The sequence below is a fragment of the Dreissena polymorpha genome, chromosome 7 (assembly GCF_020536995.1).
Source record: "Dreissena polymorpha isolate Duluth1 chromosome 7, UMN_Dpol_1.0, whole genome shotgun sequence".
Taxonomy (NCBI): Eukaryota; Metazoa; Mollusca; class Bivalvia; order Myida; family Dreissenidae; genus Dreissena; species Dreissena polymorpha.
Window position 1 is genome coordinate 77798390 of NC_068361.1, and position 125092 is coordinate 77923481.

At 37.7% G+C, this 125092-nt stretch overlaps 5 protein-coding genes across 9 annotated transcripts in view; 3 read left to right on the forward strand and 2 right to left on the reverse strand.

The window, feature by feature from the left end:
- The window catches only part of LOC127838810 (transmembrane protein 220-like), a 10712-nt gene extending 5757 nt beyond the window's left edge, over positions 1 to 4955 (reverse strand). The window contains exons 1-6 of one of the 5 annotated variants that reach the window (XM_052366807.1): positions 4814 to 4955; positions 4306 to 4419; positions 3714 to 3743; positions 3281 to 3341; positions 2862 to 2994; positions 2486 to 2551 (exon numbers count right to left, since the gene is read on the reverse strand). In XM_052366807.1, the coding sequence (XP_052222767.1) occupies positions 2486 to 2551; positions 2862 to 2994; positions 3281 to 3341; positions 3714 to 3743; positions 4306 to 4419 (404 nt within the window). In that variant the 5' untranslated portion in view covers positions 4814 to 4955. The other 4 variants (XM_052366808.1, XM_052366809.1, XM_052366806.1 and 1 more) reach the window with 4 other exon arrangements.
- A 4119-nt stretch (positions 4956 to 9074) lies between these two features.
- On the reverse strand, positions 9075 to 10151 carry LOC127839849 (ATP-sensitive inward rectifier potassium channel 12-like). Its single transcript, XM_052368239.1, has one exon. The coding sequence runs from the start codon at positions 10149 to 10151 to the stop codon at positions 9075 to 9077; it is 1077 nt and encodes a 358-aa protein (XP_052224199.1).
- A 966-nt stretch (positions 10152 to 11117) lies between these two features.
- LOC127839308 (inward rectifier potassium channel 2-like) lies at positions 11118 to 14701 on the forward strand. Its single transcript, XM_052367608.1, has 2 exons — positions 11118 to 11315; positions 13383 to 14701. Exons 1-2 carry the CDS (start codon positions 11229 to 11231, stop codon positions 14418 to 14420), a joined length of 1125 nt encoding a protein of 374 aa, XP_052223568.1. The 5' UTR covers positions 11118 to 11228; the 3' UTR covers positions 14421 to 14701.
- A 19697-nt stretch (positions 14702 to 34398) lies between these two features.
- Positions 34399 to 36492, forward strand: LOC127839850 (uncharacterized). Its single transcript, XM_052368240.1, has 3 exons — positions 34399 to 34452; positions 35869 to 36085; positions 36275 to 36492. Exons 1-3 carry the CDS (start codon positions 34399 to 34401, stop codon positions 36490 to 36492), a joined length of 489 nt encoding a protein of 162 aa, XP_052224200.1.
- A 12596-nt stretch (positions 36493 to 49088) lies between these two features.
- Positions 49089 to 118225, forward strand: LOC127839852 (multiple epidermal growth factor-like domains protein 8). The gene is made up of 33 exons (XM_052368242.1): positions 49089 to 49490; positions 50732 to 50895; positions 51663 to 52824; positions 54254 to 54402; positions 55423 to 55551; positions 56421 to 56610; positions 57777 to 57952; positions 58205 to 58426; positions 65265 to 65478; positions 66680 to 66936; positions 70918 to 71027; positions 71821 to 72098; positions 73838 to 74066; positions 82738 to 82967; positions 84377 to 84518; positions 85472 to 85706; positions 86072 to 86234; positions 86832 to 87004; positions 89398 to 89684; positions 90712 to 90856; positions 91956 to 92145; positions 92564 to 92724; positions 94841 to 95006; positions 96226 to 96364; positions 97395 to 97526; positions 101919 to 102057; positions 103643 to 103856; positions 104092 to 104303; positions 109258 to 109504; positions 115184 to 115348; positions 116263 to 116442; positions 117297 to 117490; positions 118079 to 118225. The coding sequence occupies exons 1-33, from the start codon at positions 49325 to 49327 to the stop codon at positions 118223 to 118225; spliced, it is 7107 nt and encodes a 2368-aa protein (XP_052224202.1). The 5' UTR covers positions 49089 to 49324.
- The last annotated feature ends 6867 nt before the right edge of the window (positions 118226 to 125092 follow it).

Genomic DNA, 125092 nt, shown 5'->3' on the forward strand with positions numbered 1-125092 from the left:
TTTTTGACCTAGTGACCTAGTGGTTGACCCCAGATGACCCAAATACAATCCCAACCCAGATTTCATCAAGATAAACATTCTGACCAAATTTCACAAAGATTGGATGAAAACTGTGACCTCTACAGTCTACACAAGGTTTTTCTATTTTTTGACCTAGTTTTTGACCTAGTGACCTAGTTTTTTTACCCCAGATGACCCAAATACAATCCCAACCCAGATTTCATAAAAATAAACATTCTGACCAAATTTCATAAACATTGCATGAAAACTGCGACCTCTATTGTCTACACAAGGTTTTTCTATTATTTGACCTAGTTTTTGACCTAGTGACCCAGTATTTTACCCCATATGACCCAAATACAATCCCAACCCAGATTTCATTATTATAAACATTCTGACCAAATTTCATAAAGATTGGATGAAAACTGTGACCTCTACTGTCTACACAAACAAATTGTTGATGGACACACGCACGCACGCACAAACGGACGCCGGACATCACACGGTCACATAACCTCACCATGTCACTTCGTGACAGGTGAGCTAAAAATAAATAAAACATAAATCTGGGAGCAATACTTTTTACTCACGAATTAGGTAGTCATAAAGACAGCCCTGTTGACCCGTACTTTGTTGTTTATGCATTACTTGTTACCCTAGAAGTTCACACGGTGTCAACAACTCTGACCTAAACATGGGTAAAGAGCACTAATGCGCTTTTTCGGCATAGCTGTTTTACCCAGCTTTTCACCTTAAAAGACTTTTACATAACGCCAGCAGACACGCATGAATATATTCGAACATTTCATTGGCTGATTCGAGATAAAACCTCTGAACTGTGGCTACATCACTGTGTATGTGCTCAGAGCAAAGGATGTATCACTATTCAGTGTAAGGAATTCCGGACTACTCTCTGTATGTTCAAATGACACAAATTGTGGCCCAGTTACAATTACGCGTTAAAATCCATTTTACAGAATTTCAGGGTCAGTACTCGTTCACTAAATCGTCCGGGGAATATATAATTAACTATCGATAAACACAGTTTTGCTTTCAAGATGAGAAAACAAAAAAAAATAGTATAGTGTCACGATAAGAAGAAAATCATTTAATTATCCTACCACAAATGTTTGCCGTAATCGGTCAGCACGTCTAGAAATCGTTCCTAAACGCCTGTAAAGGCTGCCTTACAAGTTTCGCATGACGCGGCTATGAAAGTGTGATTTAAATGTGTCGAAAGAAAACTGCGTGTTAATCAAATATTAACTTACAATATATTTCGATGGTGAAGAAATACACTATTAATAGGGCACCTTAGGACATATATGATGTGCATTCCCGTAGTATAATTTGTATTTACTTACACTAATATGTGGTACTCATGTAGTATAATTTTTATCTTCTTACACGAATCAGAGACGTAGATAATCTACGTCGCTGCACTAATGTGTGGTTTGACAATGATAAGTTGATAACACACATTTCATGCGATGAATATGTGACTAACAAGTTTAATATAAAAACACAATAGTTAAACTTTTGTTTTCAATTTAATTATTTAGAAACGTAAATTAACTTTATTTCAAAGTCAGCATTTACGCCGACTACCTTTAAAAAGATATATCTTGTTATATTTAGTTGTTTTCTATATTCGGTTTTAGCGATTCTAAAGCATTTTAGTTGTTGTCTATAATATACCCGTAGTAATTGGTGAGCTCATGTTCAACGTTTTATTAATTGAGATCTGTGAATGTAAACAAACTTAATCTTTTACTATTGCGTTGTTAGCATCCGTGAAAACAAAAGATCGCCACTATCTGTTGAGAACAAAATAATGTTACAGAGAAGCAGCAATAGTAGCATGCACTATAAACGAGGTTACACAACATCTGAACATCCCCTATACTTGTTTAGCAGCATCTATTAATAGCCTCAGATGCGGTGGTTATCGTTCTTAGTGTAGTTAAGATCAGACCGACTTGCAACGCGTAGTACTAACCTTAGTTGTTCGCAAGCGAACAAAAACAATCGTCCTATGCACTCTGGCACAACAATTTTGAGGGTGTCGGCGAACGGTTATGACCTCGAAAAAGATGCATTATGACAATCCCTATAAAATGCGCAGTAGCATATGCCAGTATTCAATGGTATTTATTTTCATAATAATTGTTTAGTTTTACATTTTCAAGAATTCGGTGGTTTCAAAAATCCCCTGTCTATTCCACAAATGGGTGAAAAGAATCTGCTTAAAGTCACCCCAGGGTGACATGAATCGGCTTCTAGTCATCTCGGGTGACTTGTGGGCCATTTAAGGTCGACAATGACCCATTGAGCTTAATTACCTGTTCCTAGCGATAACAACAAGCAGTGACATTTAATGGAAACAAACAGATATCCATTGATATCCACTGAATCAATACATGTATTGATATACACATTGGTAATAATCTACCATGAGTCATGTTAATAATCCGTACATATATACCTTGCAATGCTTGAAAACCGCGATAAGCCCAGCCACGCTATTATGATGAGAAGACCACCCATCTCTCTGTAATAAAAGCAAAACAATAATAGTCGAATGCATTGATAATAGACGCAAAGTTAATGAAGGTTGACACAACTCGTTTGCAGATAGGAACGCAGGTCGGACGGACGATAATCTTCGTATATAAAGCAACGCCCGGCTAATACAATTTACCCCGGCTAGTACAATTTCGGTACCGGTGCATTATAATTATTAATGCTATAAGTGTTGTTACGTTTGCAAAACACGACCGTCAAACACAGGTGTTCTAATGGCAGAACATATCATGGTAATATCAGTTGCTACAAAGCTACAATGCAAATAATGGACACACCTCCCTGTTTCATGTTGAAGAGGGTTTTCAATTTTTCCACCCAAGTCGCTCAAAAGAACGAAAATTTGATAGACAGCATACAAACTGCATGCAAGAAGGTGAAATACGCTCACAGTGTTCCATATCTTGTTTTCTGCGAACAGATACATTTAAAAATGTGAGAGTCATGTTATGATCATAACATAATATCATAATGTGTTGTTTTTATCAACCGAAGATCGACATAAAACGCAGTTTTACATGTACAAGATTAAAGTTGACAAGGTTACGACTTAAGAATCAGTATTCTTATTAAAAATACGTAATAAAAATCATTAAATAAACAACCACCTAAATCTGTATATACAATCAGGAAAAATTGGATAGACTTTCTGAGGACTATCATAATCGGGTATGTTACGGAAAATTCGTCTACGCACCATTTAGTTGTGGCCAAATAACAATACTGATGGATAGCAATACGGGTATCGTATAGATGGGCTGAAAGGAAATGAGAAAGCTTGGTAAAAGAAAAGACAATACACAGAGACACATTGATCAAACTGGAACAAAATGTTTCATTCATTTCTTTTTACCAAATCTACAGTTGGACCATGTTAACACCATCAAAACAAACAATCAAAATTTGAGCATATACTCACATCTTTTCTATTCTATTACATACTGACACACATTTGTGATAGTCCATTTGGATTGCATGACTTTATATATGTTATTTAACTTTAATTATTTCCATCAATAAATATTTGTATAGCCACAGGCATAAATTGTCTCTGTGGAGAGGCAAGTTCAACAATCTCATGGTTGAGCATGTTTTAGATAAAAGACAAGAAAGTAGTGAAATGTACTTACACACCAGATATACCAGTCACCATCGTTTGACTTAAAATAAAGAAATATTATACATAATACACATAGCAGTAACCAGCATTGTTGCTAAAGAAAATGGTTAAATCTTTTTTCTATGAAATTACTCGTTTTAATGACGAAACAGTCCACCGAAAATGTAATATTTGGTAATTTTAGAGGTGTAGAAACTTTTAAAACTAGTAAAATTTTACGTTTGGATGTACAGCTATTGATTGCATTATGCATTAAGAATCAATTAAAACGCTTGCGACTTAAAACATCTTCAGTTTGAAATATTCATAATTTGCACAATAGGTCTATTTTAAATCATAATCATCTAGTTGCCCCTTTATAAACATAATCGAGTACAGTAACTTGAGAGAGAAAGTACAAAGTATAAACAAATTATAACAAATGCTATAGGTCTATGAAAATATTTATTTCAAATACACTTACTGATTTATCTTTTAAAAATAATCATAACTGAGTGATTATTCAATAACGAAAATAAGTTTAGTAGATCATAACAATAACGTTTTAATATGTTACCGACCGTATGTTTAAAACATGTAAACAAGAAAACATTGCAACATACATTCGCAAACGCTGCCAGTCCGAAGAATAAAGCCATGACTAGGTTCACTGCTTGCCAAACGTACATCATTCCAGGTTTAGATTTTTTCGCTTCTGATTTCAACTGCTCTATCATCTACAAAACGGGGAATAAATAGTATGTGTTACCTTTATTTATTTACTAACTTATTGGAATATCCGAATTAAGCACTTTCCGAATATATATAACTTTAAATACATCCAGACCTTATTCGTAGACCAGAAAATGCCTTCTAAGTAACGTTAAAAGTAAACTTAAACCTGAGATAGACACAATTTTACAACTTATCTGTCAGACGGTCTTGTCCATGAATATTATCATAATCCTGCCATGTGTGCAAATTCCCACGTCTGTCAGAGCTTTGTTTACACTTTCCTCTTCCGGTTAGGTTAGGAGAAAAGTTAGCCCGCCACTTTTTGAATGTTTGTTGTGTATGTATCCACAATATATTTTAAAGTTTAAAGAATACATTAAGAACTTAACTACACACCAATTAAATCAGTCAAGCACTTTAGGCACTGATGTATTTTCTTGATGACGGACTGCATGTACGTAATTTTCATATCTCAATAGTCTATATTGGATCAGAGACGTAGATAACTTATCTACGTCTCTGATAGTCATACAGCAATATCAGCGAAAAGATGGTATACCAAGTTATGTAAAATATATGTATTAAAGGTGATGTAACAAAAGACAATGACATTTGTTGATCAGTGCAATCGGATAAATGACTTTCAACCTCTGTCATATATCGGGCTGTACGGTTATCGCAGTGGCTGGTACACGTGCTCCTCACCTAAGTTACTGTCCTACGTGACCCGGTTCAACGCATGTGACCTTGATACGTGTTTGCCATACCGGACAGGTAGGGTTACCCCCGGACTATAATATATATACTTCGGTTTCCCCTCACAGCACAATACCTGACAAAAATTTAATCTGATTGAGTAAATTCTTGGACTCAGAGCCGGTTATTTACCTTGGCATTTTCGAAGATATCACATCTTCTTCATCAGCTGATCACTGGTACTGAAGGCACAGTCACATGACCGGTGAAGGGTCATGTGATACGAGGAGACTGTCATACACCCGGGGTAGCTCGAGTCCCTCGTCTCTGTTAAGTGATGGCCGCCGCTGTTTGATCTCCTTTGCTTCTTTCACTTTGCGTTTTTATAGATGTTCTTCGGAAGTGAGTACTTTGGTGTTGTAAGGGTTGATCTTGTGTCCCGTTTGTTTACAATGTTCATATATGGCAGAAGAAGTTCGTGTAAGATGTTCTTTCAATCTAGTGTCTAATTGTCTCGCTGTTTCACCTACATAGTCATTTTCACAAAGTAGAGAGAGTATTAAAAAAACATGGAGCCAACATCTTCCACAAAGCGTTCAATTCCATCCGACAGAACCTCACCAAAGTTAAAGACGAAACAGACAACATGAAGAAATGTGGTGTCATTTATCATGTCCAATGTGAGGATTGTGAAAAAGACTATGTAGGTGAAACAGCGAGACCATTTCAATTGCAATCGTGATACATCGACTATCTACGGAACCTTCCGTGGAATAAAACGTCTGCTGATCCAGGGTGAGCTCCTTGTCGGAAATGTGCCAGCAGGGATATTACTACCTGATTGTACTCATCTCGAAGGAGCGCATATCGTTACGCTGGATCGGAAACGACTGCAATAACCAACGGAAGTTCATTCTAACTCTCATTTATCTCATATATTTCTTGCCAAAAGCCTTACTACGCTTTCAGCGTTTTAACTTGAGAAATATGTATAGAGAACTTCAACAAGGTTACAAACAATATATTACACATTGGAACAGTGTGTTTTCATGGATGTTTTTTTTTCTTTTTGCTTAAAGTATATATTAAAGGGGCACATCGTCCGTAAATACGGCATACTATTGAAAAAATAAAGTTTTTTTTTACGCGTTTATAAAATGGATAGGTAGCACATAGGTCCCGTTTTTATAGACAGACAGAGTTTTACAGACAGCCTGGTGGAATTGAAGCAAGGTCCAATTTTACATAATTATGTATACAGTGCAACCACAATGCCAATATAATATACACATTCTTTTGTTTTAACATCATATGTTAATAAATATGCAAATTGTAATCCTAAATATTACACTATTGTTGTAAGTTTGCATTCCCTAAATGAGTTGCGCTTTTCTATTTGACATATAATTCTCCCGCTTTATACTCACCTACCTAGACCGAAAGAGATCTTATACAGAATTTTAATGTGTTTTCTTGTAAAAAACAACAACAACAACACAATCTTAGCACTATTAACAGGCAATCGTGAGCGTATTGCGCGAAGAAGGCTTAGGTCGATTTAAGGCACTGTACATAATAGCATCGTTTGTTATTCTTGCCGCGGTGACCTCGTTAGTTATTCTTACCGCGGTGACCTATGTCAAATAAAATAGTTATTTCATTTTTTTGGACGCACGCACATTCTGCTCAGGAAATTGTTTTTATCGGGGCAAATAGAAAGCAATTGATGCGAAGGGTCAAACAGGGCACCGTTGCCTCTCGACATAGCACGTGTTGAGTTATTCATTTTACATGTGATACTGAAAATAATCTCATCATCATCATCATCATCATAATCATCATCATCATCGTCATCATATTACAATGTTGCTGTAAATAAAATGACACACTCCCTTATTTAAATTTACAAACAAATAAAAAAAACGCGAAAAACTGTGAACAAATCTCTTTATCTCACTTATCAAAATGTTCTCAGTTTTTTTTTGCATAATAAAAACGCTTTTTTGAATTCAACTGTTAAGGTGAGCAATTCCTTCATGATATGTGTAGGTTATATGTTAACATATTGCTCGTTCAACTATGAGTTGATTAAGTACTATGGATCATTTTCGAATGTTTGAACTTATGTTTTCGAAATTGATCAGATCGGTATATGAAAACTAGGCAATTCTAAATTCAAACGCTTAAGTGAGCAACATATAAACAGAATCGGTTCGTTAACTATATATGTACATGTAGAATCATCATCATTTTCATATTGAAGCCACATGTTTCCCTGGACAGTAAAGCCTGTGAATATGAGCTAAACCCTATCGAACCCATATGGGACTTACATAAGTAAGCCCATATGGAAAGGTCCAGATACTACCCATATGAAGCGAACAATGCATAACTTTTACGAAAATTAAATCAACATGTATTTGTTGTGTTTAAAAGTATTGTGTTTGCGCTCGTTTGTTAGAACACGTTTTGTTACATTATTATAAGTCGTTTATGTTACACTAAATGCTAATAATGTATTGTCCCTATCGGACACGTATGAGCAAAACTAAAGTTTAAAGTGATATTATTGGCATTTTTTGCTGTTGAATTGAGCTGTTAAGAATTAACAGGTCAAAAGAGTTAGTTAAAATGTGGTTACTGACCAATTATCTGCACCTCATCTTGCTACCAGTTGTTTATAAAAATAATGTTTTTATATTCGATATCTTACGTGACTCACCCAGTGTAAGCCGAAATGATCCGTAAAACAAAATTGTGTCTTTGTGTCGTATAAACGAATCTGCACTAAAACTAAATATAGGTTCACATTGTACATGCGTGATCAGTTGTCAAACGAAAGTACGGTTGATATTCAAATGCATTGTTTTTCTCTTTCCGGGATATTGTTTCAGTATGTTGATGCTGCATTAACAAATATAAGTGTATATGAAGTGAAAACACCAAAAATAAACAACGGTTGCGATAGACACCAATACACTGTTAGATGCCCATAATATTACTTTAACAATATCCCAAAGTGCGAAGTAATTTTTTTAATGTGAAACCTCCGACAGAGTTAACAAGGAAGTGACTATCATAGGAACATAATAAAAAATAAAAAAAATAAAAAAAAAACTCCCATCATGCACACGTACGATGTACCAGGTAGGCCAGCTGTGAACATACATGTTTTCTCCCCTATGTCTTTATAAGGAGCACGAGGAGCGTATTGTCCACTGAGGTATTGAACTGTGCGGTAGAGGCTCGGTTGTTGTATGCGACACGCCCTCTTGATATTTTGATCAATCCTGCCAATGTGTTTCGGAAAATCATCTTGCATGCTACATGTAAACAAATTGGCCAGACAAGAAAACCTACATTTACTTTACCCATATGGAAGGAATATACACAAACTTCAAGTGTCAACTGTTAGATTGACCTTTAAAAGCAATATGGTTTTCGTATGCTTCACGTCGACTAGATGTGTAATATATGTGTCCATTTGTATGCAAATTCCGGCATGCACAATTATGGAGCGGGAACACACATCCACTTCAAACGAATCAATGTATGCAATATACACAAGCAGCAAACGTCCACTGCGAACATGAACGTTGGCCAAGCGATTGGTCTTACACATGAAATGTCGTTATATGATGATCAGTCGCGCCGATGTATTTCGAAAAACGTAAAGGCACAATTAATATATGAACCGACCCCTTCCCCCTATTCCGACACACCTGTACACACATATAGTTTTTATGGTGAATGATTCAACATGTACACGTGCGCGAAAGCTTATTTACAAATTGACACTATACCTACACTACGCGACGACAATGTGACATGTTATGATGTTTATTGGCGTCATGTAAGGAAGTGTCGCTATAAATAGCACTGCAATACCTGTAGACCCATAAGATGGCAGAACCATTAACAAAGTCAGACAACTCAATCTTTACTTAATCGTTACTCTTTCCTACTCCTCAACGGTTTTCGTGAGTGATACATTCCTTGACGCCATCGATGCACTGCTATCGGCCATGCACCGCTGCAGGCGATGTGTGCGCGTGAAATCGTTGAAATTGAGCTTGAATCGTTTGCCTTCCCTGGTGGCCGTCATCTGCTTGAAGTTACGACCCCACACCACTTCAGAAGGCAAGAATGATGTGCGCGCCTGCGCGAAAGTGTCCGTTATCTCGTCAACGCCGCTGATGGCCACGATCAGTTCATAGTTTCCGCACTCGAAGTCCTTTCGTTCAAACTCCCAGAACGGACTCTGTTGGTCTATGAGATGTCTATAGATTCTAGGTCTGAAGAAAAGGCGGGCGTTTTCCTGGCATGGCTTAAAGTCAACGTCCAGGCGACATTTTCCACTGCCGTCAGGATGGTTCATCACGCAAAAAGCCCCGACATCCGGGTTAATAAGTTGGGAACGCTGCATGTTCAAGATTTGTACCTCGATAAAGTATTTGCCATCATCTTCAATTACACAGGCTACATTACTGAAGAGAACGGTGTGCGCGCGTTTCTTTGGTTCTTGAAATTTGAATAATACGACACCGGTAAGCACTGCATGCAGAAAGCTTCCTAGAATCGACTGAATAATTACAAGTATAACAGCAGTTGGGCATTCATTTGTCACGTAGCGGGTCCCGTACCCAATGGTTGACTGCGTTTCCATAGAGAACATAAACATTTCCAGAAAGTCCGTCGCACCCTCCACACAAGGTATCTCTTTCTTTCCTATTTCAACTTCATTCAGATCACCTCGAGTTTCTGCCACCACAAAGTATAACAATGCAAACACAAACCAGCTGAGCAGAAAACAGCATAAAAATATAACACAAAGCCACAGCGACGATAATTCCGCCACGGACGCGTACACGTTCGGATAGAAGCACCTTCCAGATCTGGGATGATTGAGACATTTCAGAGTCGATTCGCCGTTCCGTTTCACGATCCTGAATTCGTCGTGCTTCGAGTTGTCATTGAAAGTAAAAAAATCGGTTATGGATTTCCTACGTGATCTCCTATGTCTGCCTTCCGCTTCCATTTAATATGATCGCGGCGTATGGCTTTTCCGACCAACCGCAACACATGTAGAAAACACGAAAGGTACTCTTATCCTATATACAACCGAATTCACTTTCTTTAACGTTACCTTGATATCGCTTATATAATGCAACGGTTGAATGTTTATTTCGCTAAGTTTTCCGCCGATTGATAAATGTATATAACTTTGAAGTGTCCCTGACAAATTATAACAAAGCAGCTCGAGTGGTATATAAAAATGTCAACATTTTCCTTATTTAGCATGCATATACACCGGTAACAACACAAACGTCATCGACCAACGTTTGTAAAACGTTCATGTAATATACTTTAAAGGGGCCTTTTTACAGATTTTGGCATATTTTGAAGTTTGTCATTAAATGCTTTATTTTGATAAATGTAAACATTGGATCTTTAAAGCTCCAGTAAAAATTCAAGAATAGAATTAAAAAAGGAAAAAAAAGTAGCCGGTACCAGGGCTCGAACCAGTGACCCTCGGAGTCCTGGAATTAGTCTGAAGCAAAAACGCATTAGCCCTCTTGGCTATTCCGCCGGGTATACATAGTTAAAGTATTTTATACGTTATGTAAGCAATCTTCGTAGTTTCGTAAACGACAACAACAGAACTCACCAAATTATTCAATCGTTTCGCGTTGCAACACTTTATAATTCTTAGGTTTTCAAATCGTCAAAGGATACATATAATGGCTATATTTGACTATGGTTAATGTTCAGTAATAGTGTTTCCTCACAAATATCATAACTAAAATGAAAATTTGCGAATCTGAAATAACTTTTTTCAATTTTGTCAATTTTCCAAACCGTGAAAAGATCCCTTTAATACATTATATATACCGGTAAGCAGTTAAATGTATAAAATCTTCACTGAACCCACTTAAATTCTAATTTAAGTGATTGAACTATAAATAATTACGCCAAGTTGACTTGGTGGCAGTGCGTCGTTTTGATGTGTTACTTATAGTGACAGGAAGAATAACGGATAAGTACATATTTTGTAAGTAAAGCAGATGATACTGAGCCGCTTTAAGACCGTGGTTACGTGAACGTAAACATTAGCATGGGCGAGCACAACGCTGTAATAAATAACGAAACATTTTGTGTCTGTCATCCCTTGGAGGAAGAGATGACACGTCCGAAAACGAAGGTGAGTTCATTGTGCTTTTCTTTTCACTGTTTTGTACACATACACACATATATTAAGGTTTTAGATCTATAATACGACGTGTTGTTTTTCTTTTTTCTTCGCGTATTATCTATTGTTATGATATTCTGTATGCGATTACTGAGCGCTCCAAGTCTTCGAAGACTGCTCCACATCTCCAACATGGAACAAACAACCAACGAGTACGTCCGGAACATGACAGCAGCACTTGTTGGGCCACAGGAACCCCTTCACCATCAAACGATGCAAGCTAGCTTGGTTAGGACACGTCACCAGAAACAACTCACTGTGCAAGGCTGTATTCCAGGGCACACTAGAGAAAGGTCGAGGTCGTCAGAAGAAAAACCCAATGGACAATGTGAAATAGTGGTCGTCCGTCGCTATGGATGAGCTTCTCATAGCAGCCCACTACAGACCTTACTGTCGGAGGATCCTTGTGTCGTCTTCCGTGATTTCCCCCAAAGGCCAAACCGTTCAAGGGAATAATGATGCTGATGATGATGCTGATGATGTTGATGGTGATGTTGTTGTTGTTGATGATGATGATGATGATTATGAGCCTTTATGCGAAGTTTAAGAAATTCTACATGTACATATATAGTTGACGAAACCGTTCTGTTCATATTGCTCACTGGAGCGTTTAAATTCAGAAACGCCTAGTTTTCATACATCGATTAGTTCAATATCGAAAACATAAGTTCAAACATTCGAAAATAATCCATAGTGCATAATCGACTCATATTTGAACAAGCGATGTGTTTACAGTTTACCTACACATATCATGAAGGAATTACTCACCTTAACATTTCCATTCGAAATGCGTTTTTCGTTATGCAAAAACAGAGGACATTTTGATAAGCGAAATAAAGGGATTTGTTCACACTTGTTCGTGTTTTGTTCGTTTTTATAGTTTTTAGGGGTCGGGGTATTGTATTAACAACAATTTGAAAAGATTAGGAAAAGTCTGAAATAATGCAAACGTTAAAGAAAAAAATCTGCCTTACGAGGAATTCGAACACAGGCTCCCTCGTAGTAAAATCCAGCACTCTAACGCCAAATCAAGGAGTCATTTGACTTCGGATTTTGCGTATTTGGATTGCGATATTATTTAGATTTTGACCAAATCTTCGTAGTTTTTGGCATATTAAAATTTCTACGATAATTTACAAACTTGTCTGACGACTTTCTCACGGCGAAATACTTCTTTCCACACTTCAGCGAACAACATTAGAACTTGAATTCGTTTGTTTGTTATGATATGAAACTGTTCGTGTCTTTTTTTACGATAATATTCTTCTGGCTGTGAGATATAATAATGCTCTTCTACGGTTTATCTGTTTGCGCCGAAAATATAATGTCCTGTTTTATATAACTTTTTTGCGTGTCCTTCCTTTTCTTATACTTCATTAGTGCTTATCATTACAATGTGATGAAATAAAATGCCGTAGACGATAAAATTGTGCTAGAAATTTGCATAATAAGTGTTTCTTATTAATGCATGAACGCGGTAGCTTCTCAACGATATGTCAACCGATATGTATAGTTCTTGTTTTATATAAACAACTTTTGTTGCTATAATGTACCTAGAGTGTTTTTGTTGCGCGTGTTTATCTGTTGTTGTTTTTCTTAAACATTTGGAAAAGTATTACTTTAAAAATAGTAAAACTTAACTATGGAAAAAGCTAACACGCATCGTGTAAACTGAAGTTTAGTGTTCACTCAGTAGGATACATAGAACTAACAATAGATCATAAAAAATCTGATCGTATTTACTTAACTAACTATTACGTGTACTTGTTAAACAAAATTTAATTATTTAAGGTGAAAAATTTCATTCAAGCAAACGTAAACTGGGAAAACACTATGATCACTAATAGAAGCACTTTTTTGCGCAAACAGTCTTTTAACGTTAGCAGCGTTTTGATTTTCACATGTTTTGATGAATTGCAACGAGCAGATATGGTAGTGAGGTTTCATTTAAGTAAGCAACTTTCTAATCGTGAGTTCGAGTCCTTTTACAACCTCATGTACAAACATGTTCTTTTGCAGAGCAAAAGCTGCAACACGGCTTCAAAACGCGACGCAAAGTCGGCTCCTTCCAGGCTCGTGAACCGAGATGGCAAACTGCAGATCTGTCTGGACCAGCTCAGCCTTGACACCCGCCGCCGCTACCTCAAGAACCCGTTCAATACCGTGCTGGATTTGAAATGGAGATGGACGATTGTGATATTCTCCGTCGGCTTCATCTCGACCTGGCTTTTCTTCGCGATCGTTTATTATCTTCTAGCACTTATTCACGGCGATTTATCAGGGGACCGGAAAGAAAACGAAATTCCATGTCTCCAAAACGTGAAAAGTTTTTCATCAGCGTTTCTCTTCTCATTGGAGACGCAGCACACAATTGGCTACGGTTACCGTAACCCTTCCTCAGAGTGCAGTGGTGCGGTATTCGTGGTATATATTCAGTTTATCGTCGGCATCGCTGTCCAGTGCGTGACTGCGGGCATTATAGTGGCCAAACTGCAAATGGGGAAGCGGACCCATAATGCAATTATGTTCAGTGAGCTAGCGTGCGTGGGAATCTGCAACAACAGCGTGTGCCTCATGGTTCGAATTGGGAATGCAGGTCCCTCCGAGCTGGTAAACGTCAAGGGGTCCGGTGTAATCATAGAGCGACTGAAACTCGAGGAATCCGGAGACTCGAATACGGAAGCACTGTCGGAAACTGTGGTGGAGTTCGTGTCAGACAGCGGAAGCAGCAACATCAATCTACTGTGGCCAGCGGTGATCCATTGTCAAATAAAAGAAAACGCTAAACAGATGGTTAAAAGGCTACAGAGTGTACGCACCGAGCTGATAGTCGTTCTCGAGGGTGTTTTCGACTCCACGGGGCGCAACGTCCAACTGAGGCGATCCTTTCTCCCGCACGAAATCGAAATTGGGAAGCAGTTCGTCGACATCAGTCCGCAGTTAGTGAAAAATCAACAGACGAACGCATATTGTCACACGGTGGATATCGACGGTTTCGACGCCATTCAGACTGATAAGCTATGGGAGCGGTTGATTTCTTCGTCTGGCAATGACTGAGTGTGATTGTCTTTAACTCGGGTTCTGTAACAGAGGTGGAACTGTATCCATGCATTGGACAACAAACTGATGATTGTTGAATACCGGTACTGCGATGGTTTTTGACGATGCTGCGAATCAGCTCGTCTAAGTTATCATACCATGAAAAATTCTTCACCATGGCGACCTATGTTAAAGACCGAGCCAGTCCGATTGAGATAGCTCGATTTTTGTAATCGGCATACATCGCTGATAATCATTGATAAAGGTAAAGGAAGCTCAGCTATATATAGGACAGCACATTCTGGGGAAAAGATTTAATAATAGTTTGAAAATGTTAATTTGAAATCAGTTGTATTCAATCCATTATATGTTTATAGATCAATAAAACAACTATGCATTTTCAGTATTGTATTTGACATTTATCATGATTCTGTAAATAAATTGCGGATAAAAACGTGTATAATTAACGTTTAACGCGATCACGTTAAAGCGAGAATGGTATATAAACAGCATAATAGCCGTGCGACATACATGAAACTCGCTCTTTTGCGTTCTCTCTCATTTTGCATATTTAATAAACTTTTCAAACAGAAATTACAGATCAGTGCACAAACTATGTTTGATAATTCATTCGTTTGTTGGATATTGTTTTCTGTTTTAAACACATATTAGGTCATATCGCTGCTTTAGTTAACCTTACCATGTGTTCATGGACGAACTCATGCGCCAGTACATAATTAGTACGAGTTCTCTCCCTTACACCACTGTTATGTTATCATGGTATATTCCCATGAGTTACTGCCCTTTGTTGGAAGTTTGCCATTGAAACTGCGTTTTTCACCAAATTGTTGTATCCACTTGAGAGTTAAATAAACCAGTTCATCATTGACTATCTGGCAGTTATTCCTTACTGGCGTGGTGGCAGCACTGTATACGAACCTACGGTCATCTACAAAACATCTAATCGGAAAGGAACATTGCAAATCATAAACAGATAGAGCAGTAAAAGTCACTGTACATCAAATGTGAACTTGGAACAGTTTAACACCCTCTATTGTGAACTCTGACAGTTTGTGTTTTCGCATTTCACCATGGCCCATACCAACCGTGCCCCTAAACAGTGGCAGTTAACAAGAACTGAAAGTATTACTACCTTTGAGGCATGGCGCCAAAATCTACAATACACATTGTCTCTAGATCCTAATTTTGCAACATTCTTGGTAGATGGAACTACTTGGGGTCGTAAAACAGCAGCTAATCCCCTACGCGGTTTCACAGATGATGGCGGAGAGGGAGGTCGTACTGCTGCTCAAAAAGTGGCGCAACTTGAGCTTATGTTGGGTCAAATAGCCAATTACTGCCCTATTATTGCAAGAAACACTATAGTGCGAAATTCAGTCAGCATTAACAACATATGGCAGTCAATTCGATTACATTTTGGTTTCCAATCTACAGGCGGACATTTTTTAGACCTAGATCAGATCCATTTAGAGCCCAACGAACGTCCTGAGGATCTATACCAGAGGTTGTCTAGCTTTGTGGACGACAACCTTATGAAAGGGGGTGGATTGATAACTCACCACGGCGAAGTCCCAGATCAAGATGAGGAACTGACCCCTACTGTCGAGAATATGATAGTCTTGACATGGTTACGATTGATTCATCCAAATCTACCGGCATTAGTGAAACAAAAGTACGCAACAGATCTTAGATCTAGAACGCTTGCATCCCTTAAACCCGAAATATCGTTGGCGATCTCTAGCCTACTCGATGAAGTTCATTCTCTTGCTGATGCGAAGGTACTCAGGTCATCTTTCCAACGGAAATTACCACCTAAGCGACCAACTTGCCCAATATGCAAGCAAGCAAAAAGACCGAATTTCCAGCATTTTTTGAGTAAGTGTACATACTTACCAGAGGAAGATAGAAAGTACATGAAATCATCTGAAAAAATCCGCTTCACTACATACTCTAACGAAAACGAGGATATTGGTCATGATGATACATTGGACTCTGAAACCCATAGTTTGCAACCAGTTGTAACTCACTGTTCGCGACGCGTCAGCACCAAACAGTCACCAGTCTTGAAAACGTTCTATAGACAGTTTCCCATATTGTTGACATTGGACAGTGGGGCTGAGGTTAGCATGATAAAAAGCTCAGTCGTGCAGTACATTGGAGCTCCGGTGATGAAAACAAACCAGAGCGCGCTCCAGGCTGATGGTGTCACTCCATTACAAATCATTGGGGAGACACATTTCTATGTCTCGAGAGGTGACACTGATCTGAAATTAGAGGCTCTAGTAGTGAATGACTTAGATGTCGATGTTCTAGCGGGGATACCATTTATGTGTACCAATGACATTTCAATTCGACCTGCTAAACATGAAATACTGATCGGCGGCATTGAACATGTTAATTATGGCTCCTCCAAATCTGACTCGCCAAGTAACCGCGTACGACGCACCCAAGCCTTTGTCTTACGAGCTCAGTCTACGTCATCTGTCGTATGGCCAGGTTCCTTCATTGAGTTGAATGTGCCGTCTGATATTGGACCTGAGGACACTGTGGCGATTGAGCCCAAACATGACTCTGGTATTTCCTGGATAAAACCGCAGGTTATCGAATCAGTTGGCGGTTGCATCAGAATCGCCAACGAGACACAGGAACCACAGCGAGTGTTAAGGCATGAACATGTTGGTTTCATAAGGAATACAGAGACAATGAAAGTTGGGGTTCTTACACCCATTACAGGAACACAGCTTAGCCATCAATCAGTTCCCAAATTACACATGTCTAATACAACATGCATCTCAACTGACCCTGATAAAGTGTTGACAGATGAACAACGCATGAAGTTTTTGACATTGGGTGATAAGTATGACGATGTGTTTGCGTCGGATATATCCGGGTACAACGGTGCCGTTGGTGACTTTAAAGCCGTTATCAACATGGGCCCTGTACAACCTCCCCAGCGTAAAGGACGGGTGCCACAATACGCGAAGGACAAGCTTGTCGAACTCCAACAGAAATTTGATGAGTTAGAGAGTCAAGGAGTTTTCAGTCGCCCAGAAGATGTAGGTGTGACGGCTGAATACCTAAACCCGTCCTTCTTAGTGAAAAAACCACAGGGCGGATACAGACTAGTCACTGCGTTTTCCGATGTTGGACGATACTGCAAGCCTCAACCTAGTCTGATGCCCGATGTTGATTCCACTCTACGCACAATAGGACAATGGAGGTATATAATACAGTCGGACTTAACAAGTGCGTTTTATCAGATACCACTGTCAAAGCAGTCAATGAAATATTGTGGTGTAGCAACTCCATTTCGCGGTGTTAGAGTATACACTCGTTGTGCTATGGGAATGCCCGGATCAGAAACAGCTCTTGAAGAACTGATGTGCCGTGTACTCGGAGATTTCGTTCAAGAAGGGTTTGTCGCAAAACTTGCCGATGACCTTTATTGTGGCGCTAACTCTGTCGATGATCTATTGATCAAGTGGGAGCGTGTTTTAGACGCCTTGTCTCGATGTGGGTTGCGTCTAGCACCATCCAAGACTGTAATCTGTCCGAAGTCCACTACAATTCTTGGATGGATTTGGTCTGCTGGCCAGTTATCTGCAAGTCCTCACCGTATTGCCCCGTTGTCTTTGTGTACACCTCCAGATACTGTGAAAGGGTTGCGTTCGTTCATCGGTGCGTACAAGGTTCTCGGGCGTGTGTTGCCAAACTGTTCACGATATGTTAGCCCACTAGACGACCTAGCCGCTGGTAAACAGTCGCATGACAAGGTGGGGTGGACGGACTCCTTTTTAAAATCATTCAAAGATGCACAGGCAGCACTGCATAATCATAAGTCGATTGTCATACCGAGACCCACAGATCATTTGTGGATAGTTACCGATGGTTCCGTGTCTCAGCGTGGTATAGGAGCAACCCTGTATGTGATGAGAAATGACAAGTTGCACTTGGCAGGCTTTTTCAGTGCCAAGCTGCGGAAACATCAAGTCACTTGGCTTCCGTGTGAAATCGAAGCTCTGAGCATCGCGTCCGCTGTTAAACACTTTGGCCCTTACATAATACAGTCTACTGTGTCGGCTTGTGTACTTACTGACAGTCAGCCTTGCGTACAGGCTGTAGAGAAGCTATGTCGCGGTGAGTTTTCCGCTAGTCCGAGAGTGACGTCATTTTTGTCAACTGTGAGTCGTTTCCAGATAAGCGTAAGACATCTTGCTGGCTCTGCCAATGTGCCGTCAGACTTTGCAAGTAGGAATGCCCCCGAGTGTTCTGTGCCAACCTGTCAAATCTGTACATTTATCTGTAATACTGAAGACTCTGTGGTTCGTAACGTCTGCATTGACAGTATTGTGAATGGAACATCGCGTTTGCCGTTTGCTACAAGATCCTCGTGGCTTCAAATTCAATCCGAGTGTCCAGATCTGCGACGTACACACGCGCATCTCAAACAAGGTACTCGTCCCTCTAAAAAACTAACAAAGATCAAAGATGTTAAACGTTACCTTCAAGTCGCATCAATCGCCAGAGATAATTTACTGGTGGTAAAACGCAGTGACCCTTTATTGCCACCATCTGAGTTGATAGTTGTTCCTCGTGCCGTTTTAGACGGATTGGTCAGCGCTCTACACATTAAGTTAGACCATCCATCTAAGCACCAGCTTGAACTTGTGATGAAGCGTCACTTTTACGCGTTGGACTTGAGTAGCTCTATTGAAACTGTAACTCGGCAGTGCCACTTGTGTGCTTCATTACAGTCATTACCAGAATCCGCTATAAAGCATACAAGCGAAGACCCTCCAGAAGTTGTTGGCATGTCGTTCGCCGCAGATGTACTGAAACGTAATCAACAAACTATTCTAGTCGTGCGTGAGAGTGTTACCTCTTATACTAAAGCCTGTCTTATTCCTGACGAAAAAAGGGACACTTTAAGAGATGCTTTAGTGTGTTTGTGTACTGAGCTCCATCCATTAGACGGTCCCCCTGCAGTTATTCGCGTAGATCCCGCCCCGGGTTTTGCATCTTTGCAAAGCGACGAAGCCTTGAAACGTCTCAACATCGTGTTGGAGATCGGCCGTGTTAAGAACATAAACAAGAATCCTGTGGCTGAAAAGGCTATACAAGAGCTAGAAAATGAGTTGTTGCGGTATGAACCAGGTGGAGGCCCCGTTACTTGCATGGGCCTTGCTATTGTAGTCGCAAGGTTGAATTCACGTCTACGCCATACGGGCCTGTCTTCCCGTGAATTGTGGACCCAACGCTCTCAGTTCACTCATGTTCAACTCCCTGTGTCTGACCGTGATGTGATCCTCCAGCGGCATGATTCACGTATGAAAAATCACCCCCACAGTGAAAAATCTAAGTCCAAGGCTAGTGTTCCGGTACGTGTTGGTGATGTAAGTGTCGGTGATTTAGTGTATCTTATCTCAGATAAAAGCAAATTGAAAGCTCGCAATAGGTATCTAGTTGTGTCGTGCGATGAAGAGTGGTGCTTTGTTAAAAAGTTCTCGGGAAATCAGTTACGGGCTTCATCCTATAAAGTTAAACGAAGCGAGTGTTACCGTGTTCCGTATGATAAAATGTGTTGCGAAAGGCCTTTAGTGTACTCCGACCCAGACCATGAGTCTGATGACGAATGTGTTCATTCACCAACTGATAGTGGTCCCCCAGCACCTTCAAGCATTCCTGCAACATTGACTACGCCAGAAAGTGTAGAACCAGTTCCAATTATTGGGTATGAGCCGGATATGACGTCATCATTTTGTGAACCCCCCCAAGTACACGTGTCTCCAGAAACAAGTTCTATGAGTATGACCTCGCCCGGTTACACTGAGCCAGCGCAAAGACCTCAACGCTCACGACAGCCTCCAAAATATCTTGATGATTATGTATTAGAATGATTAGAGTGGTACAAGTTTGTTTGTCATGTTCAATAGTGTTTGGTTCTCTTAGTATATATGACTGACTTGTTCAATGATTTCTTATCCTTGGTTTTATGATGCAAATTCTAAATATGCAAGATACATGTTATGTACTTAATAGTTGTAGAAGTTAAATATTGTGTTTCTATCATTAGACATTTTTAATCTATTGGGTTTAATTTTCTAATCCTGTACTGATTTTGTATGTGTTATTATATGAAGTATGAGTTGTGTTCATTTGAAGGAAAAGAGGTTCCGCCAGTACATAATTAGTACGAGTTCTCTCCCTTACACCACTGTTATGTTATCATGGTATATTCCCATGAGTTACTGCCCTTTGTTGGAAGTTTGCCATTGAAACTGCGTTTTTCACCAAATTGTTGTATCCACTTGAGAGTTAAATAAACCAGTTCATCATTGACTATCTGGCAGTTATTCCTTACTGGCGATGTATTCAAGTTGTATTCGACTATGTGCTCATACCTACTTTCGGGAATCATCATGAAATTATTGCCGTACTTAATGAACAAACATGCCTAGGCTTATTGAATAAGAGAAAAAACAATAATCAAAAGAGAAAAATTATATGTTCATGCACATGGGCATGTGAAATCACGTCCGTACACATAACATCATTAACTTAGGAAAGGAAACAACGAAATATAAAGTTTGGTATGATATACATGTGAAATCAAAGAGCATGGTGTAATTTAAGAGCATGTCAAGTTTTTAATATATCTGCTACGTAACGTAATGTTATAACCCACAAACGTTTTACTGTAACAGAGCGTTTTTTAAGATAATTGGTACAGAAAATACTCGTCGAATATCTTTTTAAAGATATTTCTTGTTATATTTGATCGAGAATGTAACCCGCCTCCCAGTTTCGATGAATGGGTCAAGTTCCCCACGGGTTCTACTTCCCCGTACCCCCAAATATTTTTTCGTACCCAAAATTTTTCGTACCCAATTTTTACGTACCCATTTTTTTCGTACCCAAATTTTGTTTCCTACCCACATTTTTGTTTCATACCATTTTTTTGTACCCAAATTTTTTTTTCGAACCCAATTTTTTGTGCGCATAATTTTTGTACGCACATTTTTCGTACCCATTTTTTTCGTAACCAAAATTTTCGTACCCACATACACAATTGTGGTGATGTAGATAAACTTAAATTGATGCTTTTATATCCATCCCTTAAAAAGCATCGTCACACCAGTACTGTCAGTACTTTGATTTACAGCTGCAACGCGTCACACGTTGAAGTGTTATTTTACTTAACTTATTGTGTGTATACCTAATTTGTATCCATTGGTACAGTATCAGTATATGATTTTGTAAAATGTCACACCCGTTACTCTGTAGAAGCTCTACGGATGACAAAACTTAAGGGTCGGTTAGAAGCGTTGCCTGCATTCAAGTAATTCTGTGTAACTAAAGCAATACAATTTGGCGAGGCCCTTTAATATAGTTACTGGATGGGAAGTATATCCATGAAAACGAGTGTCTTATTGTGTTACTGAGGCTCGTTAAACTGGAGACGAATTAAATCAAAGCGCTGAAGGCACTGTAGGTGTTTGCTGTTGTAAAATGTCGTCCTTGAATAGCTTGTGTGCATTGCACAGGCTTATCAGTATGCACAGGCTTATCTTATTTGACATGCATTTAGCCCCGTTTTCCCTGAAAGCAGCCAATATGTACAGATTTCAATGATAAACACTAGACTGGCCAATATCCTCTTACAAGCTGTTAAACACAATAAGTCATATAAACCCTCTGCAGTGTACCAGTGGTGAACTATAAACAGGCAAATGTGGTGGTTATCTTTCCTAGCAGACGCTCTATATAACATGTGTCGTCTGCTGCAACAGGCAGCGGTTGTCTTTCCATACCGTACCTAAGGCTTCTAAGCACATACTGCAAAATATGGTCTGTAACATTAGTGTGAGCTAACGCTCACACTAAAAAATCACCCGTTTAAAAAGGGGGCGTAATAAAGAACACCTGCGTTCAGGAAAACGATGATGGAAGAATAACTAAACGACAGCCCTTTAATAATTAAAACAAAAACAAATTAACATTGGCAAACCTTTTACTCGAACAGTTTAAATTAGATCGTCGTGAAACATGTTGATAATCTTTATTGGCTTATATTGGAAAGTAGGATAAAATGTATATCGCTTGCAGAACATCTTTATTATGGCCCTTTAATTATACGAAGGCTTTGTTGTCCGCCGAGATTCTTTAGACCTTGAAATGGTAACCGTGATTGTAAAAGAAATCCGCAAAACATGCATTGTTTACATACAATGGCATGTACATGACTGCTATTAATCTTGCGTAATTGACTCCTTAACAAAATTACACATTTTGGAACATAGATTCTATTACCAAACAGACATAATTGTAATAGTAAACATGCTTCTGTAGTCGAATCTTAGATTGTTTACGTTTTAAGACTGCATACATATGTATTTAAAGAAATTATATACGTCTGATATCGGTAATTTCTTAGCAGTGACAAAACAGTACAGATGTTCATTTCTTCTGGTTCATGTTTCCAATATAATTATAATAATATATATGACGTCTCTGCTATGAGTGCTTAAAAACAATTTCCTAGCTCAGAACTTGAAGATATATGAACATGTTATCTGAATGATTTCAATTAATATGAGCTTGCTCTCAAAGCAAGTGTTAAAAAGGTTAGATAGTTTGATTACAAGAGATATAATATAAGTCTCAATAAAGAAAAGCAATAGTCAAGGTATTAAATATATAAGATAAACCCCCATTTACAAATCTAGCGTAGCGTCGCGGGTACTCAAAAATATACTATAAATATCATCGGCATTAAGGGGTATGGTAATATGGTATAACCATTTACCCCTTGAAAACAAAAAAAGAAACCAAAAAGTGGAATTTTCTTCACATTGCGCCTGTTATTTATATGCTATTCGTACTGTTTGCCTATATACTTTTGAATACAGGCTTTAATACTTATGTAGGACTTATTTAACACTAATAATAGAAGGAGTTTATTCACTCACGATGTTATGGAAGTAGCGATCAACATTGTTCTTAGTCTATCAAGACTTTCTTACAATTGTTCATATTCCAGTGTGGTTCGGTCACTTTTCTTGCCCATTTACGCCATTAGAGCATCTCCAAACTCTTGTGCTAATTTTTATTCTTCTCTTCCCACTAGACAGTGTCACCTGGACTTTGAAGGATTTTGAAGATTGGATCAACCCTAGGCAGAAGTGTAGTACTTTCTCTGGCAAACTGGACTTCAAGTTTCATTCTCTGCAGCTTTGCAATATTGTTCAGACTTTCATCCACAAGGTACTTCTCAACTTCTCCACTGTAAGTGAATGTGGCCACCATCTGATTTCAGTATGTCCAACATGTCTAGTCTCTTCCTCTCCTTTCCTTGAACCATCTTTTGAGTCAGATTTGACTCACTTCAGTTGAGTTCAACCTCTCGTTTAGCTTGCGCTGCTGCCTTGAAACCTCTCAATTATTAAATCTGTCATTCCCTAAGCTCCTGGCACTTTTGTTCAATGAATGACCTACTGACTTCTAGCAGTGTGCTTAGATTCTTCAGTCTGTATTCCACTTTGCCACATTGTCTCTCCCAATGCCGTGGACAGGGGTGCCATCAATATCAAAAGCCTATTTACTGACTTGGTAGTCCATCGGGAAGGTCTCATCATCAATCCCGTGGTCCCTCCTCTGCCTGGCCAGGACAGTCTTCAGGTGGGGCTGCATAAGAGCAGTCAGCTTCTTTACCTCATCCAAGTGTTTAGCATCCACGTCTGACACATATTTCAAAACCTTCTCTGTAAAGGTCTTCTTTACACTACTGAAAAGCTTGTCAGACAGCGCAGGATATTCAGGTTTTGTGAACGTAGTGTAGTTGTCGCCGATTATCCGACCTAAGGCTTCATGGAGTCCATTGAGAACTCCCAGAGCTAAAAATGGGTAGCAACCGTCTTTATGGCTAGGGCAAAGGAGTGCTCCATCACGTGCACACCCAGGCAGACAAACACCACGAGGCCCACCTTGAGGTAGGGAAGCTCAATCACTTCTCAGACAAGGGCTGCCAGGCGATTGTTAATGAGAGGGTTCTGGCTCAAGACCTCTGTTAAAGTCATATATTAGGACTGCTGCAACACTAGAGAAACACCCAAACCTACTGCCTTTGTAGGATAATAAAATACTGGATACCTGCCTTTGCTAAGGAAGCGGCGGGAATTCCCTGTTGCGTTTGCAGGTTTTGTGGTTGTACTTGTGGGCATCAACTTAAGGCACATGTCCAGTGCCTGTCAAGCTACGCTGGCATTCGTGCTGTCTAACTTCAGATCAACCATGAAACTAAGAAGCACATGCTCCATCTTTATTTCAGCCTCCACCAGCCGCACCAAATTTTCCAAGCTGTACATCCCCGCCAACAGCTTTGAAAACACTTTATTGTGTTATGTGCTGTCGGTAATATGTGCATCTACAAGTTTATACACATCCTCCACGCTTTCTTCTCTGACTTATACCAATATTTCAAACCCCATATCCACTTGTATTGCTATGTATTCAGTTGTCTCTTGATGGATTGGTAAGATGGGCAGAGGAAATGGGCTGTCTTTACTCACATGTAACCCTTGCGTTATTAACTTGCCTACCCAGTGTTTCCTCTTAGCTTTGAAATGTTTGTCGCACCTTATTTTCGCAAAATTCAAAAAGTTGTCGCCACACTGGGGCTACATTGGGGCAATGAAGATAATGTTATTATAATACCAACAAAAACTGAGCATTTTACATTTACATTTAAATTGATTTAATAACAGTATTAATAATAATAACAACAACACATATAACAAGTTTATTTAATAAAGGCACATTCAATTAGTTGTACGTTTTGTTGAATGACACCTTCTTAGCAGCCTGTATATGTTGCCACAGTTTGGATGCTTTTTTCTGGTAATCTGAAAATACAAAAATGGAAAATTATATAATACTAATAGTAATCAATTAATGCATAACATTTAAATAATATAAATGTTTTCTAGCATATGACCTACTACATAGAGCCCATAACACAACAAAGTCAAATAAAATAAGCATTTGTGTATATCAAATTGATTTTCATGTGTTTAACAATGTTCACCTTTTTTTAAAACAGTACATACTGTAGTGAATGAATTGATTATTTTTGAGGATATAAAGAGTTCACACAGCATAGCTTTGTTTTGGAAATCATATTGAAGGCAGAAAATTCTGATTTACAACAGTCTCTGTTTTTTGTAAGCTGGTGAATGTTAGCGGGGACCGTTTGCAATTTTGAATGAGTCTCAACATAATCAGAATCTAACGTTTACTTTCTACAAGGCGTTATACATTGTGAACTTGTCATTTTAACGACTGAAACAGAAATATCATGTCACATTTAAATAGAACCAATACATGTAAAATGTTTAATTATTTCCTATAGTTAAATCAATTTTGCTAAAAACAAGCAATTCTTACCGTTTTGATTGTCATGGTTGTCTTGACTCGGCTTCGTACACTGTGACAAACACTTCACATTTTAGCGCAAACTCGGTATATTTTAATATTGCCTTATCTCTGAAGCAAAAAACTGACGCCCTATTAAGATAACTTGTAACAACATCCCAAATCATCGCAAGGGATAGGCTACCCCTTTCTTTGTGGAACTGTCCGATGCATGAGCGATAATCTCCCCTTCTCCTTCTCCTGTTTTTCCACAACTAGAAACTGACTTTGAGCCTCAATTGTTGTAGAGCTGCTCTTATGCTTTTAGGACTCGGGGGCAGTGGCAGTATCCTTGTCAAAGATCTCATCACATTCTCATGCACTTTTTCAACATCGTCCTAACATAGTGTTGCCTATTTCAATTACACCTGTCATAGCCTAATAAATATATAAGTCCATTTGACAGTTGGCTATAGTTGTATAAAATTCATCCCGGACCACTCTCTCTAACAATCGTATTTGGTAGTAGATCTTCATCCATAGCTCATAAAGCACAAACATTGTCTAACTTCCTCTGGTAGGTGCTGAAGGAAACACAGAAAATAGTGTCGTCGTAGTACTTGGCGTAGACCTGTTTTTTTTCCACTTCCCTTTCTTATTCGGTTGCAGTTTCTCTACAATTACCCATGTCAAGGTGGTGCCCTTTCATGACGTTGACACTCTAGAGTGTAGGGAGTTATGTAGGGGTTCGAAGTTCTTGCACGGGGGAGTCAATACCTTTATCTTAAATAGTGTCGCTAATTCTAGTTGAAGACATGCGTCTTGTCTCGACCATGCTTGATGATGTACGTCTTCAGACTAAAATGACTTTTCTGAAAAGATTAATTATCTATATTAGATTAAGTTACAAGTTCTAGGTCTAAGAGAGTGGTAATTACTTCTATACGTTCTTTTTATTTATTACTGTATAATTAATTCATATGGCTAATTTGAACAAACAATTTCATGTCGGCTTTTGAACTGAGCTAGCTTGCTAGCTATTTTTACCTATGTTCTTCACAGCTAAAACCTTAGAGTGTGACTAATTTGGATGGAACCTGGCATAAATTAAGATACATTACAGTGTAAAAATATCCTTAATATAACGATTTTGCATTAAAAGGAAAATAACATTCCGGTTCCTACGATAACTTTGTAACTGCTTGTCGTAAAGTATGTTGAATATGGTCATCTTTTTTGGGGATGTTTACGGTCGCAAATATTCAACTAACTGATTTATTAAAATGTTTCTATAACATTAGAACTTTGCAACAACAGGTGTAAAAGTGTTCTCTCAAGATTTTATTTTATTTTTCATGATGAAAGGGGGAACAGGGTGAAAAAAACCACCATTTGATTCAGTTTTTGTAGTTGGATTCAAGATGGCCGCCAGGATGGCCACCAAAAACTATAAATGAACATAGTTATGTAACTATCCACTCAAATTTGATAATTTTGGTGTCTATACATACATTTTTGGTGTGTGTGTGGGGGGGGGTGTAACACATCAGGATCATCAGACATAATGTAAGTTTATTCTGTTACATAGAAATCCAACATAGTGTCCAAAATGGCATCCGACAAAATAAAAAGGACCGCAAGTCCATAACTTTTTTACTCAGACGTAATGATTGTTATGTCAAACGCCATAGTTTGGACCCCAATTTCTGGATTATGACAAAAGGATCGATATTTTGTTTGAGGTCTCCTTAGCTTCTGGCGGGCAACACCGAAACGTCAGACAATGATGCATATCTTGACCAAGGAAGCTATCAGCCTGGGCAGTTGGTCAAATTCCTGCCTATGATCAATATGTACTCTGGTGACAAATCGTGCATTTTGTCAACATTCGACTTTGTTTGCAACCTTGCCACGAAGCACAACCTTCCTAAGATTGTAACAATTATCGGAAATCATCATAGGTGCGCCACTAAGTAGTTGCATGAAAAACATTGGTCTGATGTAGGGGTGTTTTCATACACGTATGGACTTTCTGGGTGCCACAGGATCACTCATGGACCGAAGTAACTGGTCTCAAAAACATACTTGAGACTGTCTATTGGGAAATGCAATTGTGCATATCATGATAGCGAAAGCTGTCATTACGGCGTGTGGGCCATCTTGTATACAAGTGCCTACACAGCCACCTTATAGCCGAACTGACCCCGGAAGATCCCGATATTCAGATATTGCTGGATCATGACAAGGAGATGTACTCTTCACTTCATAGGGGCAAGACGACGCTAGCAGATGCTACATATTCTGATAGTTTAATCAAACTCGCGACGGCTAGAGAGAAGACAAATAAACTTGCCCATACTTCAAGGCAACCAAATTACGGGCTGTGCAAAGCAGTGATATTGTCATTGAGCAAAAATTTATGAGGTATCAAAAGATCACAAGTGGTCTAACTCGCGGCAGTGGGATGAAAGAAAAAAACTACAAAACCTTTATATCCTATCTGGACAGGGTGCAGGATCAACGGAGTCTACACACGGGCTGGTCAGAATGAAAACATACCGTTAAGAACTTTATTCGTGCAAAGATCTCAAGTTATTGAAATATGTTTGCAATAATCTTTAGTGAATATGTGACAGTTTTTCTTGCAGTTTTTGCCGATATCTCAAGATTTAAGAATTTATTAATGATTACGTCTGATATCAGGGCCAAAATTTGACGTTGCGTGCTGCATAACTGTATACATGAATGCAGTATAGATCGAACCTATGCTAATTAAATAAAGTAATTCTGATGTTTTTCACGTTGCCATAAGCCGCATTAAAACTGCCATATATGCACTAGTTGATATTCTTAAGAAAAATTGTTTTAAAAAAGTTATTTGAAAAAAGCACCACTTACCGGTGTGTTTACATCCATTAAAATCCATGGTGTGCACCCCATAAAGTGATCCTGCACCCTGGCACTTATAATATTCGAGTACAACAGTGTGATGCAAGATTTCACAGACCTGACCAATACTACAAATCCACACCACAGAGGGGATGCACAACAAAGGGGATGATTCTGAATTTGAGAAAATGAATGCAGACAAAGATTACAATCTGCTCACCATACACTGCTGATTCTACTCGGATCAAAATTGTCATTGGAATAGTGGCTGGGTCAAATGTGAATGTTCGCATGTCCCCCCCCCCCCCCCCCCCCCCTGCTTATCTGACGCGCCTAAATCTGTTTATAACATAAAATAAAAACATGTATTGTAATCATTATTTTTTTAACCCCATGTATAGTAAATCTGCTCCATTGCGGTTCATTTTTATACTTATACCGTCACATCTTGCTAAGTGCTGGACGAGGTATTGCCACGTTCTTATTTCCGGTTTTTTCAATATATGTTAAGCCGGTACGTACGTAAGTGTTTTAGTTTAGGCGAGCCCAAAAACTCGTTAATTATTTGTTTTAAATGAAAACCCCATTGCGTTTGTTTATTTTTTTTTAATACTACTGTAACAATCGGGAATTATGCCAAATTGAGCATTTATGCAATGTGGGTCACAGTATGTTGTGTGTTATTTTCCATACATTTTATGGCAAAATGCCATAGCCAAAATATGTGCATCGAACTCCGAACACCTGACCTACGTATTCTTTTCTACCATTCATGTGTCATTGTTTCAACTTTACATTGGTTAATAAGTTTTGTCAGTAATTTGTTAGAATGATTTGTTTAAAGATTTGACAAGCACGGTCATATGAATTGCATGAGTTTAAATTGCAAACATGCTAACGCATAAATAAAACTAAACGCTTATTGCAATAACATTTGTTAAATATCATTTGTATTAAATTAAAATGACCATACATTAGACTAGTAAAAAAATTCAGAAATACAGTGACATGTTTTGATTTAATTGCTGTACACATAAAGTATTGAAACAGACGGTTGGATTATTTTACGTTTGGTAATAGATACCCGTTCAGCATTACGTGCCCTTACTATACAATTAATAATTAAAGATATGTTATAATATGAATATCGAATTATAGTGATTCGATATAACTCGTAAGACGTAATGATAGTGTCAAAAATTAAACAAGTTTGTGTCGATTTGAAAGATATTTCATGGTGATCAGAATGTTTGGGGGAGAAGGGCAGATACAAAAGCAAAAACAAAACAAATAAAACAGATGTTCATATTAACACATGTATGATCATTTTAAGTCATTGTCCATTCCAGAATATAGATGTGACGCAATATTACCGGTATATTGACTTCAATGCCATTTAACTGTCGAAATTATGAGGCAGTTTGGGTTCCCTATTACCGATCAAGAATTCTGGACTAGTAAAATGCCTAAACCTTTCAATTGCCATTTATGTTTTGTTACTAGCCATTTATTTTATATTATATAATTTAATCTAAAACAGCTAATAAAATCAAGGAAATATTAAACGCCAATGCTCATTGTGTCATTATTGTTTAGGGTGACTCGCCCTTGAGTAGGACGGATTAGCGGTACGATTCTATATTAACAAGCTCGTTGATAAAAGCCGGGACTCGGCTGGTGCTTCCATTGAGTACCATATTTTGTCGAAAGCACTGCATGATTGGGGTTATCCATGCCCAAGATGTATTAAAATTCAAATATGCAAAGTTACAGTCCTGTAATAAATTAATTAACTTAATAATTTGTCAAACTTTCTGACAAAAATAAGTTTTTTTAGAAGAGGACAAATAACAAGGTCACTTCAAATGTCTATTCGAACTTAACAACAACGGGGCAATATGAAGCACTGGGCGGCACAGAAAAGTTTGAAAATACAGAGATAAAACAGTAATATGATCATTGTTGTTTTTGAGCTAAGAGGTTCTTTATAGATTGAGTCGTGCTAGTTTGAAAGAATGTGGTTAATACTCATCCGTATGCCTCTTCCTGTAGTTGAACTCGTGTTCGCCATCAGGGTGAATTGCGTTCAACTCAATGGTTAATTGTGCTGTATCACATGTTTAACTGCGAAATCTATACCAAAAAAAGAACCACTGAAAATAGCTTTTCATTATTAAAAAAGAGATAATGTTTTTTTATATCAAGTCATTGGTGAGTGCTATGAAATGTATCAGTCCAAAAAAACCGATGGTATAAGCTGATCGAAAAAAAATTCCAATTATGAATTTACCGTCACCGGAAACTATTATAAAATTGTTACATATATAATTTAATCGTTAGAAAATATTTGATAACATTTGATTAAGATAATTTATTAATTTGCGCATCAAGGGTAAAGTATTTATCACAAAGTCTTAACTTATGTCAAACAATGCGCATGTTGACAATTGCAAAGATAAAAATGTCCGACTCGGGTAAAAAAATCGACTCAAGGGCGAGTAACCCTACTAGTCATTAAACATTTTCATCCACTCCAAAATGCAGCGTCGTACTAGTTTATTAAGTAAGCCTCACCTTATTATAACACAACGATGTTGCAGTTACCTGTTATTATCTACATACTTCATAACTATTAGATTATTATTATCATTTTTCCAAGCAATAAATATTTTCAGGCATATTTAGTCCTGATGTTTCCATGTCAAAGTGAGTATTGCCGATGTTCAATTATGTCGTGGATGATGATAACTATTGCGAATGATTAGACGATGCCCGATGGTGACAATGATGATGATAGTAATAAAAATGATTAGATCTATAGCGATTTGATGATGATAATGATTAAATGATAATAATGATGTAGAATTCACACACCGACGATGATCATGCGTTGCGTTTCCATAAACAAAGATTGGAAACATCGATGCAAGACTGGTGGAGTGCGCCTGATATATACGGCAGCTTTCCACAAGTACATATTCGCTTTGCCCATTGTTGATAAAGCGCGTTTCTTGTAAACTTGGGACACCATATGTCTGTACATTTGTAGATAAGATTATCACATCAGATGATGCGCGTCACTTTCTCTCTTGACTGAAATCTCGGGGGCCGTGTTTATTGATAGAAATATGGTTCCACTATATATCCACAAATACACTTGTGAAATACGTCACTTGTACAAATTAAATTATGTCAGTGGTGTCATTCTTATTTAATTACGGAATACCGTAAGTGCCATATCGTGGTTACACATTAAAATCCAGAGGGCGACAATGCGATAGTGCGATCGATTGCGACAATCGATAGTACGATGACGACAGGTGCGACAATACGTTGGCGACCGTGCGAAAGTACGATGGCGACGTTGCGATAATACGATGACGACAATACTATAACGCGATAGTAACGATGGCAACAATGCGATAATACGATGACGACAGTGCGACAATACGATGGCGACAGTGCGATAGTACGATGGCGACAATGCGATAGTACGATATGGCGACAATACGATAATACGATGACGACAGTGCGACAATATGATGGCGACAGTGCGATATAGTACGATGGCGACAATGTGATAATACGATGACGACAGAACATTAACAGCGATAGTACGATGGCGACAATTCGATGATACGATGGCGACAGTACGATATGACTATCGCATTGTCGCCATATCGTTTTATTATACCCTCACTTTTATTCACAATGCTTAACTCCCATAGGCCATCGTGACATAGAAATACTGTCAGACCCAGCGGGAATAAATTTACTGTCCAAAATATACTGTATCCCGCTGCCATAGCAATCACGTGCCATCATTAACTGGTCCCCCGTTGAATATAGCCGTTGACTCCGTTTAACTATAATATACAACAGGTACAGGCTAAGGTATCGGCGATTTTGATTGGATAACGCGAAGAGCAATCGATAGCGCTGTAACGTGACGTTACGTTACAATGTTATGGTTCGCGCGAGGGGTTCCCAGATTATTTTTTAATCTCTCTATCATTCATTTCATAACTAGATCAAATACAAAGATTCACATGCTCACAAATCAAGAATTTCCACTTTTAAGTAACTCGAGGATATAATATCATTTAGTATTCAAGCTGCATATGCATTATGAATCTTATTTGACTAGAACGAGCTTTTATTCGTACCTGTCAGCTGTCAAAAAGTTCGGGAAAATAAACCGGAATGGTACACGGATTACTTCCCCTGATATGTTTCTATAAATAACCGTCCAAAATTGGACCGGTAAAATTAGCTTGTTACCGATCCCTATATTGAGAGTAGCGATAGATAAGGGGAGGTAACGCAATCTAGTGGCCATCAGCGGGAAAAAAATTACTGACAAAAAAATACAATCTCCATGCAGAGTTGTCGTTCCTTGCTCTCACATACAACCCTCTGCCATCACAAGAAAATCCTACAATTCGGTAGGACGATATTATTTTTTTATAAGTGTTATATTATGAAAAGCAGTATCATTCTCTTTTAGATTTTCAACATATTGAATAAGTTTAGGTTCATAATAAAAAAATAAATTACCTAAATTAAAAAAGTAAAAATAACGACGGGACATTTTTTCGATTTTGTAAACATGGCGTTCACTTCTGAAATAACGAGAGCTTTTATTGAATTTTGTCCATCTTTTCAGCCTAAAGCGAAACAGATTGAATGTTTGGAACATTTTTTAGCAGGGAGAGACATAATTGCTAACCTTCCTGTAGGTTATGGAAAGAGTTTGGTGTATCAGATAATTCCAAAGTTGTTGTCAATTGTGAAAAAAGATGAACCGCAAGCGACGCTATTAGTCATCTCTCCATTAACCATCATTCAAAATGAGCAGATTGAAACTCTGAAAAAGTATGATGTAAAGGCCTGTAGGCTTTCTTACCATGAATGTGATGGAGAAGTAGAGGTAATTGCATTGCATTATCATTATTACTATTAGAAATATTATGAAGACTTATTTCATTACCAGGAGACTTTGGGTCTCGGGTCATTTCGCCCTTAATCCCGTTCGCCCTCTGTCACCCCGGGTCGTTTCCGCCCAGGGTCGTTTCGCCTTACAAGTGGGTTGTTTCGCCCTTATTTAATTATTATGTAATATTAGGCTTTTGTAAAGGATTCTTTCGCTCCGAATAGTATTTGTTTAACATATATGGAAATTAAGATTTTTAATACAAATTTTATTATTAATTGCAATTTTAATTTAGTACTTGTTTTATCATATATGGGAAATTAAGATTATTTAATTATTACAAATTTGATGTTTGCTCAATTATCCGTTTGATTTTAATTGCAATTAATTAACGGAAACGTTATGATTCATTGTGTTACAACGTAAAGTATTACGATTAATTAGTTTGGCAGAGGTATGATGCATTGATTTGCCAATTAAAATAATTTCGGGATCAATTTAACAATTATCAAACACACTTAGATCGGAAGACGTGTGATCAGATGATTGACTAATTACTAGCACAGAAACATCAAAAGGAGACATTATAAAGGCGTGATATTGTTTTTATAAACTTTAAGCCAGTTTGCATCTTTTGATCTCAAGATATTCGCCGAAAGTGTATATAAAAAGCAACTTGGCCATGGCAGCTTATGGCAGACGAATTGTGTATTTCGTGTGATCGGATAATCTCACCTCGCCAACATGCCATCACATGTGATTTATGTGACAGAAGGCAACATCGGACATGTGATACAGGTACGAGATGCTTATCTATTTTATTTATATTTCGTGTCGGCGCTATTTGTCTGCATGTTGTCGTCGTTATAAAATACGCCGTTTGTCATAAAATTTTATGTGTAATAAAATTTTCATAGTTTAATAATTAATCATTCTGTCCATTCTTCGATTTGCGGTATTAACAAATATTATTTCTACCATATTTCAACTTCAATAGCTTTAAGCGCTGACACTCTTTGATGAAAGATGTAAATAATTAATTAAGTCGGTGATGTAAACAGCCCATTTTATTCTCTGTTTACTGTAATTTTCCTTTACATCTTTATGTTTATTTGTTTATTGATTCTATCTTCTCTTTATTATTAGTTCATGTATTAAAGATTGTAACATCTTCATGAATTAAATGTATGATGTGACTTTAAAATGGAAAATATGCTTACAAAATGCGTAGTGCATATGGAAACCGGGTCTTAACGCAATTTGTAAAACTGTTATTATTTTGATATATGCTACATACTTTTCTTTTAATATTTATTTCAATATTTACACACATTAACAGAGCTTTACAATATGTACACAATGAGACATACATCTATATATTCTTTTTAAAGATAGAAGTTTACGCACTTGCGTTAAGACCCGGTTTCTCAAAGCAATACTCATTTTGTAAACACATTTTCCAATTGGAAGTTCAAATCATGCTTGTAATTTATGAAGTTGTAGAAATATTTAATACATGAACAAATAGTAAATAAAAATATAATCAATAAACAAAGAAATAATGCATGCACATATTTATTAATAACTATTTATTATTAAGAATTAATAATTGTCATAAAACAATAAACGCAGATCCCGTTACGTATGGAAAACTTATTGTGCACACAATTATAGGAAAAAAACGTAAACCGCGCATATATGTTTATTATACCTACATGTATTTGGTTGTACGAAAAAATGATTAATTTTACAATAATTCTCAATATTACAATTTTTACAAAAATCAAATGTTTATTTATTTAATACTTTAATAAATTTACCAACATTTTTAAAATTTGTACATGAGTTACGGTTCTACATTAATAAGTTAAATATTAAATTGTAAAGCATTAACAAATTAAAAAATATTTATTTAAGTATTCCATACTACAGCCTTACCTCTATACAACCCCATCAGTAATAGCCTTATCGACTTCTCGATAATCAGTACCCTCATCAGCTCTGAATGACTGACAGATTATTTGTTTATTGTAATTTCAGTGGTGAGAAATACGTATTGTTAATTAACAATACATTATAATTACAGCTGCTTGGTTGGCTGTACGGCGCGTTTTTTTCTGGCGTTACTATCAAGGGTTGTGTGTTTCACTGGACACAGGCTGTTTGGCGAAAAGTCCAGGACCTTGGGTTAGTAACCACGTACAACGTCGACAGGCACTGTACAACTACATGAGGCAGCTGATGGCGTTGCCCTTCCTACCAGCTGCACACATACGGGAGACGTTTGCAGCGTTGAGAGACCGCGCGAACACTCCGCAGCTCGATTCCCTCGTGACATACATGGATCGTCAGTGGCTCCAGCACGTGCTGTTCAATCCTGAAAACTGGTCCATATTTAGACGTTCAGTACGGACAAACAATGATGTCGAAGGTAAATAATAGTATTAAAATGTGTGGCTCACTCAGTGAAATTGACTTATCATAAAAACGGAAATGCGATGTTCTTACTTGTACACCATATTGCTTATGAAAATAATTAAATATAATTGATGCTTATGCGCATGTATAAAAATATCAAATCATATATTATTATCCATTATAATTTGTTTCTTTATTTCAGGTTGGCACCACAAGCTGAACACTACCGTTAGATATGGTGGCTGCTCCATCTACGTTCTTGTACCAACCTTGATGACTGAGGCAGAGATCGTCGCTATCGCAGTAGCTGCCGACGACCTGGATCGTGATGTCGCAACCAAATACACCAAATTGGAGGAAAAGATACAATCCCTGTGGGACAAATACATGGGGAATGAAGTATCCACACACATTTCTTAAAGTCCGTGTCCTGATGTTTTGTTTATAATAAATATAAAATGAAATCTGTATTTCGATGTGATTTTCTCAGTTGTTTTATGTTAGATAAAATAAAATGTATGTCAAATTATTGTGTATGTGTGCTTCGACATTGTGTTGAATGTTTTGTTTATACATGTGTATTCTTATTATTCATATTACAGCTATCAAACATATTAGAGCTATCAAAATATATGCAATATAATTAACTTTGTACTTGTTTTATTTCAAAAGACAAAATAAACAGTAATTAAGATAATATAATACTGTATAAACAATATCCCATTCAGCTTCTGACAAGCCTAAGATAAATCCTTTAATATCGCTATACGTATAAAAATTAGGGCGAAACGACCCAGGAATTAGGGCGAAACGACCCAGGGCGAAACGACTCGGGGGGCGAAACGACTCGGGGCGAACGGGATTTAGGGCGAAACGACCCGGATTCAGAGACTTTGCATACCTTTTTGTGACTATTTTATACCAATATTTTCAACAAAACAAAATATATATGTACCTTTTTGTTTGTGGCATTTAAACATCTCTTTATGTGTGGAATGTATGTATCCCGGAAAAGTAACCTCTTGAAAAAACCCACTAATCTTTTGGTACAAATAATTCTGACCCATTCATAGTACTTTCAAAATCACACACGGTATCAACAGTTATAAGTTAAATCAAGATAACATTAGTTGATATAATGGACCAGCGTTGTTTTTACCGGTATGATAAGTGTTGTTTTTTTTAAATGATCATAACATTCATATTACATTAATTTTAAGTGGTGGAATTTTAACACTTTAGTAGATCCAGCAATAATTGTTAATAAGTACATGTAACACTGACTAGCCTTAATTCATTGTATGACGTATTTCAAATTATTTTTAATACTGCTTGAATAAATGATATTTTAGAATAAATGATAGATATTTATATAACATGTATATGCTTTGCTGTACTGATATAAAGCCATTGTAATTGTATTTATAGTCCGTATATATACCATATTATTATTATTCAAGAAATATAATATATATATAATAATCGATAATTATACCAGTAAACGTAGTACCATATTACTTCCACTCGGACTTGACCAAGAGTGAAAGAAGAGTTATTATTCACATCATATAATCTGTAAGTTAGCAACTATTGGTATATTTATTTATAGCTTATGGAGAAAGATATGATCCAGAATATTGCAGAAGGGGAATTCGCAATTGTGTTTTCTCATCCTGAAGCACTTCTTAACAGTCAGTGGAAAAGTCTTGCTGAGCAAAAGACAATTCATTGATCATGTAAAAGGGGTAGTGATAGATGAATGTCACATTGTAAAAGAATGGTTAGTAACTAAGTAAGATTCAAGATTTTATTAACAGCATTTTTAGAAGGCCAATTGCCCATGTGGACAGATGTTAATACATGCAATATGATAATAACATTAATAGACATATATACATTATTTTAACAAGCACTTGAAATTATGATTAAGCAAGGTTACAAAACGTTTAAAATAATAATAACATAAGTAGTACAAGCAGTGTGCGAAATTCAAATTTTAAAGTAATACCCCAAATTCTTTTACACATGTATTGTATAGAAAAGTTAAATTTCTTACTGGCCCGACTATATACATTTTTAAATTCCCACTACCTCGAAAGGATTTTCACTAGCCAAAACCCTTCAAGCTAGTGCGAATTTCGCACACTGAGTACATGTATCAATAAATAATTTACATCAGGAAAAACATATTAACTGTAATTATATTTAAGAGGAGTACTCATACTTATCAGTACATAAATTAATGCATTGATTTTAACATACGTTTACTCTATAAACTAAATCTAATGTGGCGTAAACAAGAACTCACACAAAAATACTGTTTATACAGGATTTCACATGTATTCACATACACAATCAAAAACAGCAGTAAGTGAGTAGGGAATATGGGCCCCATAGAAGAGTCAAGACATATATCCTCTTAATTTCATATACAATTTATTAGCCTTTGTAGTTCAATGTAAGAACACTTCCCCTGCTCTGTGGGAAGAAATCTGGGTTCAACTCCCAGCAAAGGCCATAATTTACACATGTGTTATTTTGAGGATAAAATTTTTTTGCAGGGCATTTGTATATTTTGATCATTAATGTATTGATCATTTCTTCCAAGAATGATTTTTATTGGTATTTTTTCCCCTTTCATTATTTATGCACAAAGACAATTTCAATAGCTAAATATTAACCGTTGTGATGTAGGTATACATGTCTAATTATATATGTACACCATTTTATATGAATTCAGTCAACTTCATGTAAAATGTTTTGTGCTTGAGCTGTGAGTGCTTGTACAAGTTAATGATCACAGAAGAAGTAGACTACTAAAATTTCTAGATTGCCATTAAAAATGGAAACTTCACTGATGCATTTAGGTTTGTTTTAGTCTTTGCCTTATCTTCACTTAATACATGTATATAAAATTATGTTCATCATATTTTCTCTTTATAATTTTCAAAGCACCCTACTGATATTAATGGTTCTAAAAATGTAAAAGAGAACTCTAGTATAGTTATAATAATATTACGACTTTTGTTGTTTAAATCTTCTTTCATTATTAGGGGAAAGGAATTCAGGACAGCCTTTCAAAAGCTGAAGACTCTTCCTGCAGTGTTTAATGATGTCCCATTTATGGCATTAAGTGGGACATTACCAACCAGTCTGGTTCCCGTCAAATCACTGCGCGGAGGTTGGGTATACAGCAGGACAAATATTGTATTCAAACATTCCTAATCTGCTGTTCCATCAACCACGAGTGTTTGTATCTGACCTGTCCACTGATAACACGGGTATCTGGCATGTCAACCGACAACACGGATTTTAGGGTATTACAATACACGAGTCATCTACCGGAGAAAATCGATAAAGATTGAAAGTTGTTCATTAACTTCTTATGACTGTCTACTTATACACATGTTACGTTTTGGAATCAAATTCACTGTCAATTTATTGCATCAGTATTGATTGGTTTTAACGATTCAATACATGTTTGACATCTGGTGAAAACAAAACTTGTCGCACATCCACCTCCCATTTTCCTGATATGCTTACAAAGTTTTGTGAAAATATATTTTCTTCGTTTCCGGGTTTTGCAATATTTATAAGTGTATTTTTTAACCGTTGAATTGGTTCGATCGCTGACGACATTAAATGTTATGCAAAATCCTGTCATTACGTATATATTATAGGTTTAATCAGGCCATCCATCCAACCGATTCGAATCGATCCAACTGATCGGAGCCGACCCATCCATCCAACCATTTATCCGATCCATCTGATTCGAGCCGATAGATCCATCCATCCGATCCGAACCGATTCATCTGATCAGAACCGATCTATCTACCCATCCAGTCTGATCCAACTGATCCGAGCCGATCCGAGCCTATCAATCCATCCATCCGATCCAAACCGATCCATCCGATCCGATAAAATCCAATCATATCCATCCTTCCGTTCCATCCATAGTTTCTATCCGATACAATTTTATCCTATCCATCCATCAATTCATCTACCACCTTTTTCCAGTTATTAAACTTATGAAGACCATCCATCCGATTTATTTGATTGGGGCCGATCCACCTATCCATCCGATTAGAACCGATCCATCTGATCCGATCCGATCTATACATTCGATCAGATCTATCCATCCATTGATCCGACCATCCAATATGAACCGATTCATCTGATCCGAACCGATCAATCCATCCATCCGATCCGATCAAACCGATCCATCTCATCTGATAAAATCCAATCATATCCATTCTTCCGTTCCATCCATAGAGCCGATTCGATACAATTTGATCCTATCCATCAACCCATTCATCTACCTTCTTTTTTCCAGTTATTAAACTTATGAAGACCATCCATCCGATCCATCTGATTCGAGCCGATCCAACCATCCATCCGATCAGAACCGATCCATCTGATCCGAGCCGATCCATCCATCCGATCCGATCTATCCATCCATTCATTCATCCATCCATCCGATCAGATCTATCCATCCGTTCATCCATCCATCTGATTCGATCCAAACCGATCCGATAAAATCCAATCAATCCTTCTTTTCCATCCATAGAGCCGATCCGATACAATACGATCCTATCCATCCATCAATCCATCTACTTTCTTTTTTCCCTAGTTATTAATCTGATGCAGACGGACGAACAGACAGGCGGGCAAAAAATCATTTCAAGGGATCGACTGACATATAAATGAAAAATATATAGTGCAAAGAGTATACTAAGTTTCATGATATGAGTCGTGTCCTGGAAAAACTGGGCATACTGCATGTGCGTAAAGTGTCGTCCCAGATAAGCCTGTGCAGGCCGCACAGGCTAATCAGGGACGACACTTTCCGCTTAAAAAAACCCAAGATGAGCAATAATCTCACAGACGATCAGAAAATGATAAAGAAGTCTAAGAGCGTGAGTGGGCATGTCGTACCCAACATCCCCATATACAGCACGTTCTCAAGCACCTCGCAACTTATTGACGTCGCAAAGCAACTAAAAAGCTCAAACGTTAGAGTAAGTATGTACGTGACAACTATCCACGCCATCCACATATGCCGGGTACACACTGGACTGCGTGGATCAAAAACGGTCATGAAAAAATTTACTTTGACACTTTTAGTTTAGAGCCACAACTTGAACTTGTGACGTATCTAAACGATCAAATGAATTATAGCAAAACAAAACATTGATAGCCATATATAAAATGAGTTTTAATACTGAAAAGAATATTAATGTTGAAAGAGTTGTTTTACCAAACGAACCGCTATACAATTTTCAGTTGATAGATGCTGCTAAGAAATTGAAGATTAAAAACTTTAGGGGTGTCTACGTTCGCGATGAACTTCCAAAAAAAAACTAAAAAGGTAGAATGTGGAATTTTAAATTTGTGTGACTCGCGAGAAAATGGCACACACTCGACTGCATGGATCAAAAACGGTAATGAAAAACATTATTTCGACAGTTATGGACTAGCACCTCCACAAGAACTCGTTACTTATTTAAATAATTCTGTGTATTATAATAGCGAAAGAGTACAGGCGGATGGTGAGGTGTTTTGCGGACACCTGTGTCTTTATATTCTTAAACAATGTGAGAGCGTAAGCTTTCAACATGTAATAAACTCATTTTATTAAAATAAATTGTGTATATAAAAATGTTTGTAGACATATTTGGTAAAACAAACGTCGGATTATCGCAAAGAGTGATTTCAGGAGGTGTTACATTATCACAAGCCATTAATACGTTCTTAAGACGAGATGGTAAAAATGCAGCAGATGAAAATATTAATATGGATTCTCACAATCTAATCAATGTATTGGATCCTGCTAATGCTCAAGACGCTGCAACAAAACATTATGTTGCTATTCGAGCAGTTTCAAAGTCTGGAGATACTATGACTGGTGATTTAAACATGGGTGGTAGGATGGTTAAAGGATTACCTATTCATTATCCTACATTGTACAGTGGAAATGAAGCACCCAGTTGGTCTCAAGTCAATAGTTTAGTGAATGAAGCAACTACTAATTATAAACAGTATATAGATAATCAAGATGCTGTTACTAAATATTATGCTGATAATTTAACTAAAAAAAGTTATTCAGGAAATGTTTCAATTTTGGAGGAGAATATTAGTAGAACAGGATTTTGGGCAACTTCAAGTGCAGTGACTACTGATAAATTTCGAGCATACGGTGCATTTAATAATCTTAACGATGATGGGTCTAATGGAAGCTGGGCTACACCTTCAAAAAAGGGTTGGCTTCAAATTAAATGTCCTGAACCCGTGATAATTTGGAGAGTGGCGTTAAAAGCTAGAGCTATAGATGGTAAAAATATAAGTGAATGTAGTATAAGTGGAAGCATTGATGGGAAAACATTTACAGCACTGTTGACATCTTCAACTAAGTTGTTAGGCTCTGCTAATGAGCCTTTGTTTTTCAATATTTCGACTACTACAGCATACCAGCATTATAGACTCGATATAAAGGCAAGTACTGGAGCCGGAGATCTTGGAGTTCAAGTTATGCAGTTGTCAACGTTAAAAAACGGGATCAACTTAGGTTGATCGACAAATACGTGTTAAAATTAGAGTGTGATATGGAGGAGAAAAAATATCGTAAAGGTGCTATTACCACTGCTTTGTTACTCGGAATGATCAAACCAAACAACATTGTTTACCAAGACTTTGAAATTAAACATATAAAATGTAAAATTCACGAATAATGGTAGTGGTCAACAGTCCTCCAGCCGCCCCGGAAACGGTACTTGAGGCTCTCGGTCGCACGTGCACGACAATTCACGACGGTTCACAAAGGAGGTGTACATTTTCAATTTTAACCAATATTATGGTTACAATATGTATTGTAACCATAATATTGGTAGGAAAACGTAGAAAAACATAGAACAACGTAGGGGAGACGGGAGACGGGAGTGAGCCAGGAGCGCAGTTTTCTTACTACTTGAATCGGCTTCTGGTCACCCCCGGGTGACTGTGGGCCATTTCAGGTCGACAATGACCCATTGAGCAATATTTTGGCGTCATTATTATATTTTAAATACTGGGAGCTTAAGGTTGAATAAGGCCATTTACCAAGCATGATCAAGTTGTGGGTATTAATTCAATTTAATACACCATATATAATTTATAAACTCAAGAACACAAGTTAATGCACATTAAAAATGTATAGTTATACATTTACACAACTTTCATTCATAAGTCGCGAAGGATTATTTATTACCCTTCCCAGTACAAAACCAAACAGGAATTAAGATGTACGATAAATGCAGAAATGATTGATAATTTGTATTTGTATGCGACCAGCGTGTGTTTGACGCACGTTGCACGCAGATCAACATTGCTCGAAGAACCAATGTAGTCATGTGGAAAATAAACAGACGTTCGTCAAACACAAACGTATTCCGTTCTCGAATTCATGCTTCTAGTACCGTGAGACGCAGTGGGTTGTTAACGATACATAAGTATAGCTTATTGGGTCATTGTCGACCTGAAATGGCTTGAAGTCACCCGGGGAGACTAGAAGCCGATTCATGTCACCCTGGGGTGACTTCGAGCCGATTCTAGTCACCCGGTCGGCTTGAAGTCACCCCAGGGTGACATGAATCGGCTTGAAGTCACCATAGGGTGACAAGAATCGGCTTCTAGTCACCTTCGGGTGACGTCAAGCCATTTCAGGTCGACAGTGACCCAATGAGCATAAGTATAAGATAACCCTCTCATTATAAAGTGTGCACCTTCGGATAAATATCACAGCACAATTACAAACATACTGAAAAAATATCAATAATATTTACCTTTATTATGGACACGTCCACTCTTCAAACACATTCCCAAAAACGTATTCTGAAACGTTTAGAACGACAGTAAAAATGGACGTAATCGGACAACAACACTCTAGCCAATCCGCTATCAATCCGAACAAAGTCCAGGACCGGAGTAACGTCCAATCGTTCTGAAAATCTCCACTCAGAGTTGTCGTCCCATGGTCTCACACACATGAATGTATTGTATCCGTCACGTAATCGATTACTGAAATAAATTACCTGTGTTATAGATCTACTACATTTAAAAATATGGTCACTATTACAGTGCGTTTGGCAAGAACCACAATAATGTCAAATTTAGTCGTAGAGTACGCATTTTTTTTATTTTGTCACAAAAATCACTGAAAATTTTACTACAAACATACACAAATATATCACGGCAAATCGTATTGAATAATTTATATCGGGAAATAAAGTATCAATCGTCCCTACCTTCATTGAAACGTGCATATAAAACGTATTTGCTTGAAAATGTAACATAAAATGGCATTATTATTATCGTATATATATCATTTCAAATACTGCGTTATAATTATAACGACGAATGTGTGTTTAAACCTTTTGTAAATTGATAATTTTAGTTTGTGTACATGGTAATATAAAATGTTTATTTATGCATTGCAATATAAAAAAATTATTTATACATTTAATATGTAATTCTGTGTTTTGTTATTTAATATTTATAAATGTGTTTTTAATTTTTCCTTGATGTCTGCAAGTTTAAAATCTGATTGTTTATATATGATTAGTATAATTATGATGATGATAATAATTATTGTTATGAGTATGTGCTTATTGTTATTATTGTTAATACTCTTGTGGTAAGGACCGTTATCACGCAAAACTTCGTGAATGTTCCTTTCCTAGAGAATGAAACGTTCGCAAACCTTGCGATCACCAAGTCATTATTTTGGTTGCATGCATAACATAGGCACACGGCTTTTTTCAGCTCTGCTCCAAGCTGGGTGTAGACATTTCTGCAATACAGCATGGCGTGACGCAGAATGGCAGCTGGTGTTATACGCAAGCATGTGCTAGATGAACATTCTAGTTACCGAGTTATTTTATTTAAGAGTTCACAACGAATTCGTGGTAAATAATATCAGATTTCTTACATATATTGTTATTAAACGGGAAAAAACAATTCGCTTAATTAATTACCCGTATGTACACATTGTTTTGTAAATTGTGGCTGCATTTCCATATTTCAATACTCGTGTCTGCACATTTTCTTCATCGCATACAATTCCCAAATCAACTCTAGCTAAACGGATGTTAAACAAAAATCTCAAACATTTGCTTCGAAATCCCTGTACCGGTCGCTCGGATGTACGATGTCACTTCTCTTTTTTTAAATTTCTCTCCTATTTTTTCTATCTCGTGGCCACGAGTTAGCTATGTCGTCGCCACGAGATAGAATAAAGGAGTGCAAAACTAAATAAAAGCGGCGTACAATTAAAAAAAGAGCGGCGCTTCTCTTTTTTAAAATTGCTCTCCTCTGTTTTCTATCTCGTGGCCACGAGTTAGCTATGTCGTGGCCATGAGATAGAAAAAAAGAGGAGTGCAATACTAAATAAAAGCGGCGTAAAATTAAAAAAAAGAGCGGTGAAGTAAATAAAGGCAGAGTGCATTAAACAAAAGAGGAGAGATTTTTCGCTATCTCGAGATCCCGAGTTAGTCAGCCAATCAAATGTTGCGTTACATGTGTAAATATTCTGTACGCATATGCATGTATATAGCTGGTCAAAGCAGGCAAGGCTCTGATATAACATAACATACTACTATTAGTACTACTATTACTGCTACTACTACTGCTGCTGTTGTTGTTGTTGCTGATGTTACTACTACTACTACTACTACTACTACTACTACTACTACTACTACTACTACTACTACTACTACTACTACTACTAGTAGTACTACTACTACTGCTACTACTTCTACTACTACTTCTACTACTACTTCTACTACTACTACTACTACTACTACTACTACTACTACTACTACTACTACTACTACTACTACTACTACTACTACTACTACTACTACTACTTATACTTATACTACTACTACTACTACTACTACTACTACTACTACTACGACAACTACTACTACTACTTCTACTTCAACTAATACTACTACTACTAAGGCGGGTTTGTCAAACAATCCATTCCTGGCTTTCTGAATGGTTAATCACCAGCTTTCTGAATGGTTAATCACCAGCTTTCTGAATGGTTAATCGCCAGCTTTTTAAATGGTTAATCACCAGCTTTTTAAATGGTTAATCACCAGTTTTCTGAATGGTTAATCACCAGCTTTTTAAATGGTTAATCACCAGCTTTTTAATTGGTTAATCACCAGCTTTCTGAATGGTAAATCACCAGCTTTCTGAATGGTTAATCACCAGCTTTATGAATTGTTACTCATAAGCTTTATGAATTGTTACTCACCAGCTTTCGAAATGGTGAATAACTAGATTGTTTAATGGTTGACAATTAACTTTCTCGAGGGGTAATCACGCGCTTTTTGAATGGCTCAAAACTGTCAATTATAAAAAATTAGCATTCTAAAATTTAATCACTATTTATCTTAATGGTTGATCACTAGATATATGTATTGTTAACTATTCTTTATCTAAATGGTTAATTACTAGCTGCCTGTATAATTAATAATTCTTTTTTTTTCTAAATAGTTAATCATTATTTTTCTTAAAGGGTAATCACTAGATTTCTTAATGGCAAATCGCTAACTATGTAAATGGTTAATCAACAGCTATCTGAATGGTTATTCATTAGCTTTCTAAATGGTTAATGACTAGCTTTCTAAATGGTTAACCACTATCTATCTAAACGGGTAATCAATAGCTTCCGCAACGGTTAATATAATCTCATTTAACGGTTAATTAAGACAGATTGCCTAAAGTGGATGTAAATGTATAATTATCACTAATATGTTATATAAATTATATGACACGCCACCTTAAAATAAAATCAACGGTTATTGTGGTTAGAATAAGTGATAGCAGGATACATGCGATATCAGGATGAATGCTCACGTGACTTGGTGGGGTTTCCCCTTCTAACTTTAATGGATGTAAACGCGACGGTAAGTGGTGTTTTATTTCAAATAACTTTTTTAAACAATTTTTCTTAAGAATTTCAACTAGTGCATACAAGACCGATTTTTATCCTGCTTATTGCAATGTTAAATACATCAGAATTACTTTAGTGTTCTTGTTCAAAATTCGATTTGTACCACACGATTATGCTTCACGCAAATTAAAATGTTGTCACCGATTTCAAACTTATTCAAGGATGTATTCTTATACCTTAAGATATCGACACAAATTGAAAGATAAAATTTCTTCTTCTCCTTCTTCTTCTTCTTCTTCTACAGCACACCTTCTAAATAAAAGATTTTGTGCCGGCGCCTTTTGGTTAAGTGTTTATGCACTTAAGATTTTTGCAAATGTATTTCAATAACTGAAGATATTTGCAAAAAATAAAATTCTTAACGGTGTGATAACATTCTGTCCAGCCCGTGTGTAAACCCCTGCAAACCCCGTTGATTATACACCCTGGCAATAGTATGGTTTATATTCGGTGCACTTTCATCTGGACTTCTGAAATATGTTGATTCAATGTATAAGATTTTTTACAAAAAAAGTAAAGTTAGTTGTTTTCTACAAATACAACTAAAAAGATATGGTCATAATTCACGAATATATAGACACAAACGGATGCTCCCCAATATCATGACAGACAGACAGACAGACAAACAGACAAACAGACAGACAGACAGACAGACAGACAGACAGACAGACAGACAGACAGACAGACAGACAGACAGACAGACAGACAGACAGACAGACAGACAGACAGACAGACAGACAGACAGACAGACAGACAGGCAGGCAATTTTATTGGCGAAAACAATCAGTACATAGCCATATAAACATAGCAAATATTTCAATAAAATAGCATGTCAAGGAAATGTGATTGGCATAATTGTTATTTTAATTTCGGAGAACGTTCTTAACAAATTTGATATGAGATAAATATTTGGATTCTATGTATTTCAAAAACAAAATGCATATTATATTAATTATAACTACAACTATTAAATGACGGTTAACCATTCCTAAAATCAAATACAATCAACGGCAACAAACTTGAGCAGAAAATGCATATAGTTTGGCAATAACAGACCGACAGACAGAAAGTTTATTTTGACTTGTACAATGTACATTGTCAACAACACATTATGAAAACAGTACAATGTAATTAACAGTGTGATTCAATAGCAGAAATTATATATAACACATAATTCTTGAAATTATATATAACAAACACATTTTAAATATACACTTAAAAACACCCAACAAAAATGTGATGTTATTGATTCATATTAATTAAGTCGATTCTATGCTTATTTGCGAAATAAATATACTTAGACAGTCCAATGAGTTCTGATTTGTTGGTTGTTTTAACTAGCTGGATGAATTTGAACATACTCGGCCTATTATAATAATACCTTTTTAAAAATCGAATGCGTAATTCTGTATAGCAATTACAAATAATGATAAGGTGGAATTCATCCTCGATATCTCGGCTGTTGCACAGTAAGCATGTCCTCTCCTCTCTCGGAAGTCTATCAGAACCGTAGCGACCCGTTTCTATTCTTAAGCCATGCGATGATAATCGAATACGAGACAAGGAGCGGCGGTAAGTCTTATTAAATAGTTTATCGAGATAAATTGCTGTTATCATGGGTGCATTTTTCGCATTCGTATGAATACATGCCGGAAGTAAAATTCTGAAATGTTGTTCATAACAGTGCCTTCTGCTCATTCAAGATCAATATATTTCAGTTGCATAATATTATTTGATGTACTTAATGCAGATTAATAGCAATTTAACAAATGTAAGACTCTATTTCGGAAGTAAAGCCCAGTCTTATATCAAATCCGGTTCCGCGGGTTAAACAAGTCACTCTGGGTCAGCAGACGATTTATTTTCACTCTGGATCAGCAGACGATTTATTTCTTACGGAGGAATCCGAGATAGCCGATGTATCACGATTGGACTTATTTTCCGGAGATTGTCGATGTATCACGCTTTTAAACGATTGTCATATTTTAGCCAATCAGAATTTGTCTTACAACTAGAACGTTATTATTATTAAAGAAACAGATGATTATTTATGCCAATTTAAGTTGCAGAAAATGACCAAATTAAGCATAGAAGGATAACCATTTTAAAGTTCAAATGACATGCTTAGTCACACGGCCGTAATGGCCTTACAAGACGACGAGTGGCACGATACATTGGCGAAATGATTTGGTAGAAAAGTTTCGTCGATTGCGATGGCCTAGTTTCGTTGTTCGAAGATCACTTTAAGAGGAAATGCGTCGAAGTATCGCTATTCTGGTGTTTGTATACCATCTTTCTATGTGCAACGGATCCTGTAAACATGGAAGAACTATCCTTACAAACGAAACTGGCGTTATCTCGGATGGGGAAAACACAACCACCTACCCTAGTTATGCAAGATGCGAATGGCTGATTGATGGTATATTTCATATTGTTTTCATGCTTTCTTTTTGAACTTTGGTACTGAACTCATTATGTGCTTATTTATGTCTTCATGTGTTATGATTCAGAGGTAATGTCGCAACAGATTTAATTAATAGCATCATGAGTGCTTTTGAAGTTTGCCTGAAGTCATCCCGAGTTGGTCAGAACCAGCCATTTTGGTTAGAGCTGTTCTGGTCCCACAGTTGGTGCATTTTTTCTCACGTGTAACCTATTGGAAATGTTAAGATGGGAGAAGGTACAACATTGTGCACTTGAATGGATTTATCACTGTTAATTAAAATTCCGCAGGAACCACTAACACGACATGCTCTACCAATTGAGTTCACTCTAGTTGCAATCATCCTATCAGCTACTAACCCACACAGCTGTACTCATAAACGCTTAAAGCATTCAAGAAGAATAAGCTCACTGGGATGCTTGTTTTTTCTTCATTCTATTTACCCAGCGCCCATGGTGCTGGTGCTATTAAAATTAAATTGATTTAAAAATGAACCAATGAGTTCACGAAGCCATGAACACCAGAACACCACTTCTGCAGCTTTATCTCTGACCGATTATCAACATTCACAACACTTATTTATACCATCTAAGTTACTTCTTCACACAGCCACACATAACATATATATGTATTAACCTTTAGGCATATGCAGATCTAGACTGTCATGCACAGCGAGATATTTAACCCAAAGATTGGCACGAAGTCATTTGAAATAAATTATATTCTTGTAATTCATTGACCACTATCATGCTTTTTCACATTCAAAGTTAATGCCATGCCCATGGCATAAGTGCTACTGTTAAGATTTTAAGATTTTATTATGTGGAATTAATGGCATAGAGATTACCAAAAGGTTCAAGTATTTGGGTTGATATATATGTAGTCCTTCCCCCAAATACATTTTTGTCCCCTACCGGTTTCACCGGAGGGGACTTATGGTTTGCGCTTTGTGCGTCTGTGAGTCTGTCTGTCTGTCTGTCACACATTTCTGGATCCTGCGATAACTTTAAAAGTTCTTAATATTTTTTCATGAAACTTGCAACATAGATAGATGGCAATATGGACATTATGCACGTCATTTCATTTTGTTCCTACGTCAAAAATTGTGGTTGCTAAGGCAGCCAAAAAAATCTGAAAATGGTAGAATTTCTGATAATGGTGGAGCCGGTTGGGGACCATATTGCTTGACAATAGCCTTGTTTATTCTGTATTTGCAGCTAAGCATCCGAACAAGTCGATTTACCTGGAATTTGAGTTCCTAGACACAGAATGCTCCTATGACTTCTTGTTTGTGTTTGACGGGGACTCCTACCTGTCACCAACGCTGGCCAGTCTTAGTGGCCAGCATAGACCTGGGCCCATCGTTGCCAAATCTGGAAAGGTATGCCTATGTGTCATGGAGATTTCTTTTGTTGTTGTTATCCTCTCTTAAACACAGAGACCAGGGTTTGAGTTCATGGATCTGTGGAAGTTATTATCCCCCGCCATAGGCGGAGGGATATTGTTTTGGCGTTGTCTTTCCGTCTGTCCGGAGCCATATCTTGGAAGTGCTTTGGCGGATTACATTGAAACTTGGTATGAGTATATATATGGATAAGAGGATGATGCACGCCAAATGGCATTGTACGCCATCTGTTAATAACGGAGTTATGGCCCTTTGTATCTTGAAAAAATGCTTTTTTGTGTGTCCCGAGCCATATCTTGGATGTGCTTTGGCGGATTTTATTGAAACTTGGAATTAGTATATATATGGATCAGGGGATGATTCATGCCAAATGGCATTGTACACCATCTGTTAATAACAGAGTTATGGCCCTTTTTATCTTGAAAAAATGCTTTTTTGAGTGTCAAATATAACACTTTTGTGTCCGAAAGCATATTGGTGGGGGATATCAATTCGACGAATTTGGGTGTTTGCTTTTAGTTTACAAGTTGGTTGCATTTGATTTCAATTAGCATGATTTTTTATTGTTCATCCACTTACTTGGTATATAAGCTGTGGTTGAACAAAAAATATTCAATATGAAAACTACCTTTTAACACCACCTAAGTACACATTCGATTATAATAAATTACAATAAGATAACAGAAATAACTATTTTTCACTTTAATTGCATTCCGGGTAACATGACCAAACTTTGATTACAGATGCTGGTGTACCTATTCAGCGACAGGAACTATGAACGAACTGGATTTCGGGCCCGCTATTCCATGCAAGACTGTCCATTCAATTGCACTGGCCACGGCAACTGTATTGGACACCAGTGCTACTGCTTTATGGGCCGAACAGGGAATTACTGCCAGCTCGAGGAATGTCCTCAAAACTGTAGCAGTCATGGTGCTTGTGTGATGAAAGATGACAATTCCACGTATAAGTGTCAGTGCGAGAAAGGGTATGCAGGGTATATGTGCAATATTAGTTTGAACAATTCAGAAGGGAGTGAGCTCTGGTACACCTTACTGCCTGAAGGCATGGGACTTGAACCCCGTTCTGCCCATGCTGGTGCTTTTGTGTCTCGGACAGAATGCTTGTATGTGTTTGGTGGGTTTTCGTTGAACAAAGTTTTAAGTGATCTCAACTATTACTGTATAAACGAAACCACTTGGAATTCTATAAATAGATCTGAACCCTGGCCGAAAGGTCGTTATGAGCATGCGATAGAACTGTTTGAGGATGGGTTCTACATGTTTGGGGGTATGCTTGACGATGAGAATTACAGTGATGAACTGTGGTTCTTTAATGTTACGTCAGAGACATGGACTCTGTGTGCCAATGAGAGTGTATTCAAACCATTAAAGCTCTCTGGTCACACACTTACAAGGGTTGAAGACAATTTGTATGTGTTCGGGGGGAAAACCAAAGATGGATTATTTTGGTCAAATATTTATAAAATCAATGGACACATTCCAACTGAATGGCAGGAAGTATTACCTCTGGCCGGCAAATCATCGGCTCGAAGGCTTGTAGGACATTCAACTGTTTATCACAAAGAATCAAAATCGCTACTTATCTATGGAGGTTATTCTCACAATGCGGATGAGCCCCGTTATGGGTCGCATAAAGACGAACTGCATATGTTCCATGTTGAGAACAAGATCTGGTCGAAAATCAAGACGAACGAAGCACTGGACAACGGTCCAGCTCCTAGTCAGCGGTCGTTTCATTCGGCCAACATCATGGGCAACTATATGGTTGTGTTTGGAGGCAACACGCACATACATCACGATGTGGAGAAATGCTATGATTATGAAATATATCTTTATCATCTCGGATGTCATATATGGGTGAAAGCGGAATTGCTTATGGGAAGTATGTACCATTTCTTTGTGTGTTTGTATGTTCAGTGATATTTTCCTTCTTTACGAAGTACCCATAAAAGGTACTTTCCGAATTGAGCAAATACTACAAATTACAAATTGCCGTCTGAAATATTCCCAAAAGGAAGGAACTTTTCGTCGATTTCTTTCCAAAGTGCATCATCTGCAATTAAACAAATAAAATGAGCACTGAAACTGAACATTTCCATCCAAAAGCATGTAAATGAATATTTGAATTGGTTTTTGCAATTATTTATACCAAGCAATGTTAGAGACCCATAATTCCCAATCTTAAGATTTCACGACTCTAATTTTCCCAATTTCAGATTTTTTCTCAATAGGTATTGTACCAATACTTTTCTCAATCCGATTATCGGGTACAACAATTGCTGAAATATATATAATATTTTGACCGAACATGAATGATCAACATTTTTAAGTTCATCTGTCCATTATAGATGTATTTTACATTGTTTAATGATATCTTTTGGAATTAAAATATACAGATAATTATTTTTGCAAGAGCTTTTTCACAGAAAAAAAAGGGGAATAGAACTTAGCTCCCTGTCACCAGAGCACAACATGCACATGGTTAGCTTTTGTTAGTGCCTTATGTCTGTCTTTTTTCATGCGTCATCAACATCTGCCTTATGAACACTCTAGAGGCCAGGGGTTCGTTTCATAAACGATAGTACAACAATTTTAATTTATGAGAGAATTTTGTAATCTTGATAAGTAGGCGAACTAGCTCGCAATGCTCGTCAAATATATACGGCGCTTGAGATGCTAGTGTAATTTATTAAGTACTGAATATTTATAATCATATGATATGGAGTTTAGCAATTATGTATCTTTGAAAAATGTATCGTATCGTAAATGTGTACTGCCATGTTTATTGAAACGGTCCCCAGTTTTTTTGTTAATACTTAATGCAACTTGCCCAATAATATTGGTTGTTTTTGAAACCTGGAAACTTCACCCCCTCAAGATAAACATCCATATCAAATGTTCAAATTAAAAAAGCTAATGAACACTCTGTAGGTCACATTTATAGCAAAATATTCAGGAAAATGGTTAAAAACATATATCCCAATGATATCTATGTTGATTTTTAAAATTTAAACTGGGTCATGTTAGATATAAAAAAAAGGTCTCAGTAAAGAAAAAAAAGGTTGTCCACAAATTAAAGAAAAAGCTCATGAACACTCTAGAGGCCACATTTATTGCCCAATCTTCATTTAACTTGGTCTGAACATTTTTCCCAAAATAATAGTTCTTGATACATGGGATCTTTTGTTTTTAAAAATCAAGTTGAAAATGTTTTTCTCCTAAAAAATAAGGGGAGCATTATACATAACTGCGGGTAGTACAGTGTGTTTTATGGTAGCCAAAAACACACTCTAATCTTTTTTCTTTTGCAGAATACAGTTCAGCACTTGATGATGGCAGGGTGAGTCACGTTGCAGCCGTTGCCTATGGTAACACACTCCTTGTTGCTGGGGGGTACGCTGGATACGTGAAGGGTGACGTCATGGCATTCAAGTTCCCGCCATTGATTGCTCCACCTAGTGTAAGATACAGGCATACACTGTTGCAGACTAGTTTTTATAAATGTTATTTTATATACATATGTTTTTTTACCTAAAGGCTAAGCCTTAGATCCATACTGCCTTTAATTTTTGGTTACCTAAAATATGTGTATCGGCCAAAACGCCTTGCAGGTTTGTGTTTCTTTCAAACTTAATTAAATGCTCCTTCAACATCTCCAGTTGTTTGGTTGTTTGACTTAATTGGCATATGTAACACATATCAAATTGCCCAAATTGTTATTTTTCACATGTTTAAGATAGATATAAGAACCAGCACATGTTTATGAAAACAAAACTACATACATAATGCGCAAGTTTTACCTTAACTATCCCACAAACCTGTTTTTATGAGCAACGAGCTGTGCAAATGATTTGCAATTCCTTTTATATCATTGTAGAAGCTATTCTGTACTTGTTCACACACCTTTTCACAAGTTTCTGACAAAATGTAATAAAATATCACACTCCATATCAACCTTCAGGACGGGTTATATTTATTTGAGCGTCATTCTGGGAACAATGGGCTTTATGCTTGTGGGTTAACCCTTTGCATGCTGGGTAATTTGTCATCTGCTAAAATGTCGTCTGCTGAATTTCTAAAATTAGCATTTTCTTCGATTTTTTTCAAAGAATACTATCAGAATAGCAAACAGTTTGGATCCAGATGAGACGCCACGTTCTGTGGCGTCTCATCTGGATCCAAACTGTTTGCAAAGGCCTTCAAAATTCGGTCCAGCACTGTAAGGGTTAAGTGACTTCAGTGCAGTCCAAACAGGCTAATCATTCAGGGACGACACTTTCTGCCTAGACTTGATTTTTGTTTAGATGGGAGCTCCTTTAATTGAAAAAATCCATAAAAGCAGAAAGTGTTAACCATGATTAGCCTGTGCGGATTGCACAGTCTTATCTGGGGTGACACTCTTAGTACATACATTAAGCCCTGTTTTCCCAGAATAAGGCTTATACATTGTATATTTATGACCTTCCCATTGTGAATTCAGTCTGAGGTCAGTCTGGACCTAGATTACTGCACCAACATCACGCTGGCAGACAAATGTCAGAGCAACCCGGACTGCCTACTGTGCACCAAGCAGGGCAGATGCATGCATCGGACACACATCACTGAGCAGGTACTGAACATTGTGAATGCAAATAAATTTTCAGTATCCAGATTTTCAATGTTGTTGATTTTTTCAATGATTTGTATGACATATTGAAATTGATGTATTATGAACATTTTTGTATAGGAATATCTAAGTCACTATGCGTCCCTGATGAAAAACATTGAACTTAAAATTCAAGTGAATACATTTGAGTATTTCCATTTATAGAGCACCGTAGGAAAATCTTAAGTGATACTGAAGTGAAATTTTCTCATTCAATTTGCATTGTGAAACCAAACGTTTGTACTTAAAAGCTAAGGAAGTAATGTTATAGACATTTTTTAAAGCTTCATGTTGAAAACAAAATAAAAAAAGCCAAAGACGGAAGGAATAGTTTCATTTGAAGACATTTTAAGTGCTCTTTTTTATTACATGGCATTAATTTACGGTCTTCCCCAGCTACCTTGAAGAGTACCATGCCCTAAATGCAATTTCCATTGATCTGTAGCCGCCTGTCCATATATGTATATTGCCTGAAGTTAATTTTCCCTCGCCATAGGCGGAGGGATATTGTTTTGGTGTTGTCCGTATGTCTTTCCGTCCGTCCGGCACTTTTGTGTCCGGAGCCATATCTTGGATGTGCTTTGGCGGATTTCATTCAAACTTGGTATGAGTATATATATATGGATAAGAGGATGATGCACGCCAAATGGCATTGTACACCATCTGTTAATAACAGAGTTATGGCCCTTTGTATCTTGAAAAAATGCTTTTTTGAGTGTCAAATATAACACTTTTGTGTCCAGAAGCATATTGGCAGGGGTTATTTATTCAACGAATTTGCTTGTTTTATTTCTTTTGATTTGATTTCATTGTATTAATTATTTCGTGTCCAGCTTTGCGGCCCTTTGAAGGCAGGCGTGCCCTACATGCAGTGTCCAGGGATCTGCAGTCGGCTGTCCTCGTGTGTGTCTTGCCTTAGTCAAGGTCAGGGGGCAGCGCGGTCCCAGGACTCGCCGGAACATTGGACCTACATCCAGCCGTGCAACTGGTGTGTGAAGGAGGGCGAATGTCAGCTCAGGTCTAGTAAGTATAGCATAGTGACTCAGTGTTTTTGTATTTGCCACATTTTGGTAGAAATGCGGCCCAATCCAAATCTCATAAAGTCTCTATTTTAATCAAAATGACTTTCAAAAATTCCCAATTAAAGGTTTTAGATTTATTTATTTATTTTTCTTAATAAATTGTTTTATCACATGCCATACCCTGTTTCCCATGTAATACAACCATTACATATTTTTTTATATTACACATGTGTAATACAACATTTTTAAGCGTTTTCATTGGCTTAGTTTTCGTTTATTGACCAATCGCATTGTATTATTTTGCTGAAATGATGTTGCAACGTCAAATGACGTCACGAAATGTAAACAACATTTGGGATTTATCATTATGTTTGCGTAAATATTTATTTAATTTGCTCATTTAAAAGCATGTGATAAAAAAGATCTGACACTCGTTGTCATATCATACCATATTTTATTAAACACGTCCAGGAAATTCGTTAGTAAGCTCGCCAAAGGCTCGCTGACTAACAAAATTCCTGAACTCGTTTAATAAAATATGGTATGATATGACAACTCGTGCCAGATCCTATATACATTTATTTTATATACCTATTTAGCTCTACAATTTGAACCTTAGTAAATATAATATTGAAAACACTTGTATTCTCAATATTCAAGTATTTGTTAGCAAAAAAATTCAACACCAATTTCCCACTTTAAGTTAAAACAACATATTTTTCCAATACAAAGCACCCCTGCCCTAGTCCTAAAATGATGAAAAAGTTCACTTGAAATAGCCAATGGAACTTCACAAGGTCCATGAAAAAAATGAAGAATACTGGCTCCTTTGGCTAGTGAAATGTTTTGGTCAAGTACAAGATTGTACAAGTATTTTACTGGCAAATAAACTAGAATTTTAGCCTGTAATAGTTAACCCTTTCAGTGCGGGAACCGAATTTTAAAGGCCTTTGCAAACAGTTTGGATCCAGATGAGACGCCACAGAACGTCTCATCAGGATCCAAACTGTTTGCTATTCTGATAGTATTCTTTGAAAAAAATAGAAGGAAATGCTAATTTTAGAAATTCTGCAGACGACATTTTAGCAGACGACAAATTTCCCAGCATGCAAAGGGTTAAACTATTTTGCAACTTGGATAGACACTAATGTATTGTTTATTTTTCAGAGCCAACTGGTAACTGTGCTGCTGCCACTAGCACGCCATCCGGTTTAGTTGGCTGGTGGGGTGATAAGAGCCTCTCCTTGAGCCAGATTGCTCAGTGTCGACTGGAGGACAAACCAGCGGGACTGGTAGAGGTCAAGTGCAGATCGGGAAATGTCAATTTTAACCAACCAGACGAGGTAAAAAGATTCCTTATCATACCATGTGTAAATTTAAAAATGCTTAGTTACAGAAACAAATAATTATGTGAAAAATGTGTGTTTTGATAATAGGATTAAGTACAAAAAGGCAAATTGTGGTAACTCTTTGCAGGCATTAAACTAATCTATGTAAGTCTGAAATCGGATGTCAATCTTAGGACATAACACTGTCTCAAAAAACAACACAAAGTTGTTAAAACAGAAATATGTAGATCTACTTTATATTTACAGGTGTCCATTTTGCGTCAGACTAATACGTTTGAGAAATACCGCCGGATCTACACGAGGCCATTGCTCAAGAGCTTCACACGCTGGCGTGGCTGGATTCACCCTTTAAATGCCACAGTGAAACACTTGATTGATCCCTCCCCCAAACAGTTCATGTTGAAGTTGGCGGTCGATAACATCGCAGTGAAGGTGTGGCTTAATAAAGATGCTATTGTTGGTCGTAAGGTGAGTTGTATTTCATTTAGATTTTATTTAATTTACACCATTTTTGTTGAATGATTACATCAAAAGCTTTACCCTTTCCCACTCACAAGCAAAGTGAGAATGGGTATGTGCAAACAGCATAAAACCAGAACAGCCTACGAGTAACTCACAGTCTGTTCAGGTTTTATGCTGTTTAAAACTTGAATCTAGTAAGAAAGGTCGTAAGTTAAATTTAACTTTCTAAGGGACTACAAATGCGTAAAAATACGTATAAGTGGGAAAGGGTTTAAGCTTATTGTGAGATGCTCAAGTCTGTCTTCTGGATAGAACCAGTACTTGGTGGTTTTAGGGGAGCAGCTTGCAAGGCCTTTTTAGCTCATCTGAGCACAACATGCTCATGGTGAGCTTTTGTGATCGTCTTTTGTCCGTCGTTCGTTTGCCTTGTTAAGTCTCTGGAGGCCACATTTATTGTCCAATCTTCATGCAATTTGGTCCGAAGATTGGTCTCAATGATATCTTGGATGAGTTCGAAAATGGTTACGCTTGAAAAACATGGCTGCCAAGGGGCGGGGCATTTTTCCTTATGTGGCTATATATGGCTATAGTTAAATCTTGTTAACACTCTAGAGACCACACTTATTGTCTGATCTTCATGAAACTTGGTCAGAAGATTCTTCCCAATAATATCTTGGTCTAGTTAGAAAATGATGCCGGTTGGTTTAAAAAACATGGCTGCCAAGGGGCGGGGCATTTTTCCTTATATGGCTATAGTAAAACCTTGTTAACACTCTAGAGGCCACATTTATTGTCCGATCTTCATGAAATATGGTCAGAAGATTTGTCTTATTGATATCTTGGATTAGTTTGAAAATGGTTACGTTTGCTTGAAAAACAGGGCTGCCAAGGGGCGGGGCATTTTTCCATATATGGCTATAGTAAAACCTTGTTAACACACTAGAGGCCACATTTATTGTCCAATCTTCATGAATTTGGTCAGAAGATTGGTCTCAATGATATCTTGGATGAAGTTGAAAATAATTGTGTTTGCTTGAAGAACATGGCTTCCAAGGGGTGGGGCCTTTATCCTGATATGGCTATAGTAAAATCTTGTTAACACTCTAGAGGCCACATTTACTGTCCGATCTTTATGAAACTTGGTTAGAAGATTCATCCCGATACTATCTTAGACGTGTTCAAAAATGATGCCGGTTGGTTGGCAAACATGGCTGCCAGGGGGCGGGGCATTTTTCCTTATATGGCTATAGTAAAACCTTTTTAACACTCTTAAGGCCACATGTATTTTCTGATCTTCATGAAACTTGGCCAGAAGATTTGTCCCAATAATATCTTGTTATCTTAGGTGAGCGACTTTGGGCCTTTCAGGCCCTCATGTTTTTAAATTTGGGACTGTGAACTCTATCCATTAAGTTGAGAATTTAAATGTCAACTTACCTAATATTTGACTAATATATATTAAACTGAAAAGGGCACTTTGAACGCGCAGTATTTTGTCAAAAGGGCACTTTCGAGTGCGCGGGCGTTTCTGGAATGCTTCCTCTTGCATGTTAATTTATATGTTATTAATAATAATTATTAATAATTGTTAGAATATAATATTCCCATTATTATTAAACAATTCAAATGTCTACAAAGAGGATTAAATTTATTACAATGTATTGTAATAAGAGATTTATTATTTCATATGTAAAAAAAAAAAAAAAAAAAATTTTAAGGCAGGGGGGGCCCTAGGAAGGACAGTCCTGAGCTTTGGGAGGGCTGGGTGGGGTGCCCTTCAATTGACATGATGCCGCCTGTCAATCAAATCCTTATCTAAGAATTGATCTACCAATCAGCGATCGATTAATCGGGCGCGTTAAATAGCAACGCACTGTCTGCCATTTCCTAGACAAGCTATGTCTAGGTTCACTTTTATTTTAACGTGTTTCTTTTGTTTTCCTCTTTAAAAGACGTAGATTAAAATGGTTAAATGGTTTCAATGGGGATTATGTAACTCGGACAATCGATATCCTTAAAGGTTAGTTGGTGGCATTGAATTTATATCGTTTCCAAAGGCGAAAAGAGATCTTGAGAAGTGTAAGAGATGTATAAATGCATGCGGTCGTCCCCACGAACAACTGAACGTCAACACTGTCAAAGACAATTACAATATCTTTTCATCGTATAAACTAGCAGATTTAAATAGTTTCTGTTATCGATCTGATCATCACATAAAAGTTCATGTTTTTTTTTCAGTTACTAGGTGATTATTAGAAGCAATGTTCATCTGCATTACTTTAAGAGAAATAAAACCCAGCATGAAGCCTAATTCCTGCTGTGTTTTATTACTCTGATAGTAATGCACTTTATTGCCATTATACATGTTATTAGAAGGTGACACGTGATATCTTAATAACGGTATCTACACATGTGCAGACATGCTGTGTCACCAATGAACGCTTTTAATCCACACTTGGAGATCAAATGCCTAATACTCTTTTTTTCACAGAATTTCTTAATTTTTTGTTTGAAAAAACAAAATGGAAATGAAATATGGCAAAAATGGTGTAAATTGGGTTAATGTAACTCCAGAAAGATAACTTACATTAATTAAATGTATACCATTTCCAACGTGGAAATGCGGTCTTGACAAGAGCGAGTGGAAGCTTCAATGTGTAGAATTACCGAGATCACCCTTATAGAACATTAATTTATTAAAAAATCTGGACATGTACGTTATAACTACGCATTATTAGTCCCCTACCGGTTTCACCGGAGGGGACTTATGGTTTTGTCTCCGTCCTTCCATCACACTTTTCTGGATCCTGCGATAACTTTAAAAGTTCTTAATATTTTTTCATAAAAAACTTGGAATATGGATAGATGGCAATATGGACATTATGCACGTCATTTCATTTCGTTCCTACTTCAAAAATTATGGTTTTACTATGGCAACAAATAGACTAGAAATACTGCTGAAAAGGTGGTTTTTCTGGATCCTGCTATAACTTTTAAAGTTTTTAATATTTTTTCATGAAACTTGTAACATGGATAGATGGCAATATGGACATTATGCACGTCATTTCATTTTGTTCCGACGTAAAAAATTCTGGTTGCTATGGCAACAAATAGACTTGACATACTGCTGAAAATGGTGGTTTTCTGGATCCTGCAATAACTTTTAAAGTTCTTAATATTTTTTCATGTAACTTGAAACATGGATAGATGGCAATATGGACATTATGCACGTCATTTCATTTCGTTCCGACGTCAAAAATGCTGGTTGCTATGGCAACAAATAGACTAGAAATACTGCTGAAAATGGTGGTTTTCTGGATCCTGCAATTACTTTTAAAGTTCTGAATATTTTTTCATGAAACTTGAATGATGGATAGATGGCAAAATGGACATTAAGCACGTCATTTAATTTTGTTCCGACGTAAAAATTTCTGGTTGCTATGGCAACAAATAGACTAGACATACTGTTGAAAATGGTGGTTTTCTGGATCCTGCGATAACTTTTGAAGTTTTTCATGTAACTTGAAACATGGATAGATGGCAATATGGACATTATGCACGTCATTTCATTTTGTTCCTAAATAAAAAAAATTGGTTGCTATGGCAACAAATATATAAAAAAAAATCTGGAATTTCTGACAATGGTGGAGCCGGTTGTGGACTTATATTGCTTGAAAATAGTCTTGTTAAGTATGAATTATATCACGTGTGCATGTAGAATAATAGAGAATATTGATACTCACTTTGGGTAACTTAACGAAATTCCCGTTGTAAATCAAGTTATGTGTGGGTCAAAAACAAGTGGAAACTATTTTATGTTTCTATTTAAATAAAAACATATTGATAAATGCCATTGCCTAACATTTATTATTACTGATATAACCAATAAATGCGTTTACTTATGGGAAGTCTGTACCTGCGCGAGCGTCTGATACTGGTACATGTAGCTTTACCGAATTCCCCTTCATACAACGCTACTTTATATCAGACAATGACCAAACTGATTGAGTTGTCTTGCACTTTCAATTATAGTGATTGATAAATGTCCCATAAGCAATGTTTAATATTATTAATATAACTTGTATACGTAATAACATGTGGGATTTTGGCACCCACTCGGTGTCAGAAAGCGCGTTAAACTTCACAGAAATTCCAGTTTTAAAGCGCTATTTTCCATAAAAATCATCCAGAATATTGCCAAAATCTATATGCAGTCTATAGGCAAAGAAGCCATTTTGCTGTTAGCTTGTCTAGGTTTGCTACTCGCTTAGCCACGTGATTGAGTGGGCGGAGCGATCATCGTCCAGGCGTCATGTCAATTTAGGCCTAGCTGGAGCACTGCATTTAGCTCTTTTTATACTCCCATTACCATTGGTAGTGGGGGCTTTATAGGAGTCACTTTGTCGGTGGGTGTGTCGGTCTGTCCTGAAATCTTGTCCGGGCAATAACTTTGTTGTTCATTGTGAGATTTTAAAATCATTTGACATATTTGTTAACCATCATTAGACGGTGTGTTGCGCGGAAGAATTGCGTAGATATCTTAAAGGTCAAGGTCACACTTTGAGTTCAAAGGTCAATAATGGCCATAAATAAGCTTGTCTGGGCCATAACTATGTCGTTCATTGTGAGATTTTATAATCATTTGGCACATTTGTTTACCATCATTGGATGGTGTGTCGCGCGAAAGAATAACATTGATTGCTTCAAAGACAAGGTCACAATTTGAGTTCAAAGGTAAAACAAGGCCATAAATGAGCTTGTCCGGGCCATAACTATGTCGTTCATTCTGAGGTTTTCAAGTCATTTGGCACATTTGTTCACCATCTCTGGACGGTGTGTTGCGCGAAAGAACTACGTCAGTATCTCCAAGGTCACACTTTGAGTTAAAAGGTCACAAATGGCAATAAATGAGCTTGTCCAGGCCATAACTATGTTGTTCATTATGTTCATCAGCGTTGGCATCGGCGTCCGGTTAAGTTTTGCGTTTAGGTCCACTTTTCTCATAAAGTATCAATGCTATTGCATTCAAACTTGGTACACGTACTTACTATCATGAGGGGACTGGGCAGGCAAAGTTAGATAACTCTGGCTTGCATTTTGACAGAATCATGTGCCCTTTTTATACTTAGAAAATTGAAAATTTTGGTTAAGTTTTGTGTTTAGGTCCATTTTATTCCTTAAGTATCAAAGCTATTGCTTTCATACTTGCAACACTTACTAACTATCATAAGGGGACTGTGTAGGCAAAGTTATGTAACTCTGACTGGCATTTTGACAGAATTGTGTGCCCTTTTTATACTTAGAAAATTGAAATTTTTGTTAAGTTTTGTGTTTAGGTCCATTTTATTCCTTAAGTATCAAAGCTATTGCTTTCATACTTGCAACACTTACTAACTATCATATGGGGACTGTGCAGGCAACGTTATGTAACCTTGACTGGCATTTTGACAGAATTATGGGCCCTTTATACTTAGAAAATTGAAAATTTGGTTAAGTTCTGTGTTTGGTCCACTTTACCCCTAACGTATCATGGATATTGCTTTCATACTTGGAACACCCGCAAACTATCATAAGGGGACAGTAAAGGACAAGTTGCATAACTCTGGTTGTCATTTTTATGGAATTATGGCCCTTTTTTGTCTTAGTAACTTTGAATATATGGTTAAATTTTGTGTTTCGATCCACTTTACTTCTAAAGCATCAAGGCTATTGCTTTTAAACTTCAAATACTTTCATGCTATCATGAGGGTACTGTTCCTGGCAAGTTGAATTTTACCTTGACCTTTGAATGACCTTGATTTTTTATGATTTTTTTAAACATGGTTAAAAAACACAATTTTCTTTGTATTATTAACCAGGTTTTCCGAAGGAAAAAACTGGTTATTAGATTGGCGAATGCGGGCGGGCTGGCTGGCTGGCTGGCGGGCGGGCGGAACATGCTTGTCCGGGCCATAACTATGTCGTTCATTGTCAGATTTTATAATCATTTGGCTCATTTGTTTACCATCATTGGATGGTGTGTTGCGCGAAAGAATAACATTGATTGCTTCAAAGACAAGGTCACACTTTGAGTTCAAAGGTCAAAAATGGCCATAAATGAGCTTGTCCTGGCCATAACTATGTCATTCATTGTGAGATTTTAAAATCATTTGGCACATTTGTTCACCATCATGGGACGGTGTGTCGCACGAAAGAATCACGTCAATATCTCCAATGTCAAGGTCGCCACGACTAAAAATAGATTTTTTTTAAAAACAAACTTACAAAGGGGGTTAATTTTGTTTGTTCATTTCAAAAGTTCAGTTTGAGTTTTCTTCCTTTATCAGATTTTTTTTTCACAATGAAAACCTGGTTTTGTGACAATTTTGTCCCTTGTTTTATTTTTGAAATACTGTCCAACCATCCCACCCAGGAAAGCCCCCCCCCCAAAAAAGCATATTTTTTTGCATTTTTTGAAGAAAATGTAATAAATGACCACACCCCCACACTATACACCCCCCTCCACTCCACCCCTCCTTCCTTTGTGATTGAAATTGAGATAGGTCCCTTCACCTTTAAAAAGAAAAATAGATGAGCGGTCTGCACCGGCAAGGCGGTGCTCTTGTTGGGTTACAACATCATTATAAATTATGGGCTTGTTTGCTACATAGTAACTTTTAACTTGGTCTGTTTAATTGCCAATGGAGAGTTTATTGGAGGAAAATTACACAGAACTTTCCATAAAGGTATGAAATTTTCAACTTTATCTGAAACTGTTATAAAATATACAATATGTAGGACTATGACAAAGCATGGTAAAAGTTATAAAGTATTAATTGCAAGTTTGAAAAAATGCGTATTTCAGGAAAGAATTATGAACATCGGTATAGGCGATAACCCGCTCGAGTTGAAATTAAGGGCAGATAACTCTTTGTTGTTCCCCAACACGTCTCCAGGCACGCGCTACTTCCTGGATCTTGAAGGGGAATATTTGTACCCTTCCAGTACCAACAGTCAACCAGCCATCAATGAGAAACTCTACAGCATCGAACTGAAGTGGGACGGCTCGGCTACCAATGGTAGGTGTGGGCTTTATTTGTGGCACTTTCTGGGAAAACTGTGCTTACTGCTTGTTCGTAAGTGTTTTGTCAGATTAGTCTGTGCAGTCGGCACAGGCTAATCTTGGACTTTACTTTTGGTTAGACTGCTAATGTTTGATAAAAGTTTAACCCTTTCAGTGCGGGAACCGAGTTTTAAAGGCCTTTGCAAACAGTTTGGATCCAGATGAGACGCCACAGAACGTGGCGTCTCATCTGGATCCAAACTGTTTGCTATTCTGATAGTATTCTTTGAAAAAAAATGAAGAAAATGCTTATTTTAGAAATTCAGCAGACGTCATTTTAGCAGACGACAAATTTCCCAGCATGCAAAGGGTTAAGCACATGCATAAAGCCAGTTTTCCCCAAATGAGGCTCATTTAATGGAAAGTTTAAATATGAGGTATGAGAGTCAGCTTTTCAAAGGTTTTTGCGATCAGTGTTTTGCATCAAAACACGGTTAAAGCATGGCTGTTTTACAAACTGCAATTGTTGCTTGTTCTGTTAACATATGTGAAAAATGTTAATCTTTAAGAGTTATTGGACATGGCAATTTCATAATTTAACATTGCAATTTCATAATTTTACTTAAATTTAACTTTTAAGCATAAAATAGAATTAATGATCCTTGACTATAAACGTTAAAACCTAATTACAAGCCTATCTCTTTTGAAATGAACTGGTCAGTGGAAGCTTTGTTTACTTTCTGGCTTTGATGGTTATTTGTAAATATAAAACAGTGTTTTTTTCCCTTTAAATTCAGGTTGGTAAACGGCCTCATTCCCCATAGAAAGAAGTATATATTTTTCCCTAATGGGACCTTACAATTTTTAATTGAAGGTTTCCAAACAAAATAACTTTTTTTGGAGATCTCAACGTTAAGTTCATCTCCCATCCAAATCGATAAATTGATTTTTAGTAAATATTATATTGAAAACACTCTTATTCTCAATTTTGAAGGATTAGTTAGTTAAACAACAACAACACAAATTCCCGATTTTAGTAAAAATGCATGATTTTTTCCAATCCAAAATTACCCAGCACCATTCACAAAATGGTGAAAAAAACACTAAAAGTATTACCCATATTTAGCCTCTGAATTTTCTCCCTCATTTTTCATCTATTCCAGTATAACTTAGTGCAAATAACATGATTTCAATATTATATTATGATTATAATATAGGCAACAGTCTGTCAGTACTGCACGCGTTCAGCTTCGAATTTCTGGAACCCTACAGCGTTGGAGACTGCGCAAACTTCACCAGCTGCCTGGCCTGCATGACGGACACAGCATGTGGCTGGTGTGACGTTGAAGCCCGATGCATGCCAAGGAACACAAGCATGTCAGCCTGCGCCCAGGAGGGGCACCAGCTGATGATCACGGAGCCATCTGTGTGTACAGTGTGCGATGACCATGTGGAGTGTCTGTCGTGTGCCAAGGTATAGAGGATATTTGTTCATGTCAGTGTAAGACCGTTTTTATTTCATGAGTGAACATAGAAAAAATTATTTTTCTATGATCACGAGTAGAATAACAAACGATCTTACTCTGATTTTCTATGATCACGAGTGAATAACAAACGATCTTACACTGACATGAACAAATTTTCTGTTCCTTTTATTCCCCTTTTTCAATAAAATAATTTTCCCTGTGTCCCTTTTGCTTAAAAGTTACCCTTTCTCGGAGTTTCTCCAGTGGCGTGCCTCAATATATTTGAAAACACAAAATGACGTCATCAGTGTGACAAAATGACGTCATTTTACCAGCGAGATTCTCCAGTTAAACTCTTTTACAATGTAAATAAACGATGAAAAAATATAAGATAAAAAGAGAATTTGTATGATTCGGTGGAATGTCGATTTTAATTCACTTGTGATCATAGAAATATATAAAAATTTTAATGATAATCTTAAAAAAAGAAAAATGGAGTTCTGAAAATTTGTTCTTTTCACTGGTGAAAATAACAATTTGTTCTTTTCACTGCTGTTATTTCATTGCAGAATTCTCATACTTTATCATTAGGTATAAAAGAAATGACTGTCTTCACTGATGGGCTTTATTTTCTTCACTGATGGGCTTTATTGTCTTCACTAATGGGCTTTATTTTCTTCACTAATGGGCTCTATTTTCTTCACTGATGGGCTTTATTTTCTTCACTTATGGGCTTTAGTTCTCACTGATGGGCTTTATTTTCTTCACTAATGGACTTTATTTCTTCACTGATGGGCTTTATTTTCTTCACTGATGGGCTCTATTTTAATGTAAGACTGAAGTGTTAAAATTGGGAAAGAAGTGTTATTTGTTTTAGTAACTTATACTTTTAAATTGTGAATAATATTTTTCTTAATATAACATTTACTAAGGTTCAATTTTAGAGCTGGGTAGAAAGATGAACAAAATGTTTCAAGTCATAAGAACAAAATGTTTTCAAAACCTTTAAATTTGAGGCAGTAAGTCAGGACAAATCTTACTTTTTGAGATAGGGAATAATGCTTGGCCCCAAAACATGGCATTGTCTTCACTGATGGGCTGTTCTTATTAATCTACTGATTCAATGTACATACTTGGGTACAAAAGTTCTTTATAAAACATGTTCTGTTTCTTGAGGAACCTAACTACTATCATCATAATTAATTGAACTTCATAAAGCAATAATAAATTTGTTGATTATCAAGTACCCACAAGTTACTGATTTGCATAGAACACGCATATATTCCTTTTACCTGTTATCCTCACCAAATAATTTTATCCCTGCTACAAATTTAAAAGGGCATACTGAAATCACCAAGAAAAACTGTCTGTCTTTTTGTCTGTCTGTCTGTCTGTCAATATATACTTGTTTCTGATTTTCTCTTAAACCATTCAGAGTCCAATATTCATACAAGCAAAGTCTGTTTTTTAAGGTATGAATTTGGGCATGTGCACTTTTTATTCCCCCACAAACGAAGTTTAGGGGGGTATATAGGAGTGAGCTTGTCTGTCTGTCTGTCGGTTGGGCCGTATTCAGTGTCCGCTCTCTAATTCAAGTTGTTTTCATCCAATCTTCACTAAACTTGGTCAGAAGTAGTATCTAGATGATGTCTAGGCCAAGTTCGAACATGGGCCATGCCGGGTCAAAAACTAGGTCACAGGGTCACTTAGTGCGTTTTAAACATTGAGCATGGTGTCCGCTGTTTTTTGTGAAGACAACATGCAAAATATTCTGTGTCAATGCGGCATGTGGGGGTATTCGTCACCTCTGTGACAAAGCTCTAGTTTTTCATCCTACAATAAGAATTACAAATGATTTTTAGCTCATCTATTTTTTGAAAAAAAATTATGAGCTATTGTCATCACCTTGGCGTCGGCGTTGGCGTTGGCGTTGGCGTTGGCGTTGGCGTTGGCGTCGGCGTCCGGTTAAGTTTTGCGTTTAGGTCCACTTTTCTCAGAAAGTATCAATGCTATTGCATTCAAACTTGGTACACTTACTTACTATCATGAGGGGACTAGGCAGGCAAAGTTAGATAACTCTGGCGTGCATTTTGACAGAATTATGTGCCCTTTTTATACTTAAAAAATTGCAAATTTTGGTTAAGTTTTGCGTTTAGTTCCACTTTTCTCAGTAAGTATCAATGCTATTGCATTCAAACTTGGTACACTTACTTACTATCATGAGGGGACTGGGCAGGCAAAGTTAGATAACTCTGGCATGCATTTTGACAGAATTATGTGCCCTTTTTATACTTAGAAAATTGACAATTTTGGTTAAGTTTTGTGTTTAGGTCCATTTTATTCCTTAAGCATCAAAGCTACTGCTTTCATACTTGCAACACTTACTAACTATCATAAGGGGACTGTGCAGGCAAAGTAATGTAACTCTGACTGGCATTTTGACAGAATTATGTGCCCTTTTTATACTTAGAAAATTGAAAATTTGATTAAGTTTTGTGTTTAGGTCCACTTTATTCCTACAGTATCAAAGCTATTGCTTTCATACTTGCAAGATTTATGAACTATCATAAGGGGACGGTGCAGGCAAAGTTATGTAACTCTGACTGGCATTTGGACGGAATTATGGGCCCTTTATACTTAGAAAATTGAAAATTTGGTTAAGATTTATGTTTTGGTCACTTTACCCCTAAAGTATCATAGATATTGCTTTCATACTTGGAACACTCACAAACTATCATAAGGGTACAGTAAAAGGACAATTTGCATAACTCTGGTTGTCATTGTTACGGAATTATGGCCCTTTTTTGACTTAGTAACTTTTAATATATGGTTAAATTTTGTGTTTCGATCCACTCGAAGTATCAAGGCTATTGCTTTCAAACTTCAAATACTTACATGCTATCATGAGGTTACTGTACCTGGCAACTTGAATTTTACTTTGACCTTTGAATGACCTTGACTCTCAAGGTCAAATTATTAAATTTTGCTAAAATTGCCATAACTTCTTTATTTATGATTAGATTTGATTGATACTTTGATGAAACTACTCTTACCTGACATACCACAATAGACTTCACCCAAACCATCCCCCGTGCCCTCCCCCCCCCTCCCCCCCCTCCCCCCCCCCCCCTAATTTTTTTTTTTTTTTTTTTTTTTTTTTTATAAGATCATCTCACAAATGACCACCACACCCTCACACTATACCCCCACCCCACCCCCCCCACCCCCCCCCCCAAATTTTTTTTTGATTTTTTTTTTTTTTTTTTTTTTTTTTAAGATCATCTCACAAATTATCACCACACCCTCACACTATACCCCCCCCCCCCCCCCGATTTTTTTTTTTTTTTTTTTTTTTTTTTTCGCTTTTTTGGAAGATAATGTAATAAATGTCCACAACCCCACACTATACACCCCTCTTCACTCCACTCCTCCCTCCTTTGTGATTGAAAATGAGAGTCCCTTCACCTTTAAAAAGAAAATAGATGAGCGGTCTGCACCCGCAAGGCGGTGCTCTTGTTCATCTTTGATTTTCTATGACATCATGCCACATATCATGACCTTCAGTGTCGGAGGGTAAACTTCGTAACTTCAGTGATTTTTTTTTCTAATTTAAAAATACCCCTAAATGGACATTTTTTAATCACAAAAAAATACAAAATTTCCAATTGCCATCCAAACAAATTTCAAAATGAAGGAAAGTTGTGTCAATTTCGTTTCAACAGCAACATTATCTGCAAGTGAACATATAAAATGAGCCCAGAAACTGAATATTTCCTCCAAAAAGGCATGTATAAGATAAGAATATTTAGATGGGTTTTTGCAATTAAGTTCCAAGTAATTAAAAAGACCCATAATACCCAATCTACAGGTTTCATGATGCTTATTTGTTCATGCTACTTTGTCCTAAAGGCATGGTACCAGTACTTTTCCAAATTTGGGCAAGAAAAATTGCTAAACTATTGTTACAAATTCTACTTGGGCCATTGTAGGACCCCCACTGTGAATGGGTGAAAGACAAAGTGCACTGTATTCGACGGGGTCGTGGGCTAGACACGGAAATAGCAGCCATTCCTGAGCAGTGTCCAGCTTCATGTCATGAGTAAGTAGCGAACAGAAAACGAGTCTTACTCTGGGAAATCAGGGCTTAATGCATGTGCATAAAGTGTTGTCCCAGATAAGGCTAATCAGTGGACTGCACAGGCTAAACTGAGACGACACTTTACACATGCATTGAGCCCAGTTTTCTCAGGTCGAGGCTATAATCTCAACTAAAGCTTATATTGCATGCATTTCCAAACAAAGCAGCTGCATACATGTAACCCCTACCACTTAAATAGCTATTTTGATGCTTTGAAGTCCCTTAGAAAGTTAAATTTAATCAGGGCCCTCTCTTGCTGCCAGGCGAAGCTACCCACATCCCTCATGAGGGGGAATTTCGCGTCGTTTTGGGCGAAAAGGGGAATTTAGATCTTTTCACTGACCATTCAACACCTAAAATTGCTATATTTTAATGTGATTTACATAAATATACATTAATCAAAGGTAAGTAGCACGATACCAGCTGGAAAAATAGGTATAAAATTATATAAAAATAATAAATATTATTTTTTTTTGGAGGGGGAATTTTTAGCTGAAAAAGGGGGAAAAAGTATACTTTTTTGATGGGGGAAGCCGCCTATATTCGGCGGTAAAAGTGCAAAACGAGGGCCCTGTTAATTGAAGACCCTGCTTACTAGATTGAAGTTGTAAAAGCTTCATTTCGAATCTTAGATACTGATGAGCAGCAAACAGCATGAAACCTGAACAGTCTGCGAGTTACTAGCAGGCTGTTCTGGTTTTACGCTGTTTGCTCATAGCCATTTTCACCAATGCTTTATTGCGTGTGTTTCCAGACTGAGCAGCTGCAGTCAGTGCCTGAACGTCAGCGAGTGCGCGTGGTGTGAGAGCCTGCGCTCCTGTCTGCCATTCTACGACTACGTGATCCGGCACCGACATGGCCAGTGCACGGAGTGGGTGGACAGCGAGATAACGCGCAACGACAACACGTACTCCTGTCGAAACTGCTCCATTCTCAAGAGTTGCGAATCGTGCATGAAATCGTTCAACTGCGGCTGGTGTGGCAATCGAGCCAACCCGAAGAAGGGTGTGTGCTTTGAGGGAGATTTTGCAGGTAGGAAGCATGACAAGTGTAGAATTGTTTTTGTCTTCGCCATTTTTGGAAATTCAATTAAAAAAAAGTATTGTAATATGATTTTATCCCATCATCATACCCGAATTTACAAGATAACACCCTTTCTTATAAATGTTAGTGTTTGTATCTCAACTTTTTATCCCCCGCTAAATGCAGAGGGATATAGAAATGGTGTTGTCTGTCCGTTCATTTGTCCATCTGTTACAAATTTTATTTTTTGCGGGGATATTAATTCAACGAATTTACTTGTTTGTTATGTATCAAACACATGCAATAAAGAAATGTCATTTTGTTTATTTTCATGATGTTATTTGATGCTCGTATTCAGCCATTTTGTTTTGTTTACTAACAAAATAGAAACAATATAGTAAGAATATTTTTCAAGGGCCAAAAACTTGCTAAATAATCTTATCTGTATTAACCCTTTAAAACCACTTGATACATATTTTGACGCATTTGAAGTCCCTTAGAAACTGAAATACCTTTCTTACTAGATTCAAGTTTTAAAATATTCATTTCCAACACTTAGATACTGATGAGCAGCAAACAGTATAAAACCTGAACAGACTGCGAGTTACTTGCTGGCATTTTCTGTTTTTATACTGTTTGCACATAGCCATTTTCAATTTGCTACTGAGTGGGAAATGCTTAAAAACTGACATAGTGCGTGCTTCTGAGTGGGAAAAAGTTTAACACTGACATAGTGCGCTTCATGTTGATTAATCAGCTATATCAGGAAAACTGTGAGTTGGTGAACTCGCCGCCAAGGAATGACTGACATGAAGTTGAAAATTACAAAACAAAATATTATATTTCTCACAAAATAGTTCATAATCTTGCTTTTAGGGTCAGTTGGGTGTGTGTTACTTTTGCATTTATATTGTAGTTACCCAGATCATAGCAATTGTGGAATTACTTAAAGGTGTTTGTACATCATAATTAAGTGAGTGTTGCAAACCAAAAATATAAGCAATTAATACATCAGTAATGCATTATAAATGACAATGAACACATCAGTACAATGTATTACTGACAATTAACACATCAGTAAAGTACATTACTTACATTGAACACGTCACAACTATGCATTACTTACAATGAATACATCAGTACAATGCATTACTTACAATCAACACGTTAGAAAAATGCATTACTTACAATCAACACATCAGTTGTATGCATTACTTACAATTTACACTTCAGTAAAATACATTACTTACAATGAATACATCAGTACAATGCATTACGGAACATTAACACATCATTGTTTGCCCAGCTCAGAAAAGTACTGGTACGGTACCGAGTAGGAAAAAAGATTGCGAAAACCCCGATATTGGGAAATGTTGGCGTCATCGAATCTTCAGATTTATGGTAATAATGGGTCTTTTTAATTGCTTGGTCTAAATGGCACAAACCAGTCATTCATTTACATGCATTTTGGGGTGAGATGTTCTGTTTCAGTGCTCATTTTATTTGTTCACTTGCACAAAATCAACAAACATTTTCTTCCTTGTTGAAATTTTTCAGATGGCAATTTGGAATTTTGTAGTTCTTTCTCAATTGGGAAAGTACCTTTTACGGATACTTTATAAAGAAAGAAAAGAAATCACTGCAGTACTGACAATGAACACATCAGTAAAATGAATTACTTACAGTAAACACATCAGTATAATTCATTACTTACAATGAACACATCAGTACAACTCATCTGTTTTCAGGTCCGTTTGGTAACGTGACATGCTCAGCGATTGTGAACAGCCAACCAAGTGGAAGCTTTGCCACTGATGTAGAGGCAGATTGGTCATACGGGAAATGTCCAGACGTCAACGAATGTGCCCTCGGTCTCGCAAAATGCCATGAGAATGCGTCTTGTGTCGATACCCCCGATAGTTACCTTTGTAATTGTAACAGGGGCTATGAGGGGGATGGAATCATGTGCAGCAAAACGTGAGTTTCTGAACTTTTTTCCAAATAGTGAATTTGTCATTTTCCAAAACATGAGTTTGTCAATTATTTTGGGGTTAACAATTTACTACTTGAATACGTATTTTGATGCATTTGTAGTCCCTCAGAAAGTTAAATTAAATTATATACCTTTCTTACTAAATTCAAATTTTAAAGACTTTATTTCCAAGCCTTAGATACTGATGGTCAGCAAACAGCATAAAACCTGAACAGGCTGTTCTGGTTTTATGCTGTTTGCCAAAGCCATTTTTAATGTCATAAATACTGACCTGTTATCGTATGCTTATACTTTCCAAGGGGAAATAACTCATCCGGAATTTTAACTGGGAATCCACCACCTCAATACCGTAATACAGGCCAGGTTAAACATAGTGCAATGCAACCTAGCCAAAAATCGGTAACCAACCTTCAATATTCTTTCCGGATCAACCAGGTGTATACGTTTCTTTTACGGCTCTGAATTAAAATATTGTTTTTCACTTGGTTGATTGGGGTTTTCAATAAATAAATTGTGTTATTTATCTTTTTATTTCTCATTCTGATTAATTTGTATGGATTTAATGGATTTTGTTTCATTTGTAAAAGGTAAGCCATGCTTGTTTTTATCGAACAATGGTTTATTTCTACCATGCTGGGTGTTTTCAGGCGCGAACGACCTCGTGCAAAACGTGCTCTTCTAATACATTGCTAGAACGTGCAAAGCATGTTCTTCTAATGTGTTACGAGATCGTGCAAAGCGTGTTCTTCTATTGACAGATTGTTTATCATTTGCCATTGTGTGCAATAATGATTTTAACGTTCCGTATGACAATCTAATTGATCGTCATTTTATTTTTGATCTGTTTTGAATTAAACTTTTGTTTAATTTATGATCTACGGCAGTATTATTATAATATTAATTTTCATTATGGTCAAATAATGATTTTATGTGCCGTATTATAATCTGGTCTGTGACCAGTTTATGGTTGAATATGCTTTGCTCTTGTTTTTCATATATTCGACTACATGATGGTCGCAGAAACAAGAGTGGATAAATACCCGGTGACTTCGCAGATCATGGATGATAGTTGCAGTATCAGTCACCGGATATCGGGCACGATCGCGACCGTACTATGCTAAGTCTCTTAGACAATCGGTCAACAACAGACCATATGGCGACACCCGTCAGCCGGTCTTTGCCCGATGGCATTGGTCAAGGACATGGACAAATGCCGGACCATTTGGCATCCGCCATACGGTCATTATCCGGTGACAACACTGGTCATGATATGACCGGTACGTCCCCGGGGACGTTGATCACGGACCATTGATCGACGTCTGACCGGCAGGTCCGGTCACCGGTCATTGATCACCGGTCTGGTCACCGGTCAACAGTCATCAGTTAGGCCTGCCACCGATAACACCAGTCACCCGTCAAGAAGAAGAACTCGGTCTTCTTCATTGAATTATTCTCCTATTCGTCGTCGAATACATCGTCTTCATCAAGGATTAGACATCGGACACGCTCTTCTTCGTCGAGCAGTTCTCATCGTCGCGGCTCTCGTAAGCGATCACGTCGTCACTCACGGAGACGTTATTCTAGAAGATCTCGGTCTCATAGCAGCCGATGCACATCTCGGCCGATCCAGATCTCGACATCGCAGGAAACAAGGACGTCGTCAACCTTCACGTAGACATCAGCGGACTTCATTGAGCACAACAGGATAGTTATCGAACATACCTCTCCTTCATTGAGCAGTTCTCGGCGTTGATACGCTCGTAAGCGATCACGTCAATGCTCACGGAGGCAATATTGTAGAAGACAATATTTCCAGCGTAGCCGAACAATATTTCGGCATCGCAATTATATGGATGTCGCCACTTCTCACGTAGGCGTTAATGAACCTACTGGTCATATCGACGTTCTCCATTTAATTCCTTTAGGAATATCATGTCTCCATTCCACGTGTGATGGTTTTTCTTATGGCATCCACACATGTTGCAGTCACCGAGCCGTAGTTGTATACGAACACTAGTTCTTTTAACTTTCAGGCTTCGGGATAAGCTGTTCTTTTCTCCACTACGACTACAAGGACACTTATGCCTATTAATACTGATAATCTACCGTTGTTTTCCGGTTAACATTATCAGATGACTTCGTGGATGGTCATTCTTCTGCACCAGATATTTCCATTCTGACGCAGTTATATTATACCGGTTCCGATCAACGGACATCGGTCACCATTTATCGGTCATTTCACCGATCACTGATCACTAGGTCAGAATAAGTGATGTCTCATCGCCATCGGATTGGATTTTTTGGCACGATCTTCTTTTCCGAGCAGTGCTTGACATTGATATCAGACCATATGGATTCCACCATTTTTAACCAGGTTTTCCGAAGGAAAAAACTGGTTATTAGATTGGCGAATGCGGGCGGGCTGGCTGGTTGGCTGGCTGGCTGGCGGGCGGGCGGAACAAGCTTGTCCGGGCCATAACTATGTCGTTCATTGTCAGATTTTAAAATCATTTGGCACATTTGTTCACCATCATTGGACGGTGTGTCGCGCGAAATAATTACGTCGATATCTCCAAGGTCAAGGTCACACTTTGAGTTCAAAGGTCAAAAATGGCCATAAATGAGCTTGTCCTGGCCATAACTATGTCATTCATTGTGAGATTTTAAAATCATTTGGCACATTTGTTCACCATCATGGGACGGTGTGTCGCACGAAAGAATCACGTCAACATCTCCAATGTCAAGGTCGCCACGACTAAAAATAGATTTTTAAAAAAAACAAACTTACAAAGGGGGTTAATTTTGTTTGTTCATTTCAAAAGTTCAGTTTGAGTTTTCTCCCTTTATCAGATTTTTTTTCACAATGAAAACCTGGTTTTGTGACAATTTTGTCCCTTGTTCGGTCTTTAACTGGTAACGTCACCGGTCATATTATGACTGGTCCGTTCACCTGGCTACAGTTACCGGTCATTGACCGGTCGGATTCGGTCACCAGTTACCAATTACCGGTATTCCACTGTGTTTTCATCGGTCAATTTTTAGTATCACGGGTATCGTCTACATTACCTAGTTGTATACCCCTGGCTATGATTGTATTGAATACTATATTTTATGGATTCAACGATCTACACGACTTTTTGTGTTTTTCAATACTGATGTTCTACTGGCGACGGTTACCAAATCATGCTATATCTGTTATTTGTACTTCTATCTCAACCGGCTATATGCAGACTACTGGTCTTGCAGATAGATCGGCTGAAGTGGGCTCGGAGACTAGCATTGAGGTCGAACATTACTATTTGACCTCTATTAATTTATGTTCGAGACCCGAAGGATGAATTGTTTTAACCGCCTTTACCTGTCAGCTACAGACTTTGCAGTCAGTGTCACGGAACAGTTGGGACACATTAATGACGCTAGCAGGATTAGCAAGACAACATTTTGTATCGACTTCTACTTTTCTATTGCTCCTACAACAGTGCATATTTTCAAGCCACTGGAATCAACAAGAGTTCTAATACATAGGATTGCCTATCAGATTGACCGCATAGCGGCTACAGTCTTGTAGATGGCTTAGGACCTATTGAACTCAGATCTTAGATCCTAGGATCTGGAGGGACCTCATCTTAAAGTTATTCTTCTATTACACTTCTGGCCATAACAGGCCGTCTTCCTATAACTGGTCGTATTCCTTTCGGAATTTGTCCCGGTTAGAAGTCTTGAAGTAAATGGATTAATCAAGTCAGAATTTAAGACTTCCATGCATTCTACCGGCAAGCGTGGACCCGCTTAAGGTTACACCTAGGGTTTTCACCTTTTTCTGCCATCACACCTCCGATTCCGGAGGTACCACTTTCGATCATATTTCCGTACTTCGCAAATCGCAATGAATCGATGACTTCGCGACCTGTATTATTCAGGATTTTAAAGGCGCCTGTTATTGGTTTAAGAAGAGGCTATACTCTGTAGATAGGTCATAAACTTATTAGTGTTAAACACTGTCCTATTCTACCAATTTTCAAGTGTGTTTGGAGTGGGAAAGTTCGGCATGCCGTGGTTTCTTTGCCCACCCATCCGTGACAAATGGTTCCGGTCACCGGTCGGTATTTACCGGTCCGGTCACCGGTCCTTCTGCTGAGACGTCTTTTCTTACGTCTGTTTCAGTTTTATTTTTAAGATAATTGTATTAATCTCAGGATTATTCAATGACACAGATTTCCATCTTTTTGTCATTATTTACCACTATTCAGTGGTGTCTAGACTAGAAGATTATCTTGGCAAGAATATAGTTTATTCTACCACAACCTTCCTTACATCTTTAACAGATGTGAGCAGAAAAGGTTATGGGCGATCACATAGAACAACGTATCTTGATTTTCTCAATTATGTGGTATCCTAATGAATATCACCTGCACATCTACATCTTGAAAGGCGAAAATTCTTTTTAGCTGTTTTTCATTTACAACACATTTTCACGATTACTTTGTGATGGTTTCAACTATCACACATCGGTAGTGGTTTACTTACAGACACGGAGGTGATCATATTATCACTCCTTGTAACTGGAAATCAGGAACTTATTCGTTCTTTGCAAGAACAACAAATTTTCTCTATCGTCTTACTCATACCAGGTCGTCTCAACGCCCTGTTGGACGTTTTGTCCTGCAGTTCTTTCTTTCGAATTATTTTTCCGTTGGGTTCAAATAATGTAATTGCGCATGCGCGGCAGTGAAGTTGCATGATGTACATAGTATATCAAAGAATGTTGTTTATCATCAAACGCTAGTAATTAGCGTTATGCGATCATATATCGCAGTGTATACCGGTATGCTGAACAACGTCAATAATGCAGTTCACAGAAATCGATCCAGCAGGGTGTCAGATTGTTATACATTCGTCCATTGACATAAACTGGAATATCTTGCCTTCTTGGTGAGTTTTTGCAATAACTGAGTTTTTGCCATAATTTCATGCAATATACTTAATGAACCATGGGATTATGGTTCTACGACCTTTTAAGTCTCCTGTACAATTATTTTCAGGAAACTTCTTCACAGGTCAAATATCATATCTCAGAGAGACATATTTTGACTGATCCAAACATGTCACGACTCATGTGCCACTACATGTCTGGCCATTAATAACTTTTAGTTATCTCTACAGAAGAACGTTTTTCTGTTAGAGTTTCAATCCTTGTTACTTGTGCAAGGATAATTCCATCAGAACTGTATAAAGGTTCTATGGAAATTCATTTTTTTTTACTGGGTATTCAAGAGCATAGTTATTACCTTAATCACTCTGCTAGATACATAGAGGTTTTTCTCATCTTTTTCTTGATGATAAGAAATTTGTTCTTTTCTTCATCAAAGGATAGAGATTATGCTTTCGTATACCTTGTTTTGTGTAAGTCATCGCAACTCTGTGCTGTCTTACCTATTTTGGAACTGATCCAAACTATGGAACGTCAACACTATGTTTTTCGTTCCTTTACCTTCTTAAGCGGTTTTGACTTGTGTTACATGTTGGGATGCTTAATGAGCTCCCTGTGAACCTTTTTCATCAGGCTTATTAACAGTTCCAATATAATTTTAAGACGGTTTTCCTTCTTATTATGACTTTTACCATACGGAGAAGTGAAATTCATGCTTTTTCTGTTGAATACGACCAATTCCAGTTGGATCTATTGTCGTTTTCACTTTGTTGTGTCAGCCAGGATTCCTTGCTTAATATCAAGTCCTCTATATGGCTTCTACCTTCAAGTTTCCAAGTTTTTCTTAAACTGGTAGTCATGAAGATGAGGATAAACTTCTTTGGGCAATCAGGGCTTTGAAGTTCTATCTCAGCAGTGTTAGTCGGAAGTCCATTCGAGGTTCTCAAAAGACACTCTTCATTTCCCCAAAAAAGGGGGGAGGGGAGATGTGTCTTCGGCTTCTATTTCTCGGGGTTAGACCTCGACTAAGGAAAGTTACTCTTATCCTATCTAAGGATTCATTCCTTTTTAGGATCTGACCGCATGAATTAAGAGCTCTGTCTGTTTTGTGGGCATATATTAATCACACCCCACTTTTTGACGTGCTCTAAGCTGTTAACTGGAGGAATCCGACCACCTTTGTCATCTTCGTTTTCTGAAGTGCCAACAATACAATTTGTTATCCCCACGCTTTTTGAAAAAAAGGTGGGGATATTGTGGTGATCTCCGCCGTCCGTCCGTCCGTCCGTCTGTCCGTCTGTCCGTCCGTCCTGGCCACTATCTCCTCCTACACTAAAAGCACTAGAACCTTGAAATTTACACACATGGTAGCTATGAGCATATGTGCGACGGTGCACTATTTGGAATTTTGATCTGACCCCTGGGTCAAAAGTTATAGGGGTTGGGGTGGGGCCGCGTCAGAAATTATCACTCATTTTTTTAGGTTATTTTACATTTACTTCTTTATTTCTACACCGATTCACTTCAAATTGATACTGGACCTCACCTATGACAATACGGTCAATCTCAACCATGCATGGCCCCATTCCCAACCCTGGGGCGCCCCGCCCACATAGGCCACACCCACCAAAAATTTCCATTTACTATAATTTTTTCATTTCTACACGGATTCACTTCAAATTGATACTGAACTTTTGTTATGACATTAGGGTCAATCTCAACTATGCATGGCCCCAATCCCAACCCTGGGGCGCCCGCCCACATAGGCCACACCCACCAAAAAAATCCATTTACTATAAAAAAAATTTAGGTTATTTTACATTAACTTCTTCATTTCTACACTGATTCACTTCAAATTGATACTGAACCTCTTTTATGACAAAACGGTCAAACTCAACTATGCATGGCCCCGTTGCCAACCCTGGGGCGCCACGCCCACATAGACCACACCCGCCCAAAATTGCCTTTTACTATAATTTCTTCATTAATACACTGATTCACTTCAAATTGATACTGAACCTCTCTTATGACAATACGGTCAATCTCAACTATGCATGGCCCCATTACCAACCCTGGGGCACCCCGCCCACATAGGCCACACCCTCCCAAAATTGCCTTTTACTATAACTTCTTTATTTTTACACCCATTCACTTCTAATTGATACTGAACTTCTCTTATGACAATACAGTCAATCTCAACTATGCATGGCCCCATGATCAACCCTGGGGCGCCCTTGGGTCAAACATGCGGCGTGGGGATACGCGTCGGCCTCTGCCGCGCCATTTCTAGTATATGTTTGGGCTTGTTGTGGTTTCACTAACGATAGTGTCTTCTTTACGACATAGACATATTACTCTGTCCGAGAAGTCATAATTAATACCGTTTAAACGAAGATTACTTGATATCATTAGCTGATTACCCTGTTTATGGGTTCTACTGTGTTGGGAAAATATATACGAACCTTCCCACCGCAGCTGCAAAATCAGCATACGATAACAGGTCAGTATTTATGACATTAAAACAAATTTTTTAAATAAAATTCATTTTAATTATTAAATACTTACCTGTTATCGGTAAGTCCCACCTCCCACCCCGCTATTCGATTAATATTTTTGTATATATATTGAAAGAATATTGAGGGTTAGTTACCGATTTTTGGCTAGGTTGCATTGCACTATGTTTAACCTGGCCTGTATTACGGTATTGAGGTGGTTGATTCCCAGTTAAAATTCCGGATGAGTTATTTCCCCTTGGAAAGTATAAGCATACGATAACAGGTAAGTATTTAATAATTAAAATGAATTTTATTTAAAAAATTTGTTTCACTTTGCTTCTTATGGGGGAAAGTGTTAAACATAAGTTGAGATTTCTAAGATGCCTCTCTGTTGATTGGGTTTTTTATTGATCAGATTTTCCCCATAAACTGTTATAAGTTTATGAAGCACACTTCTTTAACATTTCTCAAGCAATTAAAATGAAACTTGGAATATCATAAACATGAAATGTAGATGTGCAAGACACATTTTTCTTCCCTATTGATTGCCATACTCTTGAGTTATTTGCCCTTGAATAGAATGTTGACAATAAATCGTTTCAGATGCATTTGTAACATTAGGTGTCAAAGCTATAGTTACCATCAAATTGTGTATTATGTATGCCAACAATCTTCATTTTAAACTATCGTCATGCCAACAATATTCATTTTCAACTATCATCAAGCCAACAATGTTCATTTAAAACTATTGTCATGCCAACAATATTCATTTGAAATTGTCGCCATGCCAACAATCTTCATTTTAAACTAATGTCATGCCAACAATCTTCATTTTAAACTAATGTCATGCCAAAAATCTTCATTTTAAACTAATGTCATGCCAACAATCTTCATTTTAAACTAATGTCATGCCAACAATCTTCATTTTAAACTAATGTCATGCCAACAATCTTGATTTTAAACTAATGTCATGCCAACAATCTTGATTTAAAACTAATGTCATGCCAACAATCTTGATTTTAAACTTTCGTCATTCCAACAATATTCATATAAAACTGTTGCCATGCCAACAATCTTCATTTTAAACTATCGTCATACCAAACAATCTTCATTTTAAACATTCGTCATTCCAACAATATTCATTTAAAACTGTTGCCATGCCAACAATCTTCATTTTAAACTAATGTCATACCAAACAATCTTCTTTTTTTACTATCGTCATTCTGCTAGGTGCTACTACAAGTGCGCGCACGGGGAGTGCCTCTATGACATGGGGAATTACTACTGCGATTGCAACCTGGGCTGGACTGGGAAAGACTGCAACGACGACTGCAAATGCAACGGGCATAGCATGTGTGAGGCTGGGGTTGGCATTTGCGACCTTTGCTTGAATAAGACCACCGGGCCGTACTGCAATCAGTGCCTTGTTGGTCATTATGGAGATCCTACTAAGTCTTATGGTGAGTTTTATTGCAGTCTTAAGATGTAAGATAATAGAAAATGTTGTTAAACTCGATTTTCATTATTTTGTCATGTAGATTCATGCATGCGTTCAATATTATATTTAAATTATTTAAATTAAAATAATATTTTTATTAAAATGATAATTAAATAGCAATTCAAGCACAAAATTATATTTTTTTTAATGAATTATTCGTTATAATGTTTATTGTTCAATATCATGCACACGTTTTTGGGTAGTGTTTTTTATGCCCCCGGATCGAAAGATCGGGGGTATATTGTTTTTGGCCTGTCTGTCATTGTATGTGTGTGTGTGTGTGTGTCCCAAAACTTAAACCAAAACTTTAACCTTGGTCATAACTTTTGCAATATTGAAGATAGCAACTTGATATTTGGCATGCATGTGTGTCTCATAGAGCTGCACATTTTGAGTGGTGAAAGGTCAAGGTCATCCTTTAAGGTCAAAGGTCAAAAAAACTATTTAAAAATCTTTAACCAAAACTTTGACCTTCTTCATAACTTTTGCAATATTGAACATAGCAACTTGATATTTGGCATGCATGTGTATCTCATGGAGCTGCACATTTTGAGTGGTGAAAGGTCAAGGTCATCCTTCAAGGTCAAAGGTAAAAAAATAATTCAAAGCGGCGCATAAGGGGGCATTGTGTTTCTGACAAACACATCTCTTGTTTTTTAAAGGAAAAGATCTGTGCCAGGCAATAATTTTCCAGATGTGAAAACTTCAAAACCAACTTTAACTAGATTTTTTTGTATTATATCTGTGGGAACCAACTGCTTCATGGATGCAATAACAACACGAAAAAGAATCATATTTTGTATAATATAGTCATTGTGTATTTGAACCTCGTTTTGTGAAAACTGGGCTCAAGGCATTTGCATCAAGTGCGTCCCAGATTAGCCAGTGCAGTCAGCACAGGCTAAACAGGAACAGCACTTTCCGCTTTTTATTTCTTTCTTGTTTCAAGCAAGTCTCTTCTTAGCAAAATTCCAGTTAATGCAGAAAGAGTGGTCCTGGATTAGCCTGTGCGGACTGCATTTAACCCTTTCAGTGCGGGAACCGAATTTTGAAGGCCTTTGCAAACAGTTTGGATCCAGATGAGACAGAATGTGGCGTCTCATCAGGATAACATTCTGTCTCATCAGGATCCAAACTGTTTGCTATTCTGATAATATTCTTGGAAAAAAAAACGAAGAAAATGCTAATTTTAGAAATTAAGCAGATGACATTTAAGCAGACGACAAATTTCCCAGCATTCAAAGGGTGAAGAATGCATTTAGCCCAGTTTGTCCACAGCAAGACTGATTGGTTGTTTTATATTTAAACGCTATGCATCAAAGCAGAGCAAGGATTAGATTGTTATGCATTAAAGCAAGTTGTTTTCCACAGGGTGCTACCAGTGCCAGTGTAACGGCCATGGCAACGAGACTCTGGGTCAGTGTAACAACATCACGGGCGAGTGCTACTGCACCCACCACACCATGGAGTACAACTGTGAGAGGTGTGAGAAGGGTTACTATGGCGACCCCAGGTGAGTGGACAACTTGACAGCATTGTGGTGGGATTAAATTATGCCCCCCTCCCACCCCCCCACCCCCATCCCCAACCCACAAACACTTTTATTGTCTTTTGGAATAAAAACAGTATCTTTTGTCAGTACCTTTCCCCAGATGAGTGGAAAATTTGAGAGCATTGTGGCATGATGAAATAATATTACCCACCCCCCTCATTCATATTGTTTAAAATTATTTTTTTGTCAGTATTGAATCAAACATGTGCATTTAAAGGCCATAAAAGAAACATCAAGTGGACATTAACTCTTCCAGTGCGGGAACCGAATTTTGAAGGCCTTTGCAAACAGTTTGGATCCAGATGAGACGCCACAGAACGTGGCGTCTCATCTGGATCCAAACTGTTTGCTATTCTGATAGTATTCTATGGAAAAAAATCAAAGAAAATGCTAATTTTAGAAATTTAGCAGACAACATTTTAGCAGACAACAAATTTCCCAGCATGCAAAGGGTTAAAACACATGCATTTAAAATCCATGATAAGCAATGCATAGGCTAATCAGAGACGACACTTTCTGCCAAGAAGAGACTTCCTTTAAATGAAAAAAAACAACAAAAGCGTAAAATGTTGTCCCTTATTAGCATGTGTAGACTGCACAGGCTAATCTTGGACGACACCTTGCGCATATGCATTAATGTTTGCCCAAAACAATTATTGAAAAACATAATCTCATTGATAGTTATATATGCTACCAAGTGTGTAACCATGATCATTGTAAAAGTAAAAATTTTATTAGATTTAAAAAAAAGGATATATAGTTAAAAATAATGCAAACGTTTGCATGTTAATTGAGCCATTTTTTTTTTTTGAAAAAAAAGTATACACTAGCTTATGAAAATATTATATTTTAAGTTATCTCAGGGATTTTGGCTTGAAAGAAAAGACTTGATGAACATATTATTTATTGCGTAGGGATGGTGGGACATGCTACCGTGAGTGTGACCACGGTCTGATAATGGACAACCTACAGGACGGCGCGCTGGGCTCTCACAGGGGACTTGGCGTGAGCACCTGGCATGCGTACTGCCTCTGGATCCTCATGTCACAAAACCGGTTCACCCGGCCCTCAACCCCATGGGCTGCGCGGACCCTGCTTGTACCTAGCATCACGCTGCGGGTCGAGGGGCTGGATGTGGAGTGTGAAAGGGTGAGTGATCCTGTGGTTTTAACCTATTTATTTGTAAGATTGAAATGGCATTGAAAGCCAAATGCTTATTGAAAGGCTCTCAAGTCTGGTTCCTGGGTTTAACCAGTACTTGGTGTCTTTGGGGGAGATCTTAAGAACCTCAATTGGGATCAACACATGACCTCCCAGATGCTAGGCTGACACCAAATCCACTACGCCACGTCGACATACCGATGATTCTTTGGTTACTTTGGTAAAATTGTATTGGCTAATGTAACCAAAAAACAGAAGAAGTCATAGTTAATACTTTAACATTCGAAAGACTGATGGAACAGATTGGAAATATGAATGGAGGTTCAAACTTATATGCAAGGTTTTATTTAAAGGACCATGTGTACGTGTATGACGGTATCCCAGCATTCATAGACAGCGCAGGAAGTGGCTTGTTGCTAGGCGCGTTCTGTGGGTCCTCGGCAACTGACCTTGAGAACGTCACGGCAAAGTCTGGCATCATGACCGTGTACTTTGATGCTGACATCAGTGGCGAATGTAAGTCATTGCTGAGTTGATATTCATACCCTGGCATGTAGTGAGTAAAGGGGGCCTTTTAACCCTATCCTACTTGGATACGCATTTTGATGCATTTCTAGTCTATTAGACCAATCAAATTTTAGACCTTTCTTTAAAGATTCAATTTTAAAATGCTTCATTTCCAAGCCTACGATACTGATGAGCAGCAAACAGCATAAAACCTGAACAGACTGTGAGTTACATTTTACAACTTGTTGATGCATACCTATATACATAGCTGGTTTTACGCTGGTTGCATGTAGCCTTCTTTTAGTATGCTTCTGAGCCGGAAAAGGTTTAGTTATATTAAGAAATGAGACAAAATCCCTAGCACATACAGAATAACATTTTGTGAATTCAACCAAGTTACCGCAATTCAAGTTAAAGTTCTTCATAATTTAAATTTATCATGTCTGTCTATAAAACCAGATAACATATTTGGTAGAAAGCGCTTCTGGGTCCATTTATATCGCATTAAGTACAAGTTGGAAGGAATCACAATAAATATATCCCATCTCTAATGAATAATGCCATCATAAAATGGAATTTGAAAAAATCCTATTTTTTTCATTCAAGATTCATCAACAAAAGGCTTCAATGCCAGCTACATTGTGAATCGTTGCCCGTCGTCGTGTGACATCGCTAGCAACCAGCAGTGTCTCCATGGCATCTGCGTTTGTGCTGATGGTTACGAGGGGTTCCCGGATTGTAAAATACAGACCTGCGCAAGGGGCTACACCTACGATAAGGTTTATACTTTTAGGGGTGGGATTTCTCCTCCTTTCAGCTAATTTCCGCTCTTTCAATGTCAAATAATTTTACAAATAGTTATCAACTTTGCTGGATCTATATACAAATACAGCATTTAGTTGAAATCTTTGAGTGGGGTTGGGCATTTAACGCCCCTGAGGTGGTTCTTGAATAACACACCTGTTTTTGTGTGTTTGTAAATTTGTATAACTGGGAATGGAAAAATTATTTGAATATTCAATTGAATGAATGCGTTTTAAATAAGTGAAAAGCCATATGAATATTTGTAAATTTGTATTATTTTTATAATCAAATAAAGATGCATTTGTAGAAAGCTTAAAAAGATGTCACCATAACAACAGGTCATTCATTACCATAGTAACTTGTTATACCTTTTTATGTCCCCTACCACTATAGTGGAGGACATATTGTTGTTGGTTGGTTGGTTTGTGTTTGTTTGCTCCAACTTTAACATTTTGCCATAACTTTTGCAAAATTGAAGATAGTAACTTCATATATGGCATGCATGTGTATCTCATGGAGCTGCACATTTTGAGTGGTGAAAGGTCAAATTCATCCTTCAAGGTCAAAGGTCAAATATATGGCTACAAAGTGGCGCAGAAGGGGGCATAGTTTTCTGACAAACACATCTCTTGTTTTAGACCTTGGACGCCTGCCTTTAATAGATTGTCACCATAGTAATACAACATTTGTTACCATAGCAATTTGTTATTCTTCCTTTCAGATCATGAATGCCTTCCATAATGACCAATGAAAGCTTCACAAGATTGTTTCTATAGTAATAAGTCTTTTATTACCATAGTAACTTGTCATTCTGTCTTTAAGACAGTGGGAACAATGGTCTATTGGTAGGACGCTGATCTAGGAATCAGAAGGTCCTTGGTTCGAATCCCGCTCAAAGCACATGTTTTTTTCATAGCAAAAAATTATTATCATGCTTGCTCCTATGCACCAAGATGTATAAATGGGTACCTGTGTGTGAGAGAAATAGGCCAATGTACAATAGCTGCAGACTGTGCAGGCCTTGACACTAACTTTTTTGACAGGGTTCCCAGAGAGAACCCTGCTTTCAACTTTTGGTGAGCCTCACCCAAACTAGGGATTCCTCCTGTTTCGACGCACAGCATAAGGGCAAATAAGAACAAGATTAGAAGCATAGATCTATTCAAGATAAGAAGCATATTAGTACACATTTTTATTTCCAATATTCATTCAGTTGTAATTGTCAATCTAAAATGTTACGTAAACCTCCTGCAGAAAAGTTTGCGAAAGTGAAAGTGAATTTAAGAGAATAAAAACGCGTCTTTCTTTAAATTTTACCGAGTACACTTTATTCCGGATCGTGATATAACTTGTCAGGTCATTCATGCATGTAGACCTATATGTATGCATAGTTTGGCAATCTCAAAACACGTTATTTACCTACTTATTGCATTATGTGTTTTGAACATTTGTATAACAAAAAGCATTATTCAATTTTAGTATTTTCAAATGCGTATAATTAAATGTGTTATCCGAAATCATTTTCAGATTTAATTATTCACGGAAAGTTAAGAAAATTCGAGCAACAAAGACACATTTCTCGTGTTTTTCATGTACAGATGAAAATCATGCCAAAATGAGACTTCATCATCATTCTTCCTCAGGGATAGTGTGGACTTTAATATTTAATTGCTGAATAAAACTTCTTAGCGCAGAGGTCGCTAATATCTTTTATTTTGGTAGAATATCGTAGAGCTTTTCTTTATGTGGAAACTGTTTCTCTTACTAAAAAAAAAATAGTTAATTATGCTTTATCTACAGTGCTACATTCGTTGAGATAAGGTCAGTAATAATCTGTGAAATGTACAGTTATTTGATACAGTTTCACGTGGGGTCAGTGTGTATTCGGCTGCCTGAGAGCTAATTGTTTGATGCGCTTTCCAAGAAGAATTTGATTGACAGCTGGAAAAATCAATATTGGCCTCTTGCTGTGAAATTCATTCAAAACAGTAGCTCTTAGGCGGAGTTAACGGACATAGTAACTGGTCCGAGATATTAAAAATACACTACTTACCATTTCGGAAGTTCTTCTTATAAACACGGCAAGAAATAAAAGATAATTACGCGGATTCAAATAGTCAATCAATACAAAGTAGTTCAATAAATTTAGGGTTCCCGGAGGATCACCCAGCTTGAAAGAACTAGTGACCCTCGCCAAAATCTGGTGTCTTCGGGTTCCCAGGACACCATTAGTGTCGAGGCCTGCTCACACTGTGCGGAGTGTAAACAGTCGACTTATATCCCAGTGATTATAGGGTTAATGTGAATGTTTGTTAAAGATGCACAAGTAATCATAACAGACTCTTAATCCAAACCTTTAACCTTGTAGACCTTGAATGCCTGTCAGAGTGACCACCCTATTGGCTCAGTGTCCTACCACATCACCCGGTATTCTGTGGGCCCACCCGAGGGCAGCGTCCCGTTTGATGTGCGCGGTACGGGAGCTGGGCCAGTCCCTCGGTACGGGCATACGCTCATTGACTGTACCACAAGCGTGTTCCTGTTTGGTGGGAGGTCACTCAAGTATGGCCTCCTCAACGACATCTGGGAGTTTGACTTTCGAGTCGGGACTTGGACTGAAATAAAGCCTGTTTCTAGCGAACCTCCGAGTCCTAGGTATAATGTGCTGATTTTTTTTTTTTTGGAGTAAGTTAATTACACTGTGTTCAAATTTTATCAAATAGATTCTACCTCTTTTCAGCTTATTTCTCTTGTTGTTCTTTTTGTGTTGTTAAAAAAGCTCATGGGAAATTTGTAATGTGTAGAATATTAACTTTCATTAAATAATATTGACTCTATCTAATCTATCTACTTAAAACAGTGGCAAATTTCACACATGGTATTCTGATTTAAATAGTACATGGAATCTCCAGGTTTCCAATTTATGAAGTCCTATGCCAAAACTAAAAAGACTTTTTTCCCCCATATTAAAAGCTTATGTTTCTTATTGCCATACATGTTGCATTGGCCCCCTTAATGCAAATAGGTACCTTGGGTCTCAAAAGAAATTCATTAGGAATGTTTTTGGAAATTATTGAACAGTTAATATGTACATTCCAAGGATTTATTTCACATACCCTGACAGTTTCGATCCACCATTGGTGAATCTTCATCAGACTGTGAGTGGCAAGAATTGTACGTCACAGGGCGGGCTTACTGCGGGACTGTTTCCCAGCTGTAAACAAAGGCCTGTAGATGGGGCTCAGTTGGTAGCCCCCTTCGTCTCTGTTCATCATCCGCCTATCGCTACCTATTCCCTAAGTTTTCTGAGTGCGATGTTGTTTTCCCTATCCAAAACTAACCCCCCCCCTCCCAGTCAATGACATGGTTGTGCCTAGCTATATGGTTCGTAACTGCACTGGAGTGTTTTGTTATTTCCAACTTCCCGCGAAGTCACAGTCTGATGAAGATTCACCAATAGTGGATTGAAACTGTCACGGTATGTGAAATAAATCTGTGGAATGTACATATAAACTGTTCAATAAGGTACCTTGGGACATTTAAATTAGAAGGCAAATTAGATGGTACCTTTTTGCACCATTGGGGGGAATTTTATAATTTGAAGTTGTCATACAATTTTTAAGATTATAGACTCCAGGTTGTACAATGTTGATAAAAGCTTCTGATTCTGATTAATATGCAGGTACTTCCATGCAGCGTCCTGTATTCCGAGTAAGAAGATCTTCTTCATCTTTGGTGGTCTGGTGGCCGCGTCCCATGAGAGGCATGAGACCAGCAAGGAGATGTGGAAATTCGCCATTGATGCCCGGAAGTGGACCGGCCCTATCGTGAGTGAAATTGTGGGGCTTTATATATGGAAATGGGGATTAGTAAATTGGAATGGTATTTGTTAATAGTAATGTTGCTTTTTAAACGATAATAGAGGTTTCTAAATAGGATTTGTGATTGGTAAATGGGAATTGGACTTTGGAAAATTATGTAGGGCTTTCTAAATAGGAGTGAGGATTTGTAAATGAGCATGAGACTTTGGAAAAATGAATAGGGTTTTGTTAAGAGCAGTGTTTTTTTTAATGGGAATGGTATATGTGAATAAAAGTGGGTATTTGTAAATTTAAATATTTGTTATTGTGCTTTTGTAAATGGGAATGGCGATTTGTAAATGGGAATAGGAAATTTTGTAATGGGTACAGGTCTAAATAAATTGTAAATGGGAATGGCACTTAATTTATGGGAATTGGAATATTTAAATTGGAAGGGTCTAAATAAATGTTGATTTGTAAAATGGGAATCGTGGCATGGTCTCATTTGAGGCACATTACTAGCAAGGAGATGTGGAAGTTTGTCATCGATGCCCACAAGTGGACTGGCCCTTGTGTGAGTGGAATTGTGGGGGCTTTGTACGTGGAAATGGGACTTTGGAGAAGTTTATAGGGATTTGTAAATAGCAGTGGTATTTGTTACTGGGAATGGGGCTTTGTGAAAAATAGCAGGGATTTGTAAATAGGGGAAGGTATTTGAAAATGGTAGGGATTTTGAGAAATGAATAGGGATTTGCTTACAAGTGTGGGGATCTGTAAATAAGAATATGGGTTTGTAAAAATAATCATATGCCAAAGAGAGTGGGGGTTTGTAGTTAGGAGTACTATTTGTAAATGGGTATTGACATTTGAAAATGAGAATGTGAATTTGTATATTAAATTTTGGCTATGTAAATGGAAATTGCGATATATTGGCATTCAGGATTTGTATATGGGAATTTTGGATTTAAGATATAAGTTCTATTTTGATAAGCTCACTTTAATGAGCATGAGCAGATTTATAAGACTCATAAAAGGGTATTATGCTTTCATTCATGTCAGCAATATCTTTATCCCTTTGTACTATATTTGTGTATGCTTACAACCCTGCATATCTATATGTATCCAGCAGCCAATTTGGGTGAGCCCAGTGGCAGGTCACACTATGACCATGGCCAATGAGAGCAAGCTGGTCATAATAGGGGGATTCTCCAGTGAGGACTACTTTAACGACGTGGTGTATGTCTACGACACCTACCCGTACCCCACTGTCTGGGAGAGGCATGGCACTGATAACGTCACTGGGGCAAAGCCAACTGGTATGTTTTGGGATGTTGGGTCAATTTGCAGTGATTTTAAAGCGATTTCAGATACCCAGCAAATTTGGAATTTTCATGGTGTGAAAACGTACAATAGAAAAATAAACAACTGATGCTGACAACTAATGCTGACACCTAATACTGAGCGATGATAATATGCAAAGCTCACCGGTTTGTTTATTTTGGTTGCATATTTGTATGTCTAAATACAATCTATGTAAAGAAAGTACTTATTTATTGATTGAGATTTTTTTGGGGTCTTTTTGATGAATTAATTACTTACATCTAATACAGACATATTTCGCATACAACAAATAAAATAAGTAACCCAACTCTTGTATCTTATAAATTGTAAAACACATGTATTGATTTATGTAAATTACAATTGGTTCATAAACTTTGCTTGCATTTTTTTTAGGTATATACGGTCACAGTGCAGTGTATGACTCAACCTCGAAGACGGTCTACGTATACGGAGGTCATGTGTTCAGAGATGAGCGCTTTGCAGTGTCAAAGTATCTCTTCACATACGACATAGAGACAAACTCCTGGAGTATCTTGCAGCCAGATCTTGGCGACGTATGTAGTTCATTCAATTAAAAAATATGTATACATAGGCTATGTACGAAGTTCTTTCAATTTAAACCCTTGAATATCATCTTGATTGAATTGTAAGCTGATTGTTTAAAGAAGTAATGAGTCTGTTTCCTGAGAAGAATTTGTACTTGGTGGACATGGCAAGATCTATCAATATTTCTTAAGCATTATTTTTTTAGCTAAAATAATAACAAAAAAACACACAATTGTGCAATAACAAACATATTTTCTGCAGTGTTCATACTATTGTAGTCAAATAAAGGTAGACAATTTACGTATTTCCTTAAAAAAAACAAGTGCATCAGAAAATGTATACTGTTGGTCTTTTTCGTAATGGAAATATATTAATATGGCATACTAAGCAAGGCGATATTGCGTTTTGCAAACCAAAGAAAGTACTGTTCTAAATAAATTCTAGTTGTATAAGCTCTTCCAACCTCAATCTATGTGTGGCGTAGTGGATGTGGTGTCCGCAAAGCGACCAGGAGGACACGGGTTTGATCCCTAATGAGGGAGTTGTTAAGATCTTCACCAAAGACACCAAGTACTTGTTTTACCTTTATAAGCCTTTTGATGGAATCAAGCTTAGATAAAAAGGTTTAAAACAAATAAATAGGTTTAAAACTATCTTGTTGATCAAAATGATGCGGTATCTGATGACAATTTGTCTAAATTGCCATAAGACAAAACAAAGTGTTACCATTTAATTTTACATGCATGGAATAGAGAAATGCAGAAGTGAAGTATGGTTGTTACTGGTTGAGTCGTGGGTTCTGTTTGATTCGTGGGTATAGAAATCGCGTGAAATCTCGCGATAGAACGTTCGCACATGATGCAGTACGTTATGGAAAAATGTGTTGACACGGTCACCATTTTTTTCCGATCAAAAATGCGTCAAAAACAAGTAAATGGTGTAATTCATCATAACTTGATAGGTCCTAATGAAGTATTTCCTCATTTATGTATTGTTCATAAAGTGTTTCAAAGTAACACAAAATTGTTTTTTTATGAGTATTTACCATGCTACATCGTCTGTTGACATTTTTCACAAGAAATTAACCTGTCCTGCAAGGTCAGTTTAAAGGCTATTTATAGTATGCAAATCTTTAAATTCTGGCAGCCAATCAGAACCCACGAATCAACCTGAAGCTTACTTTCATGATGGTAGTTTGACACTATCAACACAGTCGATTATTTTGATGTTTAAAGACGATAAACATTTGGAAAAAAGCAACACATCTTAAAGAAGAAAGGTTAATAATTGTTTTCATTATGATTCATGGTCATATATTTATAAAATATTTGTGATGTAACAACTTTATGAAAATTACCCACGACTCAACCAGACTATAGCATATAACAAACATGCTATCACCAAGAAAAAAGAACTCAATTAACTTTTTGTCCCCTACCGGTTTTACCGGAGGGGACTTATGGTTTGTGCTCTGTCTGTCAGTCAGTCAGTCAGTCAGTCAGTCACACTTTTCTGGATCCTGCGATAACTTTAAAAGTTCTTAATATTTTTTCATGAAACTAGCAACATGGATAGATGGCAATATGGATATTATGCACGTCATTTCATTTTGTTCCTACGTCAAAAATTGTGGTTGCTATGGCAACCAAAAAACAAACAAACAAAAATCTGAAAATGGTGGAATTTCTGACAATGGTAGAGCTGGTAGGGGACCATATTGCTTGACAATGGCCTTGTTAAATAATAATATCGATTGTTTCTTATAATAAAACTATTTCAGCAAAGTGCATGATATACAGAGGACATTAGTTAACACAAAAAGGTGAGCCTTGCTCTGTGAAAACAAGCCTTAATGCATGTGCGTAATGTGTCATCCCAGATTAGCCTGTGGAGTCCGCACACGCTAATAAGGGATGACACTTTCCGCCTTGACTGGATTTTTGCAAAGAAGACACTTCCTTTAAACAAAAAATACCATTAAAGTGAGAAAGTGTTTTGACTGCACAGGCTAATCTGGGATGACACTTTATGCACATGTATTAAGCCCCATTTTCCCAGATTGAGGCTCAAGTATTTTAACATGTTACCACAGCGAACAACACAATTCCATGTTGCTCATTGTAGTTAACATTTGCACTGGATGGGGCACTGTACAGGTACTTCCACATGGCCCAAGGTTTCAAGGATTACATGGTTGTTGTCGGGGGTTACGACCAACACCATGAACCCCAGAACTCACTATTTGTTTACAACTACCGCTGCAATTACTGGCATCAGATTCCATTGGCTGGTAAGAGTTACTATGCTGTGTAAATTTCATCGTTTGGTAGAGTACTGGTTCTAATTCAATAGTAATCAGAGAAATTAATATGTTCAACAGTTGCTTAGTCATGAGTCAGAATGAAAGAGTTAATACGAAAAAGGAAAAAACAGTTTAAAATATGGATATTTTATACTTCTATTTGTCACTGTTTGCAACTGTTAAATACCACTTACATTTGTATAAATCACTGATATTTTCTATAAACGACAAGAAATTATAAAATAAAAATGCACGTTTTACTGGATCCTATTGAAATCAATACTGAAAGTTCCCGATGCTGTTTTATCATGCTTCTAGGCAGATCTTGGCCTGATACAAAGGTGCTTGATATAATTTTTATATCAGGTTATTCATTTATTGCATTTTGTAAATGATGCACAGTACTAATGAAAGTGTGGATATTGACTTTCTTTATTCATTTTAATTGAAGATCTTTAAAGAAAACAACATTTTCTAAGATATTTTTTTAGTGTGTGCTTTTTCACCTTTTTATGCCCCTGGTAGGGTGGCATATAGCAGTTGAACTTTCCGTCAGACCGTCTGGGCATCTGTCTGAAAACTTTAACATTGGCCATAACTTTTAAATATTGAAGATAGCAAATTGATATTTGGCATGCATGTGTATCTCATGGAGCTGCACATTTTGAGTGGTGAAAGGTCAAGGTCATCCTTCAAGGTAAAAGTTTTAAAAAAATCCAAGGGAAGTAACAAGCTTTAAAGGGAGATAATTTCTATTTATCATTTGGCAGGTACAGATCATTTTCCCAAGAGAAGTAATATTTTTTAAAGAGATATAATAATATTTTTATCAAAAAGGCGCAGTAGGGGGCATTGTGTTTCTGACAAACACATCTCTTGTTTTAATATAAAAAGACCAAAAAATAAAGTGTAAGGGGATATACCATGGAAATCAGTCTGTGTTGTGAGGATATTCAATTTGTCTGACAAAGTCACTCCCTTTTTTTTAAACGAAACCTTCAAACTTGCATTCAGTTATTGTGCTACTGGTGATATATACTTGTGCATGTGAATTTTTTTTAATGCTATGATTCAAATAGCTATAGTTTTTACTCTTTCGAGCATTAGAATTTCTATGACTTGATTATTACTAGTGCAACATGCTACATATTATCATTCAATGCTACTGTTACAAGCTGTAGTTAAGTTCTATTTATTTCCCTTACAGATGAGGAAGGTATGCACATTTCTTCACTAGTTTCCGCCAGTTCAGTCATCTACAACAACTCTTTGTACATATTTGGAGGCATCGGAACCAACATTGAAGGCAACATGTACAGGCTGAAAATACCTGAAGACATTTGCGGGTAACCAAGCGCTCTTTCAATTATGGATTTTATTTGCAGCTTAGCAATGAAAGTTTTATTCAATATGCACTGTATAACAGTATACACTGCTCCAGTCTAAAGCTTTGCAATTAGTATAAACCTATTAATTTATGTTCCATTGCATAGAAAGCCTAAGGCTTATTTGAAACGTTCTTGAGTCCTTTTCATGGGACTAGAACCAGTACTTGGTGTCTAAAGGGGAAATCTTAAGAACGCTCCTACGGTAGGAAACCAGGGGTTTTTTTTCAGCCCGAATTTATAGCTAAAATTCGGCTATGTTCCCAATCCCAAAAAGTATACTTTTTTCCCAAAATGTGGCAAACATTCCCAATTTCCAAAAAAAAAAAATATTTTTTTTTAGAAAGAAGTGTTTTATGTGTATTTTATCTTGATTTTAATTCAATTACATCAAACAAAGTATTATATGATTTTGTTCTTTTAATTTGAATGATTAGAAAGAGTTATATCAAATTTAGTATTTCCCTAATCAGTGGACTTTTCCTTTGGAATAAAAAGGCTAATGAATTTATTTTCCCAATTTCATGAAAATGCTGATAAAGTTCCCAATTCCAAAGCCATGGGCTATCTTCCCAAAGAGTGGAAAAAAAAACACCTGGAAACAAACCTGTGACCTTCCGCTCGCTATGGGGACACCATATCCATTACACTACTGTGACCTCTTAAATTAATGTCAATTAATCACTGCTTGGTGTCCATTTCATCAAACTTTTCTAATGGAAGCATCAATTCATCCTTCATTCCTTTTCATCTCATATAAGATTTGGTAAAAATGGTAAAAGTTCTCGTAGGCCAGTATTTATAAAACTGCTAATTACAAATAAATAAAGTAAAAATACTAAGTTTTTTCAGAAGTTACATTTCCAGACAAAATTTTCTATTGGAAAACCAATGTTCTCTGTCTGCTGAAATGTAATGTTTTAATTCTTTAAAGTAATATCTACCAAATTGAAACATTTAAACTTTAAAAGATGCTTTTTAATTATTTCAGGATGTACAGTGCAGCTAACTTATCCATTCCGGCTTGCCTAAACGTGGTGGGCTGTAGTGCAGCCATTCTGAGAATTCGTGACGTGGAAAGAACCGTCTGTTTTTCAACTGATAAGGTCCCTCCGATTGCCAGGTAGAACACAAAAACAGGCTCTAGGTACATAATAAAGTTGTTGTGCTCCAAAAAGGGAATGGTTGTAGTTGTAATGTTGCAAATTAAAAACTAAACTGGAATAGTCTTAGCTATAATACTTTGAATATTTTGTCGTTTGTCACCAAAAAAAATGGTTTTGATAAAAAACTATTCTTTTGTATAATTGCAAATATTGATAATGGCACATGCTTGTTTAGCTCAAGTTCTCACTGCTTATATTTCAAACTGAAATTCCTTTATGAGAAATAAAAATTATGGTTTTCACCTCTCATTTTTGTCCCACAGTCCTGGGTTCTGTTAAATTGTCGATTTTAAATAAATGTACTGGGCATAATAGGGTTTTCAAAAAACTCTGGAATTTGGATATACTTATTTCATGCCATATAGCATGGGAAATGACAGTGTGACTTCAATCACCCAAAATATACTTCTTTGTCATGTTTTTAGTAAACCACTTGTGGATGTGCTTTTCATTTGTAAACAGCATCGTTAGGCTGTATTGAACATTGATTTACTCAAATGATTGTGCAAGCAACCCTAGGAAAACAAAAATAGAATGGAAAGGTTTATTTGGCAACAAGGCTGACAACATTGTACCTATTGCCTTCTATCTGTTCAATAATAAATATGAACCTCATTCTGAAAAACACACACAGGATTTAATATATGTGCATCAAGTGTTGTGTCAGAGTAGCCTTTGCAGTTTGCACAGGCTAATTCGGGACGACACTTTCCACTTAAACAGGCTAATTCGGGACGACACTTTCCACTTAAACAGGCTAATTCAGGACGACACTTTCCACTTAAACAGGCTAATCAGGGACGACACTTTCCACTTATACAGGCTAATCAGGGACGACACTTTCCACATAAACAGGCTAATCAGGGACGACACTTTCCACTTAAACAGGCTTATAAGGGACAACACTTTCCACTTAAACAGGCTAATAAGGGACGACACTTTTCACTTAAACAGGCTAATCAGGGACGACACTTTCCACTTAAACAGGCTAATAAGGAACGACACTTTCCACTTAAACAGACTAATCAGGGACGACACTTTCCACTTAAACAGACTAATCAGGGACAACACTTTCCACTTAAACAGGCTAATAAGGGACGACACTTTCCACTTAAACAGGCTAATAAGGGACAACACTTTCCACTTAAACAGGCTAATAAGGGACAACACTTTCCACTTAAACAGGCTAATAAGGGACGACACTTTCCACTTAAACAGACTAATCAGGGACGACACTTTCCACTTAAACAGGCTAATAAGGGACGACACTTTCCACTTAAACAGACTAATCAGGGACGACACTTTCCACTTAAACAGACTAATCAGGGACAACACTTTCCACTTAAACAGGCTAATAAGGGACGACACTTTCCACTTAAACAGGCTAATAAGGGACGACACTTTCCACTTAAACAGGCTAATAAGGGACAACACTTTCCACTAAAACAGGCTAATAAGGGACAACACTTTCCACTTAAACAGGCTAATAAGGGACGACACTTTCCACTTAAACAGACTAATCAGGGACGACACTTTCCACTTAAACAGGCTAATAAGGGATGACACTTTCCGCTTAAACAGACTAATCAGGGACGACACTTTCCACTTAAACAGACTAATCAGGGACAACACTTTCCACTTAAACAGGCTAATAAGGGACGACACTTTCCACTTAAACAGACTAATCAGGGACGACACTTTTCACTTAAACAGACTAATCAGGGACAACACTTTCCACTTAAACAGGCTAATAAGGGACAACACTTTCCACTTAAACAGGCTAATAAGGGACAACACTTTCCACTTAAACAGGCTAATAAGGGACAACACTTTCCACTTAAACAGGCTAATAAGGGACGACACTTTCCACTTAAACAGGCTAATAAGGGACGACACTTTCCACTTAAACAGGCTAATAAGGGACGACACTTTCCACTTAAACAGGCTAATAAGGGACAACACTTTCCACTTTAACAGGCTAATAAGGGACAACACTTTCCACTTAAACAGGCTAATAAGGGACGACACTTTCCACTTAAACAGACTAATCAGGGACGACACTTTCCACTTAAACAGGCTAATCAGGGACAACACTTTCCACTTAAACAGGCTAATAAGGGACAACACTTTCCACTTAAACAGGCTAATAAGGGACGACACTTTCCACTTAAACAGACTAATCAGGGACGACACTTTCCACTTAAACAGACTAATCAGGGACAACATTTTCCACTTAAACAGGCTAATAAGGGACAACAATTTCCACTTAAACAGACTAGTCAGTGAAAACACTTTCCACTTAAACAGACTAATCAGTGACGACACTTTCCACTTAAACAGACTAATCAGGGACGACACTTTCCACTTAAACAGACTAATCAGGGACGACACTTTCCACTTAAACAGGCTAATCAGGGACAACACTTTCCACTTAAACAGACTAATCAGGGACGACACTTTCCACTTAAACAGGCTAATTCAGGACGACACTTTCCACTTAAACAGGCTAATCAGGGACGACACTTTCCACTTATACAGGCTAATCAGGGACGACACTTTCCACATAAACAGGCTAATCAGGGACGACACTTTCCACTTAAACAGGCTTATAAGGGACAACACTTTCCACTTAAACAGGCTAATAAGGGACGACACTTTCCACTTAAACAGGCTAATCAGGGACGACACTTTCCACTTAAACAGGCGAATAAGGGACAACACTTTCCACTTAAACAGACTAATCAGGGACGACACTTGCCACTTAAACAGACTAATCAGGGACAACACTTTCCACTTAAACAGGCTAATAAGGGACGACACTTTCCACTTAAACAGGCTAATAAGGGACAACACTTTCCACTTAAACAGGCTAATAAGGGACAACACTTTCCACTTAAACAGGCTAATAAGGGACGACACTTTCCACTTAAACATTCTAATCAGGGACGACACTTTCCACTTAAACAGGCTAATAAGGGACGACACTTTCCACTTAAACAGACTAATCAGGGACGACACTTTCCACTTAAACAGACTAATCAGGGACAACACTTTCCACTTAAACAGGCTAATCAGGGACGACACTTTCCACTTAAACAGACTAATCAGGGACAACACTTTCCACTTTAACAGGCTAATAAGGGACGACACTTTCCACTTAAACAGGCTAATAAGGGACAACACTTTCCACTTAAACAGGCTAATAAGGGACGACACTTTCCACTTAAACAGGCTAATAAGGGACGACACTTTCGACTTAAACAGGCTAATAAGGGACGACACTTTCCACTTAAACAGGCTAATAAGGGACGACACTTTCCACTTAAACAGGCTAATAAGGGACGACACTTTCGACTTAAACAGGCTAATAAGGGACGACACTTTCCACTTAAACAGACTAATCAGGGACGACACTTTCCACTTAAACAGACTAATCAGGGACAACACTTTCCACTTAAACAGGCTAATAAGGGACGACACTTTCCACTTAAACAGACTAATCAGGGACGACACTTTCCACTTAAACAGACTAATCAGGGACAACACTTTCCACTTAAACAGGCTAATAAGGGACGACACTTTCCACTTAAACAGACTAATAAGGGACAACACTTTCCACTTAAACAGACTAATCAGGGACAACACTTTCCACTTAAACAGACTAATCAGTGACGACACTTTCCACTTAAACAGACTAATCAGGGACGACACTTTCCACTTAAACAGGCTAATAAGGGACGACACTTTCCACTTAAACAGACTAATCAGGGACGACACTTTCCACTTAAACAGGCTAATAAGGGACAACACTTTCCACTTAAACAGACTAATCAGTGACGACACTTTCCACTTAAACAGACTAATCAGGGACGACACTTTCCACTTAAACAGACTAATCAGGGACGACACTTTCCACTTAAACAGGCTAATCAGGGACAACACTTTCCACTTAAACAGGCTAATAAGGGACGACACTTTCCACTTAAACAGGCTAATCAGGGACGACACTTTCCACTTAAACAGACTAATCAGGGACAACACTTTCCACTTAAACTGGATTCTTGTTAGGAAGAGACTTCCTTTAAACAAATAAATCGTAAAAGCAGACTGCACAGTCTAATCTGGGACGATTCTGTACACACATGCATTAAAGCAGACTGCACAGTCTAATCTGGGACGATACTGTACACACATGCATAAAGCAGACTGCACAGTCTAATCTGGGACGATACTGTACACACATGCATTAAAGCAGACTGCACAGTCTAATCTGGGACGATACTTTACACACATGCATTAAACCCCGTTTTCCCAGAGGGGGGGTTCATATTGTGCCTATGACACTTCAGGGAGGGTCCGTATGTCTCCATGCACAAGGGGGCAGCCTCAGTGTGTGATGAAAATCACCACAAGGACCGGGATTGTGAACGAATCATGAACTGTTCCGAGTGCGTGGCAACATATCCATATTTTAAGAACGCACCGAAGGTATGTGGCTATTGTATAATGCTGTTCTCTATTGGCTAAAAAATAACAATACAAATTTGTTTCCACTTTTCAAGCCAACCCTGACTTATTTCTGGCATGCAATTTTTCTCAGTGCTCATTGGGAACTTTTTGAATACCATGTACGTCAGTCAGTGTGTGTGCTAATTTTTTCTTTTGACAAATGCTCCTTTTGAATAGCTCTGCAGATTTTATTGAAACTTCACAGGAATGATTCTTGTTTGACCAGAGTTTAAAATACATTGTAAAAATGTAAACTTCCAAAATGATCTTCTCTGAAACAACAATTGTCATGGTTTTAATATTTGGTATGTAACATTTTCTAGTTTTCCTCTACTAAGTTTAGTAAAGTTATGTCAATGCAACTTCAAAGTGCAGAAGGGGTCATTGTGTTCTACAAACACAGCTCTTGTTGATTCTGTTTCCAGACACAGGTGGTTAGCGTGTGGCTATGATATTAATTAGTGAAAACATCATTTTGAATGATAAATAATCATATTATAACGAAAAATTAACTTTTCTGAAAAAAAAAATATTTCACTATCAAATATATATATAACAAGGTATGCAACTCAAAATCAGCCCAAAACGGGGTGCATCGCTTTGAACAGCCATATCTTCATAAATTTTGCAGCGATTTTCACGATCTCGGTCTTATTCAACGCAGAAATGAATTTCCTTTCTGGAAATGTATATGTCTTGCAATATTTTAACAAATGCTGGGTCAACTTTTAAGAAATAACACGATACACAACACGCATGACCCAGTTGACAGTGATCATGCTGTCTTTAAGACTGAAATCTTCACGGAGTAAAGGGCAACTTCCCTACAAAGTTCATGTAGTTCGATACCATAATTCAATAAAACGTATGAAAAAACATTATTACCGTTCTTGTCGTTACATTCTGCATCAAGACTAACTGTCCAGCGCCGTTTGAAACCTTTGTTTACATACATTTCAACTAACTGACATTTTAAACATACGAGTGATTTCATTGGTCCAATGCGGAGGTGTGTCTTTACAACTGGAGATTTCATTCATAAAGAATACATGATCACTGTCAACTGGGTCATGCGTGTTGTGTATCGTGTTATTTCTTAAACGTTGACCCAGCATTTGTAAAAATATTGCAAGACATATACATTTCCAGAAAGGAAATTCATTTCTGCGTTGAATAAGACCGAGATCGTGAAAATCGCTGCACAATTGATGAAGATATGGCTGTTCAAAGCGATGCACCCCGTTTTGGGCTGATTTTGAGTTGCATACCTTGTTATATATATATTTGATAGTGAAATTTTTTTTTTTTCAGAAAAGTTAATTTTTCGTTATAATATGATTATTTATCATTCAAAATGATGTTTTCACTAATTAATATCATAGCCACACGCTAACCACCTGTGTTTCCAGAAAATATTACGGCATCATTGAGTAATGCAATAATATTATCATGGTTACAGACTTGAAAATGTTGCAGTAACTGCTGTATTACTTATTCCTATAATAGTGCCATGGATACAGACCTGTAATTGCTTACTCCGATAATATTACCATGATGGTTACAGACCTGTAAATGGTGCAGTAACTGCCTGATCGGGCGATGCATCAAGCGCGGGTCCACCTGCAGCAACAACCACGGCTGCGACGTGTTCCAGATCAAGGGAGGAGTCCCTCAGGTGTCCCCTTCTCAGCCTGGCTGCCCAGTGAAATCATGTTTGGCCTCCACCTGCAAACGCTGCCTTGAGAAAGACTGCCTATGGACCAAGGGGATTACCAGACGTGAGTTTGTCATAGGAACTGAGGAGGGGGGGGGGGGGGCAGAATTATTTTGTGTCTAAGGGGGCACAATAAAAAGGTGGAGTTTGAAATTTATCACTCTTGTAGAAACAATTTGACCATGAATTTTTGCATCTAGCAAAAAAATAGTACCTTTTTCTCCCTCTTGCAGAGACAATAGGATCGTTTAACCGAGACATACTTGCCCCAGATGTATTCCAATCGTTCCCTATTTCAGAAACAATAGGACCATTGTTCCCATCTCAAGGCTGGACTTGCTTGCCCCAGATGTACCAATCGTTCAGGAACGGCAGCGTTGCCACGGTGATCAGCAAGCCTGGTGACTGCCCCGCCCCCTGCCAGGACCACAAGTTGTGTGAGACGTGTCTCGGGTCAAAGGGGTCGGAGGGCGGCTCACTTGAGTGTTACTGGAGTGTAACCCTTGCAGAGGTGAGTGCAGTTTAACCCTTGCAGAGGTGTGTATATAGTTTGCTTTTATGAATTATCCGTCCATTACCATTCAAGTTCATGTTAACATATTGGTATGAATGAACTAAGTCACATGTTTACATATTGGTATGAATGAACTAAGTCACATGTTTACATATTGGTATGAATGAACCAAGTCGCATGTTAACATATTGGTATGAATGAACTAAGTCACATGTTTACATATTGGTATGAATGAACTAAGTCACATGTTTACATATTGGTATGAATGAACTAAGTCACATGTTTACATATTGGTATGAATGAATCAAGTCACATGTTTACATATTGGTATGAATGAACCAAGTCACATGTTTACATATTGGTATGAATGAACTAAGTCACATGTTTACATACTATTACTGCGGACATCATTATTGTAATATCAAAATAAAGATCTTTGTTTGAATTTTGATATTGTTTTGGTGTTAATATGTGGTCCTAGATAGTAGATAAACATCTAAATATAAAAAGAAACTCTAAACATGGAGCAAATACAAGAATAGTCTCATGTCTATATAGGCTCTGTTACAGAGCAGGGTACATATAAATACACATGACCAATAAAGTTATACTTAGCTGAATATAGCGTCAGTTACACTGTGCATTTATGCATTATTCATCCCCTTATATTACTATCTGCAGATGAGGCTGATAAGCCTGTTTGGCTATCAAGACATGATATGTTCCTGTTCAAGTAAACATGAAAGTTTTTTTAATGAGATTTTTCTTAATACAATATTTTTTATTAGCTCACCTGAGCAGGATATGCTGAGTGCTCAAATTGGGCTATTGGGATCACCATATGTTTGGGGTCCATAGTTTTCAGGTGTGCTATGTGCAGTGCATGTCGTCAACTTTTTAGCTCACCTAAGCGATAGCTCGAGGTGAGCTATTGTGATCACTCAGCGTCCGGCGTCCGTCCGTCTGTCCGTCCGTCCGTATACAAATTTGTAAACATCTTCTTCTACTAAACCATTGAGCCAATTTCAACTAAATTTCATGTGGAGCATCCCTAGGTCATGGGACAAAAGAATTGTTAAAAAAAATTTGATCACATAACCAAGATGGCCGCCATGACCATATATGGTAAAAACCTTAAAAAATCTTCTTGTCAGAAACCGCTCATCAGATTTTCAAAAAATTTCACAGGGATGACCTTTGAGGGCTCCCCTGAAAATGTTGTTCAAAGATATTTTATTCGTCAAAAAACATGGCCGCAGGAGCTCGTTGAACTTTGCATGTTTATTCGTTTTTGCCTATTTTGTGAAAACTTTCAAAAATCTTCCACATTTTTTGTCCAATCCTTTCCAAATTTGCACAGTGTCTTTATATCAATGAGGACACAAACCCTACAAAAAATGAGCATTATTGGTCCATGAAGTACAGAATTACCTCCCCTTGAATTGAGAAAATGGTGTTTATGCAATAAAGTCCAAATTTTTCATCCAATTCTTTCCAAACTTTTAAGGATTTAGCATTGTTCAAACAAGGGAAACAACTAAGGTTAATGCATGTTCTTTTTATTACAGATTTGCCTCCCTTTAATTCATTCAGAATCTCATTTTACAGCAGAGATTCCAAATCTGACCTGTAAATGAGCCCCATATTTACTGCTGGTGCTATGTTACCTTTTCCCATTTGATCATTCTTAAGTATTGGTCTTGTAATGCTGCTACTGCTACTGCTACTGCTACTGCTACTACTACTACTACTACTACTACTACTACTACTACTACTACTACTACTACTTCTACTACTACTACTACTACTACTACTACTACTACTACTACTACTACTACTACTACTACTACTACTATTTCTTTTGCTACCACCACCACCACCACCTACTACTACTACTCTATTACTACTACTACTACTACTACTACTACTACTACTACTACTACTACTACTACTACTACTACTACTACTACTAGTACTACTACTACTAGTACTACTACCACAACCACCACCACCACCACCACCACCACCACGTCTGCTATTACTACTTCTACTACTACTGCCACTACTAATACTACTTTTACCACTACTACTACTACTACTACTACTACTACTACCACTACCACTACTACTACTACTACTACTACTACTACTACTTCTACTACTACTTCTACTACTACTACTACTACTACTACTTCTACTACTACTACTACTACTACTACTACTACTACTACTACAACTACTATTACTACTACTACTACTACTACTACTACTACTACTACTACTACTACTACTACTACTACTACTACTACTACTACTACACCACCACCACCACCACCACCACCATTCACAGTGACAAAAAACGTATTCACACAATGGCTGCTACTACAACTTATAGCCCATATAGGGGGGCATGCATGTTTTACAAACAGCCCTTGTTTCTATGGGATTTTAACCACAACTGTTCATGTTTATCTCCGACACATATTTTTAGGTCACCTGTCATGAAGTGACACAGTGAGCTTATGTGATCGTGTGATGTCCGGTGTCCGTTGTGCGTGCCTGCGTGTGTCCGTGCGTCCGTCTGTCAACAATTTGTTTGTGTAGACAGCAGAGGTCACAGTTTGCATCCAATCTTGATGAAATTTGGTCAGAATGTTTATCTTGATGAAATCCGGTTTGGGATTGTATTTGGGTCATCTGGGGTCAAAAACAAGGTCACTAGGTCAAATAATAGAACAACCTTCTGTAGACAATAGAGGTCACAAATTTCATCCAATCTTTATGAAATTTGGTCAGAATGTTTATCTTGATGAAATCTGGGTTGGGATTTTATTTGGGTCATCTGGGGTCAAAAACTAGGTCACTAGGTCAAATAATAGAAAAACCTTGTGTAGACAATAGAGATCACAGTTTTCATCCAACCTTTATGAAATTTGGTCAGAATTCTTGATGAAATCTGGGTGGGATTGTATTTGGGTCATCTGGGGTAAAAATCTAGGTCAAATAAATAGAAAAACCTTGTGTTGACAATAGAGGTCACAGTTTTCATCCAATATTTATGAACTGTGGTCAGAATGTTTATCTTGATGAAATCTGGATTGGGATTGTATTTGGGTCATCTAGAGTCAGGAACTAGGTCACTAGGTCAAATCATAGAAAAACATTGTGTAGACAATAGAGGTCATAGTTTTCATCTGATCTTAATGAGTCAGGTGAGCGATTCAGGGCCATCATGGCCCTCTTGTTGCTGGTTTCAACTCTAGAGGCCACATTGTTCTTCCAATCTTGTTGAAACTTATGGAGAATGTTTATCTCGACAAAATCCAGGCCGAGTTTTAATCTGGGCCACATGTGTGTCTCAAAACTGGGTCACTTGGTCAAATCTGAGATAAAACCTTGTGACCACTCTAGTTTTTATGCCCCCGAAGGAGGGCATAAAGTGATCACACTGTCCGTCTGTCAGTCCTTTTGTCGGTCACACTTTGCGTTTAGGTTTCGAAAAATGCTCATAACTTCTATGTGGATTCAGATGTAACATTCATATTTAGTATGCATGTGTATATGGACGAGGCCTTTCCATATGCACATTAATTTTGACCTCTTTGACCTTGACCTTAAACTTAGGGTCCGTGTTTAGGTTTCGAAAAATGCGTTTAGTTTTCGAAAAATGCAAATAATTTCTTTCAAAGCGTTTATCGGGGGCATATGTCATCCTATGGAGACAGGTCTTGTTATTTGTGCATACTTAATTATTCAATTATATGTTTAATTATGGGTATCAATTTAAAAAGTCATATATGAACATACTTCAATGAGGAACTAGTTACATTATATCTGTCATATTAAAATAGACTACTTTGTTATGAATTTTGTTATTGTTCTGGTCTTAAACATAGTTTACGATCAACAGGGTTCACAGGGGTTTACACACGGACTGGACAGAATGTAAACACACCACTAAGTACTTTATTTTGCAAATAAGTCAATTTATTGAAATATATTTGCAAACATCTTTAGTGCATAACAGACAGTTTTTATTGGAGTTTGTGCCAATATTTTAAGATTTAAGAATAAATCCTTCATTACGTCTGAAATCAGTGCCAAAATTTAACGTTGCGTGCAGCAAAACTGTGTAAATGAATGCTGTGCAGCATAACCCTGTAAATGAATGCTGTGCACATCATATCTTTGGCCAAGAACACTGGCTTTTTAAAATAAAGTAATTCTGATGCATATTTAATTTCCATAAGCAGCACCAAACTTTATTTTATGCACTAGTTGAAATTCTTAAAAAAAATAAAAATAAAAGTTATTTGAAAAAAGCTCTACTGACCGGTTTGTTTACCGGTACATACAATAAACGTTTAATTGTGAACCCCACAAAGTCATGTGATCCTGTACCATGTAAAATGTGGCGGTACAAAATGTCCAGTCTATTTTTTAATTAAGATTGAGACAATCACACCACAGTCTAATAAAATCAGAAGATAAACATCACAATATGGAAAGGAACTCAAAACGTGGAAATAAATTAATACAAAAACAATATATTGTACAATAGGCTCTGTTACAAGGCATGTATTCAGCATACATGTCACTACAAAGTGGCAATAAAGTTATACTAAAATGTAAATGAAATTAGTTACACTCCCTGCGTGCCTACAGGTCTATACAAAGAACAAATACAAATGTCTGGGAAAACAAAGTTAATTGCATGTGTGTAAAGTGTTGTCTAAGATAAGCTTTTGCAGCAACACAGGCTAATCATTATGACACTTTCAGCTTTATGGTATTTTTTGTTTGGAGCAGGTCTCTTTGTAGCAAAAAAAGTTAAGCAGAAAGTATTGTCCCTAATTAGCCTGTGCAGACTGCAGGCTAATCTATCTACTATTTCCAGAGCCAGGTTCAAATACAAATAAATCAATACTCACACGTGAATGCTGTGTTACAGTGCATACCCCCGGCCTACACGTCCCTGCACTGCCTGGGTGGGGTGTGTGGGACACTCCTCCAGGGGGAGCCAGGCAGATGCCCCGCCCCCTGCTCAACGTACACCAAGTGTGCGGACTGTAGACGGGCCCCAGGCTGCGGCTGGTGCGCGCACGGGGGCGAGAACGGGGTTGGGGTCTGTTCACCGGGGACACTCAGCGGGCCGGAACACTCGGAAATGTGTGCGAAGAAGAACAGCGTGTTTACTGGTCAGTGTGTTTTTGTGGGCCCATTATTCGACCCCGTTCTCAATGTCAAAAAGTATATTATTTTCCCAAATGACTGCCTTAACCCTTTGCATGCTGGGAAATTTGTAGTCTGCAAAAATGTCGTCTGCTGACTTTCTAAAATCAGCATTTTCTTCGATTTTTTTCAAAGAATACTATCAGAATAGCAAACAGTTTGGATCCAGATGAGATGCCACTTTCTGTGGCGTCTCATCTGGATCCAAACTGTTTGCAAAGGCCTTCAAAATTCGGTTCCAGCACTGTAAGGGTTAAATTCCATAAAATTATGAAATGTTGATTTGTTTATTAAATGCAACATTTAGTTAGTTTCCCTATGCAGCTCTATGGGTTTAACCTTAGAAAAAAAAAAATGTTGAAAACACTAATTCTCATTTTTATGCCCTCGGATCGAATGATCGGGGGTATATTGTTTTTGGCCTGTCTGTCTGTCTGTCTGTCATTCTGTGGAAAACTTTATCCTTGGTTAAAGTTTTGCAATATTGCAGATAGCAAGTTGATATTTGGCATGCATGTGCATCTCATGGAGCTGCACATTTTGAGTGGTGAAAGGTCAAGGTCATCCTTCAAGGTCAAAGGTCAAATGTATGGCTTCAAAGCGGCGCAATAGGGGGCATTGTGTTTCTGACAATTACATCTCTTGTTTTTAAAGTATTTCTTACCAGAAAATTAATTGCACCAACTGTATCTAATTAGTCAAAACGATGCAATTTTTCCTAATACAAAGGGTCCACAAGTCTAAAAATATATTTTTATGTCCCCCACTTTTGCAATATTGAAGATAGCAACTTGATATTTGGCATGCATATGTATCTCATGGAGCTGCATATTTTGAGTGGTGAAAGGTCAAGGTCATTCTTCAAGGTCAAAGGTCAAATATATGAGTCAAAATCGCTCATTTAATGTACACTTTTGCAATATTTCAATATTCAAGATAGCAACTTGATATTTAGCATGCATGTGTATCTCATGGAGCTGCACATTTTGAGTGGTGAAAGGTCAAGGTCATCCTTCAAGGTCAGAGGTCAAATATATGTTGCCAAAATCGCTCATTTTATGAGTACTTTTGCAATATTGAAGATAGCAACTTGATATTTGGCATGCATGTGTATCTCATGGAGCTGCACATTTTGAGTGGTGAAAGGTCAAGGTCAAGGTCATCCTTCAAGGTCAAATATATGGGTCAAAATTGCTCATGTAATGTCACTTCTGCAATATTGAAGCTAGCAATTTTATATTTGACATGCATGTGTATCTCATGGAGCTGCACATTTTGAGTGGTGAAGAGTCAAGGTCAAGGTCATCCTTCAAGGTCAAACGTCATATACAGAGACATAGTGTTTCACAAGCTCATCTTGTTATAGCAATTGTTATTGTTGCCAAGAGCTCTACTTTGCAGTTTTATAGCTTATTGACAACATTTTTGTGATATTTTAGGAAATAATTCTGTGAATTATTTTGTTCCATGTCCACTGTTTAACACCCTAAATTTGTTAAAGTTCTTTGTAAAACCTGAATATGAAAGATAAAAAATTATTCCATTTGGTTGACCTAATGTTGTTGAGAATAATTGTTGTATTATGGTTATTATAGGTAAAGAACAGCCAATTTGTTGAGAAGTTATTGGTAGAAAAATATCCAAAATAACTGTATTGATTACTTGAATGAAGAACAGCATATTGGCTGAGAAGATTATTTGTGGGTAAAAGTCCCTATAGATTACTTCTTATGTCGTTTTTTAAAGATAATCTATAGAATATGCATCTTATTTTTAGCTGACCTGAGCACAACGTGCTCATGGTGAGGTTTTGTGATCACCTTTTGTCTGTCATGCGTCGTCAACATTTCACTTGTTAACTCTCAAGACGCCACATTTATTGTCCAATCTTCATGAAATTTGGTCAGAAGATTGGTCTCAATAATATCTTGGATGAGTGCGAAAATGGCTACGTTTGCTTGAAAAACATCGCTTTCAAGGGGTGGGGCATTTTTAGCTCGACTATTATATATGAAATATATATAGTGGAGCTATCCTACTCACCCCGGTGTTTGTGTTGGCGTTTGCGTGCAAATGCAAAGAGCAGACAACTCTATTAAGCACTTTGTAATAATTATGGCCCCTTTTCCACTTACAATATGCAGCAAATGTTAAAGTTTGTGTACTTCCCCAATTATTTCCTATGTCCCTTGACATATTGCTTTCATATTTTGCATACTTGTTTACCAACATGACCCCAACCTATAAACAAGAGTAGACAACTGTATCAAGCATTTTGACAGAATTATTGCCCCTTTTATACTTAGAACATGCATATTATTGATAATTCTATGTAAAAGTTTGTGTACTTCCCCAATTATTTCCTATGTCCTTTGACATATTGCTTTTATATTTTGCATACTTCTATACCAACATCACCCCAATCTATAAACAATAGCAGACGACTATATCAAGCATTTTGACAGAATTATGGCCCCTTTTATACTTAGAAAATTGAACATTTTGCTTAAATTGCCATGACTTCTTTATTTATGATCAGATTTTATTAATACTTTGACAAAACAACACTTACCTGAATACCACAATGGATTCCACCCTAACAATACCTCACGTCCCAGCCAAGATTCCCTGCCCCCCCCCCCCCACCTCCCACCCACCCCAATTGTTTTTTTTTTCCCTTTTTTTATTTTTGAAAGATCATCTAATAAATGACCACACCCCACATTAAACTCCCCTCTAAACCACCCCTACCCCCCCCCCCAAAAAAAAATAATATAACAAATATTATTTTTTCCTTTTTTAACCAGGTTTTCCGAAGGAAAAAACTGGTTATTAGATTGGCGAATGCGGGCGGGCTGGCTGGCTGGCGGGCTGGCTTGGCTGGCGGGCTGGCGGAACAAGCTTGTCCGGGCCATAACTATGTCGTTCATTGTCAGATTTTAAAATCATTTGGCACATTTGTTCACCATCATTGGACGGTGTGTCGCGCAAAATAATTACGTCGATATCTCCAAGGTCAAGGTCACACTTTGAGTTCAAAGGTCAAAAATGGCCATAAATGAGCTTGTCCTGGCCATAACTATGTCATTCATTGTGAGATTTTAAAATCATTTGGCACATTTGTTCACTATCATGGGACGGTGTGTCGCACCAAAGAATCACGTCAATATCTCCAATGTCAAGGTCGCCACGACTAAAAATAGATTTTTTTAAAAAACAAACTTACAAAGGGGGTTAATTTTGTTTGTTCATTTCAATAGTTCTGTTTGAGTTTTCTCCCTTTATCAGATTTTTTTTTCACAATGAAAACCTGGTTTTGTGACAATTTTGTCCCTTGTTTATTTTTGAAACATCATCTAATAAATGCCCACACTTTACATTATACCCCCCTCTCAACCCCCCTACCCCCCCCCAAAAAAATAAATAATATTTTTTCCTTTTTTTATTTTTAAAATTTCGTCTAATAAATTATTGAATATGAACAATTTTCCCATGATGGCTTACGTTATACTGTCAAGCACTCGAATAGTCGAGCGCGCTGTCTTCTGACAGCTCATGTTCCTTATATGGCTATATATATTGCTATAGTAAAATCTTGTTAACACTCTAGAGGCCACATTTATTGTCTGATCTTCATGAAACTAGGTCAGAAGATTCATCCCAATAATATCTTGGACAAGTTCGAAAGTGATGCCGGTTGGTTGAAAAACATGGCCGCCAGGGGGCAGGGTATTTTGCCTAATATGGCTATAGTAAAACCTTGTTAACACTCTAGAGGCCACATTTATTTTCTGATCTTCATGAAACTTGCTCATAAGATTTGTCCCAATCAGATCTTGGATGAATTCAAAAATGGTAACCTTTGCTTGAAAAACATTGCTGTCAAGGGGCGGGGCATTTTTCCTTATATGGCTATATATGGCTGTAGTAAAATCTTGTAAACATGCTAGAGGCCACATTTATTGTCCAATCTTCATGAAACTTGGTCAGAAGATTCATCCCAATAATATCTTGGGATGAGTTCCAAAATGATGCTGGTTGGTTGAAAAACATAACCGCCAGGGGTCAGGGCATTTTTCCTTATTTGGCTATAGTAAAACCTTGTTAATACTCTAGAGGCCACATTTATTTTCCGATCTTCATGAAACTTGGTCAGAAGATAGGCCACAATGATACCTTGCATAAGTGTAAAAACGGTAACCTTTGCTTGAAAAACAAGGCTGCCAAGGGGCGGGGCATTTTTCCTAATATGGCTATATATTGCTATAGTAAAATCTTGTTAACACTCTAGAGGCCACATTTATTGTCCAATCTTCATGAAACTTGGTCAGAAGATTCATCCCAATAATATATTGGATGAGTTCAAAAAGGATGCCCTTTGGTTGAAAAACATGGCCGCCAGGGGTCGGGGCATTTTTTCCTTATATGGCTATAATAAAACCTTGTTAACACCCTAGAGGCCACATGTATTTTCCGATCTTCAGGAAACTTGGTCAGAAGATTTGTCCCAATGATATCTTGAATGAGTTTGAAAATGGTTTTGGTTTCTTAAAAAACATGGCCACCAGGGGGAGGGGCATTTTTCCTTATAAGGCTATATATATATATATGGCTTTTGTAAAACCTTGTTAACACTATAGAGGCAACATTTATTGTCCAATCTTCATGAAACTTGGTCAGAAGATTTGTCCCAAAAATATCTTGTTAACACAGGTGAGCGACTTTGGGCCTTTCAGGCACTCTTGTTTTAAATTACTTATATGTCTAAATCCTATTTTGGTCAACAATATCCTTTAAAGATTGATATATTCTGTACAGTTACATTACGCTGAGATATGAATGATCTATTTTGATATAAGACATGGAAGTTTTGTTAAAGATGTCAATAATAAGTCAAATCATTTTAAGACTTAAGTGAACACTTGTATGGTTGTCTAATAATCGTCGTGGCATAGTGGATGGTTTCTGCCTAGTGACTGGGAGGTCAAGGGTTTCTCCCCACTGTGAGAGCATTCTTAGATCTACCAGGCCTTTTCCGCTCCATTTTGGGAAAAACGCTACACTGGAATTTTTGGGATTTTCACGTCGTGACAAACCCTATTTTGGGGAAAAAAAAAAACAAAAAAACTGACTCAATTGGGAAAAATAATCGCATGTAAATAGTGTTTCTTATGTTTCAAAGAAGCCGTTAACTGGTAAATAACGACTATTTTGATAACATATGATTAAAATTTTACAAAATATATGAACATGTGTGATAAGTGCAGGTTTTTTTATCTTTAACATATTTTACTGTTTTTTTCAAAACAAATTCAAGGCAACAGATAATTAAATTTTGTAATATTTTTCTATTTTCTACACTGGATCATGTTAACTTATATATTTTAAAGTTTAAAAAAAAAATAATAATAATTTTTTTTTTAATGGGATTTTTTTTTCAATTGGGAAAAAAAACAACCAGATTTGCATTGGGAATGGGTTCGAATTTCGGACCAGTAGCATAGGGCGAAAAAGGCCTGTCTACCCCAAAATCACACCAAGTACTGGTTCTACCCAGGAGAAGAAATCAAGAGCATTCAATACCACTTAGGCTTTCAGTACAATGGTGAATAGTTTTTAAACTAACTGTTGTCAATGTTTCACAGACAAGGACTCCTATGCCCGTGACCCCCATTGGTCGTACGGTACATGCCCGCCGGAGGATGAGTGTCGTAACGGTCACCACGCATGCGATCTTGAGACAGAGGACTGCAGTGACCTGTCTGACGGGTTCCTGTGCACCTGTAAAAAGGCTACATCCGAGGCGAGGAGTAAGTTCATAGGGCGTGTCTTTATAAATGGGAGCAAAGTGTGTGTTTTTGGTCAAGTTCGTTGTTGTTATTTGGCCCTGGTGTCAATGTTAAACAGTACATATTTTTCCCAAATGACTAGGCTGCCTAAAGTTCCCAATTTTAGGTTTCCAAGGCGAGGAGTAAGAACATAGGGCATGGGTTTAGTACTTGCCAATAGGTTGGGTAGACTTGAACTTGAGGGGCTTCCTTTCTTGAGCATGTGCAGGGCTGACCTGTGACAATGCACTAAACATCCTGCTGAGTGAACTGGCCAATAGGTTGGGTAGTCTTGAACTTGAGGGGCTTCCTTTCTTGAGCATGTGCAGGGCTGACCTGTGACAATGCACTAAACATCCTGCTGAGTGAACTGGCCAATAGGTTGGCTAGTCTTGAACTTCAGGGGCTTCCTTTCTTGAGTATGTGCAGGGCTGACCTGTGACAATGCACTAAACATTTACCACTCAGACACCCATCTTGTAGGTGTCTATAGTCCCTTAAAAAATAAATTTAAATTGGAGACATTTCTTAATAGAATTCAAGATTTAAAGGCTTCATTTTCTATCCCTAAGATATACTGGTGGGCAGCAAACAGCATAAAATCTACACAGACTGCAGGTCAATTGCAATTTTAATTGGTCCACATTTTTATAAACAACTTTGCCCATTAAGTAGGACACTTTCTGCATGAACTGAATATTGGTTAAGTGGTCAAGTGAAGACTTCTAATTAATGAAGAATGCTATAAAGGCAGAAAGTGTAAACCCTGATTAGCCTGTGTGGACTGCACAGGCTAATCTGGGACGACACTTTACGCACATCCATTAAGTCCAGTTTTCCAAGAACTCGTCTCATCATCAAATTGCATATCTGATATCATGCTTTACACATTTCAGCGAGGGCAGGAGCATCTGTAACCCCGGTTTGCCACCAGGCCTGCGTGCATGGGACATGCGTGAAACCAGACACATGCGACTGCCATTTTGGATACATCGGCAAGAACTGCTCCACCAAGTGCGAGTGTAACGGGCACAGCACGTGCCGTAGTGAGGAAGAGAAGAATATCTGCCTTAACTGTACAGACAATACTCAGGTAAGTAGTTGGTATTTCCTGATTGGACGATATGTTTTTGCTGTTTATTACCCCCTGCTAAGGCGGAGGTATACAGTATTGGCGTGGTCCGTCGATCCGTCCTGTAACAAAATTTATTTTGCTCGGGGATATCAATTCAGCTAATTTGCCTGTTTTGTCCTGATTTATGTTACAAATTTGGATAATTGTTGCATGTCTTTCCATGTTAAGGTGCCTATTTAGGTCATATAAGGTGATGTTTCATTATTCAAGTCTCAGAAGGCTTGACATTACAGTGATTTTTTTGCCCAAAATTACAGCCTTTTACATGCTGTTTCCCAATGGCAAAAAGTAACATTATTTCCCAAAAATCTTACCAAAATTCCCCACAAGAAGATGACAAACTTTTCCAATAAACTCAATAATTGGTTTATTAAGTTTATTATACAGTGATATAATTCTTATCACTTTATAATATAATTGTAATTCTATTTTAATAGGATGTTATGTAAGTTTATTATACCCTTAGATTTTTATGAAGGAGTTTTAATGTTAAAATGTGTATGTTTTGAACACAATTCACTTATTGTAAAGGTCCTGATGTCATAATGTCTATATTGTGCATGCAAAATTCCTCTACAGTGTCTTGAACTTAATATAGGTCATCCCTTTTTTGGGGGTCCCGATGTCAGAATTTTTTTATAAAGTTTTATATATATTGTATTTCATAATTCATTTTCATTTAAAGTGTCATATACAGTCCAGTTCTTAAATTTCTGTTTCCTGTTTTAAGGGGTCACATGTAAGTTGGGGATTCATGTACAGTCATGTACTCAATATTTGTCATTCCTGTTTCAGGGTTGCAATGCCAGGAGTGCAAGCCCCTGTACGTGGGGGACCCTAAAGATGGCGGCCACTGCACTTCCTGTACAGAGTTCTGTAATGAGCATTCAGATGTGTGCATTCGTTTCAACCACTACGCCAAGAGCGCCCAGATAATGGGTCTTCTTGAAAGATTCAAGGACGTGAAGTCACCAGGTTTCATGAGCGAGGTAGATTAAAGAAAATATTTTCAATTTAACAAATTTACCATAAAAAATGCCCTGTCCTTAGAGTATTTTATTGATTTTATTTAAGGTCTGTTTTGTAATTCAGGCCTGAGATTCTTCTACTTTTCTTTTAATTTCATTTTTTAATGAAATTGTGATCAGAAGGGTTGTTGAAAGTTATGAGAACTTGTTAAAATGCCAAGATTAAAAAAAAAATCCTTGAATTTCCTACTGGATGATATTAAAGTTTATTTTTGTTTCAAACGTGTTTATAAGTGTCTTTTAATTTTCAAATAGTTCTTCTAACTTGCAAACCTTTCATAAAGCAGCAGTTTTCTTTTCTTAAAGAATGAAACTATGTACTGAATGTGATTAAATTTTGTTAGAGAATAGTTTGTTTGGTATAAATCCTGTAATGTTTTTTTCTCATTCTCCAAAAGTCAGCAAAGAACCCTTTATTAAATGTGCGAAGAACTTAGAAGCAATATGCATATAGCCCCATTTACCCAGAGCTAGACTCACATATATTTTTTTAATTGGGCTAATTATGTAGTTATCAAATGCCAGCAATTTGTTATATCCTTGTTACAGTTCATGAGGCTCCAGTCATCAGGCCCCAGGCTGAAGAACGAGACTATTTGCCTGAATTGCCAGCACCACACTAAGGATGATCGCTGTGAGACCTGCCTGCCCGGGTACTTCAGACGTCCGGGTATGAACCCGAGGAGCCTTGCATGAAGTGAGTAGTGATTTGACGAATGTATTGACAATGTATATCATGCAAAATACTATCATTGAAGACAATTCTTGAAACAAAAGAAAGAATTCTTCTTTGAAACTTCATATGTACATGCACCTTGATGAGTTCTACATGCCACACCCATTTTTGGGTCACTAGGTTAAAGGTCAAGGTCACTGTGACCACTAATATAAAACTAACTTTGCCTCTAACAACATAGTGCTTCCACCTAAAACTTTGAAACTTCATATGTACATGCACCTTGATGACTTCTACATGCCACACCCATTTTTGGGTCACTAGGTCAAAGGCCAAGCTCACTGTGACCTCTAATATAAAACTTTAACTTTGCCTCTAACATCACAGTGCTTCCACCTAAAACTTTGAAACTTCACATGTACAATGCACCTTGATGACTTCTACACGCCACAACCATTTTTGGGTCACTAGGTCAAAGGTAAAGGTCACTGTGACCTCTAAAAAAAAAAAAAAAATCTGACAAGCTTTCGCAGCCGAGCGTGGCACCGGTTATGCGGTGCTCCTTGTTTTAATGTCATAAATACTGACCTGTAATCGTATGCTTATACTTTCCAAGGGGGAAATAACTCATCCGGAATTTAACTGGGAATCCGCCACCTCAATACCGTAATACAGGCCAGGTTAAACATAGTGCAATGCAACCTAGCCAAAAATCGGTAACCAACCCTCAATATTCTTTCAATATATATACAAAAATATTAATCGAATAGCGGGGTGGGAGGTGGGACTTACCGATAACAGGTAAGTATTTAATAATTAAAATGAATTTTATTTAAAAAAATTTGTTTTAATGTCATAAATACTGACCTGTTATCGTATGCTGATTTTGCAGCTGCGGTGGGAAGGTTCGTATATATTTTCCCAACACAGTAGAAACCCATAAACAGGGTTATCAGCTAATGATATAAAGTAATCTTCGTTAAAACGGTATTAATTATGACTTCTCGGACAGAGTATATGTCTATGTTCGTAAAGAAGACACTACCGTAAGTGAAACCACAACAAGCCCAAACGTATACAAATTGTATTGTTGGCACTTCAGAAAACGAAGATAAAAAGATTGACAAGGTGGTCGGATTCCTTCAGTAAACAGCTTAGAGAGCACGTCAAAAAGTGGGGTGTGATTAATATATGCCCACAAAACAGACAGAGCTCTTAATTCATTAGCGGTCAGATCCTAAAAAGGAATGAATCCTTAGATAGGGATAAGATTAACTTTCCTTAGTCCGAGGTCTAACCCCGAGAAATAGAAGCCGCAGACACATCTCCCCTCCCCCCTTTTTTGGGGGAAATGAAGAGGTGTCTTTGAGAACCTCGAAGGGACTTCTGACTAACACTGCTGAGATAGAACTTCAAAGCCCTGATTGCCCAAAGAAGGTTTATCCTCATCTTCATGACTACCAGTTTAAGAAACTTGGAAAACTTGAAGGTAGAAGCCATATAGAGGACTGATATTAAGCAAGGAATCCTGGCTGACACAACAAAGTGAAAACGACAATAGATCCAACTGGAATTGGTCGTATTCACAGAAAAAGCATGAATTCACTTCTCCGTATGGTAAAAGCCAGAATAAGAAGGAAAACCGTCTTAAAATTATATGGAACTGTTAATAAGCCTGATGAAAAAAGGGTTCATTAGGGACTCATTAAGCTCCCAACATGTGACACAAGTCAAAACCCGCTTAAGAAGGTAAAGAAGGAACGAAAAACAGAGTGTTGACGTTCCATAGTTTGGATCAGTTCCAAAATAGTAAGACAGCACAGAGTTGCGATGACTTACACAAAAACAAGGTATACGAGAGCATATCTCTATCCTTTGATGAAGAAAAGAAGCAAATTCTTATCATCAAGGAAAAAGATGAGAAAAAACCTCTATGTATCTAGCAGAGTGAGTAAGGTAATAACTATGCGCTCAATTACCCAGTAAAAAAAAAATGATTTCCATAGAACCTTTATACAGTTCTGATGGAATTGTCCTGCACAAGTAACAAGGATTGAACTCTACAGAAAACGTTCTTCTGTAGAGATACTAAAAGTTATTAATGGCCAGACATGAGTGCACATTTTTGGATCAGTAAAAAATATGTCTCAGTGAGATATGATATTTGACCTTGAAGAAGTTTCCTGAAAATAATTGTACAGGAGACTTAAAGGTCGTAGAACCATAATCCCATGGTTCATTACGTATATTTCATGAAATTATGGCAAAAACTCAGTTATTGCAAAAACTCACCAAGAAAGCAAGATATTCCAGTTTATGTCAATGGACGAATGTATAACAATCGCACACCCTGCTGGATCGATTTCTGTGAACTGCATTGTTGACGTTTTTTCAGCATACCGGTATACACTGCGATATACGATCGCATAACGCTAATAACTAGCGTTTGATGATAAACAACATTCTTTGATATACTATGTACACCATGCAACTCGTCTGCAACTTCACTGGCGCGCATGCGCGATTACATTATTGAACCCAACGGAAAAATAATTCGAAAGAAAGAACTGCAGGACAAAAGGTCCAACAGGGCGTTGAGACGAACTGGTATGAGAAAGACGATAGAGAAAATTTGTTGTTCTTGCAAAGAACGAATAAGTTCCTGATTTCCAGTTACAAGGAGTGATAATATGATCACCTCCGTGTCTGTAAGTAAACCACGACCGATGTGTGATAGTTGAAACCATCACAAAGGAATCGTGAAAATGTGTTGTAAATGAAAAACAGCTAAAAAGAATTTTGCTTTTCAAGATGTATATGTGCAGGTGATATTCGTTAGGATACCACATAATTGAGAAAATCAAGATACGTTGTTCTATGTGATCGTCCATAACCTTATCTGCTCACATCTGTATAAGATGTAAGGAAGGTTGTGGTAGAATAAACTATATTCTTGCCAAGATAATCTTCTAGTCTAGACCACTGAATAGTGGTAAATAATGACAAAAGATGGAAATCTGTGTCATTAAATAATCCCGAGATTAATACAATTATCTTAAAAATAAAGCTGAAACGGACGTAAGAAAAGACGTCTCAGCAGAAGGACCGGTGACCGGACCGGTAAAATACCGACCGGTGACCGGAACCATTTGTCAAGGATGGGTGGGCAAAGAAACCACGGCAAGCCGAACTTTCCCACTCCAAACACACTTGAAAATTGGTAGAATAGGACAGTGTTTAACACTTATAAGTTAATGACCTATCTACAGAATATAGCCTCTTCTTGAACCAATAACAGGCGCCTTTAAATCCTGGATAATACAGGTCGCGAAGTCATCGATTTGCGAAGTACGGAAATATGATTGATAGTGGTACCCTCCGGATCGGATGTGTGATGGCAGAAAAAGGTGAAAACCCTAGGGGTACCTTAAGCGGGTCCACGCTTGCCGGTAGAATGCATGGAAGTCTTAAATTCTGACTTGATTAATCCATTTACTTCAAGACTTCTAACCTGGACGAATTCCGAAAGGAATACGACCAGTTATAGGAAGACGGCCTGTTATGGCCAGAAGTGTAATAGAAGAATAACTTTAAGATGAGGTCCCTCCAGATCCTAGGATCTAAGATCTGAGTTCAATAGGTCCTAAGCCATCTACAAGACTGTAGCCGCTATGCGGTCAATCTGATAGGCAATCCTATGTATCAGAACTCTTGTTGATTCCAGTAGCTTGAAAATATGCACTGCCGTAGGAGCAATAGAAAAGCAGAAGTCGATACAAATGTCGTCTTGCTAATCCTGCTAGCGTCCCAACTGTTCCGTGACACTGACTGCAAAGTCTGTAGCCGACAGGTAAAGGCGGTTAAAACAATTCATCCTTCGGGTCTCGAACATAAATTAATAGAGGTCAAATAGTAATGTTCGACCTCAATGCTAATCTCCGAGCCCACTTCACAGCCGATCTATCTGCAAGACCAGTAGTCTGCATGTAGCCGGTTGAATAGAAGTACAAATAACAGATATAGCATGATTTGGTGACCGTCGCCAGTAGAAAATCAGTATTGAAAAACACAAAAAGTCATGTAGATTGTTGAATCCATAAATATAATATTCAATACAATCATAGCCAGGGGTATACAACTATGTAATGTAGACGATACCCGTGATACTAAAAATGACCGATGAAAACACAGTGGAATACCGGTAATTGGTAAGTGTGACCGAACCGGACCGGTCAATGACCGGTAACTGTAGCCCGTGAACGGACCAGTCATAATATGACCGTGACGTTACCAGTTAAAGACCGAAAAATGGTGGAATCCAAATGGTCTGTTATCAATGTCAAGCACTGCTCGGAAAAGAAGATCATGCCAAAAAAATCCAATCCGATGGCGATGAGACATCACTTATCTGACCGGTGATCAGTGATCGGTGATATGACCGATGAATGGTGACCGATGTCCGGTGATCGGGACCGGTATAATATAACTGCGTCAGAATGGAAATATCTGGTGCAGAAGAATGACCATCCACGAAGTCATCTGATAATGTTAACCGGAAAACAACGGTAGATTATCAGTATTAATAGGCATAAGTGTCCTTGTAGTCGTTGGAGAAAAGAACAGCTTATCCCGAGCCTGAATGTTAAACGAACTAGTGTTCGTATACAACTACGGCTCGGTGACTGCAACATGTGTGGATGCCATAAGAAGAAACCATCACACGTGGAATGGAGACATGATATTCCAAAGGAAAAAATGGAGAACGTCGATATGACCATAGGTTCATTAACGCCTACGTGAGAAGTGGCGACATCCATATAACTTCGATGCCGAAATATTGTTCGGCTACGCTGGAAATATTGTCTTCTACAATATTGTCTCCGTGAGCATTGACATGATCGCTTACGAGCGTATCAACGCCGAGAACTGCTCATGAAGGAGAGTATGTTCGATAAATATCCAGTGGTGCTCAATGGCGTCCGCTGATGTCTACTGAAGGTTGCGACTGTCCTCGTTTCCTGCGATGGTCGAGATCTGGATCGGCCGAGATGTGGATCGGCTGCGATGAGACCGAGATCTTCTAGAATAACGTCTCCGTGAGTGACGACGTGATCGCTTACGAGAGCGCGTCGACGATGAGAACTGCTCGACGAGAAGAGCGTGTCCGATGTCTAATCCTGATGAAGACGATGTATTCAACGAAGAATAGGAGAATATTCAATGAAGAGACCGAGTTCTTCTTCTTGACCGGTGACTGGTGTTATCGGTGGCAGGCCTAACTGATGACTGTTGACCGGTGACCGGAGCGGTGATCAATGACCGACCGGTGACCGGACCGGACCGTTGACAGACCGGACCGGTGACATGACCGGACCGGTGACATGACCGGTGACCGGACAGGACCGGTGACATGACCGGTGGACATGACCCGGTGACCGGACCGGTGACATGACCGGTGACCGGACCGGACCGGTGATCAATGACCGGACCGGTGACCGGACCGGACCGGTGACCGGACCGGTGACATGACCGGTGACGCGGACCGGTGACATGACCGGTGACCGACCGGAACCGGTGATCAATGACCGACCGGTGACCGACCGGACCGGTGACCGACTGGACAGGTACCGGACCGGTGACATGACCGGTGACCAGACCGGACCGGTGACGACCGGAACCGGTGATCAATGACCGGACCTGACCGGTGACATGACCGGTGACCGGACCGGCCAGTCAGACGTCGATCAATTGTCCGTGATCAACGTCCCCGGTACGTACCGGTCATATCATGACCAGTGTTTCACCGGATAATGACCGTATGGCGATGCCAAATGGTCCGGCATTGGTCGATTCCTTGACCAAATGCCATCCGGGCAAAGACCGGCTGACGGTGTCGCCATATGGTCTGATGTTGACCGACTGTCTAGAGACTTAGCATAGTACGGTCGCGATCGTGCCCGATACCCGGTGACTGATACTGCAACTATCATCCATGATCTTGCGAAGTCACCGGGTATTTATCCACTCTTGTTTCTTCTGCGACCATCATGTAGTCGAATATATGAAAAACAAGAGCAAAGCATATTCAACATAAACTGGTCACAGACCAGATTATCATACGGCACATAAATCATTATTTGACCATAATGAAAATATAATAATACTGCCGTAGATCATAAATTAAACAAAAGTTTAATTCAAAACAGATGAAAAATAAAATGACGATCAATTAGATTGTCATACGGAACGTTAAAATCATTATTGCACACAATGGCAAATGATAAACAATCTGTCAATAGAAGAAACACGCGCTTGCACGATCTCGTAACACATTAGAAGAACATGCTTTGCACGTTCTAGCAATGTATTAGAAGAGCACGTTTTGCACGTGTCGTTCGCGCGCCTGAAAACACCCAGCATGGTAGAAATAAACCATTGTTCGATAAAAACAAGCATGGCTTACCTTTTACAAATGAAACAAAATCCATTAAATCCACCACACAAATTATCCGAATGAGAAATAAAAAGATAATAAAACACATTTATCTATTCAAAACCCCATCAACCAGTGAAAAACAATATTTTAATTCAATTCAGCCGTAAAAGACACGTATACACCTGGTTGATCCGGAAAGAATATTGAGGTTGGTTACCGATTTTTGGCTAGTTTGCATTGCACTATGTTTAACCTGGCCTGTATTACGGTATTGAGGTGGCGGATTCCCAGTTAAATTCGGATGAGTTATTTCCCCCTGGAAAGTATAAGCATACGATAACAGGTAAGTATTTAATAATTAAAATGAATTTTATTTAAAAAAAAATTTGTTTTAAGTATGCTTTAAGACTTGTTTACATGGATATGCTTGAAATAGATATTATGTGTAATG

Excerpts from the sequence above, each read along its gene's own strand:
- LOC127839849 (XM_052368239.1), bottom strand. The coding sequence starts at position 10,151 with ATGGAAGCGGAAGGCAGACATAGGAGATCACGTAGGAAATCCATAACC.
- LOC127839308 (XM_052367608.1), top strand. The coding sequence starts at position 11,229 with ATGGGCGAGCACAACGCTGTAATAAATAACGAAACATTTTGTGTCTGT. Across the intron at positions 11,316-13,382 it reads TGACACGTCCGAAAACGAAG|AGCAAAAGCTGCAACACGGC; the intron begins GTGAGTTCATTG and ends GTTCTTTTGCAG.
- LOC127839850 (XM_052368240.1), top strand. The coding sequence starts at position 34,399 with ATGCCATCACATGTGATTTATGTGACAGAAGGCAACATCGGACATGTG. Across the intron at positions 34,453-35,868 it reads ACATCGGACATGTGATACAG|GCACTGTACAACTACATGAG; the intron begins GTACGAGATGCT and ends CAACGTCGACAG. Across the intron at positions 36,086-36,274 it reads GACAAACAATGATGTCGAAG|GTTGGCACCACAAGCTGAAC; the intron begins GTAAATAATAGT and ends TCTTTATTTCAG.
- LOC127839852 (XM_052368242.1), top strand. The coding sequence starts at position 49,325 with ATGCGTCGAAGTATCGCTATTCTGGTGTTTGTATACCATCTTTCTATG. Across the intron at positions 56,611-57,776 it reads CGAATGTCAGCTCAGGTCTA|AGCCAACTGGTAACTGTGCT; the intron begins GTAAGTATAGCA and ends TTTATTTTTCAG. Across the intron at positions 96,365-97,394 it reads ATACCTGAAGACATTTGCGG|GATGTACAGTGCAGCTAACT; the intron begins GTAACCAAGCGC and ends TAATTATTTCAG.